At 47.4% G+C, this 142,647-nt stretch overlaps 2 protein-coding genes across 3 annotated transcripts; both read left to right on the forward strand.

The window, feature by feature from the left end:
* The first annotated feature begins 22,058 nt into the window (after positions 1 to 22,058).
* Npm1 (nucleophosmin 1) lies at positions 22,059 to 36,095 on the forward strand. 2 transcript variants are annotated; one of them, XM_004664996.3, is made up of 11 exons: positions 22,059 to 22,270; positions 23,865 to 23,944; positions 24,403 to 24,522; positions 25,686 to 25,779; positions 26,962 to 27,068; positions 27,329 to 27,396; positions 29,948 to 30,005; positions 30,272 to 30,355; positions 31,320 to 31,421; positions 34,013 to 34,087; positions 35,732 to 36,095. In XM_004664996.3, exons 1-11 carry the CDS (start codon positions 22,213 to 22,215, stop codon positions 35,768 to 35,770), a joined length of 885 nt encoding a protein of 294 aa, XP_004665053.1. In that variant the 5' UTR covers positions 22,059 to 22,212; the 3' UTR covers positions 35,771 to 36,095. The 2 variants fall into 2 exon arrangements, with proteins under 2 accessions (XP_004665053.1, XP_004665056.1); XM_004664999.2 differs by lacking the exons at positions 34,013 to 34,087; positions 35,732 to 36,095 and adding an exon at positions 32,797 to 33,107.
* A 7,140-nt stretch (positions 36,096 to 43,235) lies between these two features.
* Fgf18 (fibroblast growth factor 18) lies at positions 43,236 to 81,583 on the forward strand. Its single transcript, XM_004665000.2, has 5 exons — positions 43,236 to 43,310; positions 43,540 to 43,576; positions 58,492 to 58,672; positions 71,081 to 71,187; positions 80,515 to 81,583. The coding sequence occupies exons 1-5, from the start codon at positions 43,279 to 43,281 to the stop codon at positions 80,779 to 80,781; spliced, it is 624 nt and encodes a 207-aa protein (XP_004665057.1). The 5' UTR covers positions 43,236 to 43,278; the 3' UTR covers positions 80,782 to 81,583.
* The last annotated feature ends 61,064 nt before the right edge of the window (positions 81,584 to 142,647 follow it).

Consider the following 142,647-nt stretch of genomic DNA (forward strand, 5'->3'; position numbering starts at 1 on the left):
GGCTGTAGGGTGTATGCGTCAATGGATGGAGACCATAACTGTACCCTTTGCCATAGTAAATGTCCTTTTATTTCCCCATGTGTGCTTTTCATTATTACCAATATATAATATTTAAAATTGCCAAAAAGCATGCAGACAGCTAGTAGAGGAGCAAGCCAAGCAGCCCGCTCTGAGCTCAGGTTTCTTTTTTGGAGGAACCAGGACTCAGTCACTTAAGCTAAAGTCTGGATTACCCCACTCCCCCATACACACATACATTCACATCATGTTGCCATTGTAAAGTCCCAAGTGATGGTTCTTTTTAATTCAGGGCAAATGAGAACAGAAACAGAAACAAGTAAAGGACAGAAGAGATGGCTCAGTGGTTAAGGATCTTGCCTGAAAAGCCTAATGACCTGGGTTCAGTTCCCTGGTACCCACATAAAGCCAGATGCACAAAACAGCACATGCATCTGGAGTTTGTCTACAGTGGCTAGAGGCCCTGGCACACCCACTGTCATTCATTCATTCATTCTCACTCTCCTTCTTTCTCTCTCTCTCTCTCTCTCTCTCTGTTTGAAAATAAATAAATAAAAAGAAAATAAAACATCTTTTTATTACTCTTGATGATTTGCATACTTTCTGTGCCTTAAAAATAAGAATATGGCCAGGCCTGGTAGCACATGCCTTTAATCCCAGCACTTGGAAGGCAGAGGTAGGAGGATTGCCATGAGTTCAAAGCCACCCTAAGACTACATAGGAAATTCTAGGTCCTGGGCTAGAGTGAAACCCTACCTCAAAAAAAAAAAAAAAAAAAAAAGAAAAAGAAAAAGAAAAAAGAACATGGAAAGATGGCTCTGAGATTAAAAGTGCAAGCTTGCAAAGCCTACCAGTCCAGGTTCAGGTTCAATTCACCAGTACCTACGTAAAGACAGTTGTACAAAGTGGCACATGTGTCTGAAGTTCATTTGCAGTGGCAAGAGGCCCTGCTGCACCCATATGGCGTCTCTTTCTCTCTCTCTCTCTCTCAAATAAATAAATCATATATTTTAATTTTTAAGATATTTTATTTATTTATTTGCAAGCAGAGAGAGAGAGAGAGAGAGAGAGAGAGAGAGAGATAGAGCATAAGCACTCCAAGGCCCTATCTTGAAAAACTAAAACAATAATAATAATAGTAACATAGTGCTGGGAAGCTAGCTCAGTTGGTAAAGTGTCTGCCTCACGAGCATGAGGACCTGAGGTCTCTCCTTAGTACCTACATAAGTGCCAGGCATGGCACTTATAATCCCTGGGCTGAGGGAGCAGAGACAGTTGGAGTCCTGGATCCTGGTGACCTACTAGTCTAGCCTAACTGGAGCGCTCCAGGCCAATGAGAGACTTATCTCAAAGTGGACGGACACAGTTCTTGAGGACGCCACCTGAGTTTATCCTGTGGCCTCCACATATACATACATGTGCAGCCACACACATGTGCACACACACATGAACATGCAAGCACATATACACGCACCACACACATGAGAAAGATGAAAATAAGGACATAAAGTTACAATTCATCCTGATCCCACATGCATACAGCGAGGAAGCCCAGCGATAAATCCAAGCATAATTATATGTCAGCTCATCAGCTCTATGTTGAATGCATTTCCGTTCTCTGAACTTGGTTTTCTATTTCTACTATATGTTTTCTGTTCTGGCTTCTCCATTCTTTGAGTTAGATTGTTTTTGTTTGTTTGGTTTTTTTTTGTTTGTTTGTTTGGTTGGTTTTTCGAGGTAGGGTCTCACTCTGGTCCAGGCTGACCTGGAATTAACTCTGTAGTCTCAGGGTGGCCTTGAACTCATGGCAATCCTCCTACCTCTGCCTCCCGAGTGCTGGGATTAAAGGCGTGTGCCACCACGCCCGGCTTTTTAGATTGTTTTTTACAGTGCTAATATAATATTTAGAATTTTCAATGGATGTTTTTTGCTCCCTACACTTCCTTATCCCCTCCACCCTCACCCAACCTCTTTCAGTCATCAAGACCAGGTGGCATCCTTGCCTCAGGGAAGGGATGTCACAATAGAAGGATGAGAAAAACCGGACGCATTTCAAAACCCAAGCCCCAGAGATAAGAGGCCTGAGCAGAAAATTCGAGAGAGGAGTTTCAGTACCAAGCAGGGCAAAGCTGGCAGAACCTTCTCACACTGAAGGAGGAGAAGTGGAGGATGTGAGAGATAGAAGGTAGCCAAGAACAGAAACTCCAGGTTGCTGGGAGAATGTGTCACAGAGGGTCCTATGCCCTGGTTCCTTTTCAAAGCCAGGGAACACAGTAGATGCAAGGCAGAAATGGTTATGAGGTGAGACGCTGCACCTGAGACCAGCTCTCTGAGCTCCAGGCATCAAAGAATTCAGGGACAGAGAACCCAACGATTCATTCCTATGTGGCCAGGCTGGGAGTCTAGAACTGCTCAGAGAGAGGATCCGGAGGGACCTTGTGGTTGAGAAGGAGGACTGACCACACGGCAGCTTCCTTCATTCTTGGTCAAAGGCAGCCAAGGTGAGATGGTGGTCATCACAGAGGTGTGGGGGGCTGGTGGGGGGCAGTGATGACAGATGTCCGGTTTGCCTTGATGCCTGTTAGGGGCCCATAAATGAGATCAGTTCTGAGACTCTGTGACTTGACTGAGACAAAAAGGTTACAATGCTCATCAAGGAAATCGATGTGCCCTCTGGAAACCCATATCTTGCCAACCCGAGTTTGCAAATGTGCATCCTCCAAACAATAAAATGGAATAGGATAGAGAAACAAACCCAGCAAAACAGCCAGGAGCTTTATCCCCAGACGAATCATTTCTGAAGCCTTCTAAGTAAAACATAACTCCAAAACAGACTGTCCCCCTTGGGGGTTCCAAATTGGTCTCTCTGACAAGGACAGAAGCTCTATGCTTGAAATGCAGACCCATCTCCAACTCCTGAGGGCCGGGAAGCCCACTGACTCACTTTATCCTTCTGCCTCTGTAAGCAATGCCTTCCTAGTCACCTGGAGCTGCACCCCCCAGCCCCCTGCCCCTAGGGGAGGAGAGGAGGCTTCCCTGGGGCCGCTGGAGAGAAGCCGGCCAGACCGAGCATCTTTGACTTTGACCTCTGTGGCTGGTCCCATTCTTCAAGTGTTCAGAGTTACGAACCGGTGCTCTTCTGACCTGGAAGCCTTGGCAAGCTGGGCTTTATTATCTTTGATGGAGGCTGGCTTTGTCATCTGTCCCAAGTCTGACCATTCCTTTACCCATCTTTCAAATAAGCCTAAGAATAATTTCCTTGTGGGGGGCTGATGCTGAACAGATGTTTGCAAGGCCCCTTAGGAGCCCGTGACAGCTCCCTCAGTAGGACTCAGAGCGGTGTTATGTAATAATTTTTCCTCCTAGTTTTGATTAAAAGATGATACATGCACAACTCCGTGCCCAAATGTGTCAGTGCTAATGGGGACATGCGCATTGGATGGGGCTCCATACGTACTGGGGTAGAAGATTAGTGTCCTGAAGCAATGCCCCTTGCAGCGCCATGCTCCCCCAGCAAAATGATCAGAGGAAATCTCTAGCCAAGCTGACCTGGAATTCACTATGTAGTCTCAGGGTAGCCTCGAACTCACATTGGTCTTCCTACCTCTGCCTCCCAAGTGCTAGGATTAAAGGTGTGCACCGCCACACCTGGCCCCTCGACTTTTTTTAAACAAAGATTTCCTCTGGCATCACTAAGGAAGCAGAGATAGGAACATGGATGTGAGTCCGAGGCCAGCCTGAGACTACATAGTAAATTCCACATCAGTCTGGAAAACGCATGTGCGCGCGCACGCACACACACACACACACACACACACACACACACACACGTGCATGTGTGCAAATAAAAATAATAAAACATTGGGCTGGAGAGAAGGCTTAGAAAGCACATGCCTGCAAAGCCTATGGACCCAAGTTTGACTCCCCAGTACCCACATAAAGCCAACTGCACAGGGTGGCACATGTGTCTGGAGTTCATTTGCAGTGGCTAGAGGCTCTGGCACACCCATTATTTCTATCTGCCTCTCTCTCTTTCAAATAAATAAATAAAATATTTTTTAAAAAAAAATAGAAAAGTGAGCTGGACGAGGTGGTGCACGCCTTTAATCCCAGCACTCAGGAGGCAGAGGTAGGAGGATCGTCCGGAGTTCAAGGCCACCCTGAGATACACAGTGAATTCCAGGTCAGCCTGAGCTAGAGTGAGACCCTACCTCAAAAAACAAAAAAAGTAGAAAAGTTGAATTGTTTGTGATTTGTGGGTGCCAGATATCTGTAGTGTGGGACGTGTGACCAGGACAATCAGCGGCAGCTTAATGCCATCTCACACATGGTTCATGGCCGTGCCCTAGTCTCTAGTGCCCTCTGCTGTAATTCAGGAGACAAACGTTTCTTCAGGGAGCCATAAATGTCACTGCAGAGAAAGACAGGGGGCTATTCTTTTTCCTTCTCACAAGTTTCGACCTCACTTATTTCACTTAACCTAATTTCTTCACTATAACACAGACAGCTAAGTGTAGTTTACAACAGCTTACCATGTATTTTGCAAAGAACTAGAAGGGGGGTGTTTGAAGCTTTCCAACACAAAGAAATGGCACTGTCTAAGGAGCTGCACATGTTAGTTTTTCTGATTTCCCCATAACCCATTATATATGGAAATATCAAATTATCACATGATAGTTAATGCACATGTGAAATTATTGTATGTTGATTTTAAAACATTTCCACTTGGACTTGGACTGTCTGAAGCTGAATTGCGAACTGTTTCTCCTCTGTAGCTAGGACTGTACTGTTTTATTATCCCATCTTCCTGGTTTATTTATTTTTAGTTTGTTTGTCTTGAAGCAGGGTTTCACTCTAGCCCAGGCTGATCTGAAACTCACTGTGTAGCCCAGGCTGGCCTACCTCAGCCCCGAGTGCTGGGGTTACAGGCGGGCACTGTTCTACCTGGCTTGCTTCATTATCCCAAAGATGGAACTGAGTGTCTTGAAACAGAACAGGAAATTGATTAAAAACTAGGATTCAGCACCTCCTGCCCCAGGATTGAACAGCTGAAATATTTTGGAGGCAGCTCCTAAGAAAGACCTGACTTCATACAGCTCCACACTGTTGTGTTCTGAGAGCTACATTGTAAAATTTCCTCTCATATTAATTTAATTTAATTTTTTTTATTTTTGGCTTCTCGAGGTAGGGTTTCACTCTAGTCCAGGCTGACCTGGAATTCACTCTGTAGTCTCAGGGTGGCCTCAAACTCACGGCGATCCTCCTACCTCTGCCTCCTGAGTGCTGGGATTAAAGGCATGCGCCACCACGCCCGGCTTCATCCAGCCCTGCATAGAGTGCTTTTCCTTGGGTTTGTCGTCTCTGCCTGTGACTTTCTGTCACACCTGGCTATGGCTCAAAGATCGAATACTCGCTTACTCTGTGAGGAGAAAGGATATTTGCCCATTAATTTCAACTCCGGCACTCCAAGCCCCATATAAGGCACAGTTAATATAATCTCACTTCAGATGACACTCAGAGGAGCAGGAAGACAATTTGGGGGGGAGAATAGGAGGCGGCCCACATTTACTGGGAATGTTAATATTTACTTGCTGCACACTTGGTATCTGGGAGACAGCACAGTCACTAAATGGGGATTACATCTTCAATTAAGTAGTGGTGGCAGGGGAGTCACTGATGTTTCACAGAGGGAAACTGCCGAAATCATACTTTAAGGAGAATAATTTTTTTTAAAAGCTACAAAAAAAAATTGGAAGAAAAGCTCTTGGGAAAAAAATAGAGGGAACATTTCTGTTTAGGGAATCCTAATATTTTGGCTGAACACATTATGTAAAATTAAATACTATTTTAAACCAAGGAGATATAATATCTAATTAAGTTTCTGTGGTTGATGAGCTTACAGAGGGTTGTGGGTGTTACATCCATTGGACTGAAAGAAGTGGAAAAATTAAATAACACTATTCTATAGTGATTTCCATCTAGACATACAGACTTCCATATCTGCTTTTAGTGTGCCCCTCCTTATAGCCCACTGAAGACAAGACAGAGAAAATGAGAACGCGTGCAGTGAGCTCTTGGACATGGGAGCAGCCCGAGGAAGAAGCAGCAGGAACTGTCAGCCTCATTTCGGAGCTGTCACCATGGGCTTCAGTGGCCAAGGGATTGTCATCCCAGGTCATCTGCATGGCAGGATTGGAGTGGACAAGGGACAAAACCATGAGCTCCACGTGTTCTGGTCCCAACTGTTCCTACCCAAAATGTTCCTTGGAGGAAGGCAGCCTCCAAACTGCGAACAACCAAAGCTTCCTGGTAGGAAGTTACCAGATACAGGGAGGGAAGGCTCTCTGGAGCTTTAGGGGTCTTTAGTGGAGGTGTGCCCCTTTTAAAAGGAAGTTCACTTTGAAGATTAATTAACACATGAGCACCTGTTCAGTTCCTTTATACAATAATGGCTGAAATTTATTTATTTATGGACTGGGGAGACTGATCAGTGGTTTAAGGCACTTGCTTGCAAAGCCTGCCAGCCTGGGTTCAATTCCACAGTACCTACATAGAGCCAGGTGCACAAAGTGGTGGGTACATGTGTCTGGAATTCATTTGCAGTGGCAAGAGGCCCTGACATGCTTATTCTCTTTCTCTCTCGCACATAGGTACAAATAAATTTTCAAGTTTTTAATCAAAGAGGGGAAAGAGAGAGAGAAGGGGGGAAAGAGGAGGAGAGAGATGGGGAGGAAAGGAGAAGGTTTGAAGGAGAAGTTACTATGTGATTTTCAGTGAGTGATGTTTATTTACAACTTATCTTGAAGCCGGGCGTGGTGGTGCATGCCTTTAATCCCAGCACTCGGGAGGCAGAGGTAGGAGGATTGCCATGAGTTCAAGGCCACCCTGAGATGACAGAGTTAATTCCAGGTCAGCCTGGACCAGAGTGAGACCCTACCTCGAAAAACCAAAAAAAAAAAAAAAAAAAAAAAAAACTTATCTTGAACAGCAAACTTTCTCAAACAGTAAAATCAAAATACCTACATATGCTAAAAGGCAACATAGAGAAAGATCATATTCCATGGCCAAAGGCTAACTATTTTGAATATATTTCACTGGCTTTCTCTTTAAATCAAGAAATACAACAAGGGCCAGCAAGCTGGCACACACCTTTAATCCCAGCACTTGGGAAACAGAGGTGGAGGATCGCTATGAGTTCAAGGCCACCCTGAGATTACCGAGTAAATTCCAGGTCAGCCTGAGCTAGAGTGAGATCCTACCTTGAAAAACCAAGATAGGAAGAAAGAGGGAGAAAGAAAGAGAGAGAAAGAAAGAGAGAGAAAGAAAGAAAACAACAAGGGTGGAAAGATGGCTCAGCAGTTAAGGTGCTTGTCTGCAAAGCCTAAGGACCCAGGTTCAATTCCCCAGTACTCACATAAAGCCAGATGCACAAGGTGGCACATGCATCTGGAGTTTATTTGCAGTGGGCCCTGGCATGCTCACTTCTCTTTCTCCCTCTCTCTCTTCCTCTCCCTCTTTCTCAAATAAATAAGTAAAATATTTTACAAATACTAAAATTTTTCTTCTAAATTTTTTTTTTTTAAAAAAAACGAAGTACAACATGGGCTGTGGAGCTGGCTCAGCACTTAAAGGAGCTTGCTTGCAAAACCTGCTGGTTCAAGTTCAATTCCCCAGTACCCAGATAAAGCTAGATGCACAAAGGGGCACATGTGCTGGAGGCTCTCTGTCTATCTGCCTCTTTTTCTCTCTCTCAAATAAATAAATAAAATTAAAAATTAAAAAAAGTACAACAGCCGGGCGTGGTGGTGCACACCTTTGATCCCAGCACTTGGGAGGCAGAGGTAGGAGGATCACCATAAGTTTGAGGCCACCCTGAAACTACATAGTGAGTTCCAGGTCAGCATGGGTGAGAGCAAGACCCTACCTTAAAAACACACAAGCAAAGAACTAGAGCAATAAATGTGAACACTGTCTGGTACCCGTAGTTTATTTCCTCCAGGATGTTTCTTTCCACAGATTGTGTTTGTGTGAACCATTTTACTTTTTATTTATCAAAGTTCTGTACTTGGATATTTGTAGTGTTTTGTGCAATAGGAGCTGCAAAGATATGCCAGTTTGTCTATGAAATGAGTTGTATATACCAATAAATTGTAGCTTAAAAATGAATAAACAAAAGCCGGGCATGGTGGCGCACACCTTTAATCCCAGCACTAGGGAGGCAGAGGTAGGAGGATCGCTGTGAGTTCGTGGCCACCCTGAGACTCCATAGTGAATTCCAGGTCAGCCTGGGCTAGAGTGAGACCCTACCTCGAAAAAACAAACAAACAAAAAATGAATAAACAAGCCGGGTGTGGTGGTGCACACCTTTAATCTCAGTACTCTGGAGGCAGACGTAGGAGGATCACCATGAGTTCGAGGCCACCCTGAGACTACATTGTGAATTGGACCTCAGACTGGGCTAGAGGGAGACCTTACCTTGAAAAACCAATATAACTAAATAAATAAACAGGAAGGTATGGAGAGATGGCTTAGCAGTTAAGGTGCTTGCCTGTGAAGCCTAAGGACCCTTGTTCGACTGTCTAGATCCCACGTAAACCAGATGCACGAGGTGACACAAGTGTGTAAGCTCACTTACAAGAACAAGATGGAGTATGGTCTGGAGTTCAACTATAGTGGCTGGAGGCCCTGGTGTGCCCATTCTCTCTCTTTCTCCCTCTTACTCTTGTTCTCTCTCTCCTATAAAGGCGTCTGCCACCATACCCAGAAAAAAAAAGAAAGAAAGAACTAACTCATTATTTCAAATAGTTTAAAATGAGCCGGGCGTCATGGCACACGCCTTTAATCTCAGCACTTGGGAGGCAGAGGTAGGTAGACCGCCATGAGTTTGAGGCCACCCTGAGACGACATAGTGAATTCCAGGTCAGCCTGGGCTAGAGTGAGACCCTACTTGAAAAAAAAAAAAGCCTAAAATAATTTTAAAAAATTAAAATTGGGGGCTGGAGAGATAGCTTAGCAGTTAAGGCGCATGCCTGCAAAGTCTAAGGACCCTGCTTCGATTCTCCAGGTCCCACATAAGCCAGGTGCCATCTGTTTGCAGTGGCTAGAGGCCCTGGTGCACCCATTCTCACTTTCTCACTCTCCTCTCTGTCTCTAATAAATAAGTAAATAAAAATTTTTAAAAAATGGGCTGAGGAGATGGCTCAGCAGTTAGGCACTTGATTGCAAAGCCTGATGACCTGGGCTCAATTTCCCAGTTCCCACATAAAGCCAGATGCACAAAGGGGCACTGTGTTTGCAGAGAAGGAAGCTCTGGTGTACCCATTCTCTCTCTCTCTCAAATAAATAATAAATAAACCAGTTTAAACTTCAGGAAAACTATTTGCTTCACAACTCCCATCATAAACTAAACAGGGTCACACTTAAATATTTGAGGAAAAGGGATAAAAGAAAGAATTCTTGGGACATATGCACAGAAAGTTGGAAGAAATTTGTTCAGAAGTTTATTTGAAATTAGAATACTCAAATGAGGAATCTTCAAGTGAAGAATGAATTTTAAGAAGTTGCTTTTTGTTGCTTGTTTCTGTTTCAAAATTACCATGCGAAGGGCGTGGTGACGCATGCCTTTAATCCCAGCACTAGGGAGGCAGAGGTAGGAGGATCACTGTGAGTTCAAGGCCACCCTGAGACTACATAGTGAATTCCTGGTCAGCCTGGGCTAGAGTGAGACCCTACCTCAAAAAAGCAAAACAAGCTGGGCGTGGTGGCGCATGCCTTTAATCCCAGCACTCGGGAGGCAGAGGTAGGAGGATCACCAAGAGTTTGAGGCCACCCTGAGACTACATAGTGAATTCCAGGTTAGCCTGAGCCAGAGTGAGACCCTACCTCGAAAAACCAAAAAAAAAAAAAAAAAATAATAATAAACAAATAAAATTAAAAAAAAAGGGGGGGGCTGGAGAGATGGCTTAGCAGTTAAATGCTTGCCTGTGAAGCTTAAGGACCCCGGTTCAAGGCTTGATTCCCCAGGAGCCACGTTAGCCAGATGCACAAGGGGACGCACGTGTCTGGAGTTCGTTTGCAGAGGCTGGAAGCCCTGGCGCGCCCACTCTCCTCTCTCTCTCTCTCTGCCTTTTTCTCTCTCTGTCTGTCACTCTCAAATAAATAAATAAACAAAAAACAGTTTTAAAAAATTGCCATGAGACAGAAGTAAGGTGTTCAAAATAGATCACCAGGGCAGGCAGAAAAAGTGTTTCTGCTGGGCACTTGAGCACCAGCAGGCAGGATTTTAGAAATTCTAGTCATTTAACAAATTGCACCATTAAAAGTCATAATAGGTCTAAAAGCCGTTCTTGAAAAACTTACTAAGTAATTTGACCTACATAATCATCCTGTTAAATTCATTTGATATCATGAGACAGTTAGTGAAATATGCCTAGTACATTATATTAAAGAGAAAAGTGCCCTTCAATTGGTATCTGATGTGCACTTTGCAAATGCAGCTATCAGTTGTCTATAAAACTCCTGGACATGATTTGATTTGATTTGATTACTGTTAGATTATTTTACTTTGTAACATATAGGGGGGAAGACATTGCAGGTCTGCTATTGCTTACTAGAAAATATTTAAGGAAAAATGTTTTATTTATTAGCATAAAGAGACACAGTGGATTACTGGGTGATTAAAGTGATGATACAGCTGCCATACTTGTCAAAAATGTTGTTCTAATTCAATAGCAAGGCGACAGTCAGTCTGAGTTGATCTATGCCTCAGCAAACTGGCTCTGAAAACAGGACACAACCTCCTTAAAAGGATCTTTGTAAATTTTTATAATCGCACATTATCAAAACCAAATGGCAACAGCAGCAAACCCAGAGTGATTTCTCAATTATAAATTTGCTTTCTATCTGCAGAGGCTTGTGTATGTTGTCTTTTGTATCTTTAACCTCCCAAATCAATAACCAAGAATGATATTTAATGCACACAATCTCTGCAGGCAACAGAATTTTTTTTTTTTTCTGAAAAGTAGAGAAAAGAGATTTAATCAATGTGGCATATTGGAAGAGGAAAAGATAAAAGGTTCATCTTTGGGGCACTGGTGTGGGCTTCAGGTTTAAATAAAGAATTGGGGCAGGGGGCATGAGGTATGCATAATTAAGTCATCTTGTTCAAAGAAGGAAATAAGATTTTTTGTAAGAAGCACAACTGAGATGTGAAGCAGGAGGGCTGAGAATATAAGGTCAGACAAGGCTACATGGCCAGACCTGACTCAAAAACATAATATAGAGGGCTGGAGAGATGGCTCAGAAGTTAAGGTGTTTGCCTGCAAAGCCAAAGGACCCTGGTTCAGTTCCCCAGGACCCATGAAAGCTAGGAGATGCATGAATCTGGAGTTCATTTGCAGTGGCTGGAGGCCCTGGTGTGCTCTCTTTCTTAAATAAATAAATAAAATATATTTATAAAAAATCTTGAGAAGAAAATCCAATAAAAGGAACAAATAGACAAAAAAAAGAAAGAAATATCACTTATTGAGTGGCTTCTGTATACAAGGCAGTGTGTTACTGCATCTTTCATGAATATTATCAGGTCATCCTACTGATACAGAAAGCTGAGATGTGGAAAAAAGGGACATTCTTTGAAAAACACTAGATTGTACATATTTTCTCTTTTTCCTCTTGCTTTACTTTGGTTCATGTCACGAAAGGTCTACAAGTCACTCATATTATCAAAATTTCTTCCCATCTAAATGGGAGAGGAAACTGGCTAAGATCACTTGTCAATGTAAACATTGACTGCAATTACACCATCCATATTTCATCTAGGTTTTAACTCTTAGACTAGTTGGTGGGAATTTTGCTTTGCTGACAGTTAGACATAAAATATGTCTTCTATAAAGTAGCAGCTTGCTGCAAGTCCTATAAAGCCACAGACAAGTAAATCATCAATTTGCTCTTTAATATTTGTTACTGTATCATTTGCCTTTAAGGATAGAGTTAGTGATATTTCAAGGTAAGACCATAGATTCTGGTTTATTTTAAGTTACAAGTCAGAATGTGGTACAGCCCTTTCCGTACTATTTTTAATACATTGTATACTGAAATTGTACAGAGTGGTCAATAGACTTTTCTGGGCTTTAGGAGCCACTTGGTATCATAGCGCCCTCTGCTGTTATTGGCCTAAATTTATTGTTCTTTTTTTGTTTTTGTTTTGTTTTTTCCAGGTAGGGTCAGACCAGACTGACCTGGAATTCACTATGTAGTCTCAGGGTGCCCTTAAATTCACGGTGGTCCTCCTACCTCTGCCTCCCAAGTGCTGGAATTAAAGGCATGCACCACCACACCTGGCCTCTAAGTTTATCATTCTTTCTAGTGATAGAGAGAGGGTGGGGGGCGGGGGCAGTGAGACAAACCCAGCTTTTCAGAAATGACTATTATGGAACTAGGTTAGCTTGTTGGCTTTCAGGGTTCCGAATCTAAATGCTGACAGTGAGCCTAAATCCAAGGAGATGTAGGAACCGATGTTTACTAAGTGAACCCATGACTTTTCAGTTCCACCATCCTGTCCCCGGAGTTCCTGGCTGAATGCATCTAGCCTGTTAGACAGACATCTAAAGGGTGGTCCAAATCTGACTTCATGATTTCATCATCCCCAGCTCAACTAATACAGGGATTTGCGGTGTCTTTGAGATTGGCAGAGTCTTTTCTCAGGATGATCACACAAAACTTCTGTGAACTAAAGTTCCCAGAAAAGTACCGCATCTGCTGCACCTACTTCCAACCAGGCTGAATGGACTGGTAAAACTCCTTTGAGGGCTGGAGGTATGGCTTAGCGAATAAGGTGTTTACCTGCAAAGCCAAAGGACCTAGGTTCGATTCCCCAGGACCCACGTTAGCCAGATGCAAAAGGTGGCACACATGTCTAGAGTTCATTTGCAGTGGCTGGAGGCCCTGGCATGCCCATTCTCTCTCTCCCTCTTTCTCTGTCAAATAAATAAATATAAAACATTAAAAAAAAAAACTCCTATGAACACATAGAGATAGAATGTTGCAGGATCAAAACCAAATTACCCTGAGCTACCTTCAGACTCTCAGTAGCCATTATTGTCTGTCTGACCTAACATTGACTTGACTATCAGTTGGTCAGGGGTGACCTGTTTGGAATGTACAAGCAGACCACCAGCTTCCACCAACCCAAGGGCTAAGAATGTTATCAGATAGCATCTGAAGTCTATGGTGGAGATTTCCCCACTTTGCTATAACCCGCCTACCTGATGGTCAGCCAGTGTATTTGAAAGTGCCGTGATTTATGACTTTCTTCTGTTCTGTACCTCAAACATTCATGAAATTGTTAACATGTTGAAACATGGATTTTGGGGAAACCTAAATCTGTGTTCCCAGGCCATGATCACTCACATTTGGCTCCGGAGTAAACTATCTCTTATCCCCCTTGAGGTGAGAGCTGTGTCTTTGGTGTTGACCATACTTCTACTCGTGGCTTCCAGGTTCTTATTTTACGAATTCAAAGAATTAAATATACAAACCATAGATGATGTTTAGAAAAAATTTATTGTAGGGCTTAAGAGAAGAGAAGAAGGTAGGACTGCTGTATGATGGTGGCGGGGTGGTGAGACGTGGAGAGGGTCTCCAGAAATGGGAAAATCTACCTGGTGACTCTAATTGGGAATGTTTATGGGAATGAGAACTCCTTTAGGAAAAAAGAAAAAGGAAAAACCAGATTAGTTAGATTTTTAGGAGCTGAGCATGGTGGCTCACACCTCCAGTAGTTTGAATTCAGTGTTTTGTTACTTTGAGTTTGCATCTGCAGCCACCTGGCTGGATGCAGTGTCACTGGGTGGATCTTTTTTTTTTTTTGGTTTTTTGAGGTAGGGTCTCACTCTGGTCCAGGCTGACCTGGAATTAACTCATGGCAATCCTCCTACCTCTGCATCCCCAGTGCTGGGATTAAAGGCGTGCGCCACCACGCCCGGCTATGGGTGGATCTTAAGGTGTGGTGGTGGGTTTAAGATTTCAATCTAAAGATATGCAGAGTGTGGTAGCTGGAGCTCCTGAAATGTGCAGTGATGTGTGGCTTTTGACTTTTAGGCTTGTGCTTCTGTCTCTGTGTTTGGGCCTGTGAAGGCAGGCCAGCTTCTTCTGCCATATGGAACTTCCCCTGGATCTGTAAGCTTCAATAAATCCCTTCCTCTATAACTGTGCCTGGACTGGAAGTTCATCTCAGCGAACTGAAGCTGTCTGCTACACACCCTTTATTTTAGCACTTTCAAAAGGGTGAGGCAGGAGTATCACCAAGAGTGGGTTCAAGTCAGCCTGGTCTAGAGTGAAACCCTACTTCAAAAAGAAAAAGAAAAAAAATAGTCTTTGTTGAGGGAAAACCATGTTGATTTTGAATTTCATCTCTGGCCCAGATGGTGACTTGACATTCTAAGTTACCAAAACATAAAATTATGATCCCTGCCTTAAGAGTTAATCCAACTGAGTCAGTCAATCAAGAGACCATCTCTCCAGCTTTTTCCAGGTAGGGTCTCACTGTATCCCTAGCTGACCTGGCACTCACTCTGTAGAGCCAGGCTGGCCTTGAACTCACAGCAATCCTCTTACCTCTGCCTCCCTAGTGCTGAGATTAAAGGTGTGTGCCACCACGCCCTGCTATGTTTGTGGGTTTTTATGTTTTGTTTTTCAAAGCTCTAGCTGATCTGGAATTCACTCTGTATTCTCAAGGTGGCCTCCCAAGTGCTGGGATTAAAGGTGTGTGCCACCATGCCTAGCTATGTTTAAGCTTTTTAAAAAATATATTTTAATTTATTTATTTGACAGAAAAAGAGGGAGAGAGAGAGACAGAGAGAGAATGGGCATGCCAGGTCCTCCACCCACTGCAAATGAACTCCAGATGTGTGTGCCCCTTTGTGTATCTATCTGGTTAACATGGGTCCTGGGGAATCAAACCTGGGTCCTTTGCCTTTGCAGGCAAATGCCTTAATTGCTAAGCCATCCATCCAGCCCTATGTTTAAGTTTTAATCCACCTTGAATCGATGGTTTCTTTGTGACTTGTGGCTCCAATTGGTCCAGTTTCATTCTTTGGCATGTGGGTATTCAGTTTTCCCAACACCACAGACAAAAGGACTGTCTTTTCCCTGCTGTATACTTTTGGAATCCCTGTTGAAGATCAGTTGACTGTAAGTGCATGGTTTCATTTCTGGCTCTCTAATCTGTTCTATTGGTGTGCATATTTGCTTTTAGGCCAGCACTGAGGTACTGTTAGGCTTGAAAGCCGTTGAGGATAGACCGTTCCCTCATGCAGCAACTTTAGACCCCATCTTTCCTTGGTGAAGGTGGAGGTATCACAGCTTTATTTTAAGGGGAAACTACTTCCTCCTGGTTAAGAGAATAGAATTGGAGGGGCTGGAGAGATGGCTTAGCGGTTAAGGCATTTGCTTGCAAAGCCAAAGGACCCAGGTTCGATTCCCCAGGACCCATGTTAGCCAGATGCACAAGGGGGCGCATGCATCTAGAGTTCATTTGCAGTGGCTGGAGGCCTTGGTGCCCATTCTCTCTCTCCCTCTTTCTCTGTCAAATAAATAAATAAAAAAAATATTTTTAAAGTGAATAGAATTTGTATTTTACCTCTGGCCCTAGGTGAAAAATAACATTCTAAGATACACAAAACGTAATACTAGGGTCCCCTCCCTTAAGAGTTAACCCAATTGGGCCAAACATGGTAGCTCATAATAATCCCAGCACTTGGGCGGTTAAGGTTAGGAGGGTTGCCATGAATTTGGGGCCAGCCTTGGCTACCTAGTTTCAGGTTAGCCTGCATTCTAGAATAAGACCCTGCCCTCAACATCTTCCCACTGCCCCCCAAAAAGAGTTAATTCAATTGAGCCTATTAATCACCTGACTCAGAGATGCCATCCCTCACCAAAAGACATGCTAAATTATAAAAATAAATTTCAAGAGACATGCTACATTGGTGGCAGGAATATTTAGCCCTTTACTGGGCTACTGTAGACACAGTTGCTTGCACATCACTGATTAATTAGCCTGCTCACTTTTCTCTGGGTTCTACCTCAAACAGCGTCACTTTTCTGAGTGTCCCTTTTCAGCTCTTCTTTGGATTCTGGCCAAATTCCTAAGCATATTTGCCTAGAAAGTGGATCTTCTCACTGGCTTTCTTGTATGCAGCTTACATAGCGCCTTCTGGTATGAAGAAGGCTAGCCCAGGCAGAGATAGGAGGATTACTGAGAACTCCAGGCCACCCTGAGATTATGTACTGAATTCTAGGTTGGCCTGAGAGTGAGACTCTACCTTGAGAAACCAAAAGAAAAAAAAAAAAAAAAAAAAAAAAGAAGAAGAAAGAAAGAAAGAAAGTTAGCCTGCAGGAAAGAAGCTTCCAGCTACTTCAGTTTAGCTTCTCAAGTCTTGCAACCAAAACTTGTGTCTTCAGCAACAGGAACTTGCCATCTAAAGGTGTCGCTATTCTAATAGCTGATTGAATAGATTTCAAACCAAAATTTGTCAAAAGAGATCAAGAAGGGCTGGAGAAATTGCTCAGTGGTTAAGGCGCTTGCCTCCAATGTCGTAGGACCTGCGTTTTGTTCCCCAGTGCCCACATAGTGGGGAAGGATCTTAGGGAAGGCACTAAGTAGCACATGTGTCTGGAGTTCATTTGCAGTGGCTAGAGGCCCTGGTGCTCCCATAATCTCTCTCTCTCTCTCCCTTTGTCAAACAGATAAATAATTTTTTTTTTTTTCGAGGTAGGGTTTCGCTCTAGTCCTGGCTGACATGGAATTCACTATGGAGTCTCAGGGTGGCCTTGAACTCACGGCAATCCTCCTACCTCTGCCTTCCAAGTGCTAGAATTAAAAGCATGTGCCACCAACGCGTGGCTAAAATTTAAAAAATTTTTAAAAAGAGATAAAGAGAGTTACTTCACAGTGATCAAGGGAACAACCCACACAGAGAACAGTACAATTCTAAATATACAGCCATTGAGCACAAGAGCACCGGATTTTACAAAACAAATACTGCTAGACATGAAGTCACAGATTAACCTCAACACAGCGGTGACTTCAACACGCCACTCTCTTCAATAGAGAGGTCATCCAAACCAAAATAATAATAATAATAATAAACACTGATGCTAAATGACATCAAAGAGAAAATAAACTTGATTGTTCTATCTAAACTTTTTACTACTGACTCTACTACTTTGTGACATCTAAATTCTTCTCTTTTGGGAGCATAGGATCTGAGACTGCTGTTGGGGTCAAGGCCAAAGGAAACTGGAGGCCTCTCCCTAAGAGAACTAAGATGCATTCCTAGAGATTGACTGTCTCCAGATACATTTCTAACTGGACCCACTATGTAATAACAACCTGGTTTCTTCTGAACAGATAATCACCTTAGCCATCACAGAAATTCCCACCGTGCCAGAGAAGACCACAGCTGGAAGTCTGCCATCTCGGTGTCCACTTTCTTTTTTATTTATTTATTTATTTGAGAGTGACAGACAGCGGAAGAGGCAGAGAGAGACTGAGAGAGAGAATGGGCACGCCAGTACCTCCAGCCACAGCAAACGAACTCCAGACGTGTGTGCCCCCTTGAGCATCTGGCTAACGTGGGTCCTGGGGAATCGAGACTCAAACCGGGGTCGTTAGGCAAGCGCTTAACTGCTAAGCCATCTCTCCAGCCCATCAGTGTCTACTTTCATGGAAGCACTGCTGTATACTTTCCTGGTAGAAGTACTCCTTCCTTGGTCTCTAACACCTCAAGGCCAGCAAGGCCTAAAGTTAAGACAAGGGGAAGCAATAAAGAACTCAATGTGGAGAACTTGGAGTGTAAATGGGAGTGGGTCTTTTCACAATCACCATTGCTATTTGCATTCCTTGATTTCAAGAATCCCAGCCATATATTGCTCATCAATTTGAAGCAAATATTGATTCACAGAGGGTGTTATGCCAGCCCAACATGATGTTAACATATAGCTGGGAATCTAGCTGGATCTTCACAAGGCTATTCTAATATTGTGAGGCTTGGGCCAGGCATGGCGCACGCCTTTAATCCCAGCACTTGGGAGGCAGAGGCAAGTGGATTGCTGAAAGTTCGAGTCCACCCTGAGACTACATAGTGAATTCCAGGTCAACCTGGGCTAGCACGAGACCCTACCTTGAACGCCCCCCCCATAGTGCGGTTATATGCTTTAGGGTGACAGTGAACATGGAACCAGCGTATTCTGTGGGCATGACCCTACTTGCTGTAAATTCCTTAATCAGAATCAATGCATGATGGAATACTGACAGTGAGAAGTCCATGGAGGGATACTATGGCAAAAACATAGTGGGTGAAGGACTGGAGAGATGGCTCCGTGGTTAAGGGAGCTTTGTGTGCAAGCATGAGGGCCTGAGGGGGCTTGAGACCACCAGAGTTCTAATTTCCACATCCCATGTAAGCAGCAGGGCATGGCCACACATACCTGCAACTTCAGCCTCACAGAGGAGCAGAGACTTGACAGTCATTAGAGCACATCAAGCTCCCGAATCAGTACCTGTTGTTTCAAATCAAGACTGAGTGGAAGAGTGATGGGGCTCTGGTCACCATCGGTGAGTGCCCCATTACCACCACAGTTGAGCCCATGGGTCACAACACACACACATGAAAAACAACAAAATAACAACAACAACAAAACCTAAAAAACATCGTGTGTAAGGATCTTAAGGAAGGCAAATCTACATCCAAAATGAGCATCTATTCCAATTATAACGAAATGCGGGCTGGAGAAATGGCTTAGCAGTTAAGGTGCTGACCTACCAAGCCTAAAGACCCATGTTTAACATCTCTACAGATCCCATGTAAACCAGGTGCACAAAGGTGAGGCACATGCAAAGTCATACACGCCCACTAGGTGGCACAAGCATCTGGAGTTCGATTTCAGTGGCTGAGGCCCTGGCCGGCCAATTCTCTGTTTCTTGCTTTCTTTTAAAGAAAAGAAAAGAGGGGCTGGAGAGATGGGATGGCTTAGCCGTTGAGGCATTTGCCTGCAAAGCCAAAGGACACAGGTTCAATTTTCCAGGACCCAAGTAAGCCAGATGCAGAAGGCAGCACATGTATCTGGAGTTCGTTTGCAGTGGCTGGATGCCCTGGTGTGTGTGCATGTGAGTGCTCTCTTTCTCTCTCTCTCAAATAAATAAATAAAAATAAAATATTGCTGGGTGTGGTGGTGCACACCTTTAATTCCAGTCAGTGCGCAGGAGGCAGAGATAGGAGGAATGCCATGAGTTCGAGGCCACCCTGGGACTACCTAGTGAATTTTAGGTCAGCCTGGACTAGAATGAGACCCTACCTTGAAAACCAAAAACAAAACAAAACAAAAAAATAAAATACTAAAAGAAAAGTTGTCAGGCATGGTGGCACATACCTTTAATCCCAGCACTGGGGAGGCAGAGGTAGGAGGATTGCTGTGAGTTTGAGGCCACCAAGACTACATAGTGAATTCCAGGTCAGCCTGAGCTAGAGTGAGACCCTATCTCGAAAAACAAACAAAAAAAAAAAAAAAAAAAAAGAAAGAAAGAAAGAAAGAAAGAGAAAAGGTACAGGGGCTGGATGGCTCAATGGTTAAGGCAATGTTCTGTATCTCTCTGCTTGAAAATAAATAAATAAATAAGTATTTATTTATTTTGGTTTTTCAGTTTTTTGAGGTAGGGTTTCACTCTAGCTCAGGCTGACCTGGAATTCACTATGTAGTCTCAGGTTGGCCTCGAAGTCATGGCGTTCCTCTTACCTCTGCCTCCTGAGTGCTGGGATTAAAGGCATGCGCCACCACACCTGGCTATAAATATTTTTTTTAAAAGCTAAAATAAATGACACTATTTAGATATTATCACACAGTTTAGGTCATTGGTGTTTGAGGGAGAGGAAACTAACAAGGTTTCCGGGCCACAGCGAAGGGAATGGAGACTTAAACAGTGCATGATGAAGGCTGTACAGAAGTGTCTCCTAGGTGCACAGTTGGTGTGTGGGCACCCTGTGAGGCCGGGAAAAGAGAAACCCAGAGCAGCTTCAGAGGCATCCCTGGTGCCCATGCAGGGCTCTCTCTACCTCCTTCCCGCTCTCCCTTCCTTCTTCTGTTTTTTTGGAGGGAGGGTCTCACTCCAACTCAGGCTGACCTGGAATTCACTATGTAGTCTCAGGGTAGCTAAAAAGCTTTTCTTTCAAAAGATGTTGAGGCAATGGTATGACAACAAAGTAAATAATGATAAAAACAAGTCAAACAATATCCAACCACGTTAAAAACACACACAAGCTGGGCGTGGTGGCACATGCCTTTAACCCAGCACTAGGAGGTAGGAGGATCTCGCCATGAGTTTGAGGTCACCCTGAGAGACTACACAGTGAATTCCAGGTCAGCCTGGGCTAGAGTGAGACCCTACCTTGGGGGGGGTGTGTGTGGGGGGAGGCACATACACAAAAGCCTCCAACTATATGGCTTTCCATATACACACACTTAAGAACCTTTAAAGGTCTGGAAGAATTTTTATTTTTGCTTTTTTCGAGTGAGTCCTGGTAAGGATATTTGCACAACTATTTATTTATTTATGGAGGCTAACCCTAGGGAATGGGAATGGAGATAGAAAGGAGTATATTTCAACCTTTTCAACTTGTGCTGACCTTTACAATTGTAATGGGAAAGGCGTGAAAGATTCATTGCATTTGTAATTTGTCAATCTCAAAAATACGCTTGTTCGTGTGTGTGCACGTGCTTATGCACTTAACCCCCTTGAGATACATTGTTCGTGTCCCTACAAGGTGTCTGAAATCTTAAAACCACCAATGTATTTATTTACATTCACAGTGGCTCCTTGCAGAGCTACATTCAAATTAAGTCCAGAATCTAGAAAGAAATTACAAAGTAATTTCAACTAATACTTGTACAGGCTGAAAGAACATCAATGCTTCCTCCATCTCTGCCAAAAATCTCGGAGCTTTCCTCATTTTTGAAGTGTTCAAATTCCACTCAGCTATGCTTTCCCTCTCCTTTAACCCAATTTCTTTGCGCAGATAAATCTCCTAGGTTTCAGGATTTTCTCCATCAAATGTTTGTATTATGCATCTCAAAAGAGCTTGGAAACTTTAGTTGGAGTGAAGAAAAAGTATAGCAGGAGGCCCCATTTTTATGCTGATCCTTTCTCCAAATTTGGGGTTGTTAATAATTGTTAGCTCATGTGTATCACAGCTATCTTCCCAACTGTAACAGGAGTACAGAGACTTGAGGCATTACTACACTATTTTTTTTTTTTTTAATTGAGTTTGAGTCTCACTCTAGCCCAGGCTGACCTGGAATTCACTATGTAGTCTCAAGGTGGCCTTGAACTCACAGCCATCATCCTACCACTGCCTCCAGAGTGTTGGGATTAAAGGTGTGTGCACCGCCATGCCCAGCTTGGATTATTTTTTGTGTTTGTTTTTTTTTTGGGGGGGGGTATTTACTTTTTTTTCTTTTTGAGATAGAGTCTCCAGACTGCCTTTGAATTTACAATCCTCCTACCTCCGCTTCCTGAGTGCTGGGACTAAAGACGTGCTCCACCACGCCCAGCTTAATAGCAACATGTTCAAACAGGGCGGTTTAGAGGCCCGAGGGCCGCGTAGAAGAGACGAGATTAGAGCTGCGAACTCATTTCTCTCCGGGGGAATACTTCACATCTCAATCTGTTTAAGACTTAGTCGCCATCTTCCAGGGTGGGCTGCGAAGGAGGCTCCGTGGCGAGAGGCCTGCACTCCGCAGCAGGAGAAGACGTGGAAGGGATGGAGACTGGGAGCGCGCCATCAGGGGCAAGCACGCCTGCGCTCAGGCGACCGCGGCAGAGGGGTGGGGCCGGGATTCTAGCGCGCATGCTCAGTGTGAGCCCGCCAAGCACCTGGAGAAGCTAAGCAGTGAGGTAGTAAGGCGTGGGGTCGTAACGCGCTTGCGCAGTTCTGGGATCGTGCGGGGTTGCGGGGGTTCCCGGCCGACTCCGCGGAGGCTCAACTCGGAAGCTCTCGCGAGATCTGCGACGGCTATATATCCGTGCGGAGAGCCCGCGTCCTTTCCCTGGTGTGATTCCGTCCTACGCGTCTAGTGTGAGGCGCCGTAGTTAGTTGTCTCCGTCCGTCTCCTCACACCCCCCCCAAGTGCGTGCCACCCCCCATGGAAGATTCGATGGACATGGACATGAGCCCGCTGAGGCCTCAGAACTACCTTTTCGGTAATGGCTTCGTGGAGGGTTTCCGCAGGGCCTAGAGGCTTGTGTGTGTGTGGTTGGGGGCGGGGAGGCGGGACTCCGGGTGAGGCCTGGAGCTGTGCAGAGAGCGAGGAGTAAGACTCGGGGAGAAGACGCCGGAAGCCGGGGAGCCGCACGACGGGAGCCTGGAGGGTCCAACCGTTGCGGGCCCCTGGGGCGTGAGCGGCTGGCGCGCGCGGCCTACAGGGCCTCAGGTGATTGGGAAGGGGGCGACTTGCCGGTCTCATCACTGCCTACGCTGAGAGCCCGAGCTCCGCCATCATTACTCCTTTTCTCCTTTTTAGGTGTGTTGGAAGTTTGGGTTCTGATTATTAGTTGCTATTTACTAACGCACGGCCCCGGCTGTCTGGGTGGCGAGGCGAGAGGCCCGGGTTCCGGGGATGGCGTGCTTCTCCACGGCGGCTCGGCCGGGGCGGGGGAGGGGAGGCCTGGCCCCGCTCGCCGCAGGGAGGGGGACCGCGGTCGCCGGGAGCACGTGGTTGCCACGTGGTAGGTGGATGGGGAGGGGGCAGTGTGGGCTCTCCATCCGGGTCTCACTGCTGGGGTCCTGTCACCCCATGAGCTCAGTGGGGGGGTGTCCTATGGCGGGAAATGATGAGGGAAGTGGCAGGATTTTGGAGGTCTTTGTTTTCAAGTGCGCACATCTGTGATGGCGGAGGCTTTATCGAGGCCTGCCTTGTGCCCCTGCGGGACGTGGAGTGGAGTCGGTCCCACATGGCAGCTCACCCTGCTCGTGGCACCCACCAAAGATGAACCTAGAGCCCTGGCCCCTGAGCTGGTGCTGTCCTTTATTTAATAGGACCGGTATGCAAGACCCCCTTGGGCCCCCATGGTGAGGTTCAGTCACACCTGGAGTGTCAACGTGGAGCGCTCTCCGCTACGCCACACGCAGCAGACTAAAGAGTGCAAAGTGGCCCCACGTTTTTATCTTGCGGAGATTTGATTGAGCAATACCAAGTAGCAGTTAAATGGTATCATTAAATGAATCACTTGGTTATTGTGAACATATTTAAGACCGGTTTTCCGCTTCTGGGATAGTGCATACACTTCACTTAATGTGAAGACGACTTTGCACTTAAGAATTTGGGGTACAGTTTATGTAAAGAATGTCTTGCGAAACCTTTATATTGGAAACATCCCCAACAACAATTCTGAATTTCTGCTTTGGATCATTCACATGTGTACCTTATATCTTGCAGTGATAAGTTGTCCATATTGGTGGTGTGCAACCATTGAGTATTCGCTTTCCTTGAGAATTTAGGTAGATTCAGCTTTACAAATACATTTTATTAAAGAATGGGCGCTACAGGGTCTCTGGCAACTGCAAATGGAAGCGTGTAGGCTATTTTAAGAGAGAGTGAGGAAAGAAATGAGTTAGAAAAAGTGGAAATCAGTCTCTTACGGGTGTTAGTTGGTTAGGGAATTACTTTTAAGAATTCAGGGAGAGCTTTCTGACTTGTCCTCTTGGGTAACTTGTGAGAAACTAGTTCACAAGTTAATTACTTAGGTTTTGATGTTACTTTTCTCCTTGGTAGAATTTTTCTTTTTTTATTTACAGGTTGTGAACTAAAGGCTGACAAAGATTATCACTTTAAGGTGGATAATGATGAAAATGAGCACCAGTTATCATTAAGAACGGTACTTAACATTAATATTACTTAACCTTGATTTCAGCCATTTAGTTGCTATACATTTGATTGAAGGCTTTGCTTCAACTTCCTTGACTGTTAAGATAATATTGCTAGGAGTGGGTATTGCATATGCCTCATTTGTGTATACTAGTGACCAAGAACTGGCTATCTTTGCTATCTTCTGTAGTACCAAGCCCAGCCAGTACTGTGTATTGTTTTCATCAGTTTTATTAAAAAATTTTTTTCTAGGGTAGTGATAATCTTTATTAAGCCACAGTGACTGGCCTGCTACTCAGCCTTGTAGTGGTTGCCATGTTTCTTAGGTGATCATAGTGTGTGTGCATTGTATTGTGAACAATCAGTTGTGTATTAGTGGTGGTGGTGAAAGGCTTATACTTTCAATGCATAACATGTTGAGGAATGATGATAAAATAGCTGGAATTAGATTTTTTGTTTTGTTCACAGGTCAGTTTAGGGGCTGGGGCAAAAGATGAACTGCACATCGTTGAGGCAGAGGCAATGAATTATGAAGGCAGTCCAATTAAAGTAACACTGGCAACTTTGAAAATGTCTGTACAACCAACGGTAAGGACACTGGGCATTTTGTGTTTTATGTCACTTGGCAGGTGTCATAACACAAAGGAGATAAAAGGGATGTTATGTTTGATTTTTAGTTTCAGCAGTGAAAACATCAGTCTGTCACTGAAATTGCATTGATCAATTCTTGATTATATATTTTGTGCTGCATCTATACACAAATGTTGATTTGGATGTATATAGCCTGGCCTATGATGCCCTTTTTTGAGGTAGGGTCTTGGGTTGGCCTTGAAGTCAGTGATCCTTGTATCCCCTGAGTGCTGGGATTAAAGGCGTGTACCACCATGCCTGGGCTGTCACATGGTTGAAAACTTTGTAATTTTCATATGTGTAAATAATACATTTCGGAAATAATCCTCATTACTTTGGGCCTCCCTGGCCCTTTCATTCCCCCCCCCCCCCCCCCCAGGTAGGATCTCACTCTAGCTCAGGCTGACCTGGAATTCACTATATAGTCTCAGGGTGGCCTTGAATACATGGTGATCCTTCTGCCTCCATAGTGCTGGGTATAAAGGTGTCCATTCTCTATTTAACTAGCCCTTTTTTCCTAACTAGTCTCTCTTCCCCTAAGTTTTTTTTTTTTTTTTTTTTTTTTGCTCAGCCATGATGGCATGTTGATGTTGGTGTGTGGGTAACATGCTGTTGTGAGGTCATGTACTCAATGACCACTTCATGTCTGTAGGAGTTTCCAAAGCACTTAACCTCATTCTTTGTGGCTCCTAACCTTCTTTCAGTACCCCCTTAACGCTGTGTTCCCTGAGCCTTGGAGGGTGTCATAGAGAATGTCTCACTCAGTGCTGAGCACACAACTGTCTTATTCTCAGCACTTTTGGCAAGGTTTGTGTCTCTTTAGTAGTTGCCACCATCTCAGGAAGCTTCTCTGACCAAAAGTGAGTGTAGAACTAATTATATATGTAGGAAATAAGTGTGTGGGCATAGCACACCTATTCAGCCAAACAACAGTAATATTTCTGCTAGGACCTATGACCTTCCCAGCCATCATAATAGCTTTTCACTAAAATTCTCCCCATGGAGCAGATCTCAGATCCAGTCAGTAATTGACCACTTCCATAACAGATATGCCACTGTTGTATCTGGCTGACCAATCACATTTTCTTTATGATTAATGATTTAAAATTTCTCACTTTTAGGTTTCTCTTGGGGGCTTTGAAATTACACCACCTGTGGTCTTAAGGTTGAAGTGTGGTTCAGGGCCTGTGCATATTAGTGGACAGCACTTAGTAGGTATGTTATTTTTATGCTATATCTTTACTGTGCTGCTTAGTTCCTAATCAGAACTTCATTTACTTTAGTTCTGTCTTGAAATAATGTTCCAGAGAATCCTGTAATTTCTATTGAGAAAGGCCTGGTTTTATGCCCCTGCCCCTTGGGTTTTTGTGCTAGGCTAGGCTGGCCTTGAACTTCTGACAGTCCTAACTCAGCCTTCCGAGTTTGGAATTAAAGGCAAGCACACCACACTCAGCCATGTTTTGCTTTTAAGACGTAGCAGTAGGTGCTTACATGGGAGATGGCTCAGTGGTTAAAAGGTGCTTGCTTGCAAGCTTGCCAGCCTAGGGTTTCATTTCCCAGCTACCCTAAAGCTGGGTAGATATTCCTTTGTAGCCTTGAAACTGACACAGGCACACAGATAAGCTAGCAGTGAGCATTAGCTCAAAACCCTTAAGATTTTTTTCTGGTCCTCATTTGCTGTTTTTAAAACTGTTTTTTAGTGCTTGGTTTTTCTGAGTTTTGGAGGTAGGGTTTTAACTCTGTGTAGCCCAGGCTAACATGGAATTGATTATGTAGTTGTACTTACCTGGAACACACAGTGATCTTCCTGTCTGAGCCTCTCAAGTGCCTCATCATGCCCAGCTCCTAACTACAAGTTTTGTTTGTTTTTTCGAGGTAGGGTCTCACTGTAGCTCAGGCTGACCTGGACTCTTGGCTATCCTACCTCTGCCTCCTGACTGCTGGGATTAAAGGCGTGTGCCACAACGCCTGGCTAAGTATTTTTTTTCTTTGAGATACTGTCTCACTCTGGTCCAGGCTGACCTGGAGTTCACTATGTAGTCACAGGATTAAAAGTGTGCACCATCACGCCTGGCTCCTCTTTAAAATTTGACCTCTAGACACATGTGCCAGCTTGTGCATCTGGCTTTACTGGGGTACTGGGGAAATAGAACCTGAGTCCTTAGGCTTTGTAGACAAGTACCTTAATTGCTTAGTCATCTCTCTAGCTTCCCCCCCGCGCCCCATTTTTTTTTTTTTTTGACGTAAAGTTTCATTCTTGGCCTGGAATTGACTGTAGTTTCAGGGTGACCTCTAGTACTCAACAATCTTACCTCTGCCTCCTGAGAGCTAGGATTAAAGGTGTGTACCACCAAGCCCAGTTTGTTAGAAGTTTTGTAATGTCCAATTTTATTTCAGTTGTGGAGGAAGATGCAGAATCAGAAGATGAAGAGGAGGAGGATGTAAAACTCTTAAGTATGTCTGGAAAGCGATCTGCACCTGGAGGTGGTAACAAAGTTCCACAGGTAAAGATGAGAATTTTTTTGGAGGGGGGTTTGAGGTAGGATCTCAATCTGGCCCAGGTTGACCTGGAATTAACTATGTAGTCTCAGGGTGGCCTGAAACTCAGCAGTGATCCTTTTAAACCTCTGCCCTCCCAACTGCTGGGATTAAAGGCATGCACCACCACGATCGGCCTAAGATGTAAAAGTTTTAACTGGATTGTTTTCTAGCCTTAACTTGGTGAATAAGAATCAGCTCTTCATAAGTATATTTTTCTTTCAAGAAAAAAGTAAAACTTGCTGCTGATGAAGATGATGATGAGGATGAAGATGATGATGAGGATGATGAAGAGTAAGTAGTATATAGAAAGTTGATAATGCACATATGAAAGAATGCTCCTTATGTTGCATAGTTGATAATGTGTCATAGAATATGGGTGTACCAGGGCCTTTTGTCCTTGTACCACATTGTGGATCTGGGTGGGTGTGGGAAAGTGCACTTGAACCTTCAGGTTTGGAGTCCAGCATCCCTAACCATTGAACTATCTGCCCCCTCCCCCCTTTAAATTTGTTAAAGGGATATTAAGGGCTGGAGAGATGGTTCAGCAGTTACAGTGGTTGCCTGCAAAGCTTAACAGCTCAGGGTCAGTTCCCCTGAATACACATAAGCCAGATGCACAAAACAGTGCATGCATCTGGAATTCACCCTGGCACACCCATTCTCTTTTCTCTGCTTGCAAATAGAAATATTTTTAAAGAGGCCATTAAAAAATTTTTAGTGACAGAAATTTACTTGTACATCAGATTTATAAAATGCTTTAGTATTTGAATATCACTACTTTAAGAATAACTAAGCCAGGCGTGGAGGCGCATGCCTTTAATCCCAGCACTTGGGAGGCAGAGGTAGGAGGAACACCATGAGTTCGAGACCACCCTGAGACTATATAGTGAATTCCAGGTCAGCCTGAGCTAGAGTGAGACCCTACCTCATAAAACCAAAAAATAAAATAAAATAAAATAATAAAAGAGTACTTAACCATTGATGAGTGAACATACCCAAGAAGAAATAGAAACAATTATGCTTAGATTGACTTCTATCAAGTTATTATATAGGTTTGTAGATGTCTACTATGTTGAAAACTTAAAGCTGTCACAAGAAAGCTTTGGAATTGGACTTGTATCCTAATTCTTTTGGGCTTTGAAGGGTCTAGTCAAGGCTGGCCTCATGAGTACTGGGACTAATGGGATGCACTGATACTTTGCATAGCCCTCTTGTGTTTTGAATTTTTTGGTTTTTCAAGGTGTGATCTCGCTCTAGTCCAGGCTGACCTGGAATTCACTATGTATTCTCAGGGTGGCCTCGTACTCATGTGATCCTCCTACCTCTACCTCCCAAGTGCTGGGATTAAAGGCATGCGCCTCCACGCCTGGCTATGTTTTTCTTTTTTTCTTTTCCTTTTTTTTTTTTTTTTTTTGAGGTAGGGTCTCTAGCCCAGGTATACCTGGAATTCACTGTGCAGTCTCAGGGTAGCCTTAAACTCACAGCCTCTGCCTCCCAAGTGCTGGGATTAAAGGCGTGCACCATCACGACCAACACTTTTTTTTTTATGCCCACTCATTTTTTTCTCTTTCTGACGCATTTCCTCTTAGTAGTAAATAAAAATAAAAACAGGGCTGGAGAGATGGCTTACAGTTAAGGTGCTTGCCTACAAAGCAAGATGAACAAGGGACACATGCATCTGAAGTTCCTTTGCAGTGGCTAAAAACCCTGGTGTGTCCATTCATGCTCTCATAAATGAATAAAAAATAAACCTGAGGAACACTATGCTCTTGAGGGAATAAGTGAGTGTATTATGTGGATCCAGATGATAATCTCTATGCAGTCTGGCAGCTTTATGCTTAATGGCACTTACATATTTAGGAAGAGCCAATGTTTATTCTTGTTTCTTAGGTATACAATTAGAATTGGTGGGTCATGGTAATAAGTGCAGATCAAACTTTTTGAAGAACTTGCCAAGTGGTTTTGCAAAGTAGCTGAGGAATTTAATATTTTTATCAGTCATCTATAGTTGTGACTTGTCTACATATTAACTTTTTGCATTTTTTGGATTCTCCTGGAGACTAATGATAATGCTAATGTCAATTTTGTGCATCTGAGTGGCAGAGATTCTTGTGTTTTATGGAAGCAAATGACTATTTTTATACTATTGTGTGGGTCCCTTTTATTGTTTGAAGTTGGGTCTCACTCTGACCTGGAATTCACTAAGTAGTCTCAGGGTGGCCTTCAACTTAAAGGTGACCCTCCTACCTCAGCCTTCCAGGTGCTGGGATTAAAAGCATGCACCACTGTGCCTGGCCTGTCATTACTTACTGTTTAGAGAGTATGAGAGGAAAGAGAAACTTTAGTTTTTTTTTTTTAATTTTTTTATTTATTTGAGAGCGGCAGACACAGAGAGAAAGACAGGGAGAGAGAGAATGGGCGCGCCAGGGCTTCCAACCTCTGCAAACGAACTCCAGACGCGTGCGCCCCCTTGTGCATCTGGCTAACGTGGGACCTGGGGAACCAAGTCTCGAACCGGGGTCCTTAGGCTTCAGGCAAGGGCTTAACTGCTAAGCCATCTCTCCAGCCCAAGAAACTTTAGTTTTGATATGATTGCTTTCAGTGCGTAAGTTTCTAAGAATTTCAGTTTAGTGTGTGACTTAGAATACATTATGTCAAAACATAAAGGATATCTTGGGTTAAAGCTAATACTGCCTTGTATGTACATAAACTTGTTTTATAGCCATTCATCTTACTTAACCCTTTACCTCTTGGCTATTGTGAATAATGCTTCAGTGAATACATGTGATGAATCTCATAGCTCCTGTAATAATTTACGTGCTCTGAATGTCTTGGTTTACAGTGATGATGATGATGATTTTGATGATGATGAAGCTGAAGAAAAAGCTCCAGTGAAGAAAGTGAGTACACAACAAGCCATAAAATTGTTAAAAAATAGTGAACAAGGTGGGTGTGGCAACACACACTTTTATTCCCAGCACTCTGAGGCCGAGGTAGGAGGATCATTGGGTTCAAAGCCAGTCTTAGGGTGATCTTCCTACCCCTGGCTTCCGAGTGCTGGGTTTGGAAGATGTGCCGTCATGAAGGCTACCTTTTTTCATAATGATTTTGGGGCAGTTTATGTTGCCAAGAGGGTTACTGATTTTAAGTTAATCTCTAATTACAGTCTATACGAGATATTCCAGCCAAAAATGCACAAAAATCAAACCAAAATGGGAAAGACTCAAAACCCTCAACACCAAGATCAAAAGTAAGTGGCATGCACTTAAAATTAGACTTTATGGAAATAGTAGAAATTTGGGCAATTCTGGAAGAACTTTGTTTGAAATTTGGCATTTGGATAAACCTGTCATTGGTGTTATAGAAAGATTAGGTGTTTGTGTCCAGTGGCTCTAACTACACACTGTAGATGCAAGAATGTCAACATGGTACTTGGGAGAAGGCTCAAGGAATTTTTTAATATGACATACTTTTTACTATAAAGAAAAATACCTTATTAAAGGTATTAGCATAAAGCACATGAGTAATGCCCGAGGAGTATATTGTGCTTTAGGATAGGCCTCATGCATTGAGTTGCCTTAACTTTCTTGCTTCATCTACAGAATTTGAAAGTGTTTATTTGCAAGCAAAGAGAAGGGGGAGAGAGAATGGGTGTGCCAGGGCCTCTAGCCACTACAAACAAATCCTAGAAGCATGTGCCATTCAATGCATCTGGCTTATATGCATAGTAGGTCTTTAAGATTTGCAAGCAAGTGCCTTAACTGCTAATCCATCCCTCCAGATCCATCTTGCTTCATTTTTGTAGCCCTTTGGGTCTTATTTTTCTTGTTTTGGTTTATAGTTTTTGGAAGTAGGGTCTTACTCTATCCCAGGCTGATCCTGGAATTCACTATGTAGTCTCAGGTTGGCCTTGGCCTCTGGCGTGCTGGGATTATAAAGGTGTGTACCACCATGCCCAACTGAATGTGAACTTAAAATACCAATTTTATCTGGGTTTAAGGTGTCTGTGTGGGAGGGAGAAGTATAGGTCTTTCAGGAGCTCTCACCACTGCATCTGGCTTTTGCCTGGGTGCTAGGGAATTAGGCTTTCTAGCAAACACCTTCAACCACTGAGCTATCTCTCTGTTACCTTGACTTTGTTAATGAATCCAGGCAGTGATGGCTATTCAGAACTATACTCTGTTAAGACCTTTTCAAACTGACCTTTTCCCCAGGGTCAAGAAGCCTTCAAAAAACAGGAAAAAACTCCTAAAACACCAAAAGGACCTAGTTCTGTTGAAGACATTAAAGCAAAAATGCAAGCAAGTATAGAAAAGGTGAGTAAGTTTACCCTTGGTTGGTTTTTTTCCTTTGCTGTAAATTGTACTTAGGGGGTGAGGAAATGGACTTGTACACCTTTTGCATATCATTCTTTGACACGGGAATCCCTCATTGTCCTGGAACTTGCAAGGGAACTGCACTGGCCAGCAATCTTTGGGGATCCATTTGGCCTGTGCTGCCATAGCACTGGCATCACACAGGCCACTATGCCTAATTTTTAAATATTTTTACATGGGAATGGGAGTTCAAAGTTTTAGCTTCATGCTTGCAAGGCAAGCACATTGAAGGCTAAGTCAGTCATCCATTCGGTTCCACTGCTAATCACTTAACCATTTTTATGTTTTGTTTTGTTTTTTCCACAAAAATGGATTGTAAAAGTATGTTAATTTATAATCACTTTTTTAATATAGTAATAAATCTTATCCATTAAATACAAAGTATTGTAAGATAGATTGACAACATCACTGAAAAGTAGCCTGTGGCTGTACTACAGAACCAGTAGAGGGCGAGAGTTAGTAAAATTGGAAACAGCTGGAAAAGACCTGAGATTTTTTTTTTTTCCCCGCTAGTATATTCTCAATGATTAAGCATTTTCCTTCAAATTGAATCATTTATTTGCCCTTTACACAAGGTATTCCTAATCTACCTGTGGTTATACCTTGAATTTGTTTAACTAATGTGTGCTTGGTGAACTTTGGACTTGAGTATAAAATGGAATGATCACTTTGTGTCTTAATTAAAGATTTCCTGAACTGTGATTAAGATCCCAGTTAGTGAGATGTGGAGGTGGAAAAAATGCCAACACTTCTCCATGTGTTCTGTAGGCACTATATATATGACCTCACGTCTGCAATGAATGGATTTGGGAAGAAATCACATTTAGTGCTGTTTGCTTGAGCAAGGCAAAGGAGATTTATTGAGAAATGGATGGAAACATCCTAAAATTTATCATGACAAGCATACTGATTTGAGCTGGCATCCAAAGGGAAAAGTAGCGGGGGCTAATGAAGGAAGGTCTTTTTAAAATTTATTTTGAGAAAGGTAGAAAAAATGGGCACACCAGGACCTCTAGCCACTGCTAATTAATGCAAGTAGCATGCACCCCCTTGTGCATTTGGCTTTTACATAGGTCCTGGGGAATTGAACCTGGGTCCGTCAGCTTCGCAGGCAAACACTGTAACCACTAAGACATCTCTCCAGCCCTGTGAAGGTCTTAATAACCATCTGCCCAGACTGTATATTTACTTTATTTGCAGTGTAACCCTTCCTGGTATCACTGATTTTTTTTTAATCCCTTGAATACAATGGTAAAACAATACTTCCCCCCCCCCCCAATTTTAATGTGGTTGTATCTCCTTGGTTTAATTGCAGGCACATTGAACAGTCCTGGGCACTACTGGTAAATAAAGCCCAAAGATGGGGAAAGAGGAAAAGGAGAAACAAATCTAGTCCAAACTGAGTATCATCAACAATCCAGACTGAAGTCTTCTATTTTAATCTCATTCCCCTTTCCACATTCCCTTGCAGAATGTAGCCTTTTAACAAAAAACATTTTTCTTTGACTCAATGTGATTCAGTGAAGCTTACTGCTTACTCCTACTGTGGATATGCTTCATCTATAACTATGTTTTAATTACCTTTGTATCTGCTTAGCTGCTCAATAAATGCTTGAATGAACCAAATAAGGATGTATGTGACAATATTTTAATTGGACATTACTACAGTGAGGCCTATTTTCCAGGTGATGGAGGCAATCATGTATTTGCATCCAGTGGCTGATTTGGGCAGTTACTTTGACATTTGGAAGCTGAGATGCATAAGACTAAAATTCCATCATGATAGGAATTTTACATTTAGCATACAAAACAACCGTTTTTTAAAATATTTTTTATGTACATGAGAAGCAGTATGGGCACGCCAGGGTCTCCTGCCACTGCAAACTCCAGACACAGGTGCCACTTTATGCCTCTGGCTATAGGTGGATGCTGGGGAATCAAACCCTGGAGTCAAGTTTTGTAAGCAAGTGCCTTTAACTGCTGAGCCATTTATCCAGTCCCAAAATAGTTTTAATAATTTTTAAGGTATTTGCAGCATATTTCATTTAATGGTGGTGACAAAGGATAGGTAGGTATTTATTTTTTGTCTATATGCAATATTTGAAACATGCCAAGTTTTTTCAAAAGGTTGGATTATTTACTGTGATCTAGAGGGGACGCATTTGTTTAGAATTTGGTTTTGCATGGTTGGTAGAGGGCAATGACAAGTGATTCCTAACAATACGGATGGATGGACAGCTAAGTTGACATCTGCATGCTTGTAGAGTCATTAGTGTAGCTTAATCATCTTTAATCATTCTTGGAATGGCTGTTGAAAGAATTGAACCATCAGCAATTGAAAGACCCTAATCCTCATAACACTGCTTACTAGGTCTTTCTAGATCCAAAAGTGATAGTATTTTTAAAATGAAGGGACAAAGAATGAACAGGCCCATGTAACAGTATGTAAATCTTCAAGGAATTTTCTGTTAATATCAAAATTAATACTTGATTGTCCTTAATACTGCTTTTTTAAAAATTTTGTTCAATAGGGTGGTTCTCTTCCCAAAGTGGAAGCCAAGTTCATCAATTACGTGAAGAATTGCTTCCGGATGACTGACCAGGAGGTAACTGAATTTTCGGGGATAAGAGCAAACCCAAAATTTGCATTGAGATTTATTGTGATTGTTTTAGTCTCTTAAATTGTTGGCTACTTTTAAAAGGTTCCTAACCACAGACAGTACTTAAAAGTACATGGAAACTCTTAAAAGAATTTAGTTGGCAGAGACTGAGAAGATAACTTTAGTACATTTTTTCCTTAGCTTTTTATATAGTTGGTAAAAAGCTCAGGCTTACTTTTTGGTAGTGTGCTGGTTAAGGAAATAAGGCTGTGGTTTTCCATTGTTGATACCATTGGCTGCTTAAAGCAGTCTGATACTTGGTTTTTTGGAATTAGTAAAGAGCATTTTCTCCAGATGGGAAGTATTTTGCCAAAAATTTTGGCAAAGTATGTCACTGAATTTAAGTTCAGTACTAATCTTGTCTCTTTTTGTGAGGACTTGTTGATGCTAGGGAATGAGCGTAGGGTCACACATGAACATCTTAGTTATGCTTGGTTGGTGAAGTTATGAAGGAAAAGTTGAGTAGGTCTTTTTTGACAACTTCCATAATTGTAAACAATAAACCATGATAATTGCCCCCTCACTTTCCTCTTCACAACACTGCATAACCCCTCCCTCTCAGTCTTATTTGATGTCCTCTTTTCCTCCTGTGATCTAGTGCGGACACTGATGTGAGATTATGGATGTCTAATCTATTTTGTGTCTGAAAGAGTACAGTGTAAGGAGTCATACCCTTCTTTTGGCTCTTGATTTTTTGAGGTAGGGTCTCTTAACCTTGGTTGACCTGGAATTTACTATGTAGTCTCAGGATTACCTCAAACTCCCAGCCATTTTTCTATCTCTGCCTTCCATGCTGGGACTAGAGACATGCATACCTCCATTCCCTGGCTATGTCTGTTTTTAATGGATCTTATAAATTATAAAAAATTTGGCAATTAATGATTATTCTGCCTTAATATACTAGTTCATAAATGTGTTTTATTAAAAACTAAAAGTATGGTATGAGGTTTGCATTTAAACAATTTTCAGACATCTAATACATGCCCAAAATGATTTAATACAGTTGTAGGTGATACCAAAGAACTGATGGGACTCTTGATTCAAGATAGTTTTTTGGGTGTCGGTTAATCACTTTTTAAGTGGGTGCTGGGAAATTGAAAATTATATTTGCACAGTAAGTGCTCTTAGAAAATGCTTTATACTTAAATCTGATGTGAAGAACACATTTAATAGTTTGTCAAGTTAATCACATCTTCTAATTAAGGGTAGGTGGGGTAAACATGGTGTCATTCAGATATCAGTGCTATCGAAACTTACAGTGAAAGAGGAGGAGGGCCTTTAAGGAGCTGTTGAAATCCAAGTCACCAGCTTAATTAATATAAGGTATTTTTTACTTGTTCTTGGTTTTTTTTGAGGTAGGGTCTCACTCTTAACTCAGGGTGGCCTTGAACTTGTGACAATCCTACCTCTGCCCTCCCCCCGAGTGCTGGGTTTAAAGGCGTGCGGCATCACGCCCAGCTGTATAAGGTATTTTTATTTCAGTGAAACTGATATCTTAACTTGTCAGCTCTGGAAACTGGTAGAGAATGAAAAATGTTGAACTATGAAGAGACGTTTTTTAACCAGTCTTTTCCCTTGTTTTTTCCCCAGGCTATTCAAGATCTCTGGCAGTGGAGGAAATCTCTTTAAGAAAGTAGTTTAAACAGTTCCTTGAAATTTTCCGTCTTCATTTCTGTAACAGTTGATATCTGGCTGTCTTTTTTATAATGCAAAGTGAGAACTTTCTCTACCATGTTTGATAAATGTTGTCCAAGTTCCATTGCCAAGAATGTGTTGTCTAAAATGCCTGTTTAGTTTTTAAAGCTGGACTCCACCCTTTGCTTGGTTTTAAGTATGTATGGAATGTTATGATAGGACATAGTAGTAGTGGTCAGACATGGAAATGGTGGAGAAACAAAAATATCACATGTGAAATAAACCCAGTATTTTAATAAAGTAGTACTGTTTCTATTTACTCATTTAACTGTTTCATACTTTGTCAGAGAGAATAAATGTACATAAATAAAGGTGTCCTCAAATCCTATGAGAAAATTGCTGTTTCCCCCTTTAAATAATTCCTCACCATTCATTAGTATCTAGTGCTGACTTGATAAATGGCTAGCAAATGGAACTATGCAAACTTTTTGTCAACAGACCTTTCTACCTAACCTTGTCTGCCAAAGAGAATTTGTGTAGAGGCTGTCTTGGGTCCTTCACCAAAGTAAAGTGGTGAGTGACATCTCTTCCTGAAGAGAGCTTGTTCACCTAACAGATTAATTTGGTATCATTTTAAAGGCTTTTTTAAAGTTTTTATATTTGAAAAGAGTATGGGAAGCTGCAAAGCTACTTTGTGCATCTGGCTCTACATGGGTGGTACAAATCAAACCTCCAGTGTTGGCACATAATTTTACCACTTAATTAAGGTAAGTTTGCACACTCAGGAATACAGAGCAACTCGGCATTTTCAGAGCTGATAGTTTTTCTAATACTGTGGGGAATATTACAAATGAAATAGTTGAAAATTCTCTCCCATATCATCTTTTCCTGTTGGAGGATCTTGTGAAGGTACTACTGTTGCTAGTAGAAGAAGGTGCTTATTACATAAGAGATTGAGCAGAGCAAGTCATTGGGTCACATCACACATTTTAAATTTGCTTTAAAAAGGTAAGAGAAGATCTTGGTTAAGAATTCCAGAACTATTAGTCTTAGCCACAGAATGGGCCGAAATAGTAAACTCCACTAAGGGAGCGCTCAGCAGACTCTCAAGGTGGATATGCAAATGCTTAAGAGCAGCATGGCATTTGCAGGAGTGTATTACAGCCGAGAAGTTAGCACCTGGTTTTGACATGAATATAAGAAAAATGACCAAGCATTGTCTAGGATATGTGACTTTATTTGTCCCAGGGGCTGGAGAAGATGGCTTAGTTACATAAAGCATTTGCCTGTAAAGCCAAAGGACCCTGGTTCAATTCCCTAGGACCCATGTAAGCACAAGGAGGCACATGCATCTGGAGTTTGTTTGCAGTAGATAGAGGCCCTGGTGTGCCCATTTTCTCTCTACCCCTCATACATTTAAAAAAGTTTTGTGCGGGGGGCGGGGCTGGAGAGATGGCTCAGCAGTTAAGGCATTTGCTTGCAAAGCCTCATGACCAGTATTCAATTCCCCAGTACCCATGTAAAGCCCGATGCTTAAAATGCACATCTGTAGTTTGCAGGGGCTAGAGGTCCTAGCATGCTTATACTTGATCTCATTTGCAAATAGGTTGTGCCTAGGTGGGTGTGTACTTGAGGGTTGGAATTAGCTTTTATTGAAGAAGGTTCTGGGTTTTGTAAATACAGGTTTAAAGTCTTCCAGCCAGGCAACTGAAGTCCAGGTTTTGAGGACATGGATGTTCAAAGAGGTTTTGAGAAAAAATGTAAACCTTCAGCTCTGAGGTTCTAATTTATTGCCAAAGTATGACTGCCATTGATCATGTTACCTAAAGCTGCATCTCCACAGACATGCTGAGTCATAGGCTAGTCCTCCCATCTGGGATGGAAAGATAGAAAACTCTTCACACCTGGACTTAAAGCAAGCTGTTGCAAAGTTGTATAGGTGTTTAGAGATCAATAAACAAAGCATTTATGTGCTTTACAGGGCTTGGATTTCATCGAGTTCAACATTTTCAAAACTGCCCACGTTTACTACCCTAGAGTAAGGAATTGAACGCAGGTGTGCTCGACTCTAAAACACGACCACTTAGCCGGTATTCTACTAGTGATGGGGCAGGTGAGGTTTTTTGTTTTGTGCTAACCAATGCTAGGCATTCACTCTAATGTGCAGCATCAGCCCCATTCCTCCATTTCATTATGTAGTCCAGCTGATGTGAGTTCTGACCCCTCATTTCAAAGCTATTTATGGTAAGTGGCCAAAGGTAGTATGTCCAAAGTAGCAACAAATATCTAGAGAACAAATTGCAGTGAAACAGAAAGAGTTGTGTTACCAGCTCGTAGTGGAGTTGGGAAGAGGCAGTATGTGTTAAAACAGCTGCACACTAAGTGGCTGCGCTAAGATGTCTGCCAGCAAAGCAGTCTTCCTGTCACCCCAAATTTTCCCACACCTAGCACTTGACATCTTTTCCCTGGGATATTCCCTTAATGTGGTGGATGATGGTCTCCTACCTTTAATTGCAACCTAAATTTAGCCAAGGGCTTTGAACTAACAATCTACTTCTGATTTCTGTTGAAGTCCTGGTGAAAAAGCTGCTGTTGGGGCTGGAGAGATGGTTCAGTGGTTAAGATGGGTGCCTGCAAAGACTTAGGTTTGATTCCCCAGTACCTACGTAAGCCACATGCACAAGGTGGCACATGCATCTGGCATTTGTTTGCAGCGGATGGAGGCCCTGTCGTGCCCATTATCTCAACATATAAAATAATGTGTTTTAAAAAGCGATTGATTATCTCGTGTACTTACTGCCCAGCTTCCTTGACAGAAGTGCAATGATTTATTTTTTTAGCTAGGAATCTTGTCTGTTTCAAACAGGGCTCAGAAACAGTGTCTCCCAAATTAATGACACATATTAAATACCAAATATACATTATTACAAAATCAGATGGAACTCATGCATATGGAAAGTCTCATGCATATGGAAAATTGGGTATTGGTAACGTTCTGGTATGAAACAGTTTGTGTGTGAGGGGTGGAAACAATGTAAGTGGCCAAGTTTGGAGTCTCAAGATACTGCTTAAATGCTTTCACTAATGATCTTCCTCCCTATTACTAATAACAGCCAAAATATGTTTGTGTTTAGTATGTGTCAGATGCTGATCTCATTCATTGTACTCGGAAAATCTGAGTTACCATTCTTAGCTACATATTTTTTGTGTGATGTGTGTGCACGTTTGTATATGTATGGGTGCACAAGTGCGTGTGGAGGCAAGAGGAGGCTGACATCTAGTGCCTTCATTCCCCCTTCACTCTCCACTTTATTATCTTAAAAATATTGGGGCTGAAGAGATGGCTTAGCGGTTAAGCGCTTGCCCCCGTTCGAGGCTCGGTTCCCCAGGTCCCACATTAGCCAGATGCACAAGGGGGCGCACGCGTCTTGGAGTTCGTTTGCAGAGGCTGGAAGCCCTGGCACGCCCATTCTCTCTCTCTCTCCCCCTCTGTCTTTCTGTGTCTGTCACTCTCAAATAAATAAATAAAAAATGAACAAAAAATATTTAAAAAAATATTATTAGCCAGGCATGGTGGCACACACCTTTAATCCCAGCAGAGGTGGGAGGATCTCCGTGAGTTTGCGGCACCCCCTGAGACCACATAGTGAATTCCAAGCTAGAGCAAAACCCTACTTTGAAGAACCACATATACATTATAAATCATATATATTTTGAGACAGCATGAGCACACTAGAGCCTCCTGCCACTGACAAATTTCAGACATGTGCCACTTTGTACATCTGGTTTTACATGGTATTGGGGAAATGAACCTGGTCTGTCAAACCTTGCAAGCAAGTGCCTTTAACCATTGAACTGTCTCTTCAGCTACCTTATTTTGATCTTTTATGAGAGAGAATGGACATGCAAGGGCCTCTAGCCACTGCAAATGAACTCCTGATGCATGTACTACCTTGTTCACCTGGCTTATGTGGGTACTGGGGAATCAAACCTGGGTCCCTAGGCTTTGCAGGCAAGTACCTTAACCATTAAACCGTTTCTCCAGCCCTCAGCCCCTTTATTATCATTATTTTTTTTCCATTGATGGGAGGAAGAGAGGCAGATAGAACGGGTGTGACAGGGCCTCCAGCCACCGCAAACAATGTCCATATGCATTGCCACCTTGTGCAGCTCACTTATGTGGGTCCCTGAGCCCTCTTCCACTTTTTTTTAAGATTGTTTATTGGCAACTAACAATGAACGGTGATATTTCCCTCCCCCTCCCCCACTTTCCCCTTCATAACTGCTCTCCATCTTTTTTCCTATTATGAAAGTCTTGTGAAGGTATTGCTAGGCACTGCAAGGTCATAGATATCGAGGCCAATTTCTGTCTGGGCAGTTTCATTGTAAGGAGTGGTGCCCTTCCTTTGGCTCTTACATTCTTTCCACCAACTCTTCCGCAATGGACCCTGAGCCTTGGAGTGTGGTAGAGATGTTTCAGTGCTGAGCATTCCTCTGTCACTTCTCAGCACTGTTGCCTTTTGGGTCATCCCAGTGGTCACCGCCATCTGAAAAGAGAAGCTTCTCTAAACAAAAGTGAGAGTAGCATTAATCTATGAATATGAACATTAAGTGTAGTGCTTTCAGGGCAGTTTGGTGAGAATAATAAATGCATTTAGCCAGACAAGAGCAGGCTTTATGCCTGTAAAACACATGACCTCCCCTGCCGTAGGCTTTTGATCACTTTAGTTTGTGAGACAGTGTCTCTCCGTGAACCTGGAGTGCCAGAGGTTCTGCTAAACGAGTTACCACTAAGCCCCAGGGATCCTTCTGTCTCCTCCCCAGGGCTGGGATTACAGGCACACCACTACACCCTTGTTTTAAGGGACTTGCTGAGATTCCAAACTCAGGACCTCATGCTTGCACTACAAGCACTTTACTGAGTGAATCATCTTCTCACCCCTCTTAGCCATATTTTGAAGGAATGGAAGCAGTCTCAGACCTATCTGTTGGGATTTCTAAGTAAATGTTGGAAGACACATTCAAATCCAGGAACTATGATATTTTTTATTTGTTTCGTTTTTCAAGGTAGGGTTTCCGGCGGACCTGAAAGTCATTATGTAGTTTTAGGGCAGCCTCATGATGATCCTCCTACCTATGCCTCCCAAGTGCTGGGATTAAAGGCGTGCACCACCACATTAGGCTTGATTCTTGAATCTATGCTGAGAACTGTGCTGGATTTTGTGACCTTTTTTGTTTACTTTTTTTTTTTTTTTTTAGGTTTTATTTGTTTATTTGAAAGAGAGAGAGAGAGAGAGAGAGAGAGAGAGAGAGAGAGAGAGGCAGGCAGGCAGGCAGGCAGAGAGAATGGGCGCGCCAGGGCCTCCAGCCACTACAAATGAACTCCAGATGCATGCGCCACCTTGTGCAGCTCGCTTACATGGGACCTGGAAAATCGAACCTCAATCCTTTGGTTTTGCAGGCAAATGCCTTAACCACTAAGCCATCCCTCCAGCCTGGGACAGTAGTTTTTGTTTGATAGATGAGATTGGCATATTTAACATTGAAAAAGCTTGCCTCTAGTGACGTTTATAATAGCTCCAGCTTTGAAAAAGAAACCTAAAGCAGCTTGCAGGAATAATCTGGAAGAAATACTATCCCATATGTATAACTCAAAGTCGCTTTGCTGGACAGCACCTTCCTTGGTTTATGCTGTAGTGTAATGGGATTATGAGCTGCAGCTAATAACATGAGGGCGTTGAAATCCAAACAGTCTGAATTTCTGAGTTTTATTTATTTTGTTTGTTTTAATTTTTCTTGTCCACTGTAACCCAGTCAGAAGCAGAGGTTGGCTGAAAGAAATGAGGCAATCTTGTGATAGTATCTGCATTTCGGGGTTAGTGGACGAAGTTTGGGGGTTGGTGATTATCAAGGTCGGGGGTCCAGAGTCTTGAGAGTGGGCCTACAAAAGAAAACAACCTGCTTAGGATGCAAACAAGCAATTCTTAGTCCGGCTTTTGAGAGGAGTCCGGAAGAGGGCCTGGAGTGGTCGCTGACCAGAGTCCTGGCTACTCCTAGGAACGCAGTAAGCTCTGGCTAGGATTGCAGTAACTCTTGGGAACCGCTAGGTGGTAGCCGTGTGTTTCCAAATTGGGGTCGCTGGAGAGGGCAGCTGGGATCCCAAGAACTGACCCCGGAGGGGCTCGGGTGGGGGTGGAGAAGACGCCCCTGAGCCCTGAACACCCCCCCCCCCATGGCAGCGACGAATAGAGAGGAAGAGGGCTTCGCTTAGCGTTTTCTTCCCACCGGAAAGGTGTCTGGGAAAAGACACGATCTTGCGTGGCCTTTAGGCGACCCTCCCCTTTTAAGTGGAGCCGCATAGGGGGCTGGGCCTGGCCCGCCTTTTCCTTGCTTGCTCCCACTCAAAACGTTGGTGGGTGTGAGTGCGAAAAGCGCGTGTAAGTGAGTGCGTGTGTGGCGGGGAGGCACTCCGCACCTAACTGCGTTCTTGGGGGACTGTCGCCGGCCCAGCTGGGCCAACGTTTGCGCTGCGGCGCGGGTCAGTGCGCCCGGGCGCGGAGCTCCGACGGCTTCCAGCGCTCATCGGTTCGGCTCTGGCGGTTCCGCCCCTTCGGAGCTGCGGGTCCCACCGCCGCCGAGAGTGTGTCTCCCTTCCTCCCGGAGAAGGAGGAGGAGGAGGCCGAGGCAGGCAGAGGAGCAGGCCGGGGCCGCCTTTGATGTGGGCGCGGCGCACCCAGTAGAGCTGCCGAGCGCCCATCCGGCCGCGCCCCGAGGGGGGGAGCCCCCGGGCCCGCATCCTCATTGTGCCGGCTCGGGCCCGGGCCCGCCCCCGACCCCCCGCCCCCTCGCCGCCCGCGCGTAGAAAACGCCCCGGCCGCCGCCAGCGGTGGGAGGGAGGCGGCGATGCGCAGTGCCGGAGAGACGCGGAGGAGGAGACATGAGCCGGCGGGCGCCCAGACGGAGCGGCCGTGACCCGTTCGCGCTGCAGCCACGCGCACCAGCCCCAGAGCGCTGACCCCTGGCCCTGGCCAGAGAGCGAGCCCCCAGCCTCCACCCATCCATCCATCCATCCACCCATCCATCCATCTATCCATCCATCCATCCATCCATCCATCCCCGCTTCACATGCTGCCCCCGGATTGAGCCTGGGCAGACAGCAGCCTCCAGCGGACGCCACAGACGTCCTTCTCTTCCCGCCGGCAGTGGGCAAGATTCCCCGCACCGGCCGGACGCCTCCTTCAGCCTCTCGGCGGTCGCCCCGCAGCCCCCGCGCCAGCTCGGAGGGCGCAGCGCTCGGGAGGAGCCGCGCGGGGCGCTGATGCCGCAGGGCGCGCCGCGGAGCGCCCCGGAGCAGCAGAGTCTGCAGCAGCAGCAGCCGGCGAGGAGGGAGCAGCAGCAGCGGCGGCGGCGGCGGCGGAGGCGGCGGAGGCGCCCGGTCCCGGCCTCGCCGAGCGGACATGTGCAGGCTGGGCTAGGAGCCGCCGCCTCCCCCCCGCCCAGCGATGTATTCAGCGCCCTCCGCCTGCACTTGCCTGTAAGTGCCCGCGTGCGGGGTCGTCCTCCCTGCCTTCCTGCCTGACCACCCGGCCGTCTGTCTGTCCGTGTGTGTGCCCGTGGCTGTGTCCGCCCGGCCGTCTGTTCGCTACCCTCCACCCCAGATCTTTTTTCTTTCTTTCTTTCTTTTTTTCTTTTGCCTGTGTGTCTGTTTCTCCGCGTCCCTTCGCTCAAGTCCCACTGACCGCCTCTCCATCTCTCTCCCGCAGGTGTTTACACTTTCTGCTGCTGTGCTTCCAGGTACAGGTACGTGGACTCCCCCGGCCGAACACCCCTCCCTCCCCAGGACCGCACCCCCCTCCAGGTGCCCCACCCCTCCTGGGCGCCGAGCCCAGTGCACCTGTTCCCAGGGCGCAGAAGGGCGGCTTCACGTGCGTCCAGCGCCCGCGGGGCACCGGCCAAGGGCGAGGAGCTAGCTCTGGTGTGGGGATCAAGCCAGTTCTGGCTGTTGCGTCCCCTGTCGGCCTAGGTGGAGAGGTCTACAGGGCTTCAGCTCAAGCAGCGTGTCCTGCTCCAAGACACCCCCCTACACACTCCCCGTCTGCAGCTGGGGAGCGGTTGGGACCCAAGGATTTTTCTCTGCCAACTGTCCCTTTACCATCGCTGTTCGCGCTTCCAAACAAAAAGGCCGCTTTCAGCTGAGTGGATTTCGAGTCCAGAGAAAAAGCTTTAGTTGTAAATTAGAGAGAAAGAGAGAGAGAGATTGAATGCTTTAGTTGTACGAGAGAGAGAGAGAGAGAGAGAGAGAGAGAGAGAGAGAGAGAGAGATTGCGAGAGGGAGGAAGGAGAGACAGCGAGAGTGGGAGACAGCAAGAAGAGAGAACCATTTCCCCAAGGCTGCTCCCCGTCGGGAGTGCGCTCTGCCCCACACGCCCTTGCCCAAGGTGGTGCAGCTCTGGGCTGGTTCCCCGCCCGGTCCCCGTTCGCTCGCAGTGAATCAGAGGAGGGCTTGGCGCTCAGCCTGGAAAGCACTTGCTAAAATCTGATCTGTTACTTCAGCGGCTTTCAGACTCGGGAAGGTCTTGGCACACAGACAGTTGGAACGCTCTGGCTTCCAAAGCCGTGGAAATGAAGGAAAAGGGGCGGGGGGGGGGAGAGGGAGTCGACTTCAGCCCCGATTAGAACCAGACCAGGTCTGCCTAGGTGGGGGGGGGCAAGGGTAATAGGAAGTACTAGCTAACCCCCCCCCCAACACCTATAACCACAAAGGGAGTACCTAGGACCCTGACTGTATAAGGCAGGTGTCCCTCCAGGGTGAGGGATGCCTGGTCTTTGATTAGCCTTGTGCACGGGTCAGTGGTGGTTCTCCGAGCTTTCTGGTACAAGGAAGGTTGTGTGTGTGTTGAACTCTGCTGTGATTCCTAGTCTCCTGCAGCGTTTGTTGCTGGTGGGTCGTCAGAGAGGACTATTATCCCCAGGGTAGGCACGGAGCTCGAGGCAACCGTTGGGACTGGGGGCTAGAAGGATGGATGGATGGACAGACTGATGGGCTCTTTCCTTCTGTTGGCTAGTCTAGGGTCCCCAGTGACTCCTTGAATCAATACAACTGGAGTCAGTAACTTAACCCTGGCTGTTTGCCAAAGCAGATGTGACCCTGTGTGGTGAAGGGGCTGGAGGGGGTGGGGGGGGGACAGTTATGGGGAATGGTCGATGTCAGAGAGAAAGGCCAGTGCCAGGCATGAGATGCCTGGTCCGCAGCTGAGTCCCCCAAGCAGAGGGCAGGGCCCTAGGGTTACTCCAGGGGGTCTGCTTGTCTGGTTTGGGCTGAGCCTGGGGTGGGAGCTGAGAAAATTAGAATGGAGGTGGAGAGGAGCCCTTGGACTTCCGCTGCCCAAGCATATGCATGCCTGCTGCTCTTTAGTTCTTGAAGTCAGGCCCAGGAGGGGCTGCTGGGTGGTCTTTGTGTTCTCGGATGGGAGCGTGTGAGGGAGGGAGTCTAGACTGTGCTTCCCACCTCTACCTCTTGGCCAGAGTTAAAGCCAGTATCAGAGGAAAGAGCTGGGTGGTCCACCTGGGGTAGGTCAAGAGGCAGCATATCTAAGCAGGTGAGGGAGCCTCCTTTCTTTCCTTCCTCCCCCTCCCCTTTACTGTTTTGACCCCTCTAGTCTTTCCACCCACAGGCTGTACAGGGCTGATGCTTTTTAACTCCTAGTCCGCACATCTTTGTGGTATCTAAGGATGGGATTGGATGGGGTGCCCCTGAAACTTTGGAAAGAAAATAGTGTACTAGTCCAGTGGGTTCTCAGCATCCCAGTACCTGGGATCTCTAAAAGAAATGTGGAGGGCAAGATTGACAGGCTCAGTGGCAGAGGTAGGGTGGTCCTCAGTGGTGTAGAGATGAGGGGTCTGCAGTGGCGCAGTGGCTTGGAGTCTGGTCCCCTGCAGAGGCAGTTTTGGATGGGTTCTGGGAAAATGGCAGGGTCCTGGGCAGGTTACATACAAGCAGACCTGGAGAGCCTGTGGTGCAGGCAGAGGTCCGGGAGGGCTCCCCAAGTTAGCCATGGTGTGCACCGTGCCTAGAGCTCAGCTTCATTATGCCATTTCTGTGGCTCCCTGGGAATCTTGGTTTCATCATTTGTAAAAGAATAGGTCTGAAAATGAAGGGCATATTTCATGCTGGAAGTGGGAGAAATTTTCCAAATTCTTATTCACTCAGGAGGTGGATATACCACTGGAAAATGAGTATACCTGTGTCCTTCTCTTCCTGCCCCTCCACTGTTGTTTTGCAGACTAGTATAGTCTTAGCAGTGGAGTTTCTGGGATCCTCCCCTCCTCCCAAGTCTTCAGCCACCAGGTTCCAAATGGGACCCTGCCCCCCCTAACCCCATTTCCATGAATGCATTCAATGCCAAACACTTTCCACACCCCATGTGGTGAGCCCCGCCCTCACCGAAGGCCACCCTGGGAAGCAGGAAGCTGAGAATTTAATAAAACTCCTTCATCCTTTCTCCACACGGCTCGGGACACTGCCGATAGCTCAAATCGGAAGAATTTTAAAAATTTCTGCGGGGAGCAGGCAGCGTGACCAGTAAATTGCTTTTCTGCACTTGGCTGAGCTCTGACAATGACACCGAGCTGGGCCTTTCACGAGGCTCCTCTGACACCTGCCTGACATTGTTCCTGCCGCCAGGCTCCGCTAGGTCTTGGCCTTCCCCACATTGGCCAGGCGTGAGGCAGGATTGGGTGGGCAACAATGATCACTTGTCCCTCCTGCCAGCTCCTTGTTCCTCCCACAGAGCCACTTCCTGTCTCTCCAGTCTCTCCAGGAGGTGTTCAAGGTTGGAGGTTTCCTTCCACACTCCCTGTCTGCTTGACCACCCACACCCAGCCTTGTCAATGGGGTTTCGGCCCTTCTTACAGGCTGGCTAGGATGGGGACGCTGGGGACAGTGTCCTTGGACAAGAGGAGGTCTGGAAGCTGTCCTGTAGGATGAACGAGAAAGAGGCTGAGCCAAGTGGCTTATAAGCATTTCAAAGCAGCTCCTATCCTGGGAAGGCTGGAGTCACATTCCTGCTTCTTCCGAGGAGAAAGCCAGGCACTGAAGGAGGAAGGGATTTGTTCAAGGCCATGGCTAAGAGCCAAGACTCTGGATTCAAAAATCTTGTATTCCTTCCATCTTTTCTAGAAGGCATCCTCACGCTATTCAGGAAGTTTCCAGAGGCATGCTGGTGTTCTTAGAGAGAGGTCCTAATTGGCTTCCCACAGCACAGGTAGAGAGGTCAGCTGCCTCTACATCAGTGTCCCCAGGTTCCGAACACCTAAGAGAGTGCAGATGTGTGTGAGGACCCCAGAGCTCGAGGTGGGTATTTTGGAGGTCCTAGGGTTCAGCTTTCTTTCCCAGCCTCCTTCCCAGGGTGAATGAGGGCAGAGGAGCAGGATACCCTGCAGCCATTCCTACAACTGGGTCCAGACTTGCTTTGGAGTTTTAAATTATTTAGAGAGAAAGCATGGGCTCACCAGGGCCTCTCCTCTCCTCTCCTCTCCTCTCCTCTCCTCTCCTCTCCTCTCCTCTCCTCTCCTCTCCTCTCCTCTCCTCTCCTCTCTCTCCTCTCTCTTGACACTGCAAATGGAGTCCAGATGCAGATGCTACTTTGCACATCTGGTTTCACCTGGGTACTGTGGAATCGAACCCAGACTGGCAGGCTTTGCAAGCAAGCAAGAATCTTCACTTGGACCATCTTTCCTGCCTAGTTTTTTTGTTTTTTCAAGGAAGGGTCTCGCTGTAGCCCAGGATGACCTGGAATTCACAATGTAATCACAGGGTGCCCTTGAACTCACAGCGATCTTCCTACTTCTGCCTCCCAAGTGCTGGGATTAAAGGCGTGTGCCACCACATCTGGTTCCGGTTTTAACTTTTCTTATCGTTGACATAGTCCATGTCAGAGGGCCAGGGGAAGGATATGGGGATCACGAGTGCGTCCTTGCCGCTACTCTGGGGAAGCTCTGTTGGTTTTGTGGGCCCTCAGAGAGAGTCTGGAGCAGGAAGAGGAGGAAGTGTCTATCATCAGCGGGAGTTTGTGGTTCGGACCTGGTGCTCTTGCAGAGAAGTCTAGTCTTGGGTGCACTGAGGTGCAGTATGCCCGTCAGGTTACTGTCAGCATCAGCAACAGTATTCATGATGCCTCCAGGTCTGGTGTGTTTTCTTATACAGTACTGTCTAGGACATGTTTCAAAAACAGCCTGGGATTAGGGAGTTCTCTGGATGAGAATCAAGTGGCTCAGCCACTCATAGTCACCTGCCTTTTACACAGAAAGGCAGAACTGGATTCAACTGGCTGTCTGACTCTAAATCTCAGGCTTATTGAGAGGCAAGATGAAGGCCCGAGTCAGCCAGCCTGGTCCAAATTGTGCCTGTATCTTCTGGTTACTGTGTGACCTTGGGTAAGTTCCTTAACTTCTCAGTTTTTTTGTTTGTTTGTTTGTTTTGTTTTGTTTTGTTTTGTTTTTCGAGGTAGGGTCTCACTCTAGCCCAGGCTGACCTGGAATTCACTATGGAGTCTCAGGGTGGTCTCGAACTCATGGCAATCCTCCTACCTCTGCCTCCCGAGTGCTGGGATTAAAGGCATGCGCCACCACGCCCGGCTCTTAACTTCTCAGTTTTTAAAAAGATATTTATTTACTTGCAAGGAAAGAGAGAATGAGAATGGGTGTGCCATAGCCTTTAGCCACTGAAAACGAGCTCCAGATACATGCACCACTTTGTGCATCTGGCTTTATATGGGTCCTGGGGAATCAAACTCTGGTTGTTAAGAAATTGCAGGCAAGCACGTTAACTGATGAGCAATCTCCCCAGCCCATCCTCTCAGCTTTTCTGTGCATAAAATTGCAAAAAACCACACCCTACCCAACAAACAAAACATAAAACCTCATAAAACAGTCTCTACTTCCCCAGGGGATTGGATAGAGAGTGGACAGCCATCTAGACCTATCTTCTGTACTTCTGGCCCTGGGAGGGCTGGTTCCTGACTCCTGCCAGTCAGATTTAGTAAGCACTGCTGTCTCTTAGTAGGTGTGGAGCTGTTAAACTGGCTCTTGTGGGTGCCAGAGGTTGCTGGGCTGTGCCCTGTGCTGTTTTCTGTGAGTGAGAGGTGCAGGTACTGCCCTTCACTCACTAGGGGGATGCTGATGTGGTCAGGGCTGGGGGATGTGCTTGAGTCTGCTCACAGCACCTGGGCCTGAGTGTTGGCATTTTTTTTGGAACATTAGCAGGTAAGTGGCCTCTTGGGCTATTGTGTGTCTGGCTAGTAGTTCTTTTGTGTTGGCATTGGAGTGGCATTTAAAAATGCTGCTGTGTCCATGATGGGACCAAAAACAAGGCACCAGTCAGCTGTAGGTCACTACACAGAAGAGCTCCGAGTGTCTGTGGTCAGTCATTGGCATGGCCTTGCTTGTGACTTCTCTCAGCTTGGTGGATCCAGCAGAGTGCCAGAGAGGAAGCCTCTGAGAAGCTCAACACAGAGGCTTCGGCAAAGAGAGGCCTTCAGGTTTTCGACACAGGGACTGTAACTGTCCACTCTCTATACCTCGGTTTTCCCCATCTTTAAAAGTGGGATAATGTGAAGCACCTCCTTTTTTAGGGGTTGTCATAGGAACTGCATGGGGTACAGTGGCCAATGCTCAACAAACCACTGAGTAATTGTAATAGCCTGGTCACTTCTGTGCTGTGCTCTGGGTATACTGTATGAAAGCAAGGAATGGCATGTGTCTTGGACCAGTGACAGCCAGCCTGCTCCGGTCTGTGTTGGTGTCTTAGACATAGGACTTAGGTCGGCATCTGTCATTCTACTACTTGGGCTGTGTGGCTTTGGGCAAGGTCCTAAACTTCTCTGAGCCTCTGTTTTCTCATAGGAATACTGATACCCTCTCAGAGCTGGGCAAGTTGGTGCTTAGCTTACAGTCCGGCATTGGGAGGCTGAGGCAAGAGAATTATGAGTTCAAAAAAAAAAAAAAAAAAGGCAACAAAAACTCCAATATCTCCTAGGTCCTTTAGTAGGAGGAATGGAAACTACATCCCAGACCAGGTGCTCATTCAGTAGGCGCTCCTCACTAGCAATCCGTGAAAATGTAGGGGACTCTTGCTGCATACCTGTCCTGGGACTGTGTTTGCCCCCTATAGTTTTAGCTTTCCCTTTGCCCCCTGTGGGGCGAAATGGCAGACACTTTGGGTAGCTTTGTATGGCAATCTCTCCTCCCACCCACCTTCTGCCTCGGAATCCCTTGGTACTTGTCACTAACCCGCTGCATTCTCTGCTGCAACTCTCCGGGACAGAAAGGACAGACTCTGGATCCTTCCCAGTAGGTCACACCCTGCCTTGGCTGCTGATTAGTGCGACCCAGTAGATCCATTGTCCCCGCCATACCGGGCATTAACGAGGCATCCGAATGGAGCCTGTCCCACCTGCAGTTGTTAGGAAGTGGTCCCCGGGGAGAGCACTTGGCACAGAGGCAGGCTCCTGGTGGGGTAAAGTGAGGGGTTACCGCAGCTGTGTTGGCTCTGGTGGTTTGAGACCTGCTTGACCATCAGTTCTTCCTGGAAGTCCTGCCGAAGGTTGTAGGGCACTGGACCCTTCCCAAGCTCGGAAAGCAAAGAGCTTGGGGACGTGAACCTGGACTTGAGTCTCTTCTGTTCCTGCGCCACACGCTGGGCCCCTGGGGAATGTGTCCCTGTCCCAGCCATTGGGATGTGGCAAGAACTGGAGGGTAGGGGAGCAGAGCCCACCGTGAACCTACATATCTAGGAGTCTGTGTGTGCACATGCACATGGGCGTATGAAGACGAGTGAGGCACCTGGAACAGGCCACTTAGAGGGGTAGGGACGAGAGCCTGGAGTGCTCACAGAGCTGTAAGCCTGTTGTGATGGCTGGGACATCAAGTTCAGGAATGACCACAGCACAGGCGCGCTGGTGGGCATGGAAGAGTGCCCGCATGGAGGGCGTGTTTAGGATCTACATGCAGTGGCTACCTTCCTTCCACCAAGGGCTTAAGGGAGATGGAGTAGATGCTGGAGAGGAAGGGGAGAGGGCTTGGGTCTGTGCAGGTCCTGCCCTCATCCTCAGGCTGGCTCTGTGGTCAACTACGTGCTTCAGAGACCTCCATGTCGATGATCTGTAGGGAGAAGGCTGACGTACAGGGAGAGGGAAGCTGCCCTTCAGGCCCAGCCCCCATCGCGCATCGCCCCTCCCGGGTTGATGGCTTGGCCAATCAATACATTGATAGTCTTGGGAGCTTAATGGACAGGCTGGGGGTGGGGAAAGAGCCCCTTGCGACCTCACTTTCTGTCTGTTGTGGGTGTGGGGAGCGGAGTGTGGCACGATGAGACAGACCCGAGGCCGGAGCTGCAGGAAGGAGGATGGGACACTGTCAAGGGTGGGGGCTACACCCTGTCTTTCCCCTCGCCTTTCTTTACAGGAAACTCCTGCTCTAGAGCCGGAGATGGGTGCATATCATGGCTATGTCAGTTGCTATGCACCCTGGAACCAGTCCTCTGAGCTTTTTGCGCCTTCTTGTGTCACCTGGAGCATCCGGTAGTATAGTTTGGACCAGCTCAGGTTGCCTGAGGAGTAAGATGAAAGTCCCTGACCTGTACTTAGCATGTGTCTAGGGTATGGTAGAATTTGTGAGTTTTGCTCTCTGGCTTAAGGTTGCAGGTCCAGGTCTGGTTGGGAGTCATCAGTGGGATTTTCGTCCTCTGGCCTTGTGCAGAGAAGTAGGTTCCAGCCCTGTCATGAGCAATAGCCCTCCCTTCCCTCTCAACTGTGGTTTCTGTCCCATTGCACGGTTATATAGGGAGATGTGTTCCAAGATCTTCACAGGGTGGTGAAAGCGAGGATGGAAGTGAACACCATGTGCGTGTACTGTGACGCTCAGACTGTAGCCGAGAGCGGAGAAGGCTGCTCCCCTTCGAGAAGGTTTCAGGTGCAGCACAGGAGCTCTGGACGGAGGGATAGTAAGAGATTCCATTGTGCTCTTCAGAATGGTGCTGTGATGTCAATGTAATAAATTGTTCACTCTGGATTTTTTTTTTTTTTTTTTTTTGGTTTTTTTGTCTTCTGAGGTAGGGTCTCACTCTATCCTAGGCTGACCCTAGAATCCACCATGTAGTCTCAGGGTGTCCTCGAGCTCACAGCGATCCTCCTACCTCTCCAAGTGTTGGGATTAAAGACTGCCTGGCTCAGTTTTTCCATTTAATATTTTTGGACCTTAGTTGACTGAGCAGTAACTGAAACAAAGGACAAGAGGGACATTGCAGTGGGAAGAGGTGGCCAGGGAGAGGGCAGTGGTGGTGGGGGAGAAGCGATGAGAGAGCCAGAGAGGAAGTTGAACTGAACCTTGTCTTCTCCTCACTAACCCTGTGGACAAGTGACTGGACCTCCCTGAGTCCTCACTTTCCCCCTCTGTAAACTGTGGGAGGGGTGTGTAGCATTGCTTTGCAGATCATGTAGAATAATTCACCTATAGTGGGAATTAAAAAAACACGGCCCTTAAGAAACAAGAGAATAGCTGGGTGTGGTGGTGCATACCTTTAATCCCAGCACTCCGGCGGCTGAGATGGGAGGATCACTGTGAGTTCGAGGCCAGCCTAGACTACATAGTGAATTCCAGGTTAGCCTGGCTAAGAGCAGACCCTACCTTGAAAAACAAAAACCAACAAAAGCAACAACCAAAACCTAAAAGTAGTCTTTCTCTGAGAGAAATATAAACAGTCCCCATTAAAAAAATGCTTTTATTTTTATTTATTTGAGAGAGAAAGAGGCAGATAGAGAGAAAATGCGGTGTGCCAGGACCTCCAGCCTCTGCAAACGAACTCTAGAAGCATGCCCCATCATGTACATCTGGCTATGTGCATACTGGGGAATCGAATCTGGATCCTTAGGCTGTGCAGGCAAGTGCCTTAAGTGCTGAATCATCTCTGTAGCCCAACAGTCTCCATTTTGTTGATAGGAAAACTGAGGATTTTTGAAGAGATGAGTCAACAATTGTTGTTGTAGCTAGGTAACCCACAGGCCACTTGGGGCTAGTTACTCTGTCACCGTGTAGGTGATCCGCACAGTATGATGGAGGTCTATGGAAAGTGTGGCCTGGGAAAAACTGGTTAACTCCAAGCATGGCTCAGAGTCAGGGGCTGAACCAGCAGTCCAAGAGGAACACTGGTAGATTTTGGGTGTCCTGTGCTGGATGAGACACCTTTTGGCCTTTTGGGGCTGACAGAAATTATTTGCATGTATGTGTGTGTGTGGGCATGCGTACTCACGTGTTCTTGGGGTGCACCGGGGCGTCTTGCCACTGCAAATGACCAGAAGACTCTTGCATCTTTTTTTTTTTTTTTTTTTTTTGCATCCAGTTTATATGGGTGATTTAGGAATTGAAACCTGGCCCACAAGCTTTGGAAGCAAGTGCCTTTAACTGCTGAGCTATCTTTCCAGCCCCAGACCTTTTTTTTTGGGGGGGGGGGTTTCGAGGTAGTGTCTCACTCTAGCCCACGCTGACCTGGAATTCACTATGGAGTCTCAGGGTTGCCTCGAACTCATGCTGATCCTCCTACCTCTGCCTCCAGAGTGCTGGGATTAAAGGAGTGCACCACCACGCCTGGCTTTTTTTTTTTTTTTTATTTTGGACAGATTCTCCCCAAGGTGAGGGCAGGAGGGGAGGCAGGGACTGGACCTCTGAGAAACACTGGGCGTTGTGCTCAGGACATTGGGACCAGGGAGGGCTCTGAGCAGAGAGGCGCCTCATCCCCTGCACTGAATCTGGATGGTGCTGGATCACAGGCAGAGCCACCTGTTGACATTCCTGCACTGAGGCCTTGGCAGACTTGCAGGCCGTGGGCCCTGTGCGCTCTTGTGTGTGAGCAGTTCTGCATTGAAGAGGGAATATTTCCACCAGAGCACAACCCCCAGGGTGTCAGGAAGGGCCAGGTGGGGAGAATCTGAAGTCTTGGGAGACAGGGGGACTTTCCACTGTGGGTCGTCAACGTTTTGCCCCCCCCCCTTTGTTTTTTCGAGGTTGGGTCTTGCTGCACCCAGGCTGACTTAGAATTCACTATGTACACTCAGGGTGGCCTTGAACACACAGCAGTCCTCTTACTTCTCCCTCCTGAGCACTTGGATTAACGGCGTGTGCCACCACACCCGGCTGGAAAGTCTACTTTGACCATAGATTGCCTAAGATGTGGGGGAAAGCTGGGCCGACAGAGCACCATCTTCCACTGGAGATGTTCCCCATGGGCTTGGAGCCCTGTGAACTGCCACTGTACCTAGCTAGAGGGCAAGAGAAGTGAAGGTTTCCAAGACAGGCCTGCCTTTGTGTGTGCATCTGCACATGCAGAGCTTAGAGTTGAGCTCACCCACACCCAGACCCATGACCCTTGACAGATGGCTTTGAAGTCCAGTCTGTGAAATGGGCTCGTTCTGACCCCTTGGTGATCCACAGCTCAAGTGGTTAAAGGAGTTAGACCAGGGTCATATCTTGGGGGCTTCTTTTTTTTTTTTCCTCCAAATTTTTTATTAACAACTTCCAATGATTATAAAAAATACCCCATGATAATACCCTCCCTCCCCCCACTTTCCCCTTTGAAACTCCATTCTCCATCATAGCCCCTCCCTATCTCAATCAGTCTCTCTTTTAATTTTGATGTCATGATCTTTTCCTCCTCTTATGATGGATTTGTGTCAGGCACTGTGAAGCCATGGATATCCAGGCCATTTTGTGTCTGGGGGGAGCACACTGTAAGGAGTCCTACCCTTCCTTTGGCTCTTACATTCTTTCTGCCACCTCTTCCACATTAGACACTGAGCCTTGGAAGGTGTGATAGAGATATTGCAGTACTGAACACTGCGGTCCTTTCTTTCCAACACCATGATATACCTTCTGAGTCATCACTTGGGGGCTTCTTAACAGGATGCCTGGAGCCAGGGAATATGTAGCCACCCAAAGCTTTAAAGCATCCCTTGCCTCTGTCTGCAAGACCCTCAGTTTTTCTGGGTGGGAAAGGTGGAGTCACTGCTGGCCTCAAGGTGTCCCTTATTCTTGGCCATAGACATTTGGCAAGCATTTGCACTTCCTGGGCCAAGCTGAGATGGGGGGTGTTGCTGGTTGAGACAGGCAGGCTGGTATCTGGGGACAGTAACATGTCCTGAGCCTCCCCTGGGAGGCTGGGGTCAGGGACTTCTAGGGAAGGCTTCTGAAGGCAAAAGGAGCTGGTGGCCTGAGCCCACCAGAGGCGCCCAGAACACTTCAGCTGTTCAAGAGGCAGGACCCCATTTCCAGCAGAGGCTGCCCCACGACCTCATGGGGATTGATAACTGGCCACAGAGTGTGCCTTAAATGGGTAGAAGCTGGGCAAGATGGATGATCTCCTCTCCATCCTGGGGAAGTGCTACCCCACAACCCCTGCTGACCCTGGGTCACCCATTCTGCCACTGTCCAGTGGGCCAGGGAGGAAAATCATTAATGGGAGGCCAGCTTCTGAGGTCGAGCATCTCCCCTTAGGGACTGGGGGTGAGGAGATTGGTTTGACCTCTAGTCGATAAGGTCTCCTGTGAGCACGAGGAGAGTTGGAGGACAGAGTGGATGCCAGTGCCTATCTCTGGGGGGAGGGGACAGGGGACAGACTTGACTGCAGGAAAGGTCATTGGTCCCGGATGTGGGGTCTTCTGGGCAAATGCCAGGGCTGGACCTCTGGGGCAGCATGAGGGTGGGAAGTGAGGCAATGTCTGGTTCTGGGCTGGACATGAAGACCAGGGATACTGCAGAGCTCCATTCTATGCCTTGCAGAATGGGCTTTTGTGAACCTTGATTTCCACATCTGCTAAGTGGAAGATATGTCGTATCCCATGACATTGGAGTGTTGGGACTCTCAAAAGCAGTAACTCCCTCCCAGACTGTAATCTGCTTCGCTGGGCTTCCACTTGGAGTCTTGTGGAGTGTTCCAGTATATTCACTCGGTTGTTACCCTGGCCCAGCACTGACTCCAAGCTACATATGGCTGGCCGAGAACACCTACTGTGCTGCGTTTGTATTCAGTGTTGGGGGCAACCCCCGAGGTGGGACCATCTTCCTCATGCCTACTGTGGCTGAGGGAGCTGAGGCTGAGTCATGTTCAGACAGCCAGGGTCTGGAAGAATCTACCCAGCGAGGGCCATGCTGTCCTGGGAATGGGGTCCCATGTGCCTAACAGTGTGTCAAACTCAGTCAGTGCATGGAAAAAAAAATCCAGAACACTGTTGGACTTACGGGTTTGTTCAGATTTATGGTTAAGATGGGATGGGACTTGTATCCAGTTATTAGGATGCAAGAGAACATAGTTTACTGCTTCATAGCATGTCAGGACTCCGAGTCTCATGAACATTTGATCTGTTCATTCACTCATTGAGCAAGTGCTAGGGTGCCTGTCAGATGCTGGGGAATTAGCAACACACGGAAAGACAAGTCCGTCTTTCCTGGTGCCATCAGTATATTGGGGACAGACAGACAAAAGCTAGGTAGGCTGACATGTGCTAGAAGGGAACACTAAGCGTAAGTATGGAGGGTGACAGAAGTGTGACTACTTCCAAAACGTGGTCCAGGAAGGCCTGTCTGAGGTCTCATGTGAGCAGATAGATGCTTGGGGAAGTAAAGGAGACCAGAGTGTCAAGATCTGAGAAGGTGCATAGAACGGAAGTGAGAGCTGGGGCACGGCCCCGGGCGCTGGCGTGTTCTGTGTGTGCGGAAGGCTCTGGGGCCGAACACTCAGCGCCGGAGGTGGAGAAGGAACAGGAGGAGAGGAAGGAGGCGAAGCGTCGAGGGCTTGCTGCTAGGGTCTGGGTCAGTGAGGACCTCCATGCGTGTGTGGTGGGAAGCCCCGGGGAATGTGGGCACTGCGGAGGACTCTCTAGGAAGGCTTTATTTGATGGAGGATGAATGAATTAATTAGCAGCAGGGGCAACATGTACTGGGTTAGCAGGAGGCCAGCAAGGAATTAGGGGCACACTGTCCCCGTGGGAGCCATGTGCATTGGCTTTCGTGGACAATGGGAACCAGACATCGGGAGGTCCAGGCAGTGTCCACGGGACATGCAAACTGAAGCATTCTGCAAGGAAGCCTGGGCTGGGGGTTAATACTGGTGGTACGGGTGAGCATTAGGACCATGAAGGAATGGGGAGGAGTCCTTGTGTAGCTCCAGGAGAGGAGGCTTGTGGACTCTGGCCCACACTGAGATTGTCACGTCCCCTCCTACCTGCCATGGGGACCCTTAATCCTTCCCGTGGTGGTGTGGACGCTGGTTGTCTCCCCATCTGCTCAAGTCCTCCTCACGTTAGTCCCAGCATGCCATTAGGTAGGGTAGGGCTCTTGCTTTTCCAAGGAGTCTGAGGGGCTGAGATGGCTCAGCTGTTAAAGGTGCTTGCTTGCAAAGCCTGCTGGTCAGGTTTGGTTCCCCAGCCATCCACATAAAGCTGGACTCTAAAAGTGGCACGAGCAATGGCATTTGTATGCAAAAGAAAGAGACCCTGGCATGCCCCCCCCCACACGTGTACAACTAACTAACTAAATAAATAAATAAATAGAAGGGAAAAAATATTTATTTGTGAGCAGAGAGAGTATGGGTTAGCCAAGGCTTCTTGCCATTGCAGATGAACTCAGACACATGCATCTGGCTTTAGGTGGGTTCTGCAGAATAGAATCTAGGTTGCCAGGTTTCACAAACAAGTACTTTTTACTTCTGAGCCATCTCTCCAGCTCCCCCACTCTTTTTTTTTTTTTTTTTGGTTTTTCGAGGTAGGGTCTTGCTCTAGCCCAGGCTGACCTGGAACTCACTATGTAGTCTCAGTGAACTCACAGTGATCCTCTTACCTCTGCCTCCCAAGTGCTAGGATTAAAGGTGTGCGCCACCACATCTAGCCTTCTTCTCTCTCTCTATTTATATATATAGAATTAATTTGAGAGAGAAGAGAGAGAGAGGAAGAAGCAGAGAGAGAGAGAATGGGTGTGCCAGGGCCTCCAGCCACTGCCAACAAAGGCTACTGTAGGTCAAACTTGGGCACTTGGGCTTCTCAGGCAAGTGCCTTAACCACTAAGCCATCTTTCCAGCCCATCTTTTTTGTTTTAATATTCTATTTATTTATTTGCAAGGAGAGAGAGAGAGAGAGAGAATGGGTGCACGAGGGCCTCTAGGTGTTGCAAATGAACTGCAGGTACATGTGCCACTTTGTACATCTGGCTTTACATGGGTAATGGGGAATCTGACCCCTGTCCTGAGGCTTTGCAGGTAAGCAATTTAACCACTGAGCTGTCTCTCCACCACCTATATTTCTTTTTCTTTTTCTTTTTTGGTTTTTCGAGGTAGGGTCTCACTCTAGCTCAGGCTGACCTGGAATTCACTATGTAGCCTCAGGGTGGCCTCGAACTCATGGCGATCCTCCTACCTCTGCCTCCCGAGTGCTGGGATTAAAGGCGTGTGCCTCCACGCCTGGCTTCAGCACCTCTCTTTTATGTGGGGCTGTGGTGGAAAGACCCAAAGGTTTGTAAGATAAGCACACCTAGGCTGTTGGACCACCTTGGGCAATAAGCCTCCCCTCTGTGACTCTTCTGTGAAGTAGGGGCGTATAAGCAAGCATTGAGGTCTGGCCAGAGCCAGTGTGGAGGTGCAATGTGGATGGCTCACCATCTCCCCTCCCGCTGCTTAGGTGCTGACAGCCGAGGAGAACGTGGACTTCCGCATCCATGTGGAGAACCAGACTCGCGCTCGGGACGATGTGAGTCGTAAGCAGCTGCGGTTGTACCAGCTCTACAGCAGGACCAGCGGCAAGCACATTCAAGTCTTGGGCCGCAGGATCAGTGCCCGTGGCGAGGATGGGGACAAGTATGGTATGTGCCAGCCCCCAGCCTCACCCCACATACACCCCTTCTTGACCTTGGACAGTGCCCATTCAAACCCCAGCTCTGCACTGTGTGGGCTGTGTGGTATTGGGCACAGCACCGAGCCCTTCTGAGCCTCAGTTTCCTCATCTGTAAGATGGCGATGCGTTCATGACTGCTCGAGAGGCGTGTTGGGAGTACTAAGATGTGAATAAAAAGTACCCATGGCGTGGTGTCATTAGAGGGATTGGAGGGTTGTGTGGGAATGCTCAAATGCCACCTGGAGGGGTGGACCGTTCTCTGCATGCCTCTGGCAGCCGTGGGGGTCAGTTTGGTCAGTTTGGTGCATGCACGCATGTGTGTGTGTGTGTGTGTGTGTGTAGAAACGCGCACATGTGCACTTTCCCGTCTTGAGCCTGTGCACCTATGAGACGTGAGTGTCACAACTCGAGCCCTGTGTTTAGCCCTCCTGTACAGCCTTGGGGCTCTCACACCCTCCCCCCCACTGCAAAACCCCACTGCAAAAGCTGAGAGGAGAGACACTGGGATTCCCATTCTCCCCCAGCTTCTGGTGCATGAAGGCCCTGCGCAGTGAGCAGTACAGACACCTTCCCCAGAGCTTGGAGGGGATTCGGCCAAGACAGGAGCTGGGCAAATACTTAGCATGCAGGTTCTTTACTTAAAATTTCCAGGCAGGAAAAGCTGGGGCTACGGAGAGGCCTCCTGGTCCTTGCCCTTCTCTGGGGAGCTCCTGCTTTCCTCTCGCTCACTTTCTTGCCTTCTTGGGCCCAGGTTCTGCCGGGGGGCAGGGGGTTGCTGGCACCCCGGGAGACAGTGATTGGGGTGAAGTTCTGTGTGTACACTAGGCCTGCCAGCCTAGGCCTATCTGGGATGATGCCTCCCCGGCCCCTGCCCAGTGCCATCAGGACGTGACAACAAGACAAATAATTTCTTGGACCTTTTATCTTGGACACCATTTATTTTCTTGTAGCCCCAGGGCAAGACTGACCTCATGGTAAGGCCCCGAGTGTGGCTGCCGCACCACATTGGGGGCTGGGCAGGGGCAGGGCCAGGCCAGGCCAGGGGGGCTAGGCCCTGAGCCCCAGCACCTCCACGCCAGCTGCCTCCGTTCCTTCTCTCTACGTGGTCAGTCTTTATCACTCCATTCCCTTTCTTCAACCTCCTTTCTTTCGGGATTCTGGCCCCGTCTTCCTGTTTTTAGGGGGGGCCATTTCTTTGCTCTTCCTTCCCTGCTCCCTCCGTCCTTGTTCACTCTGACCATAGTTGCCCTTCTCCAAGGCTCTTGGGTCTGCTGCTCATCCCCTCTCCCTGCGTCTGTCTCTCGAGGGGCATTCCCGGCTACGGGGCAATGTGGGGCAGTCCGCAGGCCCAGGTGGTCGCCTCCCCTGGGATCCGCTGTCCAGTTGCTGCCAGGGAAGGGGCAGCTGGTTGGCCAGGCGGGAGGAGGTGCCCTCCTAGGGTGTTCCCAGAGTTTCTGATGGCCCCTCCAGGCTGGGAGAGTATGGGGGGGGGGGTCAGACTTTGGTTGAGCCATCTGTCCATGCCCTGAGACAGGAGGCAGGGGCTGTGGAGGGAGAGGAGCCTGGAGTGGCCAGCAGGTGCTGGTCATCTCGCTTCTAGTGCCTGAACTGGACTGCTGTGTGACTGTCCTTTTAAAAAAATATATTTTATTTTTATTTATTTATTTGACAGAGAAAGAGGGAGAGAATAAATGGGCACACTAGGGCCTCTAGCCACTGCAGACGAACTCCAGATGTGTGTGCCCCCTTGTGCATCCGGCTAACATGGGTCCTGGGGAATTGAACCTGGGTCCTTTGGCTTTGCAGGCAAACACCTTAACTGCTAAACCATCTCTCTAGCCCCTGCTGTGTGACTTTCCACAAGTCCTTTGCCTTTCCTTTCTTCTTTTAGAGAGAGAGAATGAGAGAGAAAATGGGTACACCAGGGCCTCTAGCCACTGCAAATAAACTCCAGACACATATGCCACCATGTGCAACTGGCTTAGGTGGGTACTGGGGAATTGAACCTGGGTCCTTAAGCTTTGAATACAAGTACCTTAGCTTCTAAGCCATCTCTTCAGCCCTCCTTTGCCCTTTTGTTTTTGTTCCAGTTTCTCTTCTGTACAGTGTGAATATGATTAACCCAGGGAGGGATCTGAACATGATGTCCTCGTTGAGCTGGAGAGATGGCTTAGCGGTTAGGGCGCTTGCTTGCAAAGCCTAAGGACACACCCAGGCTCAATTCCCCAGCACCCACGTGAGCCAGATGCACGAGGTGGCAACATGCCTCTGCAAGTAGTTTGCAGTGGCTAGAGGCCCTGACACACCCATTCTCTGTCTCTGCCTCTCATAAATAAATAAATAAATAAATAAAAACCAAATAGGCTGGTGGGAAGGTCTGAGTAGCTGCATTTCTCACATGTTCAGAATCTCATTTGGCGTTTCTAGAACGAGTCCGTCATGGCTCCTCTTCCACCTCTACAGATTCGAGGCCTTAATTTTCAACTCTTCACGACTGCGTTTGTATACATCTCCAACCCCCACTTTCATCACCCGGGGGGGGGGAGGGTGTCTTATAGGCTGCCAGTTCCCCATTTAAATGCCCCATTAGAAACACAGATGTGGCCATGAGACCCCATCTGTGAGCCCTGGGAGAGGAAGTGTGACAGTAGAGCCAACGGAGGCTCCCAATCTAGATGATCAATACAGATATTATTGGGAGAGTGATTTATGTGGCCACAGAGGGAGGACGGGGCACGGGCTGCCCTGGGATCTGCGTCACTGCTCGGGGCAGGGCCGTGGGGCACGTCAGGAACCTGCTCCCTCTTCTCAGGGCTGGGTCCTGCCATCTGAGACTTAGCTTGGTGGCATTTGATCACCTGCTGTCTCCGAAGGGCAGCAGATGTCAAGCACTGGCAGAATCCCCATGAACTCCTGGAATGCTGAGTCCTTACGACACAAAGCAAAGGGCTGGCATCTGCGTGCTGGGTGTACCGGCCCTGGTCCGGGATCCCTGCCCAGGGCTTGCAGCAGCATAGGGTCACTCGGTGAAATCTGCACAGGTGGCAGTGAGGCCTCCACACCTTGGTGGCCTGCTAGAGGACTGCTGTGTTGTTCTCAAGACTTTCCTAGCCCTTAGTGGGGCAGGCAGGGAGGGGGGTGGGGTGTGAGCGGGGTGTCCTGAAGGGCCGGTAGCTCCAGGAATGAGGGCTTTTCCATGCTGGGGCCTAGCTCGTAGACCGAAGGGCAAGGAGTGGACGGTGAGGGGCTGCTTGTCTACTGGGATTGTATCAGCCTCTTTCCTTCTCACCCTGCTTCCAGTCACTTCTGTTCTGCAGCACTGAACCAGGAGCTGGGCTGGGCATCCTGCAGAGCTCTGAACTCAAGTTTCTTCCTCTGCCACCTGGGGATGGGGCCCTTGAGCCAGCCTCTGCCTCCCTAGGGGCTGCAATTCTTACCTTGCTTCTTCTTCTTCTTCTTCTTCTTCTTCTTTAGAGGAATATGTATGGTTGTTGTTTTGCAGTAGGATCTCACTCTAGCCTAGGCTGACCTGGAATTCACTACAGAGTCTCAGGGTGGCCTCGAACTCATGGTGATCCTCCTACCTCTGCCTCTCGAGTGCTGGGATTAAAGGCATGCGCCACCATGCCTGGTATAAAATATATATATATTTGGGCTGGAGGGATGACTTAGCTGTTAAGGCATTTGCCTGTAAAGCCAAAAGACCCTGGTTTGATTCCCCAGGGCCCACGTTAGCCAGATGCACAAGGGGGTGCATGTGTCTGGAGTTCGTTTGCAGTGGCTGGAGTCCCTGGTGCACCCGTTTTCTCTCCCTTTCTCTCTTTCTCTGTCAAATAAATAAATAAAAATATTACATATACATATATGTATTTCAAGGGAAAAGAGACAGGGAGAGAGATGGGCACACCAGAATTAACCCTAGATGCGTGCACCATTTTGTGCACCTGACTTTACTGGGAATGAAACCCAGGCTTTGCAAGCAAGCACCTTTACCCACTAAGCCATGCCTCCAGCCCATGCCTGCCCTTTTGATGGTGGTTGGGAGTTACCATTCCTTGGGCTTCCTCCAGCTTGGGCATGTGTGGATTCGTGGAAGTAGAGGTCCAAGGTGACATGGCCCGGTGCGAGCAAGGTCTGCTCTGCAGAGCGCTGGGTTGGGAGACCCCGAGCCTCTGTGTTTGCTCTTATCTCAACTAGGTTCTATTTGTAAGCCAGTGAACTCCTGGAAGGCAGTGACTTTGTCTTGCCCAGCACAAAGCCTGGTCAAGAGCATGTCCCCTTTTAGAGAGTCTTAGATGAATGAATAAATCAAGTCTGGACAATGGAAAACAAAACCCAGGGCTGCCTTGTGTGGCTGTTTGCTGAGCTGGTGACAGAGGGGGGAGGGGAATATCCTCTTGATCTTATTTTCCTCATCCTGATACTTGCTGGAAGGCTGTTTGATCCAAGAACAATATTCTTTGGGCTGCTTGGTGTGGCTGAGCCTACAGGCCCCCCTACTCTCTGAGTCTGACTTCACAGTCCACGCTCTGTCTACCAACCCAAAATGTCACCCCATCACTCCAAAGGCTCATGCCCCTTTGAAGAGAACCCAAGTCCTTGAGTTAGCTCTAAGCCTGGGAGGGCCCTACTACTGAGACTTCTCCAATCTCAGGCTCGACCACTCCTCCTGCTCCTAAACCAGGCAGGATTCTTCTAGGTCCGTCCTCAGGTCCTCTGTGTGGCTGACGCCCTCAGCCAGAGGATCTTCTCCTCCCAGATGTTCCCGTGGCCTGTTTCTTCCAAGTGACCTCTAGGGAGAAGTCCCACCTCCGTCTTCCCAAGGTGTCCCTCTTGCCAGCTTCTCCCACTGTCTGGCATCCTGTTAACATATTTAGTTCTCACTCTCTGTTGAGTGCAGGGACACTTCCCGAATGTGCTTGAGAGTTGGGGGGACAAGGTCATCCACCTGGGGCTTCTGGGCAAGAGGCTCAGCATGCAGTATCAGCCCGCCCTTTCTCTCAGCTAGGAAGGGGCCTTCCTGTTTCAGTCCAAGTCTCCCAGCTCCTGTCCCCATTGCCTCTGTCTCCAGGGAACACCCACATCTTATTAATCCCACATCTAAAAGGGCTGTGCTGGAGCCACAGCCAGCATTAAACATAACCTTTTTCCAGGTGGGGTCCCTTGCTCTAGTCCAGGCTGACCTGAAATGCACTGTATAGTCTCAGGGTGGCCTTGAACTCACAGTGATCCTTCTACCTCTGCCTCCCAACTGCTGGGATTAAAGGTGTGCACTACCACACCTGGCTAAACATAACTGCTAATTAATTCTTTTTTTAAAAAATTGTTTATTTGAGAGAGAGAGGGGGAGAGAAAGAGAAAGTAGAGTGTGCCAGGACCTCCTGGTATTGCAAACAAACTCTAGACACATGCACCATTATGTACATCTGGTTTTATGTGGGTATTGGGGAATTGAATGTGGGCCATCAGGCTTTGCAAACAAGTGCCTTTAACCACTGAGCCATCTCTCAAGCTCAACTTCTGATTAATTCTACAGATATGTTGTAAAACATTATTTATTTATTTATTGTGTGTGTGTGTGTGTGTGTATACATGTCAGGTTTTCTTTCTGCTGCAAACACAAATGCCAGACATGAATTTTTTGTGCTGTCTTTATGTGGGTGCTGGGGAATTGAACTTGGGCTGGGGGGCTTTTCAAATAAGCCGCCAAGCCATCTAGCCCTATTGATATTTTGTTTCTCCTGCTCTTCATTTCTGGTGAGTCCACATGGTCTCTGATGCTCCTTAGGGTCTTCTGGAGAAGGGAAACTGCAGGCACTGGGCACCCTGGAAAGAAGGCCATAATGTGCATGTGTCTGCACTTGCCATGTTTAATAGCTCCAGAAAGGGTACCTTTCCATCTCTCCCTCTGCCTCTGCCTTCTCCCTATCTAGCCCCCCTTCAGAGGTGAGGGAGGGAGGAATGCCTGGCTCAGCATGACCTCTGAGCACCCTTGGTGCCAAGGATGTTTCTTTTCTTTTCTTTGACCTCTGAGCACCCTTGCTGACAAGGATGTCTCTTCTCTTCTCCTTTCCTTTCCTTTCCTTTCCTTTCCTTTCCTTTCCTTTCCTTCCTTTCCTTTCCTTTCCTTTCCTTTCCTTTCCTTTCCTTTCCTTTCTTTACTTCCTTCCTCTCTCTCTTTTTCTTTCTTTCTTTTTTTATTAAACAAATTCCAGATGCATGCACCACTTTGTGCATCTGGCTTATATGGGTCTTGGGGAATCGAATCTGGGTCCTTTGGCTCTGGATGTTGCCTGGAGAAAGACCAGGGCCCTAGTAGGCTGGCTCTGCCCAAACTCTCCCAGTGGGCTCTGAGCTCCCGAGGGCTAGGGCAGGACTTAGAATTCCCCTGGTGCAGGGAGAGCCAGCTTGTTCTCTGCTTTGGTCTTTGGGCTGCCTCTCAGTAGGACAGTATCTCTGTGACTCAATTTCCTCTCTCTAGGTCTGCTGCCTCTTTCTTTCCCAACCTTTAAACCCAGAGACTGTAAGTAGTGGCCTTGTATCATCGTTGGTAGCCCGACCAGCTATTATTGCCATTTTTGTTTGTTTGAAACGAGATTCTTTCTATACAGTCTAGGCTGGCTTTGAACACGTGATCTTCCTGACTCAGCCTCCCCAGTGCTGTGAATCGAGGTGTGTATCACAAAGAACTGCCTCCCACCTATTTCTTGCCTTTCTCTGTGGAGGTGGAAACCAGAGGCTTTTGGGAGCTCCTTCCCCTCTCAAAGAAACCCTCATTTCCTCTCTGGCTGCAAGCCCAGCCCTGGATACTCTCCGGGGCTTCCCCATCTCCCAGTGTCAACTGAAGGTGTCTTTGTTAGGGTGACTTAAGGACCCCTCCTCCCTTAAGGTCATTTGCAAGTGGAGACGAGGGAGGGATGAGCCTCATCCTTTTGCTCTGTGGGCATGTTCGCTCACTGTCCTGTCCGGTCAAGGACAGAGAGACGAGCCCCACTGCCCAATCCAGCGCTCACTCACCGGGGAAAGGGACTGAGCTGGGGAAGGGAGGGGCGGAGTGACTAGGCCAAGACTCTGGGGCCTGGGTTTAACTTTTAACTCCATTGCTTGTGCTCTTCAGACTCAGTTTTTCCACCTGTAAGATGGGGGGGAGGGTGGCAGTGGTACTGATCTTGGTGTGAGGGTTCAATGAGATGGTGCGTGTGGGCAGGAGTGGGGAGTGGGAGCAGGGCCCAGCTTGTCATAAACTCAACCTAAGTGTGCCGTCCTGATTTTTCTAGATGGGCTTAGAGGTCATCTAGCCCTGGTCCCAGGCTCCCTGTATAACACAGTAAGGGGATGATTGTATCGGTATTACTATTATTATTGATCGTGAGGCTGGGACTAGGTGGGTAGGAAACTAGCAAGGGGCAGGGGCATGAGCCACAGGAGGGAGGAGAGTGGTGAAGGGCATTGACTGTAGAATCAGAAGCTGCTTCAAACCTGTGCCCTGCTGTCACTAGCTGGGTGCCCTGGGACATGTCCCTTCACCTTCCTGAACTTCCCTTTAGCTCTTGAGTAGTGTTAGTCGTGCCTGTAACACAAGGCTGTCCATGCACTCACTGAAACATGCTTCATGATCGTTTACTGTCATGGAGGCCTGGGCTGGGTACTGGAAGTCATAGTGAATAGTAACCAGATGATGCTTATGTGGTGTTAGCTCACTATTCCGATGATAACAAAATGCCTGAGGCGATCAAGTTAAAAAGAAGAAAGGTTTATTTTGGCTCCGTTTTGGTAATTACTTGGAGGCCTGTGGTGAGGCAACACGTCATGATGGAGAGTGCGTGAAGAAGGAGGCTGCTCACCTCATGGTGGCTGGGAAGCAACGAGACGGGCCTTCAAGGGTGCATTGCAAGTGGCCTAACTTCCTCCACTAAGAGTCTTAAAGGCTTTACCACCTCCCAATACTACTATAGGCTGGCAATCAGCCCTGCCACATATGAGCCTTCCAGGGACTTAGCAGATTGAAACTGTGACACCAATAAGTGTTAAACACAAGTCCAGGGTGCTGAGGAATATGGCACAGGGAATCGGGGCGTTCTGGGCTGGGGAAGGTGGTGTTCATATCAGACTGTGGTCATGGAAGGCCTCTCTAAGGAGGTGATATATAGCCCCCTTGGAGATGAAATGCCACTATGGAAAGCAACTTGCAGGTAGTGGGAATAGAAAGTGGACAGGCCTTGGGGCAGGTGTGTGCTTGCTTGTTGTGTTAGATGAAGAACACCAGAGTGACTGGGGCCATGAGGGAGGCTGGGCAAGGGGAAGAGACCGTAGAAGCCAAATGACACAGATCCCAGGGAAGAATCTGACTTTTCTTCTAAGTAGCTTACGAGTTTGGGGGGGTTTTCCTGTATTTCTTTCATTTATCTATTTATTTACTTGTTTATTTTTATTTATTTTGTTTGGTTCTCCGGGGTAGAGTCTCACTTTAGATCAGTCTGACCTGGAATTTACTATGGAGTCTCAGGGTGGTCTCAAACTCATGACAATCCTCCCACCTCTGCCTCCCACGTGCTGGGATTAGAGATGTGTGCCACCACGCCCGGCCATATTTATTTATTTTTACTTGAGAGACGGGGGTGGGGGGGGGGGAGAGAGAGAGAGAGAGAGAGAGAGAGAGAGAGAGAATGGATGCCTCAGGGCCTCTAGTTACTGTAAACAAACTCTAGATGTGTGTGCCACCTTATGCATCTAGCTTTTTTTAAAAAAAATTTTATTAGCACTTTCCATGATTATAAAAAAAAAAATCCCATAGTTATTCCCTCCCTCTCCCCCCCCCCCACTTTCCCCTTTGTGCATCTAGCTTTATGCAGGTACTGAGGAATCAAACCTGGTCCTAAGGCAGGCAAGAGCCTTAAACACTAAGTCATCCGTCTGCCCCCCCCCCTTTTTTAATTTATTTATTGGAGAGAGAGAGAAAGAGAGGGAACAGGAGGATGGTCATACCAGGATCTCTGGCTGAACTCCAGGCACATGCACCACTTTGTGCATGTGGCTTGACATGGATACTGGGAAATTGAACCCAGATTTTGCAAGCAAGTGTTTTTAACCGCTGAGCCATCTCCCCGGCCCTAAATCGACACTTTTATTTATTTATTTATTTATTCGTGGCTGTGTACCTTGAGCCCCATGTGTGTGATGACACCCCTCTCTGAGCCACTTTTATTTATTTATTTATTTTTTGTTTCCTAAGGTAAGGGTCTCACTCTAGGCCAGGCTGACCTGGAACTCACTATGTAGTCTCAGGGTGGCCTCAAACTCATGGCGATCCTCCTACCTCTGCCTCCCCGAGTGCTGGGATTAAAGGCGTGCGCCACCATGTCCAGCTCTAAATCGATACTTTTAAAGGACTCCTCTGGCTGATGTGTGGAGGGAAGACCCCTGAGGGTAAAAGTGGCAGAGGAGGCTGCCTGCTGTCTAAGCCAGACAGGAATGAAATAATGCCACCCTTGCCTCCACCAGCTAGTTGAATTACCCAGAGCAGAACTGAGCAAAGACAAGGTTTCTGGGCCCCTAGGGTTGCATTTTGGGGGCTTGGGTCTTGGGAAGCATGTGGGGCTCTGGAGGAAAGCTAGCTTGGGTGGAGTCTCTCTCTCTCTCTCTTTCTCTCTCCTGCTATTACTCCCCAAAGACTTTACATAATTCTGGACTGGCTCCTGCTCATTATGTCATGCACCGAGTGGCGTCTAGGTCACCGTGTAGCACTCTGCTGCGGTCCGGGTGGGAGGGAAGAGCAGACTCCTGGCAAGTCCGGCACAGACCTTCCTTAGACCTTCCTTAGGCTGAGGTGAGGGATGAGCTGGAGCCGGCCTGTGGAGGCTGGAGTCGCTTTAAAGCCCCAGCCCCAGGCCCCTTGGACAGCTCCAGGAGGGTCAGGGTCCCAGCTCACTGAGCGGTGAGGTTTGTATTCAGAGCTGGTGGGCTTCCGCAGAGAGAGGCCGTGTCCTGCCGTCGGGCCTCTTGTGGGCTGCTGGCGGACACTTCGCTTGCCTACCCTAAAACATGAAGACAAAGACCCCCCTACTTCGTACAGATGGGGGGACTTGTGCTGGCTCCTGTGCACAGAGAGAGCAGACTGAAGCCGGGAGGAGGCGCACGAGCAATCTCGCCCTGCACTTGGGCCCCGGCCCCAGCGCCCTCGTATTTCTGCAGTCTCCTCTCTCCGTCCCTCTATTAGACCAGACTACTGCTCCAGGAAGAACAGGGCTGAGCTACGTCACCTTGCCCTGGGGAGGAAACTGAGGCTCAGAGAGGGGTGTCATCACACACATGGGGCTCAAGGTACACAGCCAGGAACAAAAGAAGAGAGAAAGAAAGAAACAAAAAAACAAAGAAAGAAAGAAAGAAAGAGACTTCTGAGTCTCCATCCTAGGCACACTCAGACCCAGATGTCCTTCCTGATGTGGGCTGCCTTTCTAGAGGAGGCTGAGCATGCTCAGAGCAGAGGTTAGGGCCTGGGGAGGCAATTTCATTTATATATATATATAAAATTTACTGAGAAGGGGGGGATGGCGTTCTAGGCCTCTTGCCACTGCAAATGAACTCCAGATGTGGGCATCACTTGGTGCCTCTGGCTTTACGTGGATACTGGGGAATGAAACCTAGGTCATCAGGCTTTGCAAAAGCACCTTCAACCGCTGAGCCATCTCTCCAGCTCATCGCTTCATTTCGCAGGTAAAGCCGCTGTGGCCCAAGGCTAGGCAGAAGAGAAGTGGAGGTGTGAGTTCGAGTCCCTGTTTGCACGCACCAAATCGTTCACCTTCCCCATGTACCCGCTGCCCCCTTACAAGCTGCTGGAACTGTCTGGGCCCCCAACCATAACCCAACCATGGGAGGCCTAAGATTTTGAGGAGATGATAAAGTGGGTCCTGGAGATGCTAAGAGGCTTGAGTGAGTGGTTGACAGGGAGGATCAAGGGCTCAAACCCTACCTGTCCCTCCCTCCGAACTTGCCCGTATTCCTGACTCAATGTTTACTGGGGATGGGGGGAGGTGGAGAGAAGAATGTGCCTCCCCTTGCTTCCAGAATTACAAAATTCTTGTTAGATCTTTAAATTTTATGTAAATTCTTTTTTTTCCCCTTGGAAAGGTGGATATCATATTTTAATTAGTAGTGGTGTCAAAGGAGGGCTGGATTAATTATAGAGATCTTGAGTTCCAGATGGTTTCAATTTTCACAGCAGGGCACAAGGGCCTATATTTGTAAATGTTTTTTATTAAAATCATACCTAGTGTATTTTAGGGGCACTGAGGTACACTCCTTGTGGCTCCAAGGATACTGCACTCAGGAATTTGGGGCTATGATTTTTTGTTATGAAGAACCAAGTCCCTTGTCACTGAAATTAAACTTTCGTGACTTGAGGGAGGGGCAGGTGCTGGGAGCGGAGAGTGACGGGAGGGAGCAAGATACTCCGGCAGAAGGGTCCCAACTAAAGAAAGCCGTGGGGGTGGGGAAGTGGTAACAGAATGGGACAGGAGCCCAAGATAGAAGAAAGAGAGGAAGAGAGAGAGCTCAACCCAAGTCACGTTGTACTGTACTGTACTGGGGGTAAATACAGACTGGCAAAGGGAGAAGGAGAGTCCTGAATGTATTTGTTCTGTCAGGGTTTGGGGGGCTACCTCTGGTTATATCCAATGTGTGGGGGGTGCACTGTGAGGCTTGGGTGTGGCTAGCCTAGGGCACCAGTGCTAGGTGAGAGAAAATTGGGTCCTGATTGGACTTCTGGACTTTTGACTTTCCACCCTCCAGTTTTGGGAGCCTCCGTCGGGGCAAGTGGAAGATCCTGTGCATGGCCCCCTCTCCTTGGCTCTCACAGCTCTACTGTTTCTTGCTGCCTCGGGTGGTCAGAGCTACTGGCAGCTGCTCCAGATGTTTGCCCTGGGGGATGGGATATCAGACCTACCTTTTGGAAGGGCGTGTGTGTGTCTGTGTGTCTACACACATGCGCATGCACCTGTGAGTCTGTTCTTTTGGTCTAGAGACTGTGACTTCTTCGGGATCTTTGTACTGCTATTGGCCCTGCTTTGGGGATGGGATTGGAGTTGAAGGGCTGGCAATGGGGGTGGTAAAGGGGAAGGGCACAACCGGTATGTAGCCACAAGGAACAGAACTCCCATCAGACTTGGTCCCAAGAGGTCCTGGCAGCTTTATCTCTCTCCCTACCCAGGGCCAGGCTGCTCCCATGGGTTCCTGCTAGGAGAACTCCCCCTTGCCTTGCCTGATTTTGGAGAAGTGAGGGACCTGGCAGGGGGTCGGGGACCATATCGCCGGGTCTTCAGACTATATAGCACTGCCCCTGTTTAAAAAGTGTGTCTTGTTCTCCTTCTGCCTTTCGAAGCTCAGCTCCTAGTGGAGACAGATACCTTCGGGAGTCAAGTCCGGATCAAGGGCAAGGAGACGGAGTTCTACCTGTGTATGAACCGAAAAGGCAAACTCGTGGGGAAGGTGAGTGATGGTCTGGAAATCTGGGAACTTAGGGGCCCCTGTGGCAGCTCCAAGGAGCTGGAAGAGTTTTTCCAGGGTCCTGTGGGTAGCATCTGTAAAGTGGGCCCAGTGAGCATGTGTGTACCTGGGTAAGAGAGATCAGTCTCTGCTGTCATTTCGACCCGTTGCCCGCTTCTTCGTTTTAGTGCCTGCAAGTGGCCTGGTTGAGGTATCGGTGCCCATGGGGCCCTGGGCTTTTCTGGAGGGGGTCAGGGAGTGGAGTTCAGATTTGCTCCCTGGTAAGAGAACCTTCCTGGGGCTCTGGGAAACCCTGATGTCTAGGAACCGGGGTTGGCGGCTCGAAGGCTACGGCTGCTGTCAGCACCATGCGACACAGCAGCTCACCTCGGGGGGGGGGGGGGGCTCACAGCTCGAGCCTTTCAGGAAGATTTTATTACTTAGGAACAGGCGCGGGGCTGGGGTGGGGGGAGCACTGCATGCAACACATTAGGGTGGGGGTGGGGTGGACCCCGTAGGGCTCAGACGCTCCCAGGAGGTTTGCTCATTTGTAACGGTCACGGTCACATGCTTGTCGGTCCTAAGCTTCAAAAGGAAGATGTCGCCCATGGTGGCTCTCTGGTGAAGTCACGTTCACTGTGCTCTTGCCCCCACTATTGAACTTGTATAAGTGAGGGTGGGGTCTGCCTGGTCAGGTGGAGGAGGAGGTGGGCTTCTGGTTAGGGACAAGGCCCTGAAGGGGGTATCTGGTTCATGGTACTTTATTGGGGTAAGGGGAGATGGTCTGTCTTCTTGAAGGCTTTTTTTTTCCCCCCAAGGTAGGGTCTCACTCTAGCCCAGGCTGACCTGGAATTCACTATGGAGTCTCAGGGTAGCCTCAAACTCATGGCGATCCCCCTACCTCTGCCTCCCGAGTGCTGGGATTAGAGGCGTGTGCCACCACGCCCGGCTTGTTGAAGGCATTTTTAAATTCTTATAATTTTCTTAAGTTTGAGAGAGAGAAAACACATGCACATGGGTGTACCAGGGTCCCTTACTGCTGCAACACACTTCTGATGTATGTGCCACTTTGAACATTGGCTTTATGTGGATACTGGGGAATTGAACCATGACCAGCAGGCTTTGCAAACAAGTGCCTTTAATCGCTGAGCCATTTCCCCAGCCCTGTTTTTGAATTCTTGAACACCACCTAGCTCTTTCCCCTCCGTCCCCACCCCAAACTATACATGCCAGGGACCTGAGCCAACCAATGACAATGGTGTCCTTTAATTGAGTACCTATGTATGCTTCCCTGCACTGGGCAAACATACTTCCAAATAATCCTGGTAAATCGGTACCATTTCACAGATGGCAAAGCCGAGGCTTGGCTCTGTCTCCGGGCACTTGTCCTAGGTCCTACAGTAGAGCTAGAAGGGATTCAAAGTTTGGAAGGAAAAGATTCCAGCCACACGCCCATACCAACCAGAGCTGCAAAATAATAGTAATCTGAAGAACACGAGGAGTGGTTTCAATTAGTGATTCACTTTCCGCCGTGGTGAGCTGGCCGGCAAGGGGGTCGGTGTAGCGGCTGGGGCGCCGGGTCCCCCTGGCCTGGCTAGTCCTGTCCCCGGCCAGCCATTTCCTACAGCCACAGCCCAGCCCCGCTTTTGTCAGGCGCTTTGTTCTGCTGCCCGCCTGGGCCTCCTCCCAGGCCAACCTGCTTTGGAGTTTGAGGCTCAGTTTTTCCTTCTCATCCCTCGGGGAGGGGCTGTGGCACCTTGCCGGTGCCCGGTGCTTGGTGACCGCAGCACCCATGGGTGGTGGTTCCTAGCATCCTTGACCCCGGTCCTGGGGCCGCGCCCCCCTGCCACCGCCGCCGCCGCCGGCTGAGTCACCCTTTCCACAGGAGCCGGCTCCGATTTCCTGCCCCCTCGCCCTCTCTCCCGTCATTAATATTGGTGACGGTTCAGCTGGCTCAAGGCTCAAGGCACAGTGAGGCAGGCCTGGCCCCCTGCTGCCGCCTCTGCTCCCTCCTTCCCCATCTTCCTGCCTGCACACCCCTTCCGGCCACCTCCTTTCTTCTGGATCCACGGGCTTGGTGGTCCCCAATCCACCTGTCCTGGGCCTGGCCTAGCCAGCTCACCCATCAGCTCAAGATAGAAATAAAGCTCTCCTCCCTGCCCTCTCAGGCTAGGTTCTGGGGTTCCCTCCTTTCTGTCTTTCCAGGCTTGGTCTGGCTTCTGATTTCTAATTCTCACTACCTGCTTTGCAGCCTCAAGCCCCCAACCAATCTACGCCCCCTCCTCTACCAGTCCAGCATAGAGCTCGGCTCCGCCCCTCCACGCTCAGCCCACCTTCATGCCTCCCAACTTGAGCTGTGCCCATGCCCCAGACACAAGGACCTGCCCACACCCATTCCGTGGGTGCAGACTTCACTCAGATGCGACCTGGACGCGTCCCTGCCCTTCTTCCTGGCTCACCTATCTAGACTTCCCTGGCTCCTAAGTTGGCCCACTGTCCTTCCTCAGCCTCTCTGCTCACCTGGATGTCCTTACATGTCCTCATGTCTGCATTCCCTTCCAGCCTGGGAGCTCTCAGAGGGTCAGAGTGGCAGGGGAACGAAACGAAGCCAGAGTATGGCTCTTGCTTTTCTGACGCGGATTCAGCTGCAACCGGAACGATGCCTGGTAGCAGGTAGTTACGGGAGACAGGCTCCCTGACCCCCCACTCAGCCTCCGGGCCCTTATCTGTAAAGCAGGACTAATGCTGGCATTGAAGTAGCCCCTGCTGAGTGTCAGTGCTTTTTGCTTTCTAGCCACGTCACCGTCATTTCTCCTCCTCTTCCTTCTTCCTACTCTCATTTTATATTTCTGCTTCTAGACAGGCTGTCCAGCCCATGTGGGCCTCAAACTTCCTATAGTGCTGAGGGCTCCTAAGTGCTAGGATTACAGGTGTGCACCACTGAAACAGCTTTTTTTTTAAATTTTCAATTTAAAAAAAATATTTAAATTATTTATTCATTTAATGAGGGAGAGAGACACACAGAGTCAGAGAGAGAATGGGAGCCTCAGGGCCTCTAGCCACTATAAATGAACTCCAGACACCTGGTCTATCTTGCTGCGGCCACCAAGCATGTGTGTGTAAGAGAGAGAGAGAGAGAGAGAGAGCATGTATGGGTACACCAAGGCCTCCGGCCACTACAAACTCCAGATGCGGGTGCCACTTTATATGGGTACTAGGGGATTGAACCCAGACTACCAGACTTCGCAAACAAGCTCTTCTAACTTCTGAGCCATCTCTCCAGCAATCTATTTATTTATTTGTTTGTTTGTTTGTTTGTTTGTTTTTGTTGAGATAGGATCTTATTCTAGGTGGCCACAAACTCATGGCGATCCTCCTACCTCTGCCTCCCGAGTGCTGGGATTAAAGGCTTGTGCCACCACGCCCCCTACGGTAACCTTTTGAACTTTTCATTGACAGCTTTTGTACATATAGGCAATATGCCTTGATTGTAATCCCCTCCCACCGCCCTCCCTTTCCCTTCCTGAATCCTCCCTCCACTAAATTCCCTCTTTTTTTTTTTTTTAAAAAAAGATTTATTTTATTTATTAGAGACAGAAAGGGAGAGAGAGACTGAGAATGAACGCACCAGGGCCTCTAGCCACTGCAAACAAACTCCAGACGCATGCACACCATGTGCATCTGGCTTACATGGGACCTGGAGAATTGAACCTGGGTCCTTAGACTTTGCAATCTTGTGCCTTAACTGCTAAGACATTTCTCCAGCCCCCTAAATTCCTTCTTTCTAACTTGTCTCTCTTCTAGTTTCCTCCCTCCTATTACGCAGGTCTTGTGGTCGTAACCCTCAACCACTCTGAGGTCATGAATACCATGGCCACTTTGTGCCTGGAAGAATGCACCACAGCTGCTTTATTGGTACTAGGGTTTGAACCCATGACATTGTACACGTTAGACAAGCATTATGTCCACTGAGCCAGACCATGATGTCACTCCTGCACCTGTAGGACCTCTGCTTTACAGCTTCCTTGCCTTTTTCTGTGGATCTGGGTGCCGACCTGTACATCTCTGCCTAGAGCAGGCCACGTTGAGCCCTGGGTACAGCTGTTCAGATGCTCTGCCCTTGCTCGTAGCCACTCTAGCCATGCTGCCCACCATATTCCAAGCTGTATCTGTAGTCCTGTGTGCTTGGGTGGCACCTAGCTCCTGGCCACTCCTCTGAACCAACAACTACCTGTCTAGGAGGCAGCATATTCTTTTTATTTTTTAAACTTTTTTGTTTTATTTTTATTTATTTGTTTGACAGTGAGAGAGAGAGAGAGAGAGAGAACGAGGCAGAGAGAGAGAATGGGTGCACCAGGGCCTCCAGCCACTGCAAACAAACCCCAGACACGTGCGCCCCCTTGTGCATCTGGCTAACGTGGGTCCTGGGGAATCGAGCCTCGAACCTGGGTCCTTAGGCTTCACAGGCAAGCACTTAACCACTAAGCCATCTCTCCAGCCCAAGGCAGCATATTCTTTTTTTTTTTTTTTTTTTTTTTTTTGAGGGAGGGTCTCACTCTGGCCCAGACTGACCTGGAATTCATTATGGAGTCTCAGGGTGGAACTCACGGTGATCCTTCTACCTCTGCCTCCCGAGTGCTGGGATTAAAGGCATGCACCACCATGCCCGACTTTTCAGCATATTCTTTTTTTGTTTGTTTGTTTGTTTGTTTTAAATTTTTATTTATTTATTTGCAAGCAACAGATAGAGAAAGAGGCAGATAGAGAGAGAGAATGGTCGTGCCAGGGCCTCCAACCACTGCAAACGAACTCCAGACGCGTGCGCCCCCTTGTGCATCTGGCTAACGTGGGTCCTAGGGAATCGAGCCACGAACCGGGGTCCTTAGGCTTCACAGGCAAGCGCTTAACCACTAAGCCATCTCTCCAGCCCCTTCAGCATATTCTTTTTTTTTTTTTTTTTTTTTGGTTTTTTGAGGTAGGGTCTCACTCTAGCCCAGGCTGACCTGGAATTCATTATGGAGTCTCAGGGTGGCCTTGAACTCACGGCGATCCTCCTACCTCCGCCTCCTGAGTGCTGGGATTAAAGACATGCGCCACCATACCCGGCTCCCTTCAGCATATTCTTAAAGAGTGGTAGATGACTGGAAAGATAGCTTAGCAGTTAAAGCACTTGCTGGCAAGGCCAAAGGACCCAGGTTCGATTCCCCACTACCCACGTAATGCTAATGCACATGGTGGCACATGTGCCTGGAGTTTATTTGCAGTGGCTAGGAGGCCCTGGCATGCCCATTCTCTATCTGCCTCTTCTGTCTCTCTGCCTCTCTGTCTCAAATAAATAAGTAAATACAAAGTAAAATATACATTTAAAAAAAAAGTGTAGTTGAATGTTCTCATGCCATGTGTTCGACATCTCCCCTCTCTGGAGACCCTCAGGTCAGATTTTCCTCATCTGCTCCCACCTTCAAGTCTTCCATGGTGAGGGCTCCCTGTCCTCCGGCCCGTCTTTGTTTAGACCATTTTAGTTGTAAGTAACTGAAATTCAACTCAAAATGCTTTCAGCAGAAAGGGAAACTTTTGGCTTATATAGCCACAAAAGTCTAGGGGGGTATTTCCGGTGTTAGGTAAGGCATGATACAGCAGCCAGATGATGATGTCACCAGGATTCGGATCAAATAGAAGGACTGGGGCTCCAGTTTGCAAGTAAGAGGATGGGAGGTGGGAGTGGCGGAGAGGAGACTGAATTCTGCTAAGCCCCCGAAGTTCCGGAGCAGGAGGGTCTCCAATTCTCTCAACAGTGACACTTCCCACTTGCCTCAGCCGAGTCAGAATTCCCTGGGTGAGGAATATTTGTTCATTTACTGATTTATTTTATTTGAGAGGGAGAGAGAGAGAGAGAAGTCTACAGAGAGATTGGGTGTGCCAGGTCCTTGTGCCTCTGCAAATGAACCCCAGACGTATGTGCCACTTTCGTGTGTCTGGTTTTATGTGGGTACTGGGGAATGGAACCCAGGCCATCAGGCTTTGCAAGCAAGTACCTTTAACCACTTAGCTATCTCTCCAGCCCACAGGTGTTGTTTGAGTCCCTGTATGTGACTCATCAGGGTCCCAGAGGGGGTCAAAATCAGAAGCAAAGGTCAACTTCAGGTGCAGCCTCTGTTAAGCTCTTATCATCCTCTAGGGCCTAAGTCCATGGTAGAGAATTTATGATCACCACGGGCCTCACTGCTATAGTTCCTACTAGGCCCCCTGTGCCCTGGAGTGCTGGAAAAGTCCCGAATAAAGTCTAGCTCCCTACCCCTCTGAAGTAAACGTAGACACGCATGGAGCCCTCCAGACCCTGTGCTAGACCATGGTGCGTCACCGTCTCACTCCGTGCCGTGGTGGCTCTGAAGCTCTGGGGGAGTTGAGGGGCTCTGGTGGGCAGCCCCTATTCTGCCTCCCTATGGACTTCTTTGGAATCGGACAGGAGATAAATGCACTGCAGCACTGGGCAATTTCAAATCCCACTGAGGACTTGGTTGAGCCCCAAGACCTTGGACAAGCTCCTTTTCCTGTCTGAGCGGTTACTTTCCTCCAAGTAGCGTCCATCTCGGTGATTTCAGAGGATGAAGTGACACGGTGGATGTGGAGTGTCTGGCCTGAGGTCAGCAATCAATAGATGCTGAATGAATGCGGAGGGAGTCTAAGTGGACCAGTGGAGATCTCCAGTACTCACCTTGCTCTGTTTCCTCAAACTGTGTCCTCCTGGAGAGACATCTGTGAGGCATTTGCCAAGGATTCAGGAGGCAGAGTGTACAAGGGATGTGTGGAGGGGGATGGGTGTTAAGGGACTTCATAAAGATAGAGTATATAAACCTAGTAAAGCTTGATGCATTTGATTCCAGGCTGACCTGGAATTCACTGTGGAGTCTCAGGGTGGCCTCAAACTCATGGCCATCCTCCTATATCTGCCTCCCGAGTGCTGGGATTAAAGGCGCACGCCACCACTCCCAGCCCAAATGCGGTTTTGAAGTGAGTGGGGGAATTGCCTAGGAAGAGAGAGCTGGTGGTCAGGGAAGGCTTCTCATAGGAGGCAGTTATAGGGCTGTCTTGAAGGATGCAAGCAATTTTTCTTAGATGAAGAAACAGGATGGTTTGTTCAGGTTGCTTTGACAGGGAAAGATAGATAGAAAGAAAGAAAGAAAGAAAGAAAGAAAGAAAGAAAGAAAGAAAGAAAGAAAGAAAGAAAGAAAGAAAAGTTTGGGCTCAGGATGGACAGGCTGTTTCTAGAACTTTCTATGGGAAACCCAGTGCCCAGAGACCACTCTCCACTCAACCTACCTTGTATACATTCTCTGCCTTCCTTCACAATAGTCTCTCACCACTATGCCCATCCCAAGCTGTCCCCTGTCTGCTCTGCAGTGTTCTTGAAAGATAGCATGCCCAGGAAGTATTTTCTTACCCTGCCCGCCTGTTCTGCAGAGTTCAGCACTCTGTCTGCAGGGCCCAGGCTTGCCCTCTGCTTAAAGGTGAATTTTTCTGGAAACTCCAGCCAGTTTTCCACTTCAAACAAAAGGCTGGAACCCACACCTCAGTCTCCACACACAGCCAGACCTCTGGGCTTCCAACTTGGCCAGGCGGCCATCCGGAACGAGGAGTGGGCCCGGCCTAAATTTGGAGATGTCAGTTGGAAACTAATGCTGCTAATTCAGGCCTTCCAACTCTTGTGTGTTTCCCACTGTTTCTCACTGAGCAATGTGGCTGCTCCAAGGGGAGCCTGCAAGCCCTGCCTCCCCACCACTTCGTGACACCAGGGCAGACTCTCAGAGGCAGGCCAGCCCCATCAGAGTCACCTGCCCCTCAGAAGTGAGCTGGAGAGTTCCTCCCATGCACCAGACTCGAATATAAGCACCGTGTTGTGTCTCTGACCCAGAAGTCTTTGTTCCCATTTTGCCCGGTGAGGAATCTGAAATTTGGAGGGAGGAATTGGCCAGCTTGAGGTCACACGGGAAGCGCTGGAGTCCAAGTCCGAGTCCAGCACTTCCTGCCCTGCGTGCCTAGCACATCTGCTTGGGAGCCTGAGACCCCAGCACCAACATCATAGCCTTTGGAACGCGGCCATGCTACGTCTCTTATTTTTGGCGGCCCCCAGCCTACTTCATACCAAGTGTTACAATGTGCCACATCCTACACTGAGCGTAGTTTCACGGTCTCACGCAGGGGTTGAGCAGCAGATTTAACGTCAGATTCTGTTCAAATCTGTCAGGATTCATTTTCTGTTGCAAATGATAGAACACAACATCGACTGGTTTCAAGGAAACGAGGCATTATTGGCCCACGCCACAGTGATGTAACTTGAACTGCAGATGCAGCTGGATCCAGGGCCCAGATGATGTGACCGGGGCCTGGGTGTTTCTCTCATTTTCTTCTGCTTGGCTATGACTTTGCTTGCTGGGTGATGGCATTACCGTCAGGCAGTGTTTCCCTCTGTGGTGGTAAAATGACTGCCCCACTGCAGCCTTACAGACAGACGCCTCAAGTTTAAACTACTCCCGCACCCCACTTGATGGTATTAAAGATTGAATTTACTTACAGGGTCTCAAGACGCACCCGGATTGGTGGGCTTGGGTCATACGCTCACCTGTGAGCCAATCTCGGGATAGATAGTGTTTGGCTAGAGCTGGGTCTCTTGTTTAAGTAGGAAGTGGAGATGGAGCGCCTGTCTATGCAGGAGGAGAGCTGGGAACTCCTGAGTGACAGTGGGACTCCGCTGTCCACCGGGCCTGTAACAAAAGTCTACCCCATGTGTCTGGAAGCAGAACCCCTTGGAGTAGACCCTTTCTGCAGAGCTGTCCCAACCATGGCCACTTGCCTCAGGCTGTGCCCTTCCATCTGCTACTCCCTTTATCATTCCATCCCGACAAAGACTGCTGGCTGAACTTTCTTCTGGGCCCATGGGTACGGTTTCTTGTAAAGTCGGGTTTTAGCATTCCCCCCAACCCCTCAACACACACACTCCCTCACCCTCCATGTCTGACCAGACTCCTCGGCCTCCACCATCCCCCTTCCCATGGCTGCTCACCCCACGCACATGCCTTCTCCCAGAGTCCCCCTAGATCTCATCTGCAGCCCCATATACCCTGGTGCTTTCTCATAGCCCCTTCCCTGCCCTATGGCGGTAGCCCCCCTCTTGCCTGTGCTGGGGAGGCTGGGAGCCCAGCCCAATTGCAGCCCTGCATCTATCACCATGGTTACCATGGTTGTAAGTTTGCGGTTGTGAACTCAACAGGGATTATTGACTTGGCTTTTTATTATTTTTTTCTTTCTTTCTTTCTTGACCCTCCCCTGTAGCCTGATGGCACCAGCAAGGAGTGTGTATTCATTGAGAAGGTTCTGGAAAACAATTACACAGCTCTGATGTCGGCCAAATACTCAGGCTGGTACGTGGGCTTCACCAAGAAGGGGCGACCCCGTAAGGGCCCCAAGACCAGGGAGAACCAGCAGGATGTGCACTTCATGAAGCGCTACCCCAAGGGACAGGCGGAGCTGCAGAAGCCCTTCAAATACACCACAGTGACCAAGCGCTCCAGGCGGATCCGCCCCACACATCCTGGCTAGGCCGCCCGCTGTCCCCGAAAGGTGACCAGCCTCACTCACTCCCAGAGAACTGCACCAGAGGATTATTTTTACATGAAAAAAATAAGGAAGAAGCTCTATTTTTGTACATTGTGTTTAAAAGAAGACAAAAACTGAACCTAAACTCTTGTGGGAAGGGACAATAGGATCTCATTGTTGACTCGAACCCCCACAACGAAAAGACTCAAACGAGGGGGACTGTCACCCACCCACAGGTGCTTGCCTCTCTCCAGGGGTGACGACTCAAAACTTGTTCCCAGAGGAGGACTTGAATGAGGAAACCGACCCTGCGAGAAACCAAAGTCCTTTTCCCAAAGGTTCTGAAAGCAACAACAACAACAACAAAAAACTAAGACAAAAACAAAAAGCAAAGAGAAAGTAACACCCCCTCCTCTCAACAAACGCCCCCACTTCCCATCCCCTCGCCCTGCCCCAGACTCCAACAAAAATCGCTCTCTGGTTTGCAGTCATTTATTTATTGTCCACTGCAAGCTGCCCCGCGACACCGCGCAGGGAAGAAGGCGTGCTCCTGAGAATTCTCCGCGCCCCGAACGACCTTCTGACGACAGACGCCTCGTCCAATCATGGTGACCCTGCCTTGCTCGCAGTTCTGGAGGATGCTGCTATGGACCGTCCATGACCCACGTGACCTAGTACACCAATGATAAGGGAATATTTTAAAGTCAGCTATATTATATATATTATATATATAAGCTATTTATTTCACCTCTCTGTATATTGCAGTTTCATGAACCAGGTATTACTGCCTCAACAATTAAAAACAATCCACAAATTATTTAAAAACCTGTGAGGTGAGTGATGGCTGGGGGACGAGGCTCTGGCATGGTGGACTGTGTTTCCTTACTCTTGACCTGTAGTCTCTGCACCGGGGCTGGGGTCTTGCTCATTCATTCATTCATTCACTTACTCACACGTTCCTTTATTCATTGCTCTGTCTGCACCAGACATAGCTCTAAGGTACTGAGCAGACAGCCTTAGAGCAGATGAAAATCTTTGCTTCAAAGAGATCACATTCTCCGGTGTCACTGATTTAATGATTGACTAAATCATTTCTTCACATGCATTACACAATCCCTCTCAGAGTCTCATAGCATGTGGCAGGGGCTGGGAGGAGGGAGCATCCAAGCCCACAGGGACCTGCGCTTAGTAATTCAGATTCATTTTATGGGTTTATCCATTCAACATTGATTCATTAACCACTTGTAAATAAATGCCAGGCATTCTGCTACACACTGGGAAATTCATCAAAGTACAGAACAGACCAAAAAAACAACCACAAAAGTCATGGAGGTTATTATAGACCTGATTGAGACATCTATGCATTCCCTGTATTCAGCCTGATAGAAGCAGGGGTGTCTTCTGAGCAAGGTCACTGAATAAGAAAAGGAAGCTCGTATCCAAATCCTAGACTCCCCAGTGTTGCAGCAGATGCCCCTTAGTACGTCCCTCTGGTGTGTTTTGTCCTCCCAGGTGCCTTCCTAGTCCCACCACCTAGGTATCCCTCAACAATGCCACGTGAGACAGAAAAGGACCTCCACCTCTGTGTCTGACAGGCAGACACACTGAGGACCAGAATGACTGTCAACTTGCCCGAGACCTCACAGTGAGACCCTTGGTGATAAACCCTTGCACGTTGGTTATCCAGTACCATAACAGATACTCAAGAAAACCAGCTTATGAAGAGGAACAAAAGGTTCTTTTGGCTCATGGTTTTGGAGGCCCTGCTCCATGACATACATACTGGCTCCATCTGTTTGGAAGCTGTGATGAGGCCATACCCTGTTGGGAAAAGCCCGTGGTAGGTGCTTCCTCATGGCCAGGAAGGGAAAGAGGGAAAGAAAGGAATAGCACCGAGTCACCTGCAAGGACACACGCCCTTAGTGACCTCAAGACTGCTCGCAAGGCCCTATCTCTTACCAGTAGCTCTACTCTGAGGACCAAACTTAAGATAGACTTTTGAGGAACCCTTGTCCAAACCATAACACTTAAATGTTGAGGCTGTCATTCCTTGAGGAGCTTTTTCTGCTACTGCATGCAACCTCAATGGGATGGCTTTTTCTCCCCCCAGCAACTGCAGCCAAAAGTCTGTGGGGCCAGAAGTCCAGTGGACAAGTATTAAGTTCACTCTTGTCAGACACTGCTGTCCCAGAGGCTTGTGGGAGCAGTGAGCTGAGCAGGTCTCTTCTTGCTTCCCACTGGGGAGATTGACAGGACCAAGTAGGCATAAAATAGGACGTTAGTAGTGGAGAACCTTACGAAAAATAAGGAGAGGGAGCAGGGCTGCCATTTCAGACAGGGTGGGCGGAGGTTGCCTCTGGATGGGGGGGGGTATTTGGACAGGCTTGAAGGGGAGAAGACTCATGTACACAGGGAAAGGGAATTCCTAGCAAAGGGGAGAGAGGGTATGAAGGCTGGAGGACTGCGGTAGAATAAGGAGGCCAGTGGGCCAGGCAGAGTTAAAGGGGCTGGGGACTAGCTGGGGGTGGCTAGACTCTGGCTTGTGCTTGAGGTAGGGTCTTGCTCTAGCTCAAGCTGACCTGGAATTCACTAGGTAGGGCGAACTCACAGTGATCCTCCGATCTCAGCCTCAGTACTGGGATTAAAGGCATGCACCACCACGCCTGGTAGAGAGACAGAGAGAGAAGAAGGAATGGGTGTGCCAGGGCCTGCAGCCACTGAAAATGAACTCCTGATGCATGCATTACTTTGTGCATCTGGCTTTACGTGCATGCTGGGGAATTGAACTCAGGTCGTTAGGCTTTATGAGCAAGTGCCTTAACCATGAAGTTATCTCTATAGCTTCTTGTGCTTCTTTTTAAAATATATTTTTAATTTATTTGAGAGAGAGGCAGAGAGAGAGAAAGAATGGGCACGCCAGGGACTCCATCCATTGCAAATGAACTCCAGGTGCATGTGCCACTTTGTGCATCTGGCTTAAGTGGGTCCTGGAGAATTGCACCTCAGCCCCTTGGCTTTGTAGGCAAGCACCTTAACTACTAAACCATCTCTCTGTCACACCCCCGAACCCTTTTTTTTTCTGGAGCTATAGTCTTGCTATAGCCCAGGCTGACCTGGAAGTCACTATGTATTTTCAGGCTGGTCTCGAACTCACAGCAATCCTCGTACCTCCACCTCCTGAACACTGGGATTAAAAGCATGCACCATCATGTCCAGTTTTGTGTTTATTTTTTAATTATTTTGAGAGAGAGAAAGAGTACGGACACACTAGGTCCTCCTGCCACCCCAAATGAACTCCAGACCCATGGGCCATTTTGTGCGTCTGGATTTACGTGGCTACTGGTGAATCGAGTACTGGACCAACAGGCTTTGCAAGCAAGTGCCTTTAACCAGTGAGCCATCTCTTCTGTCCAGGCTTGAGTTTCTGTTTGCAGTGAGACACGGGTCTTCTGTCTTAAAGAGAAGGATGCTAGACACCAGCCTCTGGGCTCCTACCAACTCTGCCTCAGCCTAGCACCCAGAATTGGCTTTGCCCTTGGGCCCCAAGTCATTTCCTGCTCCTGAGGCCGTGCCTCTGCTCCATCCCAGGAGCTCGTGGTCTGTGGTCAGTTCCTTGTCATGCATCTTTAGAGTCCCAGCCACGGGAAAACATGGGTAGATGCTGGTCTGGCTCCTTCTTCTCTAGGTAGCGTTCATTTCCTGAGCTGTGGGAACTGTGTAAATGATAGCCAGGGTGGGCTGGTGGAAAAGTTCCCCATCATGAGTTATATCTTCTTAGGGACACCTACTCCAGAAAGCAGGTAGGGAAGGACTTCCCCATGGGCTGGAGAGATGGTTTAGCTGTAAAGGCACTTGCTGCAAAGCCTAACAACTGCGTTCCCTTCCCTAGTACCCACGTAAAGCCAGACATACAAAGGGGCGCAGGGATCTGGAATTTATTTACAGTGGCTAAAGGCCCTGGCATGCCCATTCTCTCTCGCTTTCTTTTTCCCTCCCTCTCTCTATTTCTCTCCTATCTCTCTGTTTGCAAATAAATACCTAATTAAAAAATTATTTATTTACTTAAGAGAGAGAGAGGAAGAGGCAGATATATATATAGAGAGAATGGGTATGCCAGGACCTCCACTGACTACAAACGAACTCCAGACACATGCACCCCCTTGTGCATCTGGCTTACACAGGTCCTAGGGGACCGAACCAGGGTCCCTAGGCTTTGCAGGCAAGTGCCTTAACTGCTAAGCCATTTCCTCAGTGCCACATTTTTTTTTAAGAAAGGACTTCCCCAGTCCAGCTGCACAAAGAACCCCCCCAAATCACAGCCAAACACCATCCTATTAGATCTCTCCCAGCCTCCAGGGTGGGCATTGCTTGCCCTACTTTATAAAGCAGGCTCAGAAAGGTGGGGTCACTTACTTGAGGCCACATTGATGTCCATGGTCTCCCATCTCACCAGATGGACAAACAGATAAAGGCCACGTGTGCCCAGGCGCCAGATGCCTCTTTTCTCACTCACTGGACGAGGAGCTAGAGCCCCTGGTATGTTTGTCTCGGCCACATTGCCCCACTTTGTGGTCTTAGGGAGATCATATCCATTCTAGGGGCAGTATCTTCCATGATCCAGTTTTTTTTTGGGGGGGGGTTTCAAGGTAGGGTCTCACTCTAGCCCAGTCTGACCTGGAATTCACTATGGAGTCTCAAGGTGGCCTCAAACTCAGGGCAATCCTCCTACCTCTACCTCCCGAGTGCTGGAATTAAAGGTGTGTGCCACCACGCCCAGCCCCAGTTGTTGTTTTTAATATATTTATTTACTTGAGAGAGAGAAGAAGAGGCAGATAGAGAAAATGGGTGCCACAGGGCCTTTAGCCATTAAAAAAAAAAAACCACAAACACACACACACACAAAAAAACTCCAGACGCATGGGCCACTTTGTGCATCTGACTTTAGATGTGGGTACTGGGGAATCAAACTTGGGTCTTTAGGCTTTGCAGGAAAGATCCTTGACCACTATCTCTCCAGCCCAATCCACTTGCCTTGGGGAGCCTATGTGCTGTTCCAAAGAGAGGGTCAGCACCAGTGATCGGTTCTGCCTGGTCTGTCTCTCCTTCTCCCTTCACTTCAGAGAACGGGCAACCAGCTCCGGGACTTCCAGTGAGTCATGACCAAGCCAGCTGATGACCCCAATAGAACAATGACAGCAAGCATGGGGGTATGGCAAAGGGCATGGTGGAGGCTCCTCTAGTGAGAATGAGGGTTGAACTGCCCCTGTAATCCGATGCAGAGGATTCTGGGAGAACGCTTGTCCTCCGCTCCCTCACAGTGCCTGAGCTCTGGGGGAAGATGAGGCCAGACCTCATATGAAGAGGCAGGCAGGAATGATGGGTGTGGGTCGGGTATTGTCCACACCTGCCTGGGTGCTGTGCGGATCTAGAGTCTTTTGCCTGGATCAGCCTATACGGGACAGCCAGCCTATTCCCTAATCTAAGACACGGCTCCCACATACTAAATTCTTGGTGTCTCAGCTGTTACTATGACCTCTGAGTTAGCTGTCATAGTGTCCCTTTTGTAGATGGGGAAACTGAGGCCAGACAAGCCTAGGATTGGCTCTAAGACCCACAGTAGAAAGTGACAGGACTGAACAGTGGGCCCAGGCCCATTCTCATTTTCCACCTCCTGTAGTTCCTCCCCTCCCCTGCCTTTGCTGGAAGCGGAGATGGTGAACAGACTCCAAAGCCTGGGGCAGAAGGGAAAGAAACTTCTGGCCTTGGGTGGGGAGCTTGTCCCAGGGTGAACAGGAGGGGTGGGGAATGTGTCTGCTAATCATGGGAGCTGACCAGGTAGGGGAGGATGGCCTATGCCTAGAGCAGAAAGCTCAGGATGTCTTCCTTCCTGGACCAGCTGGAGACTTGCCAGGCCAGTCCAGACCAGGATACCCAGGGCTTGAAATCCCTACAAATGGGCACAGTCCCAACCTCTCCCCCCTCCCCCCACCTCCACAGTGACTGGGCCTTCCAAAAGAACAATAGTGAATTAGGTGCTAAAGATGTGAACACAGTCCCTAACCATGCAATTAGCTCGCAGGTCTGCTACAGACATTAGGCGGGAGTTGGGGACCAGATGGCTACCAGGCTCAGCCAGTGAGGCTGTCCTGGGACAGGACTTGCCTAGCTTCCTTGCTGAGCTTTCCAGCTCTGGCCAGGAGAGGAGGTGGCAGGTAGCCTTGAGTGTGGCCCCCCTGCAGGGCAGGCCAGTGATTAACCAGACATTCCCCCCCACCAACCCTTCCCCTGGGCACCGGTGCAGGCCTAATTAGCACTTGCTAGAATTTCCGGCCGCTGCGCTTGGTGGGGGAGGAGGGGCAGGTATTCCATTTTCCAAGCTGACCCTCTGCAGCTGCAGACCCCCACAACCACCTCTGGGGTGGGTTAGAGTGCCGATGATGGTTCCAAAAGACACCACAGACTTGAGTCTCCTTTGCCCATCCCATCCAGGACAGCTAGTCATGGACCACGCGGTCTCTGTGGGGGCTTCTCCAGTTTTCTCATTGACCTCTCACCACAATTCTCTGAGGCACTTGTTTGTTGGTTGGCTGGCTGGTTTGTTTATTTATTTATTTATTTATTTATTTACTTTGTATGTGTGCGTATGAATGTAGGCGCATGAATGCGGGCACTCATATGCCACAGCCCCTGGGTGGAGATCAGAAGCGAACCTCAGATGTCTGGCCTTGGCTTCCACCTTGTGTGAGCAGGGTCTCTCTCTCCCTCTCTCTCTCATTGTCCATCACTATGTATGCTGGCCCTTGAGCTACTGGCGAATGCTCCTGTCTCTGCCTCCCATCTTGCGGTAGTTTGCAGCGGGATGATAAATGCTCACTATGGGAGACAGCTCATGCTTTATCTACTGAGTCAATCCCCCTGCTCTTAGATCTTTTTAAAAATTTTTTAACTTAATTTATTTTTTACTAACAACTTCCATAATTGTAAACAATAGCCCATGGTAATTCCCTCCCTCCCCTCACTTTCCCCTTTGAAATTCCACTCTCAGTCATATCCCCTCCCCCTCTCAATCAGTCTCTCTTTTATTTTGATGTCATGCTCTTTTCCTCTTATTGCTTATTTTTATTTCTAGTTTATTTATTCATTTGACAGAGAAAGAGGGATTGAGAGAGAGAGAGAGAAAATGGGCCCGCTAGAGCCTCCAGTCATTGCAAACGAATTTCAAATGTGTTTGCCCCCTTGTGCATCTGGCTAGCTTGGGTTCTGGGGAATTGAACCTGGGTCCTTCAGCTTTGCAGGCAAGTGCCTTAACCACTAAGCCATCCCTCCAGCCCCTTTCCTCTTATTATAATGGTCTTGTGTAGGTAGTGCAGGGACTGTGAGGACATGGATATCCAGGCCATTTTGTGTCTGGGGGGAGCACGTTGTAAGGAGTCCTACCCTTCCTTTGGCTCTTACATTCTTTCCACCACCTCTTCCACAATGGACCCTGAGCCTTGGAAGGTGTGATAGAGATATTGCAGTGCTGAGCATTCCTCTGTCACTTTTAGCACCATGGTTCCTTCTGAGTCATTCTAAGGTCACTGCCATCTAAAAAGATAAGGTTCTCTAACCAAAAGTGAAAGTAGTGTTAACAGATTGGCATGACCGTTAAGAGAAGTGCTGACTTGGCAGTTTGGTGAGCATAGTATATACATTTAGCCAGAGAGCAGCAGAAGTTACACCCCTAGGGCTCATGACTATCCCTGTTGTAGGTTTTCAGTATCAGGGATGTATTCCCTCCCATTGAGCGGACCTCTAGTCAAATTAGAGGGCAGTTGGTTTCCCCCATAACAGATGTGCCACTATTGTACCCATTGGCTTATTTAGCCTGGCTGTCCAAATATAAGGCTTGCAGTGTCCACTGTTGAGTATCAGATCCTTATTCTTTAATTATTTATTTATTTGTAAGGAATGAAAGGGAGAATGGGTATGCCAGGCCTCCATTATCAGGCTTTGCAGGCAAGCGCCTTAACCACTTAACCATCTTTCCAAACCGTCGGGTATTTTTGTTTGTTTGTTTGTTTGTTGTTTCTTGAGGTAGGGTCTCACTCAAGCCCAAACTGACTTGGAATTCACTATGTCATCTCAGGCTGGCCTTGAACTCATGGCAATCCCCCTACCTCTGCCTCCCGAATGCTGGGATTAAAGGCGTGTGCCACCATGCCCGGCCAGGTACTTATTTTTACCTGCTTTCTACCAGTGAGGAAACTGAGGCTCAAGGTCATCTGTTTGACTTCCCAAATTCTGTACATGTCTCTTACATATCAAAGAAGTGCTCTCTGCACACACGCATGACCAAAAGGAATTGGTGACATTCCTGCTTTACATGTGGACAGAGGATCAGATAGGCAGAGACGTGCTTCAAGTCACCCAGTTATATGCTCAAACGGCAGGGTCCGGGTATATGTCTACCAGGTTAACTTCTCCCCCTAATGCTCTTTCCTCTCTCAGTGTTGTGCTCTTTGCTTTGATTCATAGAAAGTAATTTCCCAATCTTTCCATCTTCCAACTGGATTAAAAACCCTGGCTTTTAAGAGCAAGTCTTTCTTTCTCAGAGGCGCTAGCAAAAGCTCTCTGCTTGGATAAAGCCTCTCTCTTGCAGGCTCAGGCTCAGGTCACTGTGATCAGGGAGGCAGATTAGTTTACCTAGCCCGGTCTGAGTTTGAGTAGGAAGGAATAGACTCTGAAAGTGGGATCAAAGGACCACGGAAGTGACGTCACCAGGAAAAAGGGCAGTAAGCACAGCAAGGGCAATCTCTGCTTGTGGTCCTCACCCTTGAGGGTACATCACAAAGCCAGGAGATCCCCAGTTGCTGGGATCTACCCCACACGTGCTCAGCTTCAACTGGGCAAACAATGCGCATCCTCAGGGCACTGAGGCTGCTGAGGTACTGTGCTAACCTTGAGAACCGCAGGTCTGTATTTTTCTCTCCTCAAGTTCCCCCCCTCCTCATTGTATGCACCTACACTGCGCATGTTCCAATCCCAGGCTTTCAACTCAGTACATGTCTGTGAGGGTATGTGATGCTTTCCAGGAGGTTCATGGATGCATGGCTCAATTCTATGCCTTATCTTCCCATTTATCTCTCTGTCAACTTATCTGTCTACCAATCCTTCCACCTTACTTTGTTTAAGAGAGAGAGAGAGAATTTGCAGACCAGGGCCTCAGCCACTGCAATCAAATGCTAGATGCTTGCCACCCACTGGGCATGTGCGACCTTGTACTTGCCTCTGTGCATCTATCTTAGGCTTCGCAGGCAAGTGCCTTAACTGCTAAGCCGTCTCTCCAACCCTTTCCATCCATCCATCTCTCCATTCATTCATCTACCATCTGTCTATGCATCCATTCATTCATCCATCAGCCCACTCAACTTCCTAGCTACCAACACACCAGCCAAATCATCTTGGAATTATCATATGTAAGATCTGGAAAAGGCATGCTGGGAAATCCCAGCCTGGGTGAAGAGCCTCCTGGTCTATTTCCCGTGTTTCCCTATCATATTCTATATATCTGTGGAATATTTAGCCCAGTTTCGAAAAAGAAATGATGGATGTTCCAAATTTACTTTGTATAGTCTGTCTTAAGTTTAATATATATATATATATATATATATATATATATATATATATATATATATATATATATATCAGAGGGATGGCAGTGTTTTACATTTTCTTATTAAACATTTATTCAGACTTATGGGGAAAGTATTCTCATTTAACTTTTTTTAAAACATTAAATTTTTTTTTTTGCAAGTAGAGGGAGATATTGAGAAGATAGAAAGAGAGAGAATATGGGCACAACAGAGTCTCAAGCTGCTGCAAATGAACTCCAGATGCATGCACCACTTTGTGCATCTGGCTTTATGTGAGTATTGGGGAATCAAACTGGTGTCATTAGGCTTTGCAGGAAGGCGCCTTAACCACCAAGCCATCTCTCTCCAGCCCCTCATTTAACACTTGCAAAAAGATTACTGGCTTCTATAAATACACACTATCTTTCTTGACCTCTTTTGTTGTTGTTTTGAAGTAGGATCTCACTATAGTCCAGGCTAACCTGAAACTCCAGGCTGGGCTCAAACTCATGACAATCCTCCTCCTTCTGCCTCCCAAGTGCTGGGATTAAAGGTGTACTCCAGCAAACCTGGCTTTTATCTTAGCTTTAAAATTTTATTTATTTATTTGTTTAACTTTTTTCTTGGGGGGGAGAATGGGTGCACCAGGGCCTACAGCCACTGTAAATGAGCTCTAGGCACATGGGCCACCTTGTGTACTTATGGCTTACGTGGGTCCTGGGGAATTGGACCTGGGTCCTTAGGCTTCACGGGTAAGCACCTTAACCTTTAAGCCATGTCTCCAGCCCTTTCTTAACTTTTAAAAACTTTATTTGTTTACTTATTTATTTATGAAAGAGAGAGAGAGAGAGAGAGAGAGAGAGAGAGAGAGAAAGACTGTGGGTATGCTGGAGCCTCCAGCAATTACGAACTAACTCCAGACACTGGTGCCACTGGCTTTACATGGGTATTGGATGATCAGACTCAGTCCATCAAGCTTTGCAAGTAAATGCCTTAAACCACAGTGCCGTCTCCCCAGCCTCACATTTTGTTTTTTTAGTTTAGCTTTTTGCTTTTTAATTGATCCAGGGTTTCCCTGTTGGATCCCAGGTTGACCTTAAACATTGCATGTAGTCTAAGCTGCTCTTGAATTCTGGATTCTCCTGCTTCCACCTCCTAATTGCTGGGATTATTAGGCATGCACTGCTCCTCCTCACCCATTCACTTGAGTGCACAGCTCTTATTGGTTGTTTTCTGTCACATGTCATTGGTCATGTATTTCTTCTTAGTTATGTAGATATACTTGATTGCATAGGATAGGAATTCTATAGAAAAAAATACACACACACATATATGCATATACATATATGTGTATATACATATGTATATGTATATTACATATACATATACATATGTATATATATAATTATTGAAGGGGACTCGTGAGCAAAACAAGTTAACAGTCACCCTAGTCCAGTTGTTGCTCCTGTAGGTTCTGTGCCCATACACAGATTTGCTGTCTCAATCTAGAACATTCTCTGGCCACCATCTACTTCCCTGCTTTCAACACAGCCCCTTAGGGGTTCATCCCAGAGGAGACCAGGAAGGAAGGAGTGCAGTGCTGTGGACAGTTAGAAAGCAGCTGGAGGAGCAGGATGCCCTGAACATTGGCTGCAAAGGGAAGCCGGAGCAAAGCTGGGGTCAGAAAACCCCAGAGATTTTTTAAAATGACCCAGGAAAGAGCATCTTAGGTACAAGCAAAGAAGAGAGGAGAAAAATACCCAAGAGCTGGGCGTGGTGGTACACCCCTTTATTCCCAGTACTCGGGAGGCAGAGATAGGAGGATTAACATGAGTTCGAGGCCACCCTGAGACTACATAGTGAATTAACCCAGGTCACCCTGGGCTAGAGTGAGACCCTACCTCAAAAAAAAAGAAATGCCTGAAGATCGAAGAGTGGGCTGAGGCCAGAGCATGGGTTCAAGGTGACTGCAGGGATGAGCCTTGGAAAGGAAGTGATCAGATGGTCAATAAATAAATAAATATATAAAAACAAAACAAAATATAATAAAAGATTTTAGCCAGACATGAGGACATATGACTGTAATCCTAGCACTTGGGTGGGAGGCAGAGGCAGGGGTCCAGATCACTTTGGGCTAGAGCAAGATCATACTTTGAAAAACTAAAAATAGTAATAATAATAATAATGATAAATAAGATAGTTTCTTTCAAGTATACCATGTGCTTTGACCACATCCACCCCCTCCTGTTCCCTCCCCAACTCTTCTTCCTCCTCTCTCCTCTCACTGGCTTCCATCCTTCTCCCAGTCTCTTTCTGCTTTCCCATCATATATGTCTGTGTATGTATGTATGAATACATATACATAAATGCATATATATGTTTCTATAAAGGATTCCAGGCCCACAAATGAGAGAAAACATGTGATATTTGCCTTTTTGGTATCTAGATTAATATGATAATCTCCAGTTTCATCTATTTTCCTGCAAACAACATAATCTTATTCTTCTTTATAACTGAATAAAATGTTATATGTTCCACATCTCATTTTTTTTTGAGGTAAGATTTTTGCTCTATCCCAGGCTGACCTAGAATTCACTATGTAGTCTCAGGGTGGTCTCTTCTGCCTCCTAGGTGCTAGGAGTAAAGGCATGGGCCACCATGCCCAGCTCACATTTTTTTTTAAATTTTTTAAATTTTTATTAACATTTTCCATGATTATAAAAAATATCCCATGGTAATCCCCTCCCTTCCCCCCGAAACATTTTGTTTTTTAAAATTTATCTTTTATTTATTTGAGAGAAAGAGAGAGAGAGAGAGAGGAAGAGATGACAGAAGGAGAGAATGGGTGTGCCAGAGACTTCAGCCATTGCAAATGAACTCCAGACTCATATGCCACCTTGTACATCTGGCTTTACATAGGTTCTGGGGAGTTAAACCTGGGTCCCTTGCCTTTGCAGGCAACACCTTAACCGCTAAGCCATCTCTCCAGTCCTTCATTTAAAAAAAATATTTTTATTTATTTAATTGAGAGGGAGAGGGAGAGGACCAATGGGCAGCTAGGGCCTCCAGCTGCTACAAACAAATTACAGAGGCATGCGCCACTTTGTGCACTTGGGTTTACGTGAGTACTGGGGAATTGCATTGGAGTTGATAGCCCTTAACCACTGAGAAATCTCTCCAGCCCCTTATTTATATTTATTTATTTGAGAGAGGAAGAGACAGAAAGAGAATGGGCTTGCCAGGGCATCCAGCCGCTGCAAACGAATGGCAGATGCATGCGCCCCCTTGTGCATCTGGCATACGTGGTCCTGGGAAATCAAACCTGGGCCCTTTGACTTTGCAGGTAAGTGCCTTAACGGCTAAGCCATCTCTCCAGCCTTATGTATTTGAGTCTGGATTTTGGTGAGTATGTCATGTCTGGAGCTGTTGTGACCATGGGGACAGTTAGCCACCACACTGAAGAGGACAGTGCAAAGGGGCAGAAAGAACCTGATGACATTGCTCATCTGCTAGATTAAGCCATTATGTTGTTTTCTCATTTTAAATTTCCTTGTACCTATTTTTTTTTTTTTCTTTTTGTGCTGGGGCTTAAACCCAGGGCCTTGTGCACGCCAGGCAAGCACTCGACCACTGAGCTACATTCCTAGCCCCTTCCTGTATCTACTTCACTCTGTTTTGTTTGTTTGTGTTTTCAAGGTAGGGTCTCGCTCTAGCCCAGGCTGACCTGGAATTCACTATGTAGTCTCAGACTGGCCTTAAACTCACAGTGATCCTCCTACCTCTGCCTCCCAGGTGCTGGGATTAACGGCATGCGCCACCATGCCTGGCTCCTGTATCTATTTTTTAGGTTGGTTTTATGTTAGTGATGCTGAGAGCTTTCCCCAGATGATACAGAAGAGATGGGAGAATTTGAAGAGAAGGAAGAGCTTTTCAGGAAGGGGACACCTATCAGACAAAGTTGTTGAGAGCGCAGATCAAGTGCAAGGAGGACAGGAAGTCGTGGTCGGTCTAGTTCTGGGGTGAGCTCCCAGCCTGGGGACGAGACCAGAGCAAACCTGCTGTAAACATGTGCTCAGCTTTCAGAGGGAGGGCTGGAGCTGGCTCAAGGACTAACATTTGCTTTTTATTTTAACTTTATATTTTGATGATCGGTTTCTATATATGGAAGAAACTTACATTTTCCTTTTAAGCACATGTGAATAAAAGCACAAAGAGTTAATATAAGGGAAACTAGCTGGTAATGTTGTAGGTGGCATGTGGATCTATTGAAACATGTGCAATGAGAAAAAAGCCAAATATGTACACAGGCATGTGAGTGAGTGAGTGTGTGTGTGTGTGTGTGTGTGTGTGTTTGGGTTGGTGAGTAACATTTATCTGCTCAGTTCTTATGACAGTACGTCTACTCCTTAGGAATTACCGTTCCTGAATATTGCTTGGTGGAGACACCATGCCTACAGATGACCTTCCTTGCTGGTCTATGGCTGATGCGTCCCTGAGTTTTTAAATGGGAAGGGCCCCTCCCTTGTGGCCCTGCCTTGTTTGACCTTAGCTGGGAAAGTTTGCACCAGATATTTTCAATACTCCGTGCAAGCCCCACATCATGAATGACTGCTGAAGGCTCATGAATTGTTATTTGGGGGTTGCAAATAAACTTTAGTGAGTAGGCACATATTCAATCACAGAATCTGTGAATAAGAATTGACTATCTCATCTATCTATAACACACATCTTTTTTTTTTTTTTTTTTTTTTTTGAGGTAGGGTCTCACTCTAGCCCAGGCTGACCTGGAATTCACTATGTAATCTCAGGGTGGCTTCAAACTCACAGTGATCCTCCTGCCTCTTCCTCCCAAGTGCTGGGATTAAGTGGGGGCACACCATGCCCAGCTATAACCTATCATCTGTATGCCTATCAGTCATTTACCTATCTTTTGTTTATTTTTTTATATGGGCCTTGGGAAGTAGCTCAGTGGCTAAAGGTGCTTGCTTGCAAAGCTGATTAGCCCAGGTTCAATTCCCCAACCATCCAAAGCCAGACAGGCATTTGACTGCAGTAGCAAAACAGACCCTGGAATGTGCATGTAGACACACACACACACAATAAATAACATAAAATAATTTTTTGAGGTAGGGTCTCTGTCTAGCCCAGGCTGTCTTGGAATTCACTATGTAGTCTCAAGGTGGCCTTGAACTCACAGCAATCTTCCTACCTCTGCTTTCTGAGTGCTGAGATTAAAAGCATGTGCCACCATGCCTGGCTTAAAAAAATATTTTTATTTATTTATTTGAGAGAGAAAGATACAGAAATAGGCAGGGAGAGAGAGAAGAAGAGAGAGAGAGAGAATGGGCATGCCAGGGCCTCAGACCACTGCAAATGAACTCCAGATGCATGCGGCCCCTTGTGCATTTGGCTTATGTAGGTGCTGGGGAGTTGAACCTGGGTCCTTTGGCTTTGCAGACAAGTGCCTTAACTGCTAAGCCGTCCCTCCAGCCCAGCCATGCCTTTTAAACATATGTTTTATTTGCTCACTTGTACATGTGTGCACATGTGTGTGCACGCACACACGCATGTATGTATGTATGTATGTATGGGTACATCAGAGTCTCTTGCTGCTGCAAATGAATGCCAGATGTATGTGCCACTTTTTGCATTTGGCTTTACAGGGGTTCTGAGGAATCAAACTTGGGCTGGCAGGCTTTGCAAGAAAGTTTCGTTAACCATTGAGCCACCTCCTCACCCTATCTTCTGTTTATTATCTATCAGCTACACATCCCTTATCTCACCATGCATCCATCATGCCCTTAGCTCTTAGGGTTTGAGTCAGCAGCTCTAGCTGTCTCCTTATCTTTCTGTTTGGGTATTTTATTTCTGTTTGATGATACAAAATACCTCAAGGTCCTTTCTACACTCATCTCCTTTGGTTGCTCACTACATTAATGCAACCGGAGCTCTGTAGCTTATGACCCAAAACGTCCTGACATCATTAGCAAAGCCTCACATTGTAGGTTCTCAAAGAACGTCAGCTGTTTCCTTCCTTCTGGATGGCAAGGCTGGCTAAAGAAAACCAAAGCCGGGCTGGAGAGATGGCTTAGCGGTTAAGCGCTTACCTGTGAAGCCTAAGGACCCCGGTTCGAGGCTCGGTTCCCCAGGTCCCACGTTAGCCAGATGCACAAGGGGGCACATGCGTCTGGAGTTCGTTTGCAGAGGCTGGAAGCCCTGGCGCGCCCATTCTCTTTCTCTTCCTCTATCTGTCTTTCTCTCTGTGTCTGTCGCTCTCAAATAAATAGATAAAAAATTAAAAAAAAAAAAAAAAAGAAAACCAAAGCCTCATGTGGCGGGGGCAAGACAGGTTGTGCCATGGAGGGTAGAGAGAAGCCCTCCTCAGTGCTCTTGTACACATGGAAGTCACTGGATTACAGACCCAATGGCAAGCTATTTTTAGTGGTGCTGGTGGTGGTGATGGTGTGTGTGTGTGTGTGTGTGTGTGATGTGTGCACTGAGGTTCCTGGCCAGCAACTCTGTTTGTATCAGCTGTCAGCACATCAGAGGCGCAGTCCGCATTTGTCATAATTCATTACACTAATTAACCACGTTTGAGAACTGGGCGAGGGCCAGTGGGTGCGGGAAGCACCACATTGTTGTGTCTCAACCTCTTGGGTCAGAATTTCCACGGTCTGATGGACTGCCATCTCCTGCCCATGTGTCCCCCCTCACAGGAGGACCATGATGAAATCATCACGCTTACATCTTTCACTATTCTCTGCAGATGATGCCTGTGGCAGGAGGCCAGAGGCAAAGAGCATTCCAGAACTTGGCTCTGTAAGCTCTGCTCTTTACCCAGAGGAGTGTGGAATTACCCTGGCATCTGATACCAGATTGGGCATCCTTTTGGAGCCTGTCCCTCCCTGGATGGCTCCTTGGGTGAGGTGTTTAGCCTAGGCCTTGGGCAGCACAAGTGGCACTGGCTATACCAGCCCCTCTTGAAACCTGGCTGGGAGAAGCCACCTCTGAAGTCCCTGTTTCAGTGGGCGGGCATTGCTGACCCACGTGATGGCGGTGGAACCAGCAGTGATTCTCGAACTCTTGCCGTACCTGATCGTTGAATTCTGTCTGGACCATTGGCATCTCTCACCTAGACTACAGCGGCAGCCTCACCTTTAGGCTCCTCTCTCCCTGTCTCTGCCCTTCATCTGTCCTGAAGGCTGTAGCTAAAGAGGGCTTTAAAAAAATAAAATTAAAAACTTGTCCAGGGGCTGGAGAGATCACTTGGTGGTTAAGTTGCTTGCTTGCAAAGCCAAAAGGCCCAGGTTTGATTCCCTAGGCCCCACAGGTGCACAAGGTGGCTCATGCATCTGGAGTTCATTTGCAGTGGCTGGAAGCCCTGTCATGCCCATTCTCTCTCTCTCTCTCTCTTTCTCTCTCTCTCTCTCTCCCTCTTTTTCTCTGTCAAATAAATAAATACATGTAAAATATTACCAAAAAAAATCTTAGCTAGGCATGGTGGTGCATGCCTTTAATCCAAGAATTTAGGAGGCTGAGGAAGGAGGATTGCCATGAATTTGAGGCCACCCTGAGACTACATAGTGAATTCCAGGTCAGCCTGGACCAGTGAGACTCTCCCTCAAAAAAAAAAAAAAAATTAAATAAAAACTTTATTAAAATTTACATAATTCCTTCCCACTGCCCCCTTTGCCTCCCCTCCTCCATCTGCCTTCTCTGAAACCCCTCTTCTTTCTTACTATTTTATCTTCTATTTTTTAGTGTGTGTGTGAGAGAGAGAATGAGAGCTCATGAGAGAGAGAGAGAAAAAAAAAAGAGAGAGAGGGAGAGAACTACTGTGCTGTGGCCCCTAGCCACTGCAATCAAATTCCAGACATGTGTGCCACCTTGTGCACATGCCATGTAAGCCTCTGGCTTACATAGGCTCTGGGACATTGAACCTGTGTCCTTAGGCTTCTCAGGCAAGCACCTTAAGCACTAAACCATCTCTCTATCCCTCTCCTATTTTTTTTTCTTTTGGTTTTTCAAGGTGGGGTCTCACTCTAGCCCAGGCTGACCGGGAATTCACTGTGTAGTCTCAGTGTGACCTTGAACTCACAGCCATCCTTCTACCACTGCCTCCCAAGTGCTGGGATTAAAGGTGTGCGCCACCACACCCTACCCCTCTTCTGGTTTAATGTCTTTCTTTTTTGGCCCTCCTCCATCATCCATGACAATACGTTGATTCCAGCCTGGCATCAACGTATTGTCATGGATGGGCCCAATATGATGCAGGTTTTGCACAGGTAATGACCGCTTCTGTGAGGTCATGAATGCAATGGCCACTTTGTGTCTGGAAGACAGCGTTCCAAAGCACTCCGGCCTGTGCTTTTGCTCTTGTGTCCTCTCCTCTCCCATCAGAGTGGGCTTCTGTGAAATGCAAGCAGAAGCGTATCACTCACTACTTTTCCATTTCCGGGTCTTGGCAATGACTTAGAAGCCCCTCCTTGAGCTGGTCATGCTGGGCATGGCTGTCTGCTCATTTCCCAGCCTTGTTTGCCAGACCCCCATCACCACTCCCACATATCCATTTTCTATAAATTAATGTAATGGTTCATCTTGATGGTCCGTTTGATTGGATTAATGCCCACCTAGGAGATTAGGAGAGCCCAACTTTGAGTGTGCTGTGAGCATATTTCCAGGGAGGATTAGATCATGAAGCTGCTGGTCTAACGAATGGTTTAATCCGTTACTGGATTGGAAATTTGAATCGATTTTTGGGTGGTGGCAGAACTTCCTGCCGGGTTGGAGGAGGTAGGGCACTGAAGACGTGTCCTGGGATGCTGATTTCTTACCTTTGTCCATTCCTGAATTCCTGTCAATCTGCACTTGTCCAGTATGATCAATGAGCTCCTCCACTCTGCTTCCTGTTCCCTATGCGGTGAGGAACCTACCGCACCACCTGCTCCCACTGCTAGAACGTTCTGTGGGAGCCCAGGGCATGAGGAATCCATGGGCTGAAGCCCCTGGAAACGCCAGTCAACACAGAGAATTCCTCTTTGAAGTTTGCGTCATGCGTTCTGTTATAGCAATGGAAAGCTGATGGACGCCGCACATTTGTATCAGGAGTTGGGGGAAGTCATTGCTGTGATTAAATCTCATGATGTCATTCTAAGTTTTTGACACTGTTTGTGGGAGAAATTGGGGAAGTTGGATACACAGGCTAGAGAAGGGCTAACGTACCATCAGCCCTGCTTGGTGGGGCAGTGTGATGGGGACTTAGATGACCAGGTTGTCGACAGAAATGAGGAAGCAGTGCTGCGGGGAACCTTCTGCTGTGAATTAAGTAGTATTTGCTACATGCTCCTGCTGCCTCAGTGTCTCCTTTTGCCTCACCCCAGACCCAACAACCAACAGAGTCCAGGACTACGGGCTGGATCTCTCTTAAATTGCCCTTAGAATAAAGATTTCAGCCTTTCAAATTGCTCTATCATGTATTTTGTCACAACAAGAAGAAACATAACACAATTTCTTTTTTATTATGTCTATTTATTTATGAGAGAGAGAAAGGGCACACCAGGGTCTTGAGCCACTGCAAATGAACTCCTGGCACATGTGCCATCTCATGCATCTGGCTTTATGTGGCTACTGGGGAATCTAACCTGGGTCCTTTGGCTTTGCAGGCAAGTGCCTTAACCATTAAGTCATCTCTCCAGCCACAGAAAAGTAACACAGTTTCTGCTATATGTAACCAAAGGCCCTGGTTTCTGAATCATCAACAAATATAGTTCAGCGTGTTAGGAGCAGAGCAAAGATGTTATTACCTTGTGCTCAGTAACTGGGCCACCAATTTTAGACACCGAAGGTATGAGGGTTAGAATCTATGTCTTGGGCGACATTGTTTCAGCTGCTGGGTCTGCCCTTACCTGCAGCCACTGCTAAACTGTCCCAATGTCACGAGTCAGCAGATTCTCCTTACTGATCAAGCTGTTTTGAATTCAATTTCTGGGGCTTTCAACTTCATAACAGTGTTGAATTTTGGAGAGCTGGAGAAATGGCTTAGTAGATAAGGCATTTGCCTGCAAAGCCAAAGGACCCTGGTTTGATTCCCCAAGACCTATGTAAGCCAGGTGCACAAGATGGCGCATGTATCTGGAGTTCGTTTGTGGTGGCTAGAGGCCCTGGCTTGCCCATTCTCTCTCTCTCTCTCTGTCTGCCTCTATCTCTATCTGTCTCAAATAAATAAATAAATTTTTTTTAAAAGATGTTGAATTTTGGATAATGACAATATCTGCCTTCTCCTGACCCAATTAGCTGCCAAAACAGACTTGCAACTTGTATTAGTCAGGACTATGACCATCTTCCCTGCTTTGGGGGTAAGAATAGCATCTTTTCTCCATGAACAGATTCAGTAGCACTCTTACCCATTACTTCATTCAAGCCATCCGGAGCTGTGTTTCCATCTTACACAAGGGAATTGAGGCTTGGAGAAGTCACAGGCTTGTCCAGGGACGGCAAGTGAGAATTAGAACTAGTGTTTCCATCCTGTTCTCTAACTGAGGATTTTTTTCATGTTTTTTTCTTTCAGCTGGAATTATGGATAGAATGGTGGTTTCCTGTATGCTAGGCAAGTGCTCTACCACTGAGCAATATCCCCAGCTCTAAGACTTATATCTTCTTATATTCATTCAATTATTCATTCAGTTATTTAAGAGCAGGAAACAAATTATCAAGTTCCTCCGACTTACAGGCAGCTTGCTAAACTTGGGTGATATGCCAATGAACTCATCAAGGACTTTATCCTTAAGGGACTTGACCCAGACAGTGGCCATGGTGTGTGGAAACACTTGTGATGGGGTAAGGTATTCCTTCACTCTGAGCTTGAATAGCTCAGCAAACAGCTGCTGAGGTGGACCCCACACAATCCCTTCCAGTCTGCTTGTCTCATGGTTGAAGATCCAAATTCCAGGCATGGGTGAGGTGGGGCCAAGGGCAGTGGGGGATCTGGACAACTCTCAAGAGGAGGTTGGGACCCTGTTGGGAAGAGAAATGGCAAAAGCAAATGTCGGCTGTAATTGAGGATACGCCAGTCCTTTACTGGGCTCTGGGCTGACAAGCCTGGGGAATGGAAAAGCATAGTTTCTATGAATTCTAAACCTTAGCTTTTATTAAGTGGATATTTGGGTTTTGCCCTCTGAGTCCTTGTACCTTATTTTGGTAACATCTCCTGTGGATACTGCCAAATCTTTGAGGCAGAAGGAGGAGATGGTGAGGAGGACCATGGAATTTTGCATCATCCCCTACAGCCCACAGCAGACATGACTAATCGACTCTGGCATTCTTTCCCACTGAGCCCAAAAGAAAAACTCAGAAGTCTCACCATACTCCTCTAGGCAGCCCCAAACAATCAATTAGAATTGGCATATGTTGTAAGAACCTGTTTGCCCATCTTGCTTTGAGAACAGTGAGGTCTTAGGAAAACTGGCAGATTGCATCTCAGTTTGTTCTATGTGCTAAGTAAGGGCCCAAATGGCCTGTCAGGTGCCCGCAGGTTCTGAGCACTTGGAACGGGAAGGTCTCTTGGTGACTGGGCACAGAGGTACTTCCTGGGCTAGGCTCTGAGCTGTGTCCCAGAGTCTCCCCTCCTCCTCCCTCTGGGCTTCAGGACTGGGAGGCCAGCAGATCACATGCTGGGAGGAGCAGTCAGGCAACTCTGCTAGAGAGGTGGATTCAAGAAGTTGCAGTGGGCTGGAGAGATGGCTTAGCGCTTAAGGCCTTTGCCTGTGAAGCTTATAGACCCAGGTTTGACTCCCCAGAACCCACATAAGCTAGAGGCACAAGGTAGTGCATGTGTCTGGAGTTCCATTGCAGTGGCTAGAGGCCTTGGCGTGCCAGTTCTCACCCTTTCTCTCTCTCTTATAAAAAAAGAAGCTCCAGTGGTAAGGACAGTCACTGTTTATGGAGGTCTGTGACATGTGCTAGTCCCAACTCTCAGCTCCATGTGGTCACCATTCTTTTCCTGACGAGGACACTGAGCTCGGAGGGTCACATGGCCTGCACGGGCCCTAAGAAAAGGAAGGGCCTCTGTTACTGATGGTGAATTGTCAACCCACAACTCCCTCCAAGTCACCCCAGAATGCTCTTCTCATTGACTCCACTGCTGGACCCAGTTGGTCCTCACCTCCCATAAGCATCTGTCCTCAGTCCCGTAGGGGTGGGCCAGTTTCTCCTTTGCCTCCCCGTTGTGATAGACACCTGCTAGTTTTGAAGACTGTCTCAATTTCCTGCTTCCCTTGCAGGTAAGTGGTGGCAGCGGGACTCTTTCTAGCCAGTGGAATCGGCAAAAGTATGCAATTTCTGAGCCACGTAGTTTTCTGGGATGTCTTTCTCTTGCTTGTTGGCTGACATCCAGTAGAAGATCACTGCAGAAGCTTGTAAGGAGGCCTGGGTCTCAGAATGATGGCATGGAGCAGGAGCCCCTCCTGATGCTCTGTGCCATATGGTGTTTTGTCAGGCCTTTGAGATTCAGGGACTCTTTGTTAAAGCAGCTTGCACTAAAGTGCCTGGCGAATATATCCAGTATCTTTTTTTGTTAATGTTCTATTTGTTTATATATTTATTTGAGGTGGGAGGGGGGAAATGGGTGGACCAGGTTCTACCTGCTGCAAGTGAACTCCAGACACATGGGCCACCTTGTGCATTAGGCTTTTATGTGGGTACTGGGGAATGGAACCTGGGTCCTTAGGCTTTGCAGGCAAGTACCTTAACTGCTGAGCCATCTCTACAGTTCTCCACTATCTTATACCTTATGTATTGCAGCAAAAACCATACAACATAACCAAATAATCAGTTATTTATTTTTTCATCCCACTGGGTGGGAAGCTCCCTGAGGGCAGATAAGATTTCTCTCTGGGGCTAGAGAGACAGCTTAGCGGTTAAGGCGTTTGCCTGCAAGGCCAAAGGACCCAGGTTCGATTCCCCAGGGCCTACATAAGCCAGATGTACAAGGTGGTGCATGTGTCTGGAGTTCGTTTGCAGTGGATGGAGGCCCTGGCATGCCCATTCTCTTTCTCTCAATTCTATCTCCCCTTTTCTCTCTCTCTCACACACAAATAAATAAATTAATTAAATACATAAAAATATTCTTTTCTGACTGCCCAATACCCAGAACAAGATGTTCCAACCTTGTTTCAGGAATGCATGAAGACACTGCTGGATCTACAGTGACAGTGGCTGGGTTGTTGCTTGAATCACCTTGAGCAAATGCTTAACCTCTCTGAGCTTAGTTACCTCATCTGTAAAGTAGAACAACTGAAAGCTCCCACTTCATAGAATCATTGGGAACTTAGCAAAAATGAACAGGAACTTATGTTTCCAATAAGTATAACTCTCATTATCATAATTACTCTTGTTCCCCATTTACACTCAAATTCTGAGAGCTTGCCTGACTGGACCACGGTCACTGGGTAAGATGGCACTTGAATTGAGGTCATGCCCTTTTGGTCATGCTTGTGGGTGAAGTAGAGAGCACGTAGGGCACCTCGATCTTTCCCTCCAAAATTCTGGGTGAAATTCTAGCCTTCTCAGCCACAGTATTCTGATGTCCTCAGCTGAGGCAAAGGACCCGTTGTGACTTCCCTGGGAATCATCGCATGACTAAAAGATCTTTCAAGGCTTGGGAACTGGTGTCTCCACAGCTAGAGGTGCCTCTGAGCTTCCCAGAGACCCTCTGGAGAGACGTGCTCTTACAGAGTCCCTGGCAAATGAACAGCCCCCCGCACCATTTCTCAGGCCCTTTGTTTAGCCCCCTCACCTACCTCACTGCTGCTTTGTGGGTCTCTGAGCCTCTGAGGACTGGTGTTCATAGAAAGAATTCTTCCTAGTGCTGGGGATCAGACTGAGGGTCCCACCCATGCTGGGTTAAGTGCTTTATCTCTGAACTACAATGTCAGTCCCCTGACCCCCCAGAGGAAGCTTTCTAGGTTCCTGAGGGGTGGGACAGGAAAGCCATTACAGGGATTCCCCAGGCCTGGATAGGAGGGTTCTGCCTGGAGTCTGTCTTAAGTTTCTTGGGAAGCTTAGAGAAGACCCACAGGGAACTTTGGGGAACCTCAGGGGACCATGGCCTGGAGCAGTGGTAAGGGGCCTGGGCCATGTCTGCTAAGGATGGTGGCCTGCTGTGCTCCACCTTCCCCTCGGTTGGAAATGCCCATGCTCTTGCCCTTCCCTCCCTCTTCTCCCACTTACAGCCACCCATTCAGCAGTGCTCCCAGCCTTCCTTTCAGCCTCAGGGGCCTCCCGGTCAGGGATGCTCTTGCCTGACCGGAGGGGGTCTGAGGGCAGCAAGGTCCTGGATTGTTGACCTTGGAGTACCTGCGCAGGGGAGGGAAAAGATGAAGGGCTCCGTGGGTTTGGGAAGAGTGATGTTCCTTGTCAGAGCGATGGTGAGCCGGGGCTCTGGGGACAGCAGCAGCGACAAGAAAGGAGGCAGTGCCGCAGGGGAGAGATGCCGCAACCGGGATGGGGTTGCTCTCCCTTGGCCTCTCCCCAGGGTTCTGGCTCCCTCGGCTTCTGACTTGTGTTGCACTCATAGGACCCTCCTGGCCCTGCCCTTGGGTTTTCTTGGCTGAAGCCCTTCAGAGAGCCTGTTTCTCTTGGATGTAGCCTACGTTCCCCAAATTCCCATAAAAGGGTCAAAGTATTTTCTTTTATTCAATAAAGCAAAGAAAAGCCAGGGCTGCCTTTAGAACTGAATTTGCATTTCCTGGCTTTGGCCCCCAAACACCTTCAGGCCGTCTTTCAGGTCCTTCCAAGCAGTCCACTTTTAACAGGAATGCCAAGCACATCAGGGCGAGGGTTGTTCTGCTAACAAGTGCATAGCCTTGACCTTGAGTGTCTAGACTCAAATCTGGCATGGTCTGTCCCTTTTTAAGTGGCCACTCTGCCTCAGTTTGATTCTAGTGAGTGACAGCTGAAGGGATGCTGGGGGTAGGTGTGGGGAGCCTGGGTGTCTAGACCCCTTGGATCTTGCTGCAGAAGCTGTACGGTGGCTCTGCTCACAGTGGCCATACAATGCACGTAGGATGACGGCAAAGAGGAGGGACTAAGGACTTGTCCTCTGGTAAGGCAGACCTAGGAATCCCAGGTGCCATGAGGCTGGGTGGGGGTGGAGAGCAGTTTGCACCACCTGTGTGCACTCTAATGCCGGGCATTCATCGTCCCAGCCCCCCACCTGGCGGTCAGACGAGTACCAGTCTGCTCCCTTACAGGTGAGGTGGCACGATTGATTGGCTCAAGCTCATCCAAGTAGTGATGGTGGAACCAGGATTTCAACCCGGCATTTAACCAGCTACCCATGCCTCGGCTCTAATTCCTCCTCGTTGTGTGGGAGCTTGAGGTGGTACACGGGGTTGGCACAGATGTGGGCTGGCCCCAGGCCTCTAAGTCTTCCAGTATTGGTGCCGGGCCCAGAGCCAGAGCTCACCTGGACCTGTGGACACGTGTCCTCACATGGAAGACAGATGAGGTCTTTCTGCTCTTGCAGGAGTCTGGACGAGTTATTTCATTGACATGCCGAACCTCTTGCCTTAATTTAACCCTAACCCACAACCCCCTGGTGGGTGGATCCAGATCCTGGGGAAAGGGGGTTCCCTTTTAGACAGCACTGCCCTCCACCCTCTTTTGCACTCTCTAACTTTGGCCAGCCTCCTGGGCCCGTCTTGAGAACAGACACCCACCCCTCTGCCAAGCACGGAGTGGGAAGGGAAGGGCTATGCAACCCAGCCAGGAGTCCCAGCCAGGGAACGATCAGATGGGATGACTGGGGCTGCGGAGGGGCCAGGACCAAGGCACAGGGACATGGGGCTGGGGCAGGCGGAGGGGTGGCTGGGAGGTCAGGGGAGGAAGGGGGGGGGCTTCCTCTCTCCAGCTCAGCCTGGGTGTGAAAGCCAGGAGTCTTGCAGCTGTAGCTGGAGGGGGCACAGGGTTGTAAGTGGCCTCACCCATCTTTCTTCTTAAAGCGGCAGCTCTCCTAGACCCGGCCCCATCCGGGAGATAGACAGATGGCCAGATTTCCTGCCTCGCACCATCGTGACATCCAGCAGGGCCTCTGCTCAGTTGAGGGGATAATGGAGTTTGGTTCCCCAGCTGCTTGTTTCGGGTGTCTAGTCCCGAGTGTGGCCCAGAAGAACCCATCAAGGATGACGGAGGAGGAACAGATGGTGGGATCAGGGACTCCAGGCTCCAAGAAGAACCCTTCTTGGAATCCCTTCCTTTTTGGTCTCTGAGACCAAGAGTCCGTTCAGTCCTAATGGATCTCACTCAGTCAGTCTGTTCTAGGACCTGTTTCTGGCACCCAAGCCCAAGATCACAGCTGGGCTGTGCATCGAAAATGCGGTGGGCGTTTCAGGTGTTGTAGGTGGACAGCAGAGGTAGAACTTAGTGTGGTAGGACCATGCTTTTTGTTTGTTTGTTTTTGTTTTTTTCAAGGTAGGGTCTCCTCTACCCCAGGCTGACCTGAAATTCACTATGTATTCTCAGGATGGCCTCGAACTCATGGTGATCCTCCTACCTCTGCCTCCCGAGTGCTGGGATTAAAGGCGTGCGCCACCGCGCGGGAGCTCGGGATCATGCTTTGATAGAGCTGTCAGCCATGCTTTCTTGGGGGTCACCCATACAGCTAGAGTGATCAAATAGAACCTCACCCCAAAAGGGTACCAATCAATAGCAGAAATTAATTTTTCCATAAGTGTTCTTTGCAGAGGACGCCATACCCCTGCCATTTCAGGAAACCAGACAGCTGAGGGGCAAGGACTTGCAATAAATGCATAGCAGAGCCAGAATTTGAACACAGATGTTGCCTGTGCCAATGCCTATCTTCTTCCCGGCATCACCTTACCTCATGCTGCACCTAGCTCTGGGAGTGGAGAATTTGGAAGGACCAGGGCTTAGTGATGGCTGGAGTATAGGAGGGAATGGCATCTCCCTAGCCAGCTCTGGAGCCAGGGGTGGAACACATTTTCCTCCTTCTCCCCGGTTATCTGACTCTGTGGACCTCAAGTAGTAAAAGAGAGCGATGGACAGTTGTGCTGGGTAGAAATGGTCCCTCAGCCTGAAGCCCCTTTCTTTCCCTGCCTCCCGCTTCCCTGTCTGTAGTTTGAGATGATCCCACAAATGTGTATTGTGTCTCCACTAAGCCGACCTCTTGAGAAGGCTGCTGGGACACTTCGCACAGGAAAGGGGCCAGTCCAGGGAGGGAAGTGAGCAGAGTGTCTCCGCAGCCTCCAGCCTGTGGCCTCAGCCTACAGCTGGGCTTGGACTCCTGCTCATGGCCACCCCCTTCCCAAGTGTCCTTGGGGATCTTTTTGCTCCAAGCTGACCCCTTCCTTACTAAGGATGCGTCTCCCTGCCCGTCCCCCACTCCAGGTACACCCACTCTGCTGGCCTTGCGTGCTTCTCAGTGTTTGTGTGTATGTGTGCATGGGTGGGGGCGGGGGAGGGGAGTGTCTCGGATTTCCACCAGAGGATGTGGAGCACAAACTGTGCCCCACGCAAGGAGCCCCCATGAGTCAGCCTGGGCCGCCAGCTGTCTGTCCCACAGCCTCGAAGCCCTCCTGGCTGCCGCCGCCTGCAGATTCCCGGCGAATGGTGCTCCAGAGACCCGCTTGGGCCCAGGCTGCGTCATTCCCGCCCTGCCTGAGCCCGGGGACCGCCTGGGCAGGACTCCAGCCCTGGGAACTCCGCCTGCTGCATTTTTTTTCCCCCTTCTTCGAAATTTCACTCTATGATTCAATGAAATGTCTCGGCTTCCTGTCGCCTGTTTGGCCAAGCTGACCCTGTGCAACTGGACAGAGAGCGTGACCTTGGAGTCCAAGCACTGGCTGGTCAGCTTCTGCCCGGAGCCTGCCTGGGTGACCTTGGGGGAGTCATTGCCCCACTACCCGCAGTCACATCTCAAACAGAGCAGGAGGGTGGTGGTGAGGGCGAGGGTCTCAGTAAAAAGAAGGGTGAGTGAGAACTGCCTTTACCCCCCACTCCTAGCTCCGTAGCGGACACTGTTCATTCCTTCTTCCCAGAATCCGCCCCTTCCCCCTCCATCCGGGGTCTAGTCTGGAACTTTCTACCCTGTCCTCCTGGCGAAACCTGTGCCCAGATCCCAGTTCCTGGCCTCGGCTGTGGTGGCTCTGCATTGGCCATGAGTTCCAGGGACGTCTCTCTGGAAGATCTAATCCCTATCTCCCGGGTGTCCCCATCCCGCTCCCGCCAGGATGAAGGCTACAGCGCCCCCAGTGGGAGGGGCTCCACCACTAGAGGGCGCCCACCCGCCAATGTGACTAAAACAACAAAGCCCAGCTGCTTACCCCCAGCTTTCCTCCAGCGCAGCCTTTACTGCGTACTCAGCGTGCGCAGGGTGGTGTACTAATTCCCTCAGCGCCGCTGCGAGGCCAGTGGTGCAGTCATTTCCACTCAACCGAGGAAGACACTGAGGTCCAGAGAAGCCAAATGGCTCACCAAGCTCAGTGACAGACGTGGGACCAACATCTACGTTCAACCCCCATCAAGCCTAGACTCATTGTTGGGGTTCAGTGGTCCCTAGAGCCAGCCATTGCAGTGAGTGAGGGGTGCTGGTCTGGATGCTGCGACTCACAGGATCAGAGACATCTCCCCCCAGTATATGGGTGGAAACGAACATTCAGTAGATGCTCTTCGCGGTTACAGGCATTTATTCCTAGACCTTGCACCTCAGCCGTCCAGTTTCCTGAAATGACAGCGGTATGCGGTCCTCTGCAAAGAACACTTATGGGAAAATTAATTTCTGCTATTGATTGGTACCCTTTGGGGTCAAGTTCTGTAATTGCCCTTAACCTCTGAGCCGTTTCTCTCGCCCCAAAATGTGTAGCCCAGGCTGGCCTGGACCAACTGCTGATACTCCTGCACTCGCCCCTTCATCGATTTCCTACCAGTGTGGGCCTTCACAACTGGCCACAGTCACAGCAGTGGGTACTTCTGTGGAGCGCTCACAAGCGCCAGGCGCAGTACCACGTGTACTTCAATGATGACGTCGTCGAATAGAACTGTGTCTCTGGAACTGCAGGGAAATGGTTCTAGGACACCCTCTGATGTCAGAATTTGTGAATGTTCAAGTCTCTCATATGAAATGGCACTGTGTTGGCAAATGCTATATACACTTTCAGTCATATTTTTAAAAAAATATATATTTATTTGAGAGAGAGACAGAGAATGAGCATGTTAGGGCCTCTAGCCACCACAAACGAATTCCAGACACATGCGCTCTGTGCATCTGGCTTTATATGGGTACTGGGAAATTGAACGTGGGTCCTTTGGCTTTGCTGGCAGACACATTAACCACTAAGGCATCTCTCCAGCACCCCCCCCCCCACCTTTTTCAAGGTAGGGTCTTGCTCTAGTCCAGACTGATCTGGAATTCACTATGTAGTCTCAAGGTGGCCTCAAGCTCACAGTGATCTTTCTACACCATGCCTGGCTTCAGTCATCATTTGATGACTCCCATTGCTTAGCAGATATTGTACTATATTGGTTGAAGAATAATGACAAAATGTCTGAATATGTTCTGTACCAATGCAGTTTTCCTTTTACTTCCTGAATATTTAAAACATATTTTATTTATTTATTTATTTTTAAACATTTTTGGTATTTTATCTTTATTTATCTATCTGAGAGAGAGGCAGACGGAGAGAGAGAGAGAGAGAATGGGCACATCAGGACCTCCAGCCTCTCCAGATGAACTCCAGACGCATGCGCCTCCTTGTGCCTCTGCCTTCCATGGATACTGGGGAATAGGACCTGGGTCCTTTGGCTTTGCAGGCAAGCATCCAAGCTGCTAAGACATCACTTCAGCCCAAAAATATTTTATTTGTTTATTTGCATGTGCATATGGGAGGAAGGAGTGTGTCAGGGTCTCTTTATGGGTGTCTGCACCAGGTTCTCTTGTCGCTGCAAATGCACACCAGATGCATGTGCCACTTTGTGCATCTGGCTATATATTGGTACTAAGGAATCACACCTAGGCCTCAGGCTTTGCAAGCAAGCACCTTTAACCACTGAGAAATCTCCCTAGCCCACTAAGTAATTTTATTTAGATTTAATTTTTTTAAAATGTATTTATTTGCAAGGAGAAAGAGAAAGAAGAGGGGATGATGAGCATGGCAAGGTCTCTAGCCACTGCAAACAAACTCCAGATTCATGTGATACTTTGTGCATCTGGCTTTACATGGGTACCAGGGCTGTCAGGCTTTTTCAAGCAAGTGTCTTTAACTGCTGAGCCATCTCTCCAGCTCCCATTGAAGATTTATTCTCTCCACTGTATATTTTTAATCTGCATTTGGATGACTGTGCAAATGTCAAGCCCTCAGGTACAGGAGGTTGACTGTTCTTGTAATGGGGATAGGTTCTAATATATATATATATATATATATATATATATATATATATTTTTTTTTTTTTTTTTTTCCAGGTTACAGAAAGGGTTCAGTGAGGTGAACTGTCTTACCCAACTTACTCACTGGCATCCGTATCTGTTTGCCTCCAGGGCACCTGGCTCTTAACCTAAGCACTATGCTGCCTCTCTTCCTTTAGGAAAACCCTATCCAGAAATTCACTGTTTACGAAATGAAGGTGGGTGGAGGCAGAAGTGGAAACACAGAAGTTGAGGCTCCCCAGGGCCATAGTTTGAAAACCTGACATTGAAGGCATGCCTCTCTGGACCCCAGGGACTTTCCAAGGGCCAGGGCTGGGTAGGTAGAGCAGAACAATTGGGCCCATGGCTCATGCTATGTGCTGCACTGAGTGCCATCTAAGGGTAAGGCTATCTCTGGACCAGGCTGGGAGTGACTGGGGCAGGTGCTTTGAGGCTGCATCTCTGCCACTAGGCAGTGAATGTCTGTACCTGGCAGAAGATCTTGGGAAACATGGGCAGTGGCAGCCAAGGAGTTGCTTAGAAGATGGACATTTGCACCTCCATAATCTCTACAGGTCCCTTTCTCAAACATTCCAATCAAGAGCCCTCTATCTTTCCTCTGAGCAGTGTGTAGTCCCAGAGCCCCACCCCCACCAGGTAAAATGTAGGAGTGGCCTGTAGCCCGTGGGTGAGATCCAGGATCTTAAGGTAGCGAGTCCAACTTGGGAGGACAAGGGTGAGACATGGGCCCTGCCCCCTGGGAGGTTCTCCTTTGGTGAAATGGAGTGCACTCCTGATCCTGGGCCTGCCTAAAAGGTTTTTTTTTTTTTTTTTTTTTTTTTGCAAGGGGTGAATCTCTGGAATTTTCCATCTTCTGCTGTGATTCTGGCATATTAATGGTAGCTGAAATGTGTACAACCTATTCCTCATAGCAGGACAGGGTCCAGCTGGGGCTGGGGCAAAGAACTAGAAAGTATGATACCCACTTATGGAGACCAGGCCCCATGCTAAGAAAGAGTACACTGAATCCTTACAAGGACCCTGTGAGGGACATACTTCTGTATTTTTACCTGCTTCCTGCAGATGAGTAAGTAGAAGCTCAGGGAAGTTTTGTGGTGTGTATGAATTCCCACAGTTTCTAAGTCAATATTGGTTTGTACCTGGTCAACTGGACTCAAAAGTCCCACAGGTGCTGCCCTCTTGGAGCACCTGGAGCAGACTGTTAGATTGATCCCAAAGAAGTATGTATATCCAGTATTCCTATCCTGTGTAGACCCTCCTACATTGCCTTTGGTCTTGCCCAAAAGACGTGTTTTTGTCCAATGGGACATTAGCAGTCAGAGGCTTAACAAATGATACCACATTTCCATATTTGCTTTTTTTTAAACATATTTTTGGGCTGGAGAGATGGCATAGCAGTTAAGGTGTTTGCCGGTGAAGCCTAAGGACCCAGGTTCGATTCTCCAGTATCCATGTAAGCCAGATGCACAAGGTGGTGCATGCATCTGGAGTTTGTTTGAAGTGGCTGAAAGCCCTGGTGCACCTATTCTTTCTCTCTATATCTGCCTGTTTCTCTTTCTCTCACTATGACTAAATTAATAGTTAAAAAAATATTTTTTATTTATTTAGGAGAGATAGAAAGAGAGAGATAGAGAGAATGGGTATAGGTGTGCCAGAGCATTTTGCCACGGCAAACTTCAGATGCATGTGCCACTTTTTACATCTGACTTTATGTGAGTAGGAGAGAATCAAACCCTGGCCTGGCAGACTGTGCAGGCAAGCACCTTTAACCAGGAATCATCTCTCAGATCCCACATTTGTTCTTTTGTAACCTTTCTTCTTGGAAGTATTATATAAAAAATTCTGATTACTTTGCTTGAGGTGTGAGAGAGAGGGAGGAAGGGAAGAAGGGAGAGAGAGAGAGAAAGAGAGAGAGAGAGGCCCTAGCTGTCCCTTCACTCTAGTGGAAGTGGCAGTAAAGATATCCTTTTGAATTTCCAGCCTTAGCCAAAACCATGAAGCAGAAGAACCACTCAGCTGAGCCCAGCCTTTATTGCTCTTTTAAGATCCCGAGTTGTGAGTGATTTGTTATGAAGCAGCAGTAGATTCCTGAACCAGTTCTTCTCAGAAGAGTCAGTGAGTAAGGCTGGGGGATAGGATTAGGAAGTGGTTTCCTTCTTAACTCCTTGCTCTGAAACAAAGCAGACCAAAGCCTCCGTGAGCTTTGTGCACTCCCCCAAGGTTCCTTTTTGGCAGAAGCAAAGGACAGGAAGGCTTGGCAGAGACAGCAAGCAAGCTGGAGTCTTATCCATGTCTGTGTTCTGTTCATCCCAGTTCTTCCCTTTCTTGCTTAGAATCAGGGTGCTTGTGTGACCAGTTGCTAGGCTGTGGAATATGGTGCCCCCATTTTACTCTAAGATAAATTATGCATGCTATTATTATTATATTATTAATTATTTTTTATCTTCCATGCTCTGTAACAATGTGGAGTAACTTGGGCTGGAGAGATAGCTTAGCATTTAGGGCATTTGCCTGCCATGCCAAAGAAACCAGGTTCAATTCCCCAGAACCCACATAAGCCAGATGCAGTGGCTGAAGGTCCTGGCCCACCCATTATCTCCTCCTCTCTCTCTGCCTTTCTCTCCCCCTCTCTCAAATAAAAATAAATTAAAAAAATATTTTTTTAAAAAAAAGAAAGCTGACTTTCTTATGTTCTTAGTACTAATAGCAACTTTTTAAGTGTTTCTTATATGTAAGGCACAGAATGAAGGGTTTTCTTGTTTAAACATGGAGTTTTATGATGTTTGATGAGATGAGACTTTTTTGTTTTGTTTTTTTGAGGCAGGGTCTTGCTATGGCCAAGGCTGACCTGGAATTCACTATGTAGTCTCAGGGTAGCCTCGAACTCATGGCAATCCTCCCAATTCTGCCTCCCAAGTGCTGGGATTAAAGGTGTGTGCCATCATGCCTGGCTGAGATGAGACTTTTCAAAAAATATATTTTTAAAATTTTTATTTATTTATTTATTTATTTGAGAGCAACAGACACAGAGAGAAAGACAGATAGAGGGAGAGAGAGAGAATGGGCATGCCAGGGCTTCCAGCCTCTGCAAACGAACTCCAGACGGGTGCGCCCCCTTGTGCATCTGGCTAACGTGGGACCTGCGGAACCGAGCCTCGAACCAGGGTCCTTAGGCTTCACAGGCAAGCGCTCAACCACTAAGCCATCTCTCTAGCCCTATATTTTTACTTATTTATTTGCAAGCACAGAGAGACAGAGAAAATGAGACACACCACGGCCTCTAACGTCTGTAAACAAACTCCAGATTCATGCACCACTTTGTGCATCTGGCTTTATGTGGGTCCTGAGGAATCAAACCTGGGTTACTAGGCTTTGCAGGTCAGTGCTTTAACTGTTGATCCGTCTCTTCAGCCACTGAAATTTTCTTTCACATATTTAGTGGCCACATGTATTCTCTGTGTATTCTCTGTGTGGTATTCAAATGTCATTTTATGTCATATCTTCTCATAGTATCATGGCCTTAGTGTTACATTTCTTCTAAATTCCTGCTGAGCTTAGTAAAGCTTTTCTTTAAAAAATATTTATCTGTGCGCACACACACACGTGTGTGTGTGTGTGTGTGTGCATGAACATACCAAGGTGTCTTGTTGCTGCAAAGGAATGCCAGATGCATGCACCACTTTACATGAATGATGGAGAATTGAAGCAAGACTGCCAGGCTTTGCAAGCAAATGCCTTTAACTGCTAAACTATCTCTCCATCCTCTCAGCAAAGCTTTTAAATCTCAGCAAAACAAATGAGTGACTAAATAAGTAAAAATGTACAACTACTTCTACTTTGATAGACGGTACAAAGGGTGGAGAAATTCCTTGTTTGACTTCATGGTTCAAAAGTGAATCTCTTGGGCACCATCAGTAATCATTAGGGAAATGCGCAATGAAACAGCAATGAGATAGGTCTTTACACCCATTAGAATGATTATGGAAATCAACTCCAAACACAGAGCTTTGGGGTTGGTTTGGGAAACGGTGGATGGAAGCACTTTCCAAGCATTACCGAGCCACTGAAAAATAAAGCCCACAAGATATTATTGGGACTTCCAGCCAAGATGGCGACCACCTAGCTGCCCTGCAAAATACCTGGGAAAGAAAGATAGATGCAGATCCTAAGGAGAGAGCGACCCCATCATACCTCAAAAATGCCCTGACTGAAACTAAGGAAATTTGGCAAAACAAGCAAAGGTGCTGTTTTCCTGATGAACCAGATACTAGCACAAGGGGGAAGGAGACCAACACAGAGAAAAATCAACTCCTACCTAATCAGAGAGCCAGAGCCTCAGAGGCCCCCAACACCTCATCATTGAAGCAGACCAAAAATGAACCCAACATGGCTCCGGGAAATTTTGCGGAAGAGGGGGCAGAAAGTATGTCAGAGCCACATGTTGGGTCATGATATGCAGAGACATTTATCGTACCAATAACTGTGGGCTAACTCCACAATGCACAACCCATATACCTCAACAAGGAGGGGCCAATGGGGAGGGGGTAGGTCACTGATGAGCCTAATAATGGTACCAAACTGCCTGTATTTGCTGAATAGAAAACTAATAAAAAAAATAAAAAAAGATATTATTGACAAGAATTTATGTTGTAAGTTGGAGAGATGGCTTAGCAGTTAGTGAGCATGCCTGCAAATACAAAGGACCCAGGTTCAGTTCCCCAGTACCCATGGAAATCCAGATGCACAGGTGGTGCATGCATCTGGAGTTTGTTTGCAGCAGCTGGAGGCCCTAGCACCCATTTTCTCTTTCTCTCTCTCTTTCCCTCATTCTCTGTCTCATATAAACAAACAATAAATATTTTAAAAAATACATAGATGGGCTGGAGAGATGGCTTAGCGATTAAGGCATTTGACTGCAAAGCCAAAGGACCTCAGTTCAATTCCCCAGAACCCATATAAGCCAGATGCACAAGGGGGCACACGTGTCAGGAGTTCGTTTGCAGTGGCTGGAAGCCCTAGTGTGCCCATTCTCTCTCTCTCTGCCTCTTTCTCTCTCTCTCAAATAAATAAATAAAAATAAAGTTGAAAAATACATAGACAGGCTTAACATTAAAAAAAAAAAAAGGTGGATGTTATGGGCCTGGGGAGATAGCTCAGTGGTTAAAGGTGCTTGCTTAAAAATTCTGCAGGCCCAGGTTTGATTTCTCAGTACCTATATTGAGCTAGATGCAAAAAGAGGCAAATGCAACTGGAGTTCATTTATAATAGCAAGAGGCCCTAGTGTGCCCCGCCCCCAGACACACACACATAAACAGTGAAAACAAGAATGCACATTGACATATTGGAGACTTACACATCGTTCATGTTCCAGCTGCCATCAGAGAGGACATCAGCATTGAGTGTAAGGGGCGCTTCCTGGGTGCCAGCTAAGGCCTTTGGTCTGTCTGGAGTGGGGACTGTTGCCTATGCTTTGTTCCCAGAAGGTTCATGTACTGGAAAGCTGGTTCCTAGTGTGGTTCTGGTGAGGGTGGAAACTTAAGAGGTGTGGCCTGGAGGGAGGTGGCTGGCTCATGTCCCTTCACAAAAGGGGACAGATGCTGATATCACGGAGTGACTGGATTAGTTCCCACAAAAACGGATGAAGGATATGGTATGGGGTTTTGGAGTTCGGGAAGAGCTTATAAATCCCAACTTTTGGGTTCTTGTCTATTTTTAGAAAAAAAAATGGTGCTGGAGAGATGGTTTAGCGGTTAAGGTGCTTTCTAGGAAAGCCAAAGGACCCAGGTTTGATTCCCCAATACCCATGTAAAGTCAGGTGCACAAAGTGGTGCATGTATCTGGAGTGTGTTTGTAGCGGCTGGAGGCTCTGCATGCCCATTCTCTCTGTCTTTGTCTCTTCTATCTCTCTCTCTGCTTGCAAGTACATTAAAAAAAATTTTTTTTTCCAAGGTAGGGTCTCACTCTAGCCAAGGCTGACCTGGGATTGATTGTGTAGTCTCAGGCAAACTCATGGCAATCTTCCTGGCTCTGCCTCCAGAGTGCTGGAATTAAAGTCATTTGCCACCATACCCTGCTAAAATTTTTTTAAATAAAATAAAATATTGAAATAAACAGACTGAGAAGGATAGATTATAGATCATTACATTTATTTATTTTTTATTTTTATTTTTTGGGTTTTTGAGGTAGGGTCTCACTCTAGTCCAGGCTGACCTGGAATTCACAATGTAGTTTAGGGTGGCTTTGAGCTCATGGTAGTCCTCCTAACTCTGCCTCCCGAGTGCTGGGATTAAAGGCATAAGCCACCACACCCGGCTGGATCATTATATTCATTTAGAGGAGTTTATGAATCCAGGGAGGGGCCTAGAGCAAGTATATACACCCATGTGGAGGCAGGACCTTGGCGCCCATGTGGACAGCTAAGCTTGGGAGTGGAGGGAAAATGTGAAGGGGGCTTGCCAGGGAAATTGTAAAAAAGGTCAGGGTTTGAAAAGAAAGCCAAGAGATAATAGGAGAGTACTAAAATGAGAAGTAAAAAAATACTCCCCCCACTTTTCCAGTGACCTGGAGAGCCCTGGCTGCTAGAATGGAGGAAGGCCTTACCACTACAGGGACCCTGAGGTTCAGGCAAGGCAAAATAAATAGCCAAGGAGAGGGCCTTGTCCACTTGGTAAGCCCCTCTTTGTAGTTTACTGGGGGTGAGATTTACCCTCAGGCCTAGGTGAGAGAGAGCTGATTGGATTAGACTTAGCAGGCTGGCCCCCAAAGAGGCCAGCATACCTGATTAAAGAATGCTGTCCCTATATCCCCATCAGATAGGCAAGTTCATATTCTCTCCTGAGTATCTTTTCTGTATGACTCTTGCTCTCTTGGTACCAGCCACTATAAGACCCTCACCAAGAGCTGAGCAAATATTGGCATCATGCTCTTGAATCTCCAGAAAGGTGAGCTAAATACACCTCAATTTTTTTCTTTTGCTATTTTTTTTTTTTTTTTCTCTCAAGGCAGGGTCTTACTCTAGCCCAGGCTGACCAGGTATTCACTTTGTAGTCCTAGGCTGGCCTCAAACTCACAGCGATCCTCCTACCTCTGCCTTGAAAGTGCTGGGATTAAAGGTGTGCACCACCACGCCTAGCTAAACCTCACTTTTTAAAAAAACAAATGGACTCAGATTTAGAATTTCTGTAATAGCAACACAAAACAAATCAAAAGAATGATAGTGTGATCACAAAAAATCTGAACGTAGCTCTCACTGGGCGAAAATTTAGCAAAGGTGAAAACGTAGGAATCTTGATCCTTCGTGGAACCACTATTCCACAAAACCAAAGCTTAGTTTATGCTATGATCTTATAAATGTTCGTTGAATAAGTGGGGCAGTAAGAAGGTACAGGGATACCCAATGGAGAGCCATGGACAGGTCAGAGGGCATCGTACAGGAGGACCCCACTAATGTTTGCTGACTGCCGGAATAAAAGGATGGCGGACTCTGTCGAAGGATTAAACCGGGCAGATGTGAGAAATGAATTACATCACAGTGATGTGTCATGCCCTGGGCCTCTTGCACAGTGTTCAGTGTCCAGGGCCACTTCTGTCACCCATGTGCATGCATGCACACCCTAGCACACCTGCACACACTCACACATCTTGCATTCCTCTGAGGAACTTTAGGAAATCCTCAGAAGGAGGTGTTTTCCCTAATGTCCCTTAGCAGTTGTTGGCCAGCCTAGCGACTGGGTACCCAGCACTGTGCTGAACGCGGGGGCTCGTTCTTGGGGACCATGGGAACTCGGGTTCAGGGCAAGCCCACTGAACTCCAAGTGGACTTGTTTGGAGCTCATCAGAAACTCCACGGAGACCTGGCTTCAGTTCAGACATCTTTGAGGAAGACAGAAAACAATCACATGGTACTAATTACAGCAGGGAAACACTGTGATGACAGGGACATTACATGAAGAATAACTGGCTGGCTTCTTGGGATCTATCTCTCTGGCTCTGGTCTCAGCCAAGCCCGGGCAGTGACTTGGTGACACCAGCAGGCAGATCCAAGAAAGCCCATGGCCTCACTCCCTGTTGGGTGGTGACCCTGCGGTGACAACGGACTGACCAGGGCTAATCCCAAATTCTCCTCGCCATCCCCCTCACCCAACACACACACACACAGGGGCTTTCTTTGGCCTGAAACAAAATGCCAAGAGACCAAATCCTGCAGCCCCTGTCTGTCCTTTGACTCTCAGAGATGAGAGTAGGGCAGCTTCAAGGGCCAAAGGAAGGTCTTGGGGTCACAGCGTTGGTGGTTTACAAGGTAACTTGAGTGGGTTGTTTTCTAAATTCTCTTCTGCCACGACCCCCAGTGCTGTCTTTTCTTTTGTACTCTGGTCTGCATCTATCAGGAAGGGCTTGCTTGGGACCTGCTTAGGGAATGGATTCTGTACCCTCATCCTCTACGTAAGGATTCCCTGGGAACCATTATCTGATTCATGGCCCTCCCCACCCCAGAGGAAGGAAGTTAGTGTTAGAAAAAGCAGGAAAGAAATGAGAGAGACAAGACTAGGTTCAGCAGCAGAGACGGGCTTTATTCAGGGAAAGCCTGAGAGGCGCTCTGACCAGGCATGCTAGAAGCCATTCCCTTACAGACTTATAAACATATGGGGCTGTGGGATTATTGGAATTCTTTGGTTGCAAGGCTGTCCACCTTGCCTCGGGGCTTGGGCCACTTCAGGGAAGTGATAGTCAAACAGGTGGTCTGGGCCACGCCAGGAAAGTGATAATGGGTAGGGGTGGTCTGGGTCACTCCTGGGAAACAGAGTTACAGTGAAGTGACAGAGTCCAAAAAAGGAGACGTTCTGGTTCTAACAGGTAGAAAGGAAGGAAAAGAAGAGAAAGAAGTATGAAGGAAGGGAGAGAGGGAAAGCTGGAGAGAAGGAAAAAAGTGCAAGAGGAAAAACAATTAACTAATCACTGTTAATGTGGGAAGTTAAATTAATGTGGCACAGTATTTATGGAATACCAGGCGATGTCTGTGGGTTCGAGTCCTGTGCATGACGCAGCTACTCAACCATAGTCTCAATGGCCAGCTATATCCCTACATAGAGACAGGGCTGTGTGAGCTCGGACCTCCATGACACAGCACAGGGCCAGGTTAAAGTTTAGCTCTGGCCAGGCGTGGTGATGCTTGCCTTTAATCCCAGCACTTGGGGGGAACTTGGGAGGCCAAGACAGGAGGATCACCATGAGCTCAGGGCCACCTTGAGACCACAGAGAGAAATCATACCTCCAAAAGCCAAAAAAAAAAAAAAAAAGGTCTGGAGAGAGAATGTGGTGGTTTGATTCAGGTGTCCCCCATAAACTTAGCTGTTCTGACTGCTAGGCTCCCAGCTGATGGAGATTTGGGAATTAACACCTCCTGGAGGCAGTGTATTGTTGGGGGTGGGCTTATGGGTGTTATAGCCAGTGTCCCCATGCCAGTGTTTGGCACACTCTCCTATTCCTGTTGTCCACCTGGTGTGGGCCAGTGGGTGATGTCCACCCTCTGCTCATGTCATCATTTTCTTTGCCATTATGGAGCCAAAATAACCCCCTTTTTCCCCACGAGTTGCTCTTGGTCAGGTGATTTCTCCCAGCAATGTGACCCTGATTGCAACAGATGGCTTAGCGGTTAAGGCATTTGCTTGCAAAGCCAAAGGACCTCAGTTTGATTCCCCAGGACCCACATAAGCCAGCTGCACAAGGTGGTACATGCGTCTGGAGTTCGTTTGCAGTGGCTGGAGGCCCTGGCACATCTACTCTCTCTCTGTCTCTGTTTCTTTCTCACTCTTTCAAATAAATAAAAATTTTAAAAACATAGCTGTTTTTGTTTGCTTTTAAAAAATATTTTTTAAAATTATTTACTTATTTATTTGAGAGAGAGGAAAAGGGAGGGAGAGAATAGGCACATTAGGGCCTCCAGCCGCTGCAAATGAACTCCAGATGCATGTGCCACCTTGTGTATCTGGCTTATTTGGATCCTGAGGAATTGAACCTGGATCCTTTGGCTTTGAAGACAAATGCCTTAACTATTAGACTATCTCTCCACCCCGCTTACTTTTTTTTTTTTTTTTTGAGATGATCTCTTACTCTGTAGCCTAAGCTGGCTTGGAACTCCTGGCAATCCTCCTGCCTCAGCCTCCCGAGTACTGGAATTACAGGTATGTGTCACCAGCCCCCACTCAGCTCTGTTTGGTCCACCTATGGCATACACTCACCTTGCACCAGGCTGCAGGCCCATGGCTGCTAATGCAAGTGGGCCCTTCAGCGACCACGCGGCCCCCAGTGGTTGTGGGACTTTGGTTCCCAGTTGCATCGAAACCTGGCTGGTGTCCCTCGTTTTGCCAGCCACTGTGTTTTCAATGTGTCATTTCATTTAATCCTCGCACCTGTTGAGAAGGGGTGACCCTTCATACCCTTGTGTTTTGGATAGGTCCTTGGGGTTCAGGGAGGTCAGGGGTCTTGTCCGTGCTCACACCTCTGCTAACTGAGCTTTGTGTACTGCAGTGCATCAGCACCGCAGGCCCCTAGTGGTCTGATCTCTGCCTGGGTTCTCAGGCTTGTCTGATGAGCAGGAACGAGGTGCATCGTGGGAGCCCCCCTTCCTCTGAGCACAGACCTTGTCAGCTTTTTCCCAGGCCACAAAGACAGGGCTTGTCCAGGCCCCCAAGGCTCAGCTCAGGATAAACATACCAGTCTGTGCTGGGTGCCTGTGGCACTGCCTCCCTCCACATGGCAACAGGTGGTGTGGCCATAGGCATGAGGAGCAGCTGGGCTGTGGTCTGTTGGCCCCTGTGCCCTGGCCAGTCGAGGTAGTGTTTATAGCTATTATCCGATGGTATGCTTGGCCCCAGATCCATTCTGCAGAGCCTAAGGACTGCCTTCACAGATGGTCTTTTTATAAAAAAATTTGTTTTGTTTATTTTTATTTATTTATTTGAGAGTGACAAAGAGAGAGAGAGAGAGGGAGAATGGGGGTGCCAGGGCTTCTAGCCACTGCAAACGAACTCCAGACACATGCGCCCCCTTGTGCATCTGGCTAACGTGGGTCCTGGGGAATCGAGCCTCGGAAACCAGTGTCCTTAGGCTTCACAGGCAAGTGCTTAACCGCCAAGCCATCTCTCCAGCCCATGGATGGTCTTTTTGCTCCTCCCGATGCCGCCCTGTACAAGCCGGAAGGGAAAGACTGGACGGAGATGTGGCGAGAGGCAGGGAACCCCACCTGGCCCCTGTATACATTTCTCATGAATGCTTTATTTGGACCCGTGAAGCAACCCAGGTTGGTAGGTTTCATTACTCATTTTCTGGGTAAAACAGGCTTAAGGGCTGAAGCCGCCAGCCGAGGTCACATGGGCAGGGACATGCAAGCCTGGGCTTTGCCCTCGGAGTGGCTGGCTAAAAGTCGGGATGTTTTCCACTGCGCCTCACCTCTTCCATGGCGCTTCCCTGGCTCGGCGGGAACAGCGGTGCGCAGCTATCCTTGGGGGCAGCAAAGCTATGTGCTCTTCTTTTTCTACCCTGTCTAAGCCGGACAGGCCACGTAGCACAGCCTTGCAGCTCAAGGCAGGGCTTCCATCCCACTCACCTGCCAGCCTTGCTGGTCGATTGAGTCAGCAGCCACAGCAAGGCTAGACCTATCTTCTTGGGCCAAAGGTCGCTTTGGGTCTGGGGAGAGGACTCAGCAGTTAAAGGCGCTTGTTTACAAAGCCTGATGCCCTGGGTTCAATTCCCCAGGGCCCGCAGAAAGCCAGATGCATGAAGCGGCACACGTGTCCGCAGTTCTTACGCAGCAAGGAGAGAGGCCCTGGCGGTCTCTTTCTCCCTAGTATACATACGCTCGCGTACACGGACGTGTCCAGTTTGTAGTCCTGCCTGGCTGAAGTTGCCAGCACTGGCCACTTTTTGGCTTGCTTTTCTCTGTCATAAGGGACAATGGAATCCGAGCCCAGGGCCAGCTTTACTAACTGCTTGAGTTGACAGAAATAACACCGACAGTCATCCCAAAATGCGAATTGCGATTTGGAGACTTCTCTGGATGTTTTCTGTACTCCTCCGATTAGATCCCCACCCCAGCCCTTCTGGAGAAGCTAAAAATCCCTGTCCCCATCTGACAGATGAGGGACCAGCAAGTGCCAAAGGCCAACTACCATGTGTTAGAGGCTCAGCGGTCTCCACCCATCCCCTCCTCCACACTCTCTCCCACCAACCTGCCCATGGTAACCCTGGGACTCTGCAGACTGTCTCCTGATATAGGATAACTGAGTGAGACCCTACCTTGAAAAATCAAAAAAAAAAAAAAAAAATCCTTCAGGTTTCCCTTCATGGAGGGGAGCTAAAACTTTTTGATGCTAATATTTAAACCAGGCAACAGTGTTTCATAATATTACTTTGACACGTGGACTGGCAAACTATGGCCTATAGGCTGAATTGAGCCCAGAATAAAATCTGTTGTATTGTTGAAATGAAGCAAAACTTGACTGGATCACAGCCACACCCACTTACTCACATTATGTCACTAAACCATGGTAATTCCCTCCCCCTTCACTTTCCCCTTCACAACTCCCCTGCCCGTCAGTCTGTTTTTTATTTTGTCATGATTTTTACCTCCTATTATGATGGTCTTGTGTATGTAGTGTCAGGCACTGTGAGGTCATGGATATCCATGGATATTTTGAGTCTGAAGGAACACATTGTAAGGAGTCCTACCCTTTCTTTGGCTCTTACATTCTTTTTTTAAATTAATTAATTTATTTTTTATTAACAACCTTCATGATTGTAAACAATATCCCATGGTAATACCCTCCCTCCCCCCACTTTCCCCTTTGAAATTCCATTCTCCATCATACCCCCTCCCCATCTCAATCAGTCTCTCTTTTAATTTTGATGTCATGATCTTTTCCTCCTCTTATGATGGTCTTGTGCAGGTAGTGTCAGGCACTGTGAGGCCATGAATATCCAGGCCATTTTGTGTCTGGAGGGAGCACATTGTAAGGAGTCCTACCCTTCCTTTGGCTCTTACATTCTTTCTGCCACCTCTTCCACATTAGATACTGAACCTTGAAAGGTATGATAGAGATATTGCAGTACTGAGCACTGTGGTCATTTCTTTCCATCATCATGATACCTTCTGAGTCATCCGAAGGTCACTGCCATCTGAAAAGAGAAGATTCTCTAGCAAAAGTGAGAGTAGCATTAATATAAAGGTGTGAATATTAATAGAAGTGCTTACTGGGCAGTTTTATGAGCATAGTATATACATTTAGCCAGACAACAGCAGATGTTACACTTCTAGGGCTCATGACTATCCCTGTTTTAAGTTTTCAGTATTAGGGATGTATTCCCTCCCATGGAGCAGGCCTCCAGTCCAATTAGAGGGCAATTGGTTTCCCCCATGACAGACATGCCACTATTACACCCGTTGGTTCATTTGGCCTGCCTGGCCAAACATAAGGCTTTCAGTGTCCACTGTTGAGTATCTTCACTGGTGATTTTTCTCTCTCCCATTGAACTGCATGCAGAATGGCTTCTTCCAGCTTTCTGTCAGCTGGCCTACATGGAGTAGGTTATCAGCTCAGTTCCAGCAGGATTTCTCAGTGGCCTTGCAGCCCAAGTATATGGTGTCTTCAGCAACAGGGTCTTACCATCTATTTCTGGTGGGAAACCAAGGGCCTCAGCAATGGCCTATAATGTTTTGGGGGCATCCGGGACCTCCCTGGCCAACAACTCACTGGAAGGTATCCCATCCCTGGCACTGAAAATTTTCTAGCAACAATCTACAGCTTCTGAGTGTTCCATTGTCCAAAAAAGTAGGATTCCATATGATTTATTTATATCCTCTTAGATTTTGCTTAGCCTTCCCTCCACCTTTCCTTTACTCAATCTCTTCCCCTGACTTCATTTTGGGCCTTTTCACTCCCATTAATCTATTCTTCTATTTACATATATACAGTACCATTCTATTAAGTACCCCCTCCCTTCCTTTCTCCTCCCTTTATATCTCTTTTCTTGGCTCTTACATTCTTACTGCCACCTCTTCAGCAATGGACCTTGAGCCTTGGAAGGTATGATAGAGATGTTTCAGTGCTGAGCACTCCTCTGTCTTTTCTTCTCCACACTATGGTGCATTTTGAGTCATCCCAGAGGTCACCACCATCTGAAAAGAGAAGCTTCTCTAACCAAAAGTGAGAGTAGCATTAATATACTGGGATGAACATTAGGGGAAATGCTTGCTGGGCAGTTTGGTGAGCATCATGTATGCATTTAGCCAGACATCAGCAGACATCATACCCCTAGGGCTCATGTCATAGGTTTTCAGTATCAGGCATGTATTCCCTCCTGTGGAGCGATCCTCCAGTCCAACTAGAGAGCAGTTGGTTTCCCCCATAACAGACATGCTACTATTGCAACTGTTGGCTCTTTTGGCCTGGCTGGCTAAACTTATGATTTGCAGTATCCACTGTTGTTTATCTCTACTGACAAGTTCTGTCTCCCATTGAGCTGCATGCAGCATAGCTTTTTCCAGCTTTCTGTCAGCTGGTCTACAGGAAAGAGGTTTTCAGCTCAGCTCTAGCAAGATTCCTCAGTGACCTTGCAGTCCAAGCATGTGGAGTCTTCAGCAGTAGGGTCTTACCATCTATTCCTGGTAGGAAACCAAGAGCCTTTGCAATGGGAAATTTTTTTTTTTTAAGATTTATTTTTAGGGGCTGGAGAGATGGTTTAGCTGTTAAGTACTTGTCTGTGAAGCCTAAGGACCCCAGTTTGAGGCTTGATTCCCCAGTACCCATGAAAGCCAGATGCACAAGGTGATGCATGCATCTGGAGTTCATTTGCAGTGGCTGGAGGCCCTGATGCATCCATTCTATCTCTCTGTCTCTTTCTGTGTCTGTCACTCTCAAATAAATAAATAAAAATATAAATAAATTTTAAAGATTTATATTTATTTATTTATTAGAGACAGAGAGGGAGAGAGTGTGAGAATGGGTGCACCAAGACCTCTAGTCACTGCAAATGAACACCAGATGCTTGTGCCACCATGTGCATCTTACCTGGGACTTGGAGAATTGAACCTGGGTCCTTGGGCTTTGCAGGCATGCAGACAGAAAGAGAGTGAGAATGGGCATGTTAAGGCCTCCTGCCACTGCAAATAAACTCCAGACTTCATTTTCTCCCTGCTATAATGCACGCCTTGTGTAGGGAGCATCAGCCACTGTGATGTCATGAGTGCCATGGAATTTTGTGTCTGGAAGGCAGTACTGCAAAGCCCTCCTCCCCTTCCTTTGGCTCTTACATTCTTTCCACCACCTCTTCTGCAATGAGTTTCCCTGAATATGTTTCACACTCAGTTGATTGAATCAGCAAGATCCAAAACCCACAGATATAAAGGGCTGACTCTGTTTCTGTGTGTCTATATATGGATGCACCTGTCTTCTTTCCTTCCTTCCTTTTTTCCTTCCTCCATCCCCTTCCTTCTTCCCTCTCTCCCTCCTTCACTATCTATCATCTATCTATTCGTGTATGTCTTATATTAAGTTTTTTTGAACAATACATAAAAAAATTACTTGGCTTAGCAGTTAAGGTACCTCCCTGCAAAGCCAAAGGGTCCAGGCTCGACTCCCCAGGATCCATGTAAGCCAGATGCACAATGTGACACATGCATCTGGAGTTCATTTCCAGTGGCTAGAGGCCCTGGTGTGCCCATTCTCATCCTCTCTCTCTCTCTCTCTCTCTCTCTCTCTATGCCTCTTTCAAATGAATAAATAAAAAAAATTAATGTCAGGGAACTAGGAAGCTAAAAATATGTGTACAAAATGTTTTAAGTTTTATGCCATGTGTATGTATGTGTGTGTGCATATATATATATACACACACATACATATACACATATCTGTCTTAGGAAAATTAAGTGCAAGGGGAAAATATCAAGTCATTTTCCAGGCAATTCAGAAGTCATTGTTAATCACACTTTTCTTGGCCATCACAGCATCACAAGCTCATTTTAGCAGCATGAAACACTGTACAAAAGGAGGTGCTTGTGCTTTTCTCCAGTGGCCTTCCTAGCACACGTTGGGTACTGTCCTTGGCCTACAGTGCCTTCCCAGGCAGCTTGCTTTGTTCACACAACCCCTGGAGGAACATCTTCCGATGAGCCTAAGTTTCTAGGTGAGGAATTTGAGGCTCAAGGAGTTTGAGTGATGGCAAGAACTGCTCATATAGAATCTTCTTATCTGTGACTCTAAACTGTCCTTTTCTTTTGCCTCTAGCGTTCCCTCAACATGCCAGACAGGGATTTTCAAGGACAATGTCCTGGGAACTGAGCTAGTCAGAGGAATGAGTATGTTCAGTGACAGAAGGGGGATCCAGCCATTGTTGTTTCCCTGTTGGAACATTTAACTTGTTTATTTGCAAGTTAAGGAGAGAAAGAGAGAATAATACAGAGAGAGAGGGAGAGAGGGAATGAGAATGAGAATGGGCACACCAGGGCCTCTTACCACTGCAAACAAACTCCAAATGTATGCATCACCTTGTGCATCTGGCTTTAGGTATGTACTGGGGGATCAAACCCAGGCTGTCAGGCTTTAACTGCTGAGCCATCTTCCCAGTGGGCATTGTTGGGTTTTGAACCAGTTGCTGACTGGTCAGAGTCATGCCCCTCAGTATTGGGCCCTGAGTAGCTCATGAGGCCTGGAGAGAAATGAGATGTGGCTTGGGAGGCGAGAGGCCCTGGTCAGGAGGTCATCACCCTGCCCTGCCCTGCCCTCGGTTTCTCACACCAACCAAGGGGTCAGGGGGGAAGGGACTTTATGGCCGAGGGGATTTATGACCAAGATAACAGTTTGTACTCTGAGCTGCCGGCCTGAACCACCCAGGGAGCAGTTTAACACACACCTCTGCAGCCCCTAAATGGGGTTTCCAGCTGGAGCTCTGGGGCCCACCCTGTGGCCAGAGCCTGGGATGGCCCCATCTCCCATCTGTGCAGAAGCCGTGGGCAGGAAGGGGGGGGGTGATGTAGCCTGTTCCTGGGAACCCTCCATGAACCCCAGAAAAGAGACAGCAGAGTGAAGAGACTCCTTAGTAGGGGACCAACTTCAAGTAGAGGTCAGCTCTGCACCCCCAACGGCCTGAAGAGCAAGCAGTGGAACCCCACACTGCTCCCCCATCAGGAGGCTGTTCATGCCCCGAGGGCCAGCATTTCACATAGACTTGCTGCCTTTGCTCTCCTTCCAAGTCAGGCTCTGTCCTCTGAAGGAATAGGGAATGTCTTTACTTCTCACCCAGGTCTACTTGACATCTCTGAAGAAAGAGCTTGTGAAGGCACTGTGAGCCCAACATGCTCACATTTGCACTGCCCATGGCTTCCCTCTTCTCCCATCTCCTTGTCCCCAGGCACTGGGTCCTCCCTGGCACCCATCTCTTAAGCCAGAAACACGAACAACTATTTGACGTAATCATCATCTCTTAGTCCCCAGATCTTGCCAATACCTTCTTTAAAAACACTTCCTGGGCTGTGAGATAGCTTAGCAGTTAAGGTGTTTGCCTGCGGAGCCACAGGATATAGGTTCGACTCTCGAGGACCCATGAAAAGCCAGATGCATATGTGTCTGGAGTTTGTCTGCAGTGGCTGGAGACTCTGGCGTGTCCCTTCTTTCTCTGTCTCTCTTCTCTCTCTCTGCTTGCAAATAAATAATTTTTTTTTTTGAAAAAGGGGCTGGGGAATGGGAATGGTGTAGAGGTTGAGGTACTTGCCTGCAAAGCCAAAGGACCCAGGCTCGATTCCCCAGGACCCACATAAGCCAGATGCACAAGGGGGCGCATGCGTCTGGAGTTAGTTTGCAGCAACTGAATGCCCTGGCACACCCATTCTCTCCCTCTGTCTCTCTACCCCCCCCTCAAGTAAATCAAACAAATTAAAAAAAAAAAAAGAACTTAAAAAATACTTCCTGGGGCTGGAGAGATGGCTTAGCAGTTAAGCGCTTGCCTGTGAAGCCTAAGGACCCCGGTTCGAGGCTTGGTTCCCCAGGTCCCACGTTAGCCAGATGCACAAGGGGGCGCACGCGTCTGGAGTTCGTTTGCAGAGGCTGGAAGCCCTGGCGTGCCCATTCTCTCTCTCTCCCTCTATCTGTCTTTTTCTCTGTGTCTGTCGCTCTTAAATAAATAAATAAATAAATAAATAAATAAATAAATAAATAAATTTAAAAAAAATACTTCCTGAATCTAGAAACTTCTGCCTATTTCTGCCACTCTCACCTGGCTCCCAGTGGCAGCCACCTCCCCTGGAAACATACATCTGGACGCATTGTTCCCTCTTCTGTCCATCCTCATTGCCTGGAGCTGTGGCTACTGGATGCCTGATGGAGCTGCAAGGGAGCATGGAGGTCCTTAGCAAATGAGAGGAATCTCCCTACAGTATCAACATAGCTCAAAAATCTCGACAACTGGGCTGGAGAGATGGCTTAGCGGCTAGGGTGTTTGCCTACAAAGCCAAAGGACTCAGGTTTGATTCCCCAGGACCCATAAAAACCAGATGCATGCATGCATCTGGAGTTCATTTGCTGCAGCTGGAGGCTCTGATGGGCCCATATTCATATTCTCTCTCTCAAATAAATAAATAAAAATAAAACATATTTTTTAATTATTTATTTTTATTTTTGTAATCAGTGAATACATTCAAGTTGGTACCATTGTTAGCCTCCTCCCTATCCTCCCCCCTCCATTGGGACCCTCCTTGTTGGGGTATATGGGTCGTGCATTGTGGGGTTAGCCATTAGTTTCGGGTAGGAGGCAACGTCTCTGTGTGTCATGACCAAATGTGTGGCTCTGACATTCTTTCCTCTCCCTCTCCCGCAAATTTCCCTGAGCCATGTTGGATTCATATTAAGTCTGCTGCCGTGTTGAGATCTTGGGCCCCTCTGTGTCTCTGGATATCTGGTTTGGTGGGAAATGATTGTTCTCTGTCCTTCACTGTTGTGCTGGTTCCTGGTTCACCAAGAAAACAGCATTCTTGTATGTTTCCCCAATTATTCTTAGTTTCAGCTAGAGCCCTTTTGAGGTGATGCGCATACAAGTGCAATAGTGGCACATAAAAATAAAATATTTTTAAAAAATCTTGATGACAAATCAGCAGTTTCACATTCAAAAACATAATATTTGATGGAGCCACATGAACGCTCTCATAGAGTGTAGATAGGTTAATGGAGTGTATTCTTTGTTAAGATGGTGACTTTGTTGTACGTGTGCATATTTATTATATATATGCATACATGTGCATTCCTCAGAGTTCTACATATACACGGAACAATAGGATAAGGGTGTAGAAATAGATATGTGAGATCGAGTTATAGACTTTTTTTCCCCCAAGGTAGGGTCTCATTGTAGTCCAGGCTGACTTGACTGGAGCTCACTATGTAGTCTCAGGCTGGCCTCAAACTCCAGTGATCCTCCTACCTCTGCCTTCTGAGTGCTGGGTTAAAGGTGTGTGCCACCAGGCCAGGCAAAAATGGAGTTTTGTGGTGCTAGATGCTAGCAAGTCCAAATTCTACTGGCTAGACCGATAGGCTGGAGGCCCAGGGAAGAGCTAATGTTGTAGCGGGGCTCTGGAAATAAACTGGAAAATTCCTTTTTTCACCAGGGTCCATGCCATGAGTCCTGTCCCCTCTCCGCTTTCAGGTCTTTAACTTACTGGAGCCCTCTGGTGGTGGAGCCTCCGGGATGAGAGGTTCAAGGTCATCCATAGCTACATAGCAAGTTCAAGGCCAACCTGTGGTCTGAGAAACATAAGACCCTGTTTTAAAAAAAAAAAGACTGGGTGTGGTAGCACACGCCTTTAATCCCAGTACTTAGGAGGCAGAGGTAGGAGGATCGCTGTGAGTTCAAGGCCACCCTGAGACTACAGAGTGAATTCCAGGTCAGCCTGGGCTAGAGGGAGACCCTACCTCAGAAAATTAAAGTGCTTTGTACTCAACTCTACCACCATAGTCATGTGTCTCTTAGCTACAAAGACAGCAAAACAACAGAATGGCTGACGGTCATGTGTATGATGGAGGGCAAGCTCCAGATGCATGTGCCATTTTGTGCATTCCCTGAGCTGTGGTGGGTGAGTTTTAAGTCTACTTCAGTGATGAGCTCTCAGGAGCCTCTGGATATCTGCTTTGGGAGGTGTTGAGTGTCCTCAGGGTCTGTTCCTTCACCCTGGCGCTCACCACGGAAGCAGCACTCTTGTTCCCCACTTTTGTGGTTTTCCTGGGCTTTGACTGAGGTGTGAGGGCTGGTTTACTTACTTGGGTTCGCTACCTTTCTAAACTTAAAAAACATTTTTTAAATTTTTTTTTTTTGATTTTTGAGGTAGGGTCTCACTCTAGCCCAGGCTGACCTGGAATTCACTATGGAGTCTCAGGGTGGCCTTGAACTCATGACGATTGTCCTACCTCTGCCTCCTGAGGGCTGGGATTAAAGGGGTGTGCCACCACGCCTGGCTTATTTTTTTTTATTTATTAACTTATTTGAGGAGTGTGAGACACAGAGAGAGAGACAGAGAAAGAGAGAGAGAGAGAGAGAGAGAGGGAGGAAAGGAGGGAGGAAGAGAGAGAGAGAGAGAGAGAGAGGGAGAGAGAGAGAGAGAGAGAGAGAATGGACATACAGGGCCTCCAGCCACTGCAAAGGAACTCCAGCCACATTCACCAGCTTGTGCATCTGGTTTATGTGTGTACTGTGCCTTAACTGCTAAATCATCTCTCCAGCCTCTGTATGTCTCTTTGAGAAAATGCAAAGTTAGGGAAAATCTAGTCAGCTAGATCTGCTTTTGGGGAGAAAGTTTTGATAGAAGTGAAGCAACATGCCATGTACCATGAATGTGAATTCCCCAAGTCCCACCATTTTTCTCTGCCTGGCTTTCTTCATCTTACAAAAGGAAAATAATAGGGGCTGGAGAGATGACTTAGCAATTAAGGCATCTGCCTGTGAGCCCTAAGGACCCAAGTTCGATTCCCCAGGACCCATGTAAGCCAGATGCACAAGGGGTGCATGCATCTGGAGTGCATTTGCAGTGGCTAGAGGCCCTGGCATGCCCATTCTCTCTCTCTCAAAAATAAATAAATAAAAAATATATTTTTAAAAGGGAAATAATATACTACCTACCTGGTGGGGTGCAGTGGGGTCCAAGTAAGGCATGCACACAAGTGTTTGGCATGGTGTCTCAAAATGTCAGTTTTCTGTATCCTCCAGTCTCTCCCCTCCTCCTTCTTCATACTTGAGAGACAAAGTTTACAATGTGATGTCATACCTAGCTCTCCTCAGCATTCTCCAGCTCAAGTTTTATTTTTGTACATATGTTTGGTGTGCATGCATATTTATATACGCTTGAACACATGTGTGAAAGGTGTACGTGCATTTGTGTATGCAGGCAGGTGGAGGCCAGAAGTCAATGTCAGGGGTCTTCCTCAGTTATTCTCCACATTGTGTTTTTTTTTTTTAATATTTTATTTATTTATCTGAAGTGTGAGAAAGGCAGATAGAGAAATAGAGAATGGGCACACCAGGGTCTCTAGCCATTGCAAGTGGACTCCAGACTCATGCACCCCCTTGTGCATCTGGTTTATGTGAGTCCTAGGGAATCGAACTGGGGCTCTTAGGCTTCACAGGCAAGCGCCTTAACCGCTAAGCCATTTCCCCAGCCCGTCCACATTGTTTTTTGAGGCAAGATCTCTCACTGACCCTACAGCTCACCAATTCAGTTAGATTTTCTGGCCAGTGAACTTCAAGGATTTCCTGTCTGTGTCTTTCCAGTGCTGGAATCATAGGCATGTACTACCAGTTCCGGCTGGTTTGTTTTTGCTTTTTTTTTTTTTTTTTGAGATAGGGTTTCGCTGTTGTCCAGGCTGACCTGGAATTCAGTTTTGGCATTTTTATGTGGGCGTGGGGATATAAGCTCAGGTCCCTCTTGTTTGTGCAGAAAACACTTTACCCACTGAGTTATCTCCCAAGGTCTACCTCAGCCTAGTTTTAATATAAACACCTCTTGGCCTTGTTGCTACTACCCCTCTGGTCTCATACTTGGGCATAGAATAGCCCTCCCCAATTTCTCTTACCTCCACAGGGACACCACTCACTGAACTTTTTGCTCCTGTTCGGATGATTGCTTTGTCTTCAAGGGACCAAAGACAAATTCTGACCTGGCTATTGATATATCGTCTCATGATACTCAGAGATGATGAAAAATATCTCCCTGAGAGATGGGAAGGCGAGAGACCTACGAGGCTACACACACACACACACACACACACACACACACACACACACACACACAGAGACACTCAACAGGGACACATGATAGGGTGTGATACAACCTAGGAGTTTTGATGAACCTGAGTTCAAATCTTGGCTCTGCCATTTTTGGGGACTAAGTGCTTTGGGGGATATTGCCTCCTCTTCTGAGATTCAATGCCTTTATCTGGAAAATGGGAAGAACATTGTCCACCTCACAGGCTTTTGTGAGATAGGACAGAAATGGTTTGGACAAGGTGTCTGACACATAGTAAGCACTATGCAAATACTAATTCCAGAATTCTCTGGAAAAATATCTGATTGGGAAAGGAAGCTCTAAAGTGTGTCAATTGGGGTTATGTCAATGAATTTGGAGCTCCAGTAAAAGGGTCTGGTAGGAGAGTCATGGTGGGTAAATCGACTGATTCATTCGTTCATTAGCTTCTTCCTTCCTTTCTTAAGTCAGCTTAACTGACATATGATTTACATACCATAAACTGCACCCACTTAAAGGGAACAATCTGATGAGTTTTGACAGATGTATGTAGCCATGAAACCACGGCCACGATCAAGATACTGAAACATGTCTATCACCCCAAGGGTCCCCCAGGGCCCTGCTACAGTCCATCCCTCCCTCCATCCCATCCCCAGAAAACCACTGAGCTGCTGTCTGTCACTCTGGATTAGTCTGTGTATTCTGGAGTTTTATACAAACACGAGCACGTATATACTTTTGTGTCTGGCCTCTTCCCACTCGACTTGTTCATTTGGAGATCTATCTGTGTTGCTTAGGCACAAGTAATTCATTCAGTTGTGTTGCTATGCATTGCCTTCTATTTATTGCTACTTTTAATTTACATAGGTATATATTCTCTTTTATACATCACTAATATATATTTATTAATTTTTTTATTATATATTTCATTTATTTATTTATATTTTTTGGGGGGGGGGGTTCGAGGTAGGGTCACACTCTAGCCCAGGCTGATCTGGAATTCACTATGGAGTCTCAGGGTGGCCTCGAACTCATGGCAATCCTCCTACCTCTGCCTCCCAAGGGCTGGGATTAAAGGCGTGCGCCACCATGCCCAGCTTCATTTATTTGTTTATTTGAGAAAGAGGCAGACAGAGAGAGAATGGGCATGTCAGGTCCTCTAGCCACTGCAAATGAACTCCAGACGCTTGTGCCACCTTGTGTATCTGGCTTATGTGAATACTGGGGAACCGAACCTGGGACCTTGGGCTTCACAGGCAAGTGCCTTAACCACTAAGACATCTCTCCAGTCCACTAAAATATTTTTGATAAGTTTATTCACTAATTATTCAAGCATCAAATTTATGTATTTACACATGTGTAGAGTGTGTGTGTGTATGCATACATGTGTGCACACACACACCAGGGTCTTTTGCCACTCTACATGCATGGGTCACTTTGCATCCACCTGTACATGGATATTGGGGAATTGAACCCAGAGTGGCAGGCTTTGCAAGCAAGTACCTTTAACCACTGAGCCACCTCCCCCATATATTTTTTCTCTTTCTTTCTTTCTTTCTTTCTTTCTTTCTTTCTTTCTTTCTTTCTTTCTTTCTTTCTTTCTTTATTTTTGAGGTAGAGTCTCACTTTAGCCCAGGCTGATCTGGAATTCCCCATGTAGTCTCAGGGTGGCCTTGAACTCACAGTGATCTTCCTCTGCCTCCAAGTGCTAAGATTAAAGGTGTGCACCACCATGCTCAGCTATTTTATTTATTTATTATTTATTGAGGCAGAGTTTTACTGTAACACAGGCTGACATGGAATTCACTCTGAAGCCTGGGCTGGCCTCAAACTCATGGTGATCTTTTTAATTTCAACTTCCCAAGTGTTGAGGTTAAAGACCTGTACCACTGTGCTGGCTCAGAGTTTATTCATTAATTCAAGTGTATATTTGATGCCTGAAACTGGATAATATTAAATTGTATATATATTATGTTTTTTCCTACCTATGATAAAATTTAGCCTGTAACCTAGAAATAGTAAGAGTTGTGCATCAAGCATTAATAATGACAGATCAATTAAAAGAACATGTTGGGGGGTGCTGGAGGGATGGCTTAGCGGTTAAGGCATTTGCATGTAAAGCCAAAGTACCTAGGTTCAATTCCCCAGGACCCATGTTAGCTAGATGCACAAGGGGGCACATGCGTCTGGAGTTTGTGCCCATTCTCTCTCTTTCTCCCTCTTTCTCTGTCAAACAAATAAATTAAAAAATATTTTTAAAAAAGAAGATGTGGGGGTCAGGTGTGGTAGCACACACCTTTAATCCCAGCACTCGGGAAGCAGAGGTAGGGAGGATCACCATGAGTTTGAGGCCACCCTGAGACTACATAGTAAATTCCAGGTCAGCCTGAGCTAGAATGAAACCTTACCTCAAAAAAAAAAAAAAAAAAAAAAAAAAGAAAGAAAGAAAGAAAGAAAAAAAACCCAAATAAACAAAAAAAACAAAAAAAGATGTTGGCCTGGGGAGATTGCTCAGTGGTTAAGGGGCTTGCCTGCAAAGCCTAATGACCCAGGTTTAATCCCCTAGTACCCACAGAAAGCCAGGTACACAAAGTGGCACATGCATTTGGAGTTCATTTGCATTAGCTAGAGGCCCTGGAGTGTCCATTCTCTCTCTCTCTCTCTCTCTGCTTGCAAATAAATAAATAATTTTTAAAAACCCAATATGTTATAATAAAATTGCCATCACCCTTCTTGTGGTTTGGAGACATTAGGGAAAAGAAATGGCCCTTGTGCGGAAACGGGGCTATAGTTAATGTGAGGATGGGACGGCAGTGAGCGAGCCCGCAGGGGCAGTGCACACGGCGTGGAGACTCGGGACAAAGGAACGAGTCATCTCCAAGGCAGGATAGATATTATTTTTTTATGTTATTTACTTATTTATTTGCAAGCCGAGAGAGATAGAAGAGAGACGGACAAAATGGGTATGCCGGCGTCTCCAGCCATGGCAAAGGACTCCAGATGCACACAGTACTTCATGCATCTGGCTTTATGTGGGTACTGGGGAACTGAACTCCAGTCATTAGGCTCTGCAGGCAAGTGCCTTAACCGTTGGGCCCTCTCTCTAGCCCCAGGATGGCTATTTGATCATGCTACTCAGCACGGTGTACCGTTAAAATGTATGAATTGTTAATTTCTGAAATTTTCTATTTAATACATTTGGACTACTGTTGACTGTGACTAACTGAAACCATGAAAAAGCTTAACCACAGTTTTTTGGGGGAAACTATTGTATTTACTGTGTGCCTATTCTATGTCAGAGACTGCTTAATGCTAAGTCATTAGCATTATTAAATGCGTGTCAAACTTTTCATCACGGTGGTAAATACCTGACATAAACACTTGGAGGCAGGACTTGTTTGGTTCATGGTCTCACAGGTCCTTTGTCCAGGCCTAATGGGCTCTGTTGCCTCTAAGCTTGTGCTTGGGGACACAAAGTGGCTCAGCTCATGGTAGACAGGAGGCAGAGCTCTATGCCATTGTTAATAGGCTTCCTCCTTCTTCCCCTTTAATTCTCTCTGGACTCCAAGCCTATTGGAGCTTCCCACATTCAGATCAAGGCAGGTCTTCCCCCTTCAATTACATTTCTTTGGGAATGCTTCATAGGCATGCCTAGAAGTGCATTGATAGCCAATATTAGCCATCACAAAAGATATCTATCTCTATGTATATCTTTTTTAAAAATATTTTATTTATTTATGTATTTACTGATTGATTTATGGGGGGAAGAATGGGCATGCCAAGGCCTCTAGCCACTGCAAATGAACTCCAGATGCATGTGTCACCATATGCATTTGGCTTATGTGGGTTCTGAGGAATCGAACCTGGGTCCTTAGGCTTTGCAAGAAAGTACTTAACTGCTAAGCCATCTCTCTAGCCCTCTCTATATATATCTTTATTAAATGTTCTAGGAGACGGGGGAGATGGCTCAGTGGTTAAAGGTGCTTACTTGCAAAGCCTGAAGGCCTAGGTTTGATTCCCCAGTACCCATGTAAAGCCAGATGCACAAAGTGGTGTGTTTGTCTGGAGTTCCTTTGCAGTGGCAAGAGGCCCTGGCATGTCCATAGTCTGTCTTTCTTTCTCCTTTTCCTGTCCTCTGAAATAAGTAAATAAGTTTGCTAGGGATAAAACAGCAAGTTTGTTGTTAGAGAAGCAATGGGACTGAGTGAGATTGAATTCCATTAGATAGAAGCAAGCATATGATAAGTGACATGGACAGATAAGGCAGATTTTCGAGGAGACAGATGGACCCTTCCCACCCCTGTTTGCACCAGCTTTGTAGGCCTGAGCACTGGATGGGCTGAGACCAATAGTCAGGAGGGGTCTCCTGCCTCCAGCAGGTCCCGCTTGGACCTGACTGCTTTCCTTCTTTGGGAGGTTGCTTTTCAGAACAATTATTTGGGGCCAGAAAATGGCTCAGTAGTTAAAGGCACTCGCTTACAAAACCTGCTGGTCTGGGTTCAATTCCCCAGTACCCATGTAAAGCCAGATACACAAAGTGCGTATGCATCTGGGATTTGTTTGTAGTCACAAGAGCCCATAGCACACCCATTCCCTCGCTCTCCCTCTGCTTGCAAATCAATTTTTCTTTTTTCTTTTCTTTTCTTTTTTTTTTTTGGTTTTGCGAGGTAGGGTCTCACTCTGGTCCAGGCTGACCTGGAATTCATTATGTAGTCTCAGGGTGGCCTTGAACTCACGGCGATCCTCCTACCTCTGCCTCCCGAGTGCTGGGATTAAAGGCATGCGCCACCACGCCCGGCTGCAAATCAATTTTTAAAAAATGTAAAAACAATTATTTGTGAAGAGAAAGAAAATGATTGGATGTGCTAGGAACTCTTACTGCTGCAAACTCTAGATGCTTGTGCCACTTTGTGCATCTATCTGGCTTTACAGAGGTGCCAGGGAACTTAACCCAGGCCATTTCCTCAGCCGCTTAAGCAGGCTTTTCCCACAGTTCAGGAACTCAGTTATCAAAGAAACCAAACCTTACAGGAGTTGGTTTTCCTGTCCCGATGAATGTCAGTCAACCCTTTTGCAGTCTGTTTTTCTTTCTGTGTGAAAGTATTTTTATTTATTTATTTATCTTTCATTTTTATTTATTTATTTGAGAGTGACATAGAGAGAGAATGGGCACTCCAGGGCTTCCAGCCACAGCAAACTAACTCCAGACGCGTGCGCCCCCTTGTGCATCTGGCTAATGTGGGTCCTGGGACATCAAGCCTTGAACTGGGGTCCTTAGGCTTCACAGGCAAGTGTTTAACTGCTAAGCAATATTGCCAGTCCAGTACTTTTATTTATTATCAACCAGAGAGAAGGAGTGGGAGTAGAGAGAGAGAGAGAGAGAGAGAGAGAGAGAGAGAGAGAGGGAGAATGGGTACACTTAGGTTTCTTGTGCTGCAAACAAACTCTAGATGCATGTGCCACTTTGTGCATCTGGCTGTATGTCAGTACTAGGGAATCAAACCCAGGCTGCCAGGCTTTGCAAGTAAGTGCCTTTAACCAGTGAACCATCTCTCCAGCCCTCAGTCTGTTTTCAGCTCTTCATCCCATATCCAGCTTAGCACCTGGTATACAGTAGATGCTCCTAAGTACGTGCTGCTCCTCTGTCCGGACACACTGCCGCAGTACACGATTGAAGCGCATCGATTCCTCTACCTGTTACTATTTCCATCTCCCATTAGAAAGCTGAGAAAACCGAGGTGTGAAGTAAATGACTTGCTGTGAGAGGTCCAAGAGCTCGGAAGGGAAAGAGCTGGTATTCAAAACCAGGAAGCCCGACTCCAGATTCAGCTGCTAACCTGCTCCTTTGCGTATTTCTTTACTCTTGGCACATGGTACCTCTGGCTATAGTTCAAACAGAGAAGGAGGCTGTTTGAACTCTAGGATCTGTTTCCGCCAGGGCAGGGAAGCAGCTGGGTTCAACCCGACTCAGTCTACAGGTTGTGGGGCCCTGCTTACCCCAGGTGAAGCCTCACACTGGGGAGAGTGAGAATGGGCGGGTTGGGGGGGCACAGGTAGATGGGGATGAACATGGCTCTGTGCTTCCTGCGTCCTAGGTTCCCTCTCTTCTGAAATGGCCTGGTGACATTGTCGGGAGGCTTCAATGGGTGACAGTGCAGTTTTCAGCACTTCGTTCATGTTAGTTGCAGTTGTGATTAACATGGTCAATACAGGGCCCACGCTGCTGCTTCCAGCCAGCGGGAGGGAGTCCTTGTGAGTCGGCCTGAAGTCGCTCAGAGGACAGATCACCAACTCAAAAGAGCCGGTCATTGGCATGTGGGTCTTCCGCAAGTCTCCAGGGATGCGAGACAACGGAATCAGGGGTATAGAACGGGGATTCCTGTAGGAGAAGGCCAAGGCTCTGAGAGGTCACTGGGGACTGAGATATTGACACCCTAACCAGGATGGTCAACTGCTTAGATCATTGGGTGAAGTAGGAATTTTGGCCATCTGATTCCAACGTAGCCAGAAGGCAAAGCCAACAGGAGCTGGTCTGCAGGAGCCAGTGACTGTTCCCAGTTGTGGAATGATGGTTGGGGGACAAGCTGCCCCCTGGGCTGGGAGGCTTTTCCATGGGTCCTTTCAGTGGAGGTGCCCAACAGGAGTCTTGCTGAGGCTTGCTAGTGTGACTGGCAGCACCAAGATGGCATGGTGAGTAGAGTTTATGCTACACAGAGGGCATAGACGGGCCTTTTTTGTCACCTCCTGGGTGGGAGCTTGAATCCTTGGCACGGTCCCCAGCTGCCTCTGGGAGAACATCACCTCTTTCCTACCCCATGACCCCTGGGTCAGGAGCCTTCTTCTGCTGGGAGCTGAGAGTTTGTGGTTGGCCCCAGCCAGCTGCTTGGAGGGGAGGAAGCCCCTGAGTGACCGGTTCTTTCCCACCCCAAGGAAAAACAAGCCCACCTGCAAACCCCAGAGATGCGAGGTGGGGGCTTGGCAAATGGGCTGGGAGGGAGGAGTCTGTCTTCCTGCTGAGACACTGTGTGGGAAGGCCTAGATCCAGTCCCTTCCCTTGGCCTCAGCAGGATTTTCGTGTGGGCTGGGAAGGACAGGACTAAGGAAGCACCTGGAAGGGCAGGGAGCCCCAGAACACTGGCAGGTCAGGGCACTGATAAAGATTGAGCCCTGTGCACCGAGTTAGGAGATCTCAGCTACTCATACCCCTAGGACAGTAGATTGCCCCAGGGCCCTCAAGAGGCTGTCCTGTCTGGTGTCCATGGCCTGGGATGCTCTTTCTGGCTGCTGAGGGTGTTTTCGGCACTCCCAGTATGGGTGGAAGAGCCAGGCTGAGGGCTGGAGTGCAAGCAAGCTCCAGCACCAGAAGCAGCTCAAGTTTCATTCCTGAATATCAATGAGCAGGCCTAGGAATGTCTGCCACACAGCTGGCTGCCCAGTTTAGGAGGGGAGAGGAGGGGAGGGAAGAGGGAAGGGAAAGGAAGGAAAGGGAGAAGGGAAGGAAATGGCCAGGTGGCTCTGTGACTGCTACCTTGCCTGCAGACAGCCAGCAGGGCTTCTAGGCAGGCCCTGTGTAGCTTTTTGCCCAGGTCACAGACAGATGGGGATGAACCGGGTCCTTGAGCTGGCAAGGCGTGTGTGGGAAGTTCCTCTTGAGCCCCGGTCCTATGCCCCCCTCTGCTCGCATACCTATAGCTACAACCCCACTCCAGTATTAAACTCTGTGACTTCTCCGACTTTTGCCCTTGCAGGGGACCCGGTACTTCCCCCGCACCCCCAGATCTCAGTTGAAGGCTATGATACACACCTTCCGTTGCTCTAGGATTTGAGGCAGGCTACAAATGTGGACAGCCTAGAAACTATTGAGGCCAGAGCACACTCTCTTGTCAGGTCAGTGTGGGGTGCTGGGGTGGGTCAGAGAAGTTTTGGGGATCAGACAAAAAAAAAAGAATAGTATGGAGTAGCCCATGGTCCTTGAGCATGCTCAGCCCCTAGGGGCCATCCGAGGGAACTGCAGCGCTGCTCACCCCCATGGTCATCTTTACACATCTGGGACACAGGGAGGCAGTGGCCATGCAGAGGAGAACAGCTTTAATTAGCTTGGGTGGTTATTTCTTTTTTAAATAAGATACATTTTTAAAAGAATTTTATTTGTTTAGGGCTGGAGAGATGGCTTAGCTGTTAAGCGCTTGCCTGTGAAGCCTAAGGACCCCGGTTCGAGGCTCGGTTCCCCAGGTCCCACGTTAGCCAGATGCACAAGGGGGCGCACGCGTCTGGAGTTCGTTTGCAGAGGCTGGAAGCCCTGGCGCGCCCATTCTCTCTCTCTCCCTCTATCTGTCTTTCTCTCTGTGTCTGTCGCTCTCAAATAAATAAATTAATTAATTAAAAAAAAAAAGGGCACAGTGAAGCTGGGTATGGTGGCACATGCCTGTAATCTCCGCACTCAGGTCGTAGAGGGACAAAGATCAAGAGTTCAAGGTCAAAACCCAATGTGGTGGCTCATAGTCTTAATCCCAGGCTGAGGTAGGAGGATCACAGAGTTTGAAGCCCGTTTGCTTTATAGAGTGAGCTCCTGGTCAGCCTGGGCTAGGTAGGAGGAGATCTTGCCTTAAAAAAAAAAAAAAAAAAAAAAGAATTTTATTTGTTTATTTGACAGAGAAAGTGGCGGGGGGGGGGGTGACAATGGGTGCACCAGGGCCTCCAGCCACTGGAAACGAACTCCAGACACATGTGCCCCCTTGTGCATCTCGCTAACATGGGTCCTGGGGAATCAAAATTGGGTCCTTTGGCTTTGCAGGCACACGCCTTAACCGCTAAGCCATCCCTCCAGCCCCTGGGTGGTTATTTCTAATCCATATATTCTTCATTGTGGGGAGGGGAGGGAATAAAGACCCACATAGGCTGGCTGCCTTTAGCTTCTCTATTGGGCCAGTTTCTAGGAAAGGCCACGCAACCTGGAAGCTGGCATCTGGACACGCACGGGGTTTAAGTCTGGGGAGGGCGTAAAGACAGGGCTGAGACTTATCTATGATGTCCAGGGCAATCAGAATTCACGTTCTAGCCATTCTCCATCTACCCACCCACTGTGGAGAGAGTACATTAGAAATCATGGCACAGCTGTCAGAATGGCTTGAATGAGTTTTTCAAACTTCATGTGTTGGAAACTTCATTCCCAAATCCATATGCCTATGGCTCTCCGAGGTGGTACCCTTGGGAAAGGACCGGTCATATTCACAAATTAGTGGATTAGCAGATTGTTGAGTGGCTTTGTTGTGAAAGCAGCTGTCAGTGGCACGCTCATCTTGCCTCACCATGTGATGCCCTTGGCCATGCAATGAGGCAGCAAGAATACCCTCAGCAGATGCCAAGCAGATGCAGAGTTGAGGCTGGTGCTATGCTCTCAGCCTTCTAGAACTCTGATCCACAAAAACCTCCTCTGTGTGTGTGTGTTCATTCACGTGCGTGCCTCGCTTCACTTGGCGAGATCAGAGAACACGCTCCGGCGTGGGTCCTCGCCTTCTCCCTTGCTTGTGGCAGGGTCTCACTGTTTG

The sequence above is a fragment of the Jaculus jaculus genome, chromosome 6 (genome assembly GCF_020740685.1).
Source record: "Jaculus jaculus isolate mJacJac1 chromosome 6, mJacJac1.mat.Y.cur, whole genome shotgun sequence".
NCBI lineage: Eukaryota > Metazoa > Chordata > Mammalia > Rodentia > Dipodidae > Jaculus > Jaculus jaculus.

What these genes read in the sequence shown, in the direction of transcription:
- Npm1 (XM_004664996.3), top strand. Translation starts at nt 22,213, where the DNA reads ATGGAAGATTCGATGGACATGGACATGAGCCCGCTGAGGCCTCAGAAC. An exon ending in GTGGTAACAAAGTTCCACAG is followed by an intron (nt 27,069 to 27,328) that starts GTAAAGATGAGA and finishes TTTTCTTTCAAG; the next exon opens with AAAAAAGTAAAACTTGCTGC. An exon ending in GATGATGAGGATGATGAAGA is followed by an intron (nt 27,397 to 29,947) that starts GTAAGTAGTATA and finishes CTTGGTTTACAG; the next exon opens with TGATGATGATGATGATTTTG.
- Fgf18 (XM_004665000.2), top strand. Translation starts at nt 43,279, where the DNA reads ATGTATTCAGCGCCCTCCGCCTGCACTTGCCT. An exon ending in CCCTCCGCCTGCACTTGCCT is followed by an intron (nt 43,311 to 43,539) that starts GTAAGTGCCCGC and finishes TCTCTCCCGCAG; the next exon opens with GTGTTTACACTTTCTGCTGC. An exon ending in TGCTGTGCTTCCAGGTACAG is followed by an intron (nt 43,577 to 58,491) that starts GTACGTGGACTC and finishes CCCGCTGCTTAG; the next exon opens with GTGCTGACAGCCGAGGAGAA.